The 139,739-nt window shown below is 40.5% G+C and overlaps 3 protein-coding genes, 1 long non-coding RNA gene and 1 pseudogene across 6 annotated transcripts; 2 read left to right on the plus strand and 3 right to left on the minus strand.

Moving 5' to 3' along the window:
* The first annotated feature begins 2,079 nt into the window (after positions 1–2,079).
* On the plus strand, positions 2,080–20,381 carry LOC139082515 (all-trans-retinol dehydrogenase [NAD(+)] ADH4-like). 2 transcript variants are annotated; one of them, XM_070614210.1, is made up of 9 exons: positions 2,080–3,094; positions 4,555–4,656; positions 5,722–5,863; positions 7,292–7,379; positions 9,060–9,291; positions 12,447–12,707; positions 16,307–16,442; positions 17,136–17,274; positions 19,669–20,381. In XM_070614210.1, the coding sequence occupies exons 1-9, from the start codon at positions 3,077–3,079 to the stop codon at positions 19,691–19,693; spliced, it is 1,143 nt and encodes a 380-aa protein (XP_070470311.1). In that variant the 5' UTR covers positions 2,080–3,076; the 3' UTR covers positions 19,694–20,381. The 2 variants fall into 2 exon arrangements, 1 of the variants encoding a protein (XP_070470311.1); XR_011538603.1 differs by lacking the exon at positions 16,307–16,442 and having other exon boundaries at positions 2,094–3,094.
* Positions 20,367–31,751, minus strand: LOC139082516 (uncharacterized). 2 transcript variants are annotated; one of them, XR_011538605.1, is made up of 4 exons: positions 31,599–31,751; positions 24,824–25,007; positions 23,679–23,852; positions 20,367–21,473 (listed from the first exon to the last, which is right to left on the minus strand). It is a non-coding gene; the product is annotated as an uncharacterized lncRNA (long non-coding RNA). The 2 variants fall into 2 exon arrangements; XR_011538604.1 differs by having other exon boundaries at positions 20,384–21,473; positions 24,529–25,007; positions 31,599–31,738.
* ADH5 (alcohol dehydrogenase 5 (class III), chi polypeptide) lies at positions 31,615–43,229 on the plus strand. Its single transcript, XM_070614211.1, has 9 exons — positions 31,615–31,889; positions 34,193–34,294; positions 35,939–36,080; positions 36,599–36,686; positions 39,044–39,263; positions 39,400–39,660; positions 40,399–40,534; positions 42,642–42,780; positions 42,919–43,229. The coding sequence occupies exons 1-9, from the start codon at positions 31,878–31,880 to the stop codon at positions 42,941–42,943; spliced, it is 1,125 nt and encodes a 374-aa protein (XP_070470312.1). The 5' UTR covers positions 31,615–31,877; the 3' UTR covers positions 42,944–43,229.
* A 7,721-nt stretch (positions 43,230–50,950) lies between these two features.
* METAP1 (methionyl aminopeptidase 1) lies at positions 50,951–113,218 on the minus strand. The gene is made up of 11 exons (XM_070614208.1): positions 112,901–113,218; positions 78,470–78,521; positions 72,883–72,995; positions 71,917–71,977; positions 67,806–67,897; positions 66,638–66,721; positions 64,650–64,788; positions 62,976–63,107; positions 59,810–59,953; positions 55,630–55,695; positions 50,951–52,614 (listed from the first exon to the last, which is right to left on the minus strand). Exons 1-11 carry the CDS (start codon positions 113,012–113,014, stop codon positions 52,451–52,453), a joined length of 1,161 nt encoding a protein of 386 aa, XP_070470309.1. The 5' UTR covers positions 113,015–113,218; the 3' UTR covers positions 50,951–52,450.
* A 9,308-nt stretch (positions 113,219–122,526) lies between these two features.
* On the minus strand, positions 122,527–124,947 carry LOC103553734 (eukaryotic peptide chain release factor GTP-binding subunit ERF3A pseudogene; annotated as a pseudogene).
* Positions 124,948–139,739: the final 14,792 nt, after the last annotated feature.

Below are 139,739 nucleotides of genomic sequence, written 5' to 3' on the forward strand. Positions count from 1 at the left end.
TGGTACTGGCACAAAAACAGACACACAGATCAATGGAGCAGAATAGAGAGTCCAGAAATAAAACCACACATCTACGGACAGCTAATCTTTGACCAAGGAGCTAAGAACATATAATGGAGAAAGGAAAGTCTCTTCAATAAATGGTGTTGGGAAAGCTGGACAGCCACATGCAAAATGAAAGCAGATCATTAGCTTTCACCATACACAAACATCAACTCAAAATGGATCAAAGACTTGAATGTAAGACCTGAAACCATGGAATTCCTAGAAGAAAATATAGGCAGTACACTATTCGACATTGGTCTTAGAGGGATCTTTTGGAATACCATGTCTCCTCGGGCAAGGGAAACAAAAGAAAAGATAAACAAATGGCACTTCATCAGACTAAAGAGCTTCTGCAAGGCATAGGAAACCATGAACAAAAGGAAAAGACAACCCACCAACTGGGAGAAAATATTTGCAAATCATGTGTCTGACAAGGAGTTAATCTCAGAGTATATAAAGAACTCATACAACTCAATAACAAAAAAACAAACAACCCAATCAAAACATGGGCAGAGGATATGAACAGACATTTTTCCAAAGAAGATATGCAGATCGCCAACAGCCACGTGAAAAGATGTACAACATCACTAATTATTAGGGAAATGAAAATCAAAACTACAATGAGATATCACCTTACACCTGTCAGAATGGCTATAATTAAGAAGATAAGAAATAACAAATGTTAGAGAAGATATGGAGAAAAGGGAACCCTCATACCCTGCTGGTGGGAATGCAAACTGGTGCAGCCACTATGGAAAACAGTATGGAGATTTCTCAAAAAAACAAAAATAGAAATACCATATGACCAGCTATTCCACTACTAGGTATTTATTGAAAGAACTTGAAATCAACAATTCAAAGAGATTTATGCACCCCTATGTCCATCGCAGCATTATTCACAATAGCCAAGACATGGAAGCAACCCAATGCCTATTGACGGATGAATGGATGAAGAGGATGTTGCATATATTTACAATGGAATACTACTCAGCCATAAAAAATGGCAAATCCCATTTGCAACAACATGGTTGGAACTTGAGGGTATTATGTTAAGCGAAATAAGCCAGACAGGGAAAGACAAACACCATGATTTCACTCACATGTGGAAGATAAACAAACACATGGCTAAGGAGAACAGATTAGTGTTTACCTATAGGGAAGGGGGTGGGGGAGGGCAAAAGTGGTAAAGGGGCACACATGTATGGTGACAGAGAACACCTAGACTATTGATGATGAACACGATGCAGTCTATACAGAAACTGATATATAATAATGTACTCCTGAAATTTACACAATGTTATAAGCCAATGTGACCTCAATAAAATAATTAAAAAATTTTTTAAAAAGAAAACAGTTTCCATTAAAGGATAAAGATGGAAACCAGGTAAGTTAAGAAGTGAAATGTGGGTAGTAAGAAAGTAGAAGCAAGGAGTATAAAGTTTACTTCCAAGAGTGTAATAGGACAACTTAAATATTCAACAATAAAATGTTAGCTAAAGTCTGGAGGAGATAGGAGAATACCATGGGACCATTAAAAGAAACGATACAGAGAAACCAAACATACCAACAGAGAAAGATGGTAAAACATGTTGTCAAACTTTTTAAAACACGTACAACACAGAACATTTGCATGCACTAAGATCAAGGCTCAAAATATGTAAAGCAAAAAGTAAGAAAAGAACTATAAGAAATGAACAAATTCATAACAACAATTTTTAAACATCTCTCAGTAGTTAAAAGCAGACCAAAAATCACTATGAGCTGGCTCCAGTATACCCCTGCTGCTTATCCTCATTGATAATCAGAGAATTACAATTTAAAAATACAATTACACATCATTATACACCCAGAGACTATCAAAAGTTTTAAAGTCCAGCAAGTCCAAGCGTAGGTGGGGATGTGAGGCAATGGGAACCCTCGTACAGTGCTGCTGGGAGCTTCAGCCACTTTATAGAACTCTTTGACCTAATCAATCAAAGTTGAAGAACTGGCAATTCCACTCCCAGTCAAAATATTTAACAACCGATATGAGACACTCCATTTCCCACAAACAGCCATGGAAGTGTGGTGCATGGGGGCACTTCGGTATTGTCCAGCGAGGTCCAGGGACTACTCTGTACTGGGCACAGCCAGAGACCCAGAACCACTGGGAGCCAGGTGACGGACTCACACAACCGAAGGGGCATGGAAGTAGTTCCTCAGCAGTGACTAAAGAGGACTCCTCAGGGCTGGAACAGAGTTGAAAGGGAACTTGGGAGTTTGGGGCAGAGGCTTTTTACCAACTATTTTAATAGTGGACATCACCTTAATAGTGGGTACTGGCTGCTTATTAATCCTGAACCCTCCCTATGGCAACTCAAGCACGTGTACAACAGGATACACGAAAAGAACTTTATGCAACCACTGATTCACCACAAGCAAAAAGGAAAATGGATGATAATGAAAATATATGAACAGCCACGGACGACGTAGGTGAATCTCACAAATACAGAGTTGAGAGAAAGAAAAAGATATGAAAGAATGCATACACTAAGATTCCATGCACATAAAGTTTTTAGTAGGTGAAACTACACTGTGCTGTAAAGAGAAGCAAAATCATAAAGAAATGTGAGGGAATGATTAGGGCTGTGAAGGAGAAGGACGGAAACAGGAAGGACTCCGGGCCAGCGGAAATGTCCTTTACTTTGTAATTATGTGTTAACTCATCTGTATATCTTTGATGAGCTTTTCTCTATTATCTTATATTCTGCAATAAAAAGGGGAAAAAAATGAGTAAACAAGAATCTTCTCCAAATAACTGCTGGGAGCAATCGGCATTAGCACCTGCAATATGATAGCACAGATGACCTGGCGAGAGACAGGCAGAGCTGGAGATCACAGAAACAAAAAAGGAGAGACAGTGATTGGAGAATGAAAGAGCAGGAATGGTATTTATTTGCACAGTTCATTACAGGACTCAGAGCAGCTGGATAGAAGTGGCAGAGCTTCCTAAGTCAGAGAGAAACTTCCAAAGCGAGGCTCCCAGAGGAAAATGGGCACCAAAGGCAAAGTAAGCCAACATACTGTTTCTTTGTTCAACTCTTGTTTTGTTTGTTTTTGTTGTCTCTTTATACATTTGCTAAATGAAACTTTCTTTGGGGATTGCTCTCAGAAAGCAGCAATTTAAAGCTGATCAAAAGGATATGAATGACCCTCATGCTAGGAATGTATTCTAAAGAAATTTCTGTGGATTTGTCAAAATGCTTGCAACAAGGGTGTGCAATTAAATATTATTCATAATGGCCAAAAAAGAGAGATTTGAGTAACTATGCTAGCCCCATAAAATAACATTTACATTTATGTGAAATAATACTAGAGAACAATATAGAAAATTTTCATAGTATATTAATAAGTAGAAAAACATAGATTACAAAATATTATATACAATATGATCCCATTGGGAATACTCAAAGGGTTTACCTCAAAATCATAAAATGAGTAATAAAATTTACAGGTGGATTTTATTTGTTTCTTTTCTTCTTATTTGTATTTTGAAACTTCTCTAAAAAAAATACATATTACATTTGTAATAAGACTAATGATATTTAAACATGTAATTCAAAATTGCATAACAACTATCAAAAAATATGTACTCGTGTGATCGAAGACTGGGAAAATCATACCAAAAGCAAAATTAGTAGCATTAGAATCGAGGATTATGGGTTTGTTTCTTTGCACTTTCTTTCAATGTTACTTATACTTAAAATTAAAAATACAATTTTAAGAGGCCAAATAAAGTTTTAATATGGAGATTATAGAATCTTGATGCTTAATTTCTTTTCATACATTTTTACCCAAATTCTTGCAAAGAGACCCAATTTCTATTGAATTTATATTCTGCTGGTGAATTTCATAATTGTGTGAGCCTCTCTGCTCAGATTTCCATGTGCACATGAACTGCCTGGGGACCTGGTTCCAGGGCAGATTTAGACTTAGTGGGTTTGGCACAGAGCTTGTTCCCTGGTGATGTCAATAACTGCTGGTCCGAGGGAAGCCCATGCTTTGAGTAGCAAAGATGTGAAACACACCTGTACTCTAGCAACAAGGACTCAGGTAATTCACAGCTGATATCAAATTGCTCAGTCAACAAATACTTATTGGCCATATACGCTGTCCAAACCCTATAAATTTATCCTCTCTGTTATGGAGAAAAAAAATCAAGGCATTATATTAAGATAAACTTTAATACACCTGTTCTTTTCAAAACTTAAGAGTGCAATCACTATAATGCAGAATATGACTTCTTATTTTCCATTAAGATCATTTGTGTTTAAAATAATATAAGTATAGATAGCATCCAGCCACAAAATCCATTGCTCCTTTTCATGAAATTATGGTATCAACGTGCTCTTTAATTTTTCCCCATAACATCCTGTCTTTCCCTCTCTCCCTCCCTCCCATCCTCCCTCTCACTCCCTCTCCCACGCCTGCTCTCCGTCTCCCCTCTCCCTCCCTCTCCCTCTCTCTTAGGTTATTAAATGTAAAGCAGCTGTAGCCTGGGAAGCAGGCAAGCCCCTTTGCATCGAAGAGGTTGAGGTCGATCCCCCCAAGGCTCATGAAGTTCGCGTTCAGGTAAGTGGGAACTTGCCTTGGCGGGACAGACAAGATCCTAAGTGCAGACTTGGCTTCTGCCAGGTCACGCCTCTGTGGGACATACAACGGAGATCCCCAGAGTTCCCACTAGGGGGAATCACATTTTCAGGTTCAGAGAAAAACAGGCATTATCTCCAGAAGAGGTAATTATTAATTCTGTTTCATTTGTTCTTCATAATGGGCTTAAAATTTAACTGACCTATCCTAACATTTGTCATTGACCCTGGAAATCAGACAAAGGAATTCACTTTGGATTAGAATTAGTTAGGTTTTCTTTTTGTTTTCCAATTGCCAGTGATTGGAAAGTGTTATTAAAGGAGGTAGAGAATTTGGTTCAAAAGAAGGGAGAGGAAAAACTGAATGCTGTCCCGGGCAGCATAAGCATCTTGGGCGCCCAGAGGAGGGGACAGGTGTGGGTGAGCAGGGAAAAGAGACTGAACTGAGTAGAGTGGGACCACAGACGGCAAGCTGGGACCATTGCTCCATTTTCCACGCTGCTGGCCAGGTCGATATTTCCCTCCAGGACCACCACAGTAAGGGTTTCTCCATGGGAATGAACAGGATATTCTGATGAATTGAATCCTGAAGAATAATAATACAGGGATACATGGGTAATTAGTTTAGATAATCCTTTATTTGATCTCTCTCTCTTTTAACTATGAAAGTTTTATTACCTCTATTTCATTTCATGTAGTTTCCACAAAATTTGAACACCCCAGAAACCTGTGTTCCCTCCATTCCTTCTGCCTAATAGACTTTAACTTTTCCCCATTACCTTTGATTTCTCCTCCTGGACACACTAACTGCCTATTCTATTTTTGTGATTTTCCAAAGACAGTGAAAGGTAGAAAACAAAGGTGCATGATAACAGGAAAAGAATATATCCTCACATATTTGGGGGGGGGGGGGTTCAAAATATAACTCTTTTATTGAGCTCTAAGCATGTCGTAAAGTTTCAAGGTGACATTGGACCTAAGATTATCCACTTAACAACCCCACTGATGTAATTACAGAAACACAACTTGGGTCTGTGGTTGCTTGTAGATCATTGCCACTGCTGTGTGCCACAGTGACCACCATCCCATTGACCCGAAAGCTGAGGACCCGTTCTTACCAGTGATCCTTGGCCACGAAGCTGCCGGGATTGTGGAAAGTGTTGGGCCAGGAGTGACCGGCTTCAAACCAGGTATTTTATTTTCTGGTTCCAGTTAAATGGAAATGTCAGAGTATTTCAGCGATAATTCCTGATGTAGTCCTGGCTCTGCAGGCTGTAATCGATCTCTGTTTATCTGGGGGAACATCTTTTCCAAAGCAAAACTGAGACACACAATCCATCACACTCTAACGATGGGACAGAATATTTGAAATCAGAACTGTCTAATAACAACGGGAAATATGGCCACTTGTTTACGTACAGCACTAAGAAGTTGTCCTATGAAGCCAAGTTACAAAGTCGGTTTAACTAAAGCTTCCGTGGGGACTAAATGACAATTTATAACAACCTCCTCTAAACGAAACAGAAAACTAGTTTAATATTATAAAGAATTTAAAGAATGAAGACTCACAGGTAGCTTAAGTAAGAAACATTATATGTCTGTGAACGTTAGCTTAAGGGTATTTTTGAAAGTTTGTAAGATAAAACTAATACGTAAATGAAGCATGCCAATGGCTGAAATTATTTACTTCACATTTTATAACAGACCCACCGAACACTGGAATATGGGCCAAGCAATCAGGCAGAAATGGCCTCACTTGTCAGGCAGGTTGAACCGTATGATTCTTTCCTCCTTTAATGAGAGGGCTCCACACTTAGAGGCATATTAGTATCTTTCCATTCCAAACAAGACCAGAGAAAGAAATTGCTCCCAAAAGTTTTGCATCCATGAAGGAATCTGGCCAACGGGTCCCAGCTCTGTCACTTACTGGCTGTGTGACCTTCACCATTAAGTCACTTTTCTGTGATTCAACTCAGAGTTCTGTTTGCTAAACTGGGGACCATAACAGTACTCATCTCAAAGGGTTGTTCTGATAATTAAATGAGATAATACATGTAAGCAGTTAGAATGGGGCCTGGCACACGCTAAATCTTGAACAAATGTTAATTACCATTATTGGACTGTGGTCATCAGAGAACAGAAGCCATTATTAAACTGAAATTGAGGGAAAGTGGAAACTGAGCATGAACTAAATGGTGAAACCTGGCGGTGATATAAAGTTTACCCTCCATATCGACTCTATTAGTGTCCACATCTCCTACTATATGAGGGTCTTCTCTTCTATGCAGGGTGTTTAGAAATGTGATGAACAATAATCATGATGCAGAGAGCTGCAATGACAGCAGAGTCTCAGATGGGACTCTACACCTAACCATATCAATAAGGATTTGTGGCTTGACCGCCCAGCAGAGAAAAAAGAAAAAGAAAAAAAGATAGTACATGCAATGCTTGGGGGAATCAGCAATCTTGTAAGGTAACAGAATACTGTAGCCACCTATACTTTCTATGGAACATAAAATACATAACGTAAAGAATGGTGTTGTCCACCGATTCATCAGGTAGAAACTATTTATAAGTTACATCTTAGGACTCATTCAACCTATAGTCTTTCCTTCTAGGTGACAAAGTAATTCCACTCTACACGCCTCAATGTAAAAAGTGCAAGCTGTGTCTGAGTCCACTCACAAATTTGTGTGAAAAAATCACGTAAGTGTTACACACTGTTAGTAAGAGTACAAACTGGTACAAATATTTTGGGCAGTACTTTCACAATTCCTAAACAGAGATGAAGAGGGACATACTTTCTACCCATGAATTCTACTCCTAGGTGTGCACAAGAATTGCTGCACAAAATCCCCAAAGAGATGTGCTAGAATGTTCCTTGTGACATTGTTGATAATGGCAAGCAGTTGAAAATAGCACCTGTCCATCAATAAAAGAATAGATTAACAAATTGCTATGTAGTAAAACAATGGAATACTATGGAACAATGAAAATGGCTAAACAATCTACACGCATCAACATAGAATAATCTCACACACAATGTTAACGCAAAGAAGCAAGTTGCTGACAGATATATTTAGCAAGGTGTCATATACAAACACAATACCGTATGTCGTTTATGGTATATGTGTATGTAGTAAAGATAGAAATACACCACTGGAATGATAACTGCCAAACTCAGAACAGGAGCTACCTCTACGGGGGAGGAGAGAGGAGTGCAGTGAAGCACAGTAAAGTGAGTTATTCCAAGGCCGCATAGACGTAAGTCCTGGAGCTAGAGTTTGAACCCAGGCAGTCTGGTTCCAAGTCCAAATTCTCATCACCCTGTTCTTTACTGAGACTGTAGAAAGATATGTTTGTCCCTAATGCAAACTGAAACTAGTTTTTTCAGAAGCTAAAATTGTGCTACTCTTACTTTTATTACTGTGCCTCAATTCCCTCGTCTGTAAAATGGGGATAATAATAATGCCTACTTCAGAGGGTTGTTGCAGATATTCAAAGAATTCACGCACTCTTGTGCAAACCTTTAATGAAATAATAGAGTTGGGCAATGACCATCATTCTCTGTAACATCACTAAAAGAGACAGAATTATGTTTCTTCAGATGAAAATACACAACGTCATCTTTGAAGTATTCCTACAAAAATATAAAACCTGAATTAGATCAAGCATTTAGATCAAACATACTAGTTTAGAAGAAATAAAGGGACGAAGAAACATGTTAAACCAGATTACAGGAATGTAATCAGAAAAATCCAGAATGAGGAAAACTACAGGAAAAATGACTGTTTCTTCAACAAATAGATTGCTAGGAAAAAGCAAGGGGAGAGTGAGAACATGTTAATTAAAAGAGACTTAAGAGACCCAACACAATGTGTGGACATAAAAGAACCTTTACCTTTTTGAGATACATACTAAAACATCTGCAGATGAAATAGCCATGTCTGGGATCTCCTTCAAACTAGTCTCCTTCAAACCGAATAGGTGCGGGTGTGGGGAGCAGGTAATAGACGAAGCTAGATGGACCATGAGTTGATAATGGCTGACGCTGGGAGATGGCTACACGAAGATTCATTATGTTATTCCTTCCACTTTTATGTGTGTTTCAGTTTTCCATAACAAAAAGTTTTTGAGAACTAATACATGTGAAGCCCTTAAAACAGTTTCTGGACCATAAAAAGTATTCATTGAAAAGTTTGTTATTGTCGTTATTATTTTTGGACTACTTCTGACTATAGATTTAGGTGAAGAGTCTCAAGTCATTTTCTCAATTTTTCCATCTCATAAAATTGCCATAACAAGCATAAACAAGCACTTGTTTCAGGAAAGTTCAGTGGTCCACTTAGTTTCTGTTTCTAGTATGTTGTTTTGTTTTTTTTCTAGTCTAGCCAAAGGTCCTGCTTTTCGTCAAGAACTAATGGAAGACAATACCTCCAGGTTTACCTGCAAAGGAAAACCCATTTACCATTTCTTTGGGATCAGTACCTTCTCTCAGTACACCGTAGTGTCAGATAAAAATCTTGCCAAAATTGATGACGATGCAAATTTAGAGAGAGTTTGTCTGCTTGGATGTGGGTTTTCAACTGGCTATGGAGCTGCACTCAACACTGCCAAGGTACAATGGTCAGTCACCAGGTTGTGTCAAATAGAAGTTACTAGGAGGCAGCGTGATAAACCAGAGAGAGGTATCTTCAAACCCTGGCTCTGTGGTTTATTACCTCTGTGATTTTAGGCAAGTTACTTAACCTCTCTACTCCTACCTCTCTGCAACAACATCTACTACAAACAGCTGTGTGGATCCTTAAGTCATATTACATATGTAAGACATCTGGCCCAGAGGCTGGCAGCCAGTCCAGATTGATTTCTCTTCCTATACTGGTACCTTAGCTTATAGACCGTCCCTGATTTAAGTACAGCCTGCTTAAATATGCCCCCTAAATAGGAATGCTCATCCTGGGGCGGCCCACCCAGTCAAGAGACAAGAGAAAGTACAGACCCCACCCCCCTCAATCTATCAGGCCCTCCTCTCTCCCTGAGGCTCTGCAGATTCCTCTCCCTCAAACAGCCCTAACTCAGCTCTGCCTCTCATCTCCCCCTTTGGGGCTTCAAAAGAGGGTCTCAGTGGCAGCCCTGATGGTGGCAAGATGAGTCCCTGGAATCCCCTGGTAGAAGTTAGAGGCGTTTACAAAGCTCTTTAACAGAGAGGCTGGAGAAATGTCAGTATTACCCGGATGCCTCAAACCACCTCCTTATTTAAACCTCGACACTAGTCTTCGTCCTTCGACTCCAAACTGCAAACTGCAACCAGAGTGGCCTCTCGAAACAACCAATCTGAAGACTCCATGCTCCTTCCTTACGCCCCTTTTCTGTGGGTGTGCTGCAGTATTTGCCACTTCCTGCTGGAAACCTGCCCCAGCCTCAGGCATGCCTTGGGTGCCCCTCCCAGTTTTCCCCAAAGCATCCATTTATCCCTGTCTTACTACTTATCATGCTATTGAGAAATTTCCCATTTATTTCTCCTTCCGATTAGAATATTTGCTCCTTGAGGGCAGGAACTTTCTCCTGTTCATTGTGATAGCTCCAGAGCCTAGCCCTGTGCCTTGTACAATAGTAGGAGCTTGACAATTTTTCAGTGAATGAATGAATAAAGCCACGTTCATATGCAACCCGTAAAACATCTTGGAGAGGCTTGGTCCTCGAGTTTGCAATCCAAAACTTCCTTTCTATCAGGTTACCTAAAGTTGTTCAATGTCAAGGAAACAAAGTCAGCCTAATGAAAATAAGGAGCCGATCTAGTAGCCGGAACGCCAAGGTATGACTTTTCTTTGAGAATTATGTTGGCCAAGCAGACAGAAATGCTACTCCTGGCCATCATCATATTCTCTCCCTCTACAAATTCCTCTACTCACTCATTCATCTGTAAAAGTAAAACAATTGTAGGAGAAGCCAAACTACAATCTGAAGGCTCCTAGGGGAAGGGGGTGTTAGCTGGGTGGCGTTAACCGCTGATGTGACCGTGGCAGTCAAGGCATAGTCTCCTTTGGACAGCACTGGAGACGAAGGCGAGAGTTCTACTCTGCGGGCCACACACACACACCCCTTTTCTGGACTCCATGCAGACTATCATCTTCTACGTCCAGAATCTTTCTTCGGTGGTAGTAACACTAGAGATTCAGCTACAATTTTCTTTTAAATCTAGTCAAAGTTGACCTAAATTCCCAGGACCTGTGCTTCCCACTACTGAGGAATACTAAACCACCTTATGAGATGCTCAGAGAAGAGAGAGGAATCTGATAGGAACAAGTTAATGAAGCGAAGTATCAGTAATTCTAGCCAAAAGATATAGCCTGAGAATCCATCTACTGTGAACGACATTACTACAATGGGAAAAATGCATTTCTACTTTCAGTGAGACTCAGAGGCAAACTTTGTAACACAATCTCAGGAGAAAGATGTTTGGAAATACACTAAATGCACGCCCGCAATATTATGGCAAATAGTATATAGTGTATATAGAACGATATTCTGAGTATTTACAAAATATGTATTTTATTTCGCCTGGGTAGCAAAAGCCAGTACATTCATGCCGAATATCATGCATCAGTTAAAGTAAGAGGTGTGCATTCTCTCTGTTCCTTAGTAATTTTGTTTCCAATTGAGAATGTATCAATACCTCCCTTGGCCAGGTTTTCTTTTCCCTTGTGTTTATGCTTTGATGGGAATAGTTTCGAAACATCACTAGAAAATAGTGATTAAGTATTTCTCTGTGTAGTAGTTTTTGCCACTGAACCACTCTACAGAATCATGTGTCCCAGTTACGGCAGCCTTCCTTACTAATTTGTATATTAAGTTTCTACTTAATTCAATGCAACGAACATTTAGTAAAGAACCAACGTACAGAAGACTCCTTGACAGCAACGTGGAAGATGAAAAGCCTCTGCCTTAAAGAACTTACAGGCTTTTAAAGAAACACACACACACAAAATCAAACAATCAAGGAGATTATAAATTGCATTGTACAGAGAAAGGATTAATTTCTGATTGAAGAATCAAGAAAGGTTTCACGGAGAGAGGGTCATTTAAGTCAGGCCTAGAAGTTTAGGTTATATTTTAATTAAAGGAAATCAGGTGAAATGTACACCAGGCTGAGGGAACAGCATGAACTAAGGCATGAGGAAAGGAAAGTGCAACAGTTTGCTGTGGCTGTGGTACCAGGCATACCATGGAGATGATGTTGGAAGGTAATGGGAGCCAGATAATAAATATCCTCCAATGCTATGCAGAGAAATTCTGGATTCATTCCATTTGATGGATTGACGATTTGGGATGAATAAGTTAATTCACATTGAGAGAAATATTAGCAGTCATTCAAAATCAACTATAACATTAACACAACCAAATAAGGCCTGTTACAAATATAGACATCAAATTACTTGTGGTCTATTAAAAAAGGAAAACGATAAACGCTTTAAAATGCATAGGCTTTAGAATTTTGTCCTGATACACTATAGGGAAAGGAAAAACAAGGGGATGATTTTCATTTGGGTTTGCTCCTTATGAACTGATAATCCGAACGGACCTCAGATGATTCTCCAAATTTAGTGACTCGGCCATTTTCACATTGACAGATTTCCCCCAATGGCTATATCATTTAGTTTTATGACAGGCAGTCTTATTTATACACTCCTGCCCCCTGCCTCACTCTGTCCTTTAAAAAAAAAAGTGGGACCAGCTGGTTTAAAAGTTAATTTATGATTGTCCTGTCTGCAGGTCACTCCGGGTTCTACCTGTGCCGTCTTTGGCCTAGGCGGTGTCGGTCTTTCTGCTATAATGGGTTGTAAAGCAGCAGGAGCTTCCAGGATCATAGCTATTGACATCAACAGTGAGAAGTTTACAAAGGCCAAAGCCCTTGGAGCCAATGACTGCCTCAATCCTAGAGACCTAGATAAACCTGTCCAGGAGGTCATCATCGAAATGACCAATGGAGGCGTGGATTTTGCCTTTGACTGTGCAGGTGGATCTGAAGTCATGGTATGTATACTTTTTATAATAGTATATAATAAATAATATTTATTAACATTGAACATTGACAATATGTGTATATTAATACATTTGTTTATTTTATATTTAATACTAGTATACTTATATGTATATAAATTACATATTCTTATATAAGCAATATTTAATTAATTCAATATTTAATTTTAATTAAACAGAAATAAATTAAGGAAAAACTCAAAGATGAAATTTTAAAAGAATTTGCCTACACGAAGTCAGCAAAAAAATACGCAAAGGAAAAGAAAAGCAGATTTAGAGGAGGGAGTAAGACAAGGTGTTTGGCGTCGCCCTAACGGGAGGTATCCACTCCCATCTTCCCGCGGAGCAAAAAGAGGTCAGCAACCTACAACAATCCAGTTTGTCCATCAGATCTCAATACGCGCGCTGCAAAATTAGGTCCAGATTATAGAAACTATGGGAATAGTTTCGAAACATCACTAGAAAATAGTGATTAAGTATTTCTCTGTGTAGTAGTTTTTGCCACTGAACCACTCTACAGAATCACGTGTCCCAGTTACGGCAGCCTTCCTTACTAATTTGTATATTAAGTTTCTGCTTAATTCAATGCAACGATCTCAATACGCGCGCTGCAAAATTAGGTCCAGATTATAGATTTGAATTTTTTAACCCAGTAAAAATCATACACACACACGCACTGCAAAATTAGAAGTCACTCTCTTTGGCCTAAACGCTGCAAGCGCTGCTCAGTCCGATTCCCCCTCCTCTGGGACGCTGCATCCTCTGCGGGGCCCTCCGAGCATGCGCCCTGGTTGCGGCCTGGAGGCGGCCGGGCCCATCCGTCCCGAAGGCGGGCGAGCCGCCCAGGCGGCCAGGGAAAGGGAGCTCGCTCGCGCGCCCAGCCCCGCAGGCCAGCACCTTCACCTAACGCGCGTTTGCTCAAAGACGCTAAGTAGAGTTTCCTTTTGTTTTGTTAATGAAATGACCAAAGAATTCATCAACTAATCATCTGCCTGTGGATTCCTCGGGTCCTCGGGGAGACTGTGAGGCAGCTGCGGGCCAGGCCCTTCTGTTTCCGCCTTGGCTCAGCCTGGCTGCTAAAGCCCTCCCCTAGGGAGGGTCTGACGGGCACAGTCTGCGCTCCTACCGCGAGCGGGCTCTGCGGGCCCTGGCCCTTGTTCTCCCCTGACCTGGTCCTTCCCCAGGAGGGCATGGAGGGCAGGGAGCGCTGCTGAGAGCTCTCGGGCCTCTCCTCTCGGAGCGGTTTCACTGCAGCCCCTGGAGCCGTGTAAAGAGGAGCTGGCAGGTCCCAGGCGCTCAGCCACCTTAGCTGCTACTGAAGATGCATGCCCTGAAGGCTGCTGGCCCGCACTTCTCCCCCGTCTGCAAGGCTTCAGGCCCTGCATTCTCTACTGACCCTGTGCCACATCCTTTCCTCCACTTCCCACAGCTCGAATTTCTTACAGTCCTTGAAATTCAGCCTATTTGTCTTGCTTTTCTAGTACAGAGATTCTCAGAACTGACTGTGCCTGAGAAGTGCCTGGGAAGTGGCTGCTGTTGGTCAGTCCCAAGGAAGGGGCACACCTCAGGGTATTCTCGTGAGCGGGGCCCAGGGACCAATATGTCTTACAAGATTCTCAGGTTGAGAACCACTGACCTAAAACTTGGCGGGTTCTGTTACTAACTGATTTATTATAGCGAGAAATGTATTTTAAATTATGGAATAGAATTACCCCCGAGAATCCCAATAAAAAGAAATGAATTTATTTAATCCCCCAAAAATGAGCTACCTACCCTCCCACCAAAAGTTTCCATCACTAGGGAGAGCTAAGTTTCTGGGTGGTAGAGAAGATTCCAGTAATGAGTATAAATTTCATTTCAGGGACCTTAATGCTCTAAGGCAGCCTAAAGAACCCAACAGAACAATTAGAAAGTTACAATAACTGATAATATTATGAGGTTTTGAGAATTAAAAGTAATTCTCTTCAAAAGTTATCAGAGGCTCCTAAATAAAACCCTGTATTTGTATATATACCCATTTTAACTAAGTCATCCTTATGGAAGTTAATTCCTTGCTTGGAGCAAAGCTCAGAAATGTAGGAAAGGCGACAGGAAAAATGCTAAGAAAAAAAAAGAAGCAGGAGTGAATACAAGCGGCTACCTTAAGGGGACAAGTAGCACCTGTGGTCTTTTCCCCTCTCCATGGATCTCTCTATACAGTATAAACAAAAATGTTTCTGCCATATAAAAAGTGCAGAAAGTAGAAGAGTTGCTATTTAGATGTATTAGGAATTCTCAAAGCAATAAATAAACACATGCAATAAAAATTTCAAAACACATTCAGAAAGTTCTAGGTCATTGCATCTTCCATCACTAACAGACAGAAGAGAGAGAGAAGAGGGAGAAAATGTACTGGCCTTCACATTGCTTCTTTCATGCAGCGTATCAGTGATGAGAAGGAGCCATACTTCCTATTGGGACTTTTGTAAAAGTAAAAATTGCCCCGACAGGTCAGAATCAAGTTGACCACTGACTATGATATGGGACGAAGTTTACACTTTTCTTCTATAATATTAGTCTAGGAAGATTTTAAATATTCGTCTGTTTACCATAGGGCTTCTATGTGGAATGGCCATCCATAAGTTTACATCTCTCTCAAACTTATTTACATTTTCAACCCCTGGCATTTTTATATGAACCCCAAACTTGCAGTAGGTTATCATACAATGTTTTCTCTTTCTTTCATGCAAAGATCAATGCAACTCCCCTGTGCCACTGTCTTCCGGGTGGGGACTCAGCAATCAGGGAAGTCCAAACTTGTGGCTTCACAGCCTCAATATGAGGCCCTCTGGGTTGTTACAGCAGAAAGGACAGCTGGCAGCTTGCTCACTGGCTGTTCTGTTCGGGCTAGGAGAGGACACACGTCACTTCTGCCCATAGCCCGTTGGCCAGAGTTAGTTACATGACTCTGCCTAACTGCAAGAGAGTTACAAGGCATCGGGGAGCAGAGGAAATGTTGGAGGAGCAGCAGCCAGTGTCGTTTTCCGTGTAGCAGTTTTCCCTCTGTTTTCAACAGCATTTCTTTTTGTTTGCACCACATTGAGATCTACTAAGCGTACAGCGTGTACCTCATTTCCTAGCCTAGTGAACACTTATTGACTCTCTCTTCATGACTTTAAAGCTTGTGGCTGTATGCCCCTGGAATTGCAAATATTTAGTGTATACACACGGTAGATTATTGAAAACTTGATTACAGTTTAAAATATCTTCTATAGATATTTAATCTCTTCAAGTGTGTTTATCTTTCTTGATATACAATGATATACATTCTAGATTTGGCATAACTATGGTATTAAACAGGGTAAAATAATATGTTTTGTTTCTTTTCAATATCTTTTTTGATGAAGCTCAAAAATTTGCTGAACATTCTGTCTGAAAAAGAACAGTGGAGCCTCAAGTCCCAATCTACAATACTGTGACCTCTTTAGCTTGAATCCCATTATCATACATGCAGAGTTGTGTAAATCCTCCTTAAAGCATTGTACATATCCATGCTGGAATTTGTGTTCTACTTTTCTACTTACTCAGCTAGTCTGTTTCCTTTGACCTTCCAGAGAGCAGCCCTGGACTGTGTAAGAGTAGGTTGGGGATCATGTACTCTCATTGGAGTAGCCATGGGTGACAAAGGATTGACTATTTCTCCACTGGAGCTAATAATGGGCCGGACTATAAATGGAACAGCATTTGGCGGTCAGTTTTTTTTTGCTTTTAATTTTCTCTATAATACAGTCGTGTGTCACTTAACAATGGGCACACGTTCTGAGAAATGTGTTATTAGGAAAGTTCATCATTGTGCAAACATCATAGATTGTACTTTCACAAACCTAGATGGTACAGCCTAATGCACGCCTAGGCTGTGTGGTACTGATCTTCTGGGATCACCACTTATGCAGTCTGCCGTTGACCAACACATCATTATGCAGAGCATGACTATAGTGCTCAAATTCTTATAACGAAGATTATTGAAAGCAAAGGAAAATAATTTGTTGTTTAAATATTGAGTGTCTAGAACATATTACAGACTACGTAAAAGTTATTCTATTAAGTACTTGAAAGTAAACAGAGTTTGTATAGAAGGATAACTACAATTTGCAAATTGACATTCAATTTACACTTAAATGAACCAGCACAGAGGAACAAAAGTTAAACTTTGACCATATTCAGATCATCCCTTATCTTGAAATAGAAAATAATCTTGACTTTCTTAATGAAGAAAAATGTTTGAATAGACTAAAGTACAGAATATTAAAGATGAGGGGGTGGTAATCTATTTGAAGCAACCTAAATCTAACCTAATAATTTCATTCACTCAACTCACACTGATTACACTACGTCTTCAAGTCAAACACCAGGTCTTTATTTGGCATTTTGATCATATTACAGGTTGGAAAAGTGTCGATTCTGTTCCAAAGCTGGTCACTGACTACAAGAATAAGAAATTCGATCTGGATGCATTGGTGACCCACACGCTGCCTTTTGACAAAATCAATGAGGCATTTGACCTCTTGCACCAAGGAAAAAGGTAAAGTACCAAACAGACGGATCATTGGTTTGAAAAACCTTTATGATGATTCTATTTTTACTTGCTGTTAAGAACTGACCAGTTTGTCTTTCTGACGCTTTCCACATCATCAGAGGTGCTTAAAAGATTAAATAATAGCCATTTGAAAAAAGGGAAAGCTTCCTACTCTATTACCACAATGGACACTGCCATATACTGTCCCAGCATAGAGTGGTGGTATAAACTGACACATATTTTCCCTTTAACAAACAATTGTTAACTCAATTGGGGCTGCTCCCTAGAAAGAGAGGTTTCTGTGGTATAATGTCAGGTCCCTGTGGTGCAATGCAGTCCTGGGTCTGAAATCCTTACGTTCTGCAGCTGACACAGAGTGCCCACTCCTGGCCCTTCATGATCAGAACCAGCTGAAAACCATGGAGATGTGCGCAGGAGTGGCAGGTATCAGATCCTTAAAGAATGCCCAGCTCTCTTATTCTCTTGCTTTGTCACAGGTTTCCTATGAGAAACATTCTATGCACAATTTTAGCTCTATATTGTGATGCCTTGGCGTAGACCCTGAGAACTGACTTATAGAAATGTCCCACGTCGGGGATCTCTAGTGTTGGACGGTGGGGAAGACTAGGATCAATGATTTTGGTTAAGATGATCAAGCAAGCCTTGATCAATAGGAGCAAAGGGCAAAATCATCAGGAACAATGTTGCGTCGAGAAGATGCAGGACAAAAGAGCAACAAAAAAGAGAAGACATCACAAAGGAGAGGGGTAAAAACCTAAAGTTAAATGACAGGAGTTTGAAGCAGAGAACAAATGTTGCAAAACAAGAAAACAGGTCCACAGTGTGAGGACCCAGGCTCCTTCTGGGGAGGAAACCTGAGAAAACATCCCTACTGACATGAACAGCCTAATCTGCAAATGTGTTAGCTACAAGATACTGAAAAGAAGTTCAGTAAAAAGAAAAAAAATAAAGATTTTTTTTTAAGCTACGCTAAGTATCTAAGTAGTATATAATCCTCACAATATCTTGCACAATCTCAATATCCTCATAAGGGGTAATTCTCAAGTTAGGAGTTGGGTTGGGGTTCAGGGCCTCAGACTCTGGCGCTCGTAGCCTGTCTCCCACTACCCCTTTTCCCCCGGAGTTCTCAGTCGTGGAACATACTCACAGGCAATGCAAAATGGCAGCCAAATGGAAAACATTGCACTACTTTGTTAATTGCTGGGCAAGTCTCCAATAGTCTTAAAGTAGGCCTGGTAGTCAGTGGTAGAATGGAGGCCGAGGGGTAGACACCTGAATGAGGCCTCCTACTCTCCTTCTGGCCCCCTGAGAAGACTACCTGGCTGCCCACACAGATGGAAAGGTGGAGCGGAGAAGGCAGAGGATGGGCCTCCGCAGGCGTGATTACCATGTGGGTACAGGAAGCAGAGAAGAGGATAAGCCCTCCAACCATACCAGCTGCAAAGAAGCAAGGAAATGGAGGGAAAGGGATGGGACACAGTGACCAACTGGCTTATTAAGGTGCAGTGCCCCTGACTCATGGTGAGGAAGGGACACAGAGGTTCTCCCTCCACAGCCCCTGGGTGAAGAGTACATTTGTGCATGGCCACCTACTGATGCCAAGGATTCCGCAGCTCCAGCAGTAGGGTCCGAGATAAGGAATTCTCTGTCCTGGAGGCTTCTCCCCTCTCTGCTTCTGCTTGTTGAAGGAGTTATCCAGGAGTAGGAATTTGGGGTTTCCACAAAGTAGCATCCCAACACACCAACCACCCCTCTTTTGAAGCCCCGTTTGCCCTTGGCTACAGGAGAGCCAAGAGCAGTGACTATTCCAAGATGGAAACCTCACTCCAACCTCAGCATGCGCTACTTCTCCACAGAACCGCTGGGCAGCAAGGACCTTGCCCAGGGTCCAGTGAGGGTCCCCAATTTTCCCCCAGCCTCCTGGAACTATAGGGAAAGTATTCTTGATGCCATGAGTGGAAGAGGATGACAAGATCAAAGAAATTAGGCTTTATCTATAAAGATTACAGCATTTCTACCCATAAAATACAGGAATATGTCCCACGTTAACTGTGATAACTGATGTGTTTAAGAATAGAATCATGATGATGTTTGGGGATTGTTGAAAACTGGTTCTGGAGAGATGGGAGTGGGGAATGAAGGGTAATAAATAAAACTAGATCGGCTATATGTTTGTAATTTTTTAGGTTGGGTGAGAAATATATGGGGTTTCATTATGTTGTTCTCTCTACTTTTGTATATGTTTAAAATTTTAACAAAGGGGCATCTACACAAAAAGATTAAAACAAATCCTGACGCAAAAGAACGAAAATTATTTGTGGGTTTTGGTTAACTTTGTCATGAAAATTATACTGATTATTGTTTTATTATTATGAACAGCATTCGGACAGTGCTGATCTTTTGAAGACACCAGGCACAATCTGGAACGCTATCTGACTGAATCTGAACCTGTCTGGTTGGTTCGATATGACGAATCCAGGATCACCATGAGGTTAAACAAATATTCACAGTTCACATCTCAAAATCAAATGTCTGTAAACATTACAGCATTTCTATCCATAAAATACAGGAATATGTCCTATGTTAACTATGATAACTGATGTGTTTATGAATGGCATCATGATGATGTTTGGGAATTGTTTAAACTAGTTCTGGAGAGATGGGAGTGGGGAGTGAAGGGCAATAAATAAAACTAGATCAGCTATACGTTTGTAATTTTTTAGGTTGGGTGAGAAATATATGGGGTGTCATTATATTGTTCTCTCTACTTTTGTATATGTTTAAAATTTTCCATAATAAAAAGATTTTTACTAGAAAAAAATCACTATTATATATGTACATAAAAAATATATATATCCTTTATATATATATATATAGTGTATATATATAATGCCATTATGTAATTTATAAGTTTCAATAAGCTATAGACTACTCTTCTTTAAAAGTCTGCTAAATAATTTCCTTTTTAACATCTGTTCATTTCCTTACTCTTAGCCCCACTTTACCACCATGAACTATAATCACAAGTAGTGGAATATCAGAAGCTATATAAATGAATACACATATAAAAATAAAGATTTTTTGAAAATCCATATATTCTCAAATTTCCATCTTTATTAAATAATTGCCTTTTTCACTTTTGATAATAATCACAACATATAATGTCTACAGATTTACAGAGTTTAATAGTCTGTAATTAGCACTAAATAATCTATTTTCCATAGTCAACTAAAAGTGACAGTGAGCAATATAATTATAATAAAGTAATGTAGTAAGTAAAAATATTTATAGTTCTAAGATTTAACAGATAAGATTTATATGAAAAGCAAAATAAGAGTTTTCTAACTATTATAGATGCTACAATGGACATTTTCAGGATAAGCCACTGAAACAAAACTGGAATGAAACTTGACCCCTCCAAAGGGAAAAAAACATTATTATAAAGGTTTGGAGTCTCTAACATAAGATATATAGGTCTATATTTTATTTTATTTTTTAATGATCTTTTGGTCTGAAATTATACAAATCTTTAAAGAATGCCAAATAATATTGTGAACAATACTTGAATTTAGAAGGCAACACAATCACGACATATTCTTCCTTTTTTTTTTTTTCCATGAGGAAGACTCACTCTGAGCTAACATCTGTTGCCAATCTTCTTCTATTTTTGCATGTGGGTTGCCACCATAGCTTGCCTTGACAAGGCTTGGTGTATGTCTACACCCGGGATCCAAACTTGTGAACCCGGGCCGCCAAATTGGCACGCACAAGACTTAACCACTACGCCATGGGGCTGGCTCCTATATTCTTCTGAGAAGAAAAATATATGCAGTTTTCAGATACACTCACTGTCTCCTCAAACATCTTAGACTGTCGTTGTCTTCTAAGGGTACTGCAGCGCCCTCTGGTGGGCTTTTTAAACAGCTTTCCATCTCCTAGATCCTATTTTCTTTGAGAAAAAGAATTCAGGGAAAGAGTAACAACTTTCATTTTTATCATAGTTGACAATTTAAAACTACTTTCCTGTGCACGACTTCATCTGATCCTCCAACATTCTCCCTGGCCACAGCTTCTTGAGGGCCAGGCAGTTTTCCGCGTCCTTTGAGGCCTTGAGGACAGCAGCCTTCCAGCAGCACGCTCTGAGAGGGGGCAGGGCAGATTGGATCCACCTCCTTGAACGAATCCTGTGTTACAGGGAAAGCAGATACTGTTTTCCTGACCGCCTTCGGAGACCCTTCATAAGCCAGTCAGAAAAGTCTTGAGGGTTCACAGAATCTTCAAGCTGAACGTTATCTTAAGGATGGATGGTAACAGGTGGAGGAATGTCCTTTTGCTTAGGAGATGCACGCTGAAGAAGTCAGGGGTGAATTTCACGAGATGTGCACCTTCCTTTCAAATGGCTCATCAAACAGTGTGTGTGTGTGTGTGTGTGTGTGAGAGAGAGCAAATGTGACAAAAAATCCTAACTGCTACGTCTAGGTGGAGGACGTAGAGCTGTTCATTGTCCTGTTTTCCAAATTTTGAAATTGAGGCAGTTTTCAAAATAAAACGTTGGGTCAAGAAAGATGGATGATTTCCAATTCCAAATTCAATAAATAAATCACTGTCTAAAATTATGCCCCACAGCCGGTCAGTCAACCTTGGGTGAAATCCCTTCACAGGCCAGTGTTTGCCTTGTAACGAAACCTGAGGTCTGCCTCCTGGTTCTGCTCTCTGCAGCATCACAGAGTCACCTCAGTCCCTGGGACACTGGAAGCAGCTGACACACCCCTTCTCCCCTCCCGCCATGTCCTCTTCATTCCTAATTAAATAGCTCCAAGTATACTTAAACTCGATCCTGCACAGGCAGTCTGAATAATATACTCCTTCGGAAGGATATACCAGCAAATGCAAGCTGTATTTATATATTCTTTAGTCAGCCATCTCCATTTTTGGCAAATCTTGAGCTTGAGAAAATCCCTAAATATTTCCTCTCTGGAATACTGTTAAACCAGATTACTCTTATTCTCTCACTTTAAAGCCAAAGACAAGCCATGTATCTACTCTGAAGTTTCAAGGTCTGTTTAGAAGGTAATTATAAGTAAATCAGGCGTTTAATAATATAGACAAAAATCTATATCCTTATTTTATTGCTATTAGATAACATTTATAATCGCTTTCTCCATTTCTCCCAATAAAATTCTGCTCTATAGGCCTGCTCATAATGTAGCTAATGAAATTTTAGCACCTGACCTTGAAAATGAAAGTCTTTATAATAACCAAAGGAGTCTGAGAAAGAGACGAAAGGGATGTCCCTTCTTGCAGCTAAGAGAAATTCAACTCTGCATCTTAAGCTACGTCAAAAAGCCTGATTCCATAAGGTATTAAATTAAGAGTGTTCCCAAGAATATCAATCTGTTCTCAGCAGTGTGGAGACGTGTGTCAACATTCCTAGCTGTCCCTAGAATGTCTTCTATTCTCCATTAAGAAGAAATCCCTTCTCTGTTAACAGAAGTGTCATTGAAACCAGGTCTGGTGAGACTCCGAAGGCTTCACAAGGTGTCACCTGTCCTGTGAAAATAACCTCCGAGCGGGATCTGCAGCTCTGACTGTCTTACTGCTGAGTCTTCGACCTGGCAGCAATATTGTAACTGACATCTCTGTATTTCTAAGCAGTCTTTTAATTTTTCCTCCAGATTAAGAATCACAAGCACTTTCCTTTCCTTCCACATGCATAAAATATAGAATTGTTAACTATTCCATAATAATGTAATGCCTATGCCTTTGTATATTTACTTTCTTTTTAATCTGAGAGTCGGAACTTACGTTTCATGTATGTTAATGAATCCATGGATAGTGACACAAGGAGAAGCAAGACAGATAGGAAAACGATACTAGATCCTGGATAAGGCATGATCCCAATGACAGCAGATTTCTGCCCCCTCTATGATGAAAGGGATGCAATGTAATCAATCTGTCACAGAGCGGCTGCCTAGTCTCCCTTAGGTATTGTACCATATTGGGGACCCAGGCTTGCTGGGTGCTGCTATCAATCTGGGCGTTCAGCAGTGGCAGAGCCAGAACAGCCTTGATAAGGAATGTTCATGCTCTGGGCCCATGCTCACCTCTATGGCCGCTACATTTATAAGCCCACTGAGTAAGCACTTGGGTGGCCAACTGAACAACATTGTTCACCTGATTATTGTCAATCTCCTCCAAAATCAGACCTGTGGTGAGATTCACATGCAATATATAAGTATCCTCCCACTCAGTGCCCATCATGAAAGGTCCGGTCACGTATCTCTTTTCCAGACCTCCTTATTACCAATCCTACAACCTCGTTCCTTCAAAGTCCCTGATCATCTGACCAAAGCACTAATTACTGCCTATTAATCAATGTAGACCCATACCTCAGGCCATGTCATTCCTGCCAAAGAGGACTCGAAGAGCTATAATGCTTGAAGTTCCATATACCATCAAGATTTGCCAAGTCTGCCTCACCAACGGCCAGAATATTGTGCAGAGCGCTGGAAACCAAGCTGAGATTCTCTTCCTCCTCTGTGAACTGGTCATAGGGAATCTCCCTAAGGGATGGAAGTGCATTAGGAGTGTGAGTCTAATGCTCAGGCAATTTACTGTCACAGTAAATTCAGGATCTGCTTGGGTCCAGTCCTACATTTATCACTTCCACTGGACAATGCTGTCTTCCTGGGTATGTCTAACCTTATAATTCTGTGCATCAAATAATAACCAGTTCATGGTGAGAAACTCAGATGGCATGATCACCTAGTGCCTCACGGCCAGGCGCTTTTTGTCAGAACGAGGACTGAAGGGAGCATGACTTTGGTCTAAAACTCCAGGTTCTCCACCATGATTCTCCCACCGGAGCTTGCCACAGGCTCCATACAACATCCTGCTGTGACATGCGGAAACTCAGTCCGTAAAGGGAAGCGTGAGAGTCATCTCACAGCAATGGAGACCAGCTGGGGAGAATCCTCCTGCTCTAAGCACAACTGGCCAATTAAAACTCTGCCTTCAGCCATTGGCTTCCACCAGTCACCTGACCTGTCCAGGTGGATCTCTTTGGTGAAGTTCCTTTTAAGATGATCTACAACTATATCTCCTTGCTGGGTCCACATTTGGTCCATCAGAAACACAGTTGTGTCCTTAACCCCAATAAACTCTGCTCTATTTCATTCTGCCACCAGACAGGCTATTCTAGCCTGCCTCTAGCCTTCAATTTTTTATTTATTTAAATACCTGGCCTTGAGTCTTCCAGATTCCAGAGAAAACATTTTAAGCTTTTTGACTGGTTTTCTTCTCTTGGCTTCAGATGAGGGAGAAGTGCTTCCATCGCCCTCACCAAGGGGTAGGGGTGGGGAGCACGTACAGCACACTGACAACTCTCTCCAAAGAAATTCTCCCTCCCAACCACGCTTCCCCATGAATTCCTTGCCCTCCCTTACATAGCTCAGAGAGAGGAGATGAGCTAATGCTGACAGAAAAAATTTTCTGTGTCTTAGCATGTCCTACATAATGTAGTCTAGCACCTTGCCTTATAATGTGGTGATAATTTGGGCACCTATATTGTTCAGCCTTGGAGATCTGGGCCAAAATTGAGACAATATTAAAAGTCTCATTTTAACTTTCCATTAGATTTAATCAAGAAATTATATCTTGTACTTCTCCAGCCTGTCAGGTTTTCCAGAGTCTCCGGAGTCCCATAGTCTCTGCAGTTCCTGTCAGGAAAAGATATGCTCAGGTTACTTACAATAATGGATAACTTCCAATAAATTATTACCTATGGGAAAAAAATAAGGAAAATTTACTTCTTCAGGATCATAGAGACACCCTGAGGAGTCTCTAACCTCCCAGTTCTGTGATATGTGTTGATCTTGAAAAGTAACAGGGAAAACTGCAAACATATGCCATGTGTATGTGTTCTTTCCCAAGAGAAAGAATTTGATAGGTAGTTTAGATACCTCTCAGTATGAAACTTCGGTATTCAATAGAATCGGTACCAAACACTTCTGGCTCCCTCACATTCAACCTATCTGTTGCTGCTTTCAGTTCAGATAGTTTCCGGTTCCAATTCATGGGGACTATAGCAGTGGCTCTCTCTACCTCTCTAACGGCATATGTACCCAAGCAATGTCAACTAGAGTTGGAAAAAAACAAAGGAAAACCAGTTCCCCTGAAAATGTAGCAGACATTTTTGGCTTCATGAACTTTTCCTTCAATTCATTCAGTACGTGTGAGCTCTGTGAAATATGCTTCAACTTTTTGAAATCTATTTGATTATGTCTACTGTATACTTACTTGCCCAGTACAAAGTCTAAAATATCAAGCCATTTGCATCTGAGTCCTTCAGTTCAAAATAATCTATTGATATGATCATGTGATTTTCTTCTTTAGCCTCTTGATGTGATGGATTGCAATAACTGATTTTCAAATGTTGAACCAGCATTGTATACCTGGGATAAATCCCACTTGGTCGTGCCATACAACTCTTTTTATAAATTGCTGGATTCAATTTGCTAACATTTTGTTGAGGATTTTTGCATCTAGGTTCATGAGAGATATTTGTCTGTAGTTTTCTTGTAATGGCTTGTCTGATTTTGGTATTAGGGTAATGTTGGCCTCATAGGATGAATTAGTATGTATCCATCTTCCTTGGCTTCTATTTTCTGGAAAAGATTGTAGATAATTGGTATAATTTCTTCCTTAAATGATTGGTAGATTTCACCAGTGAAGCCATCTGGGCCCGGTGCTTTCTTGTTTGGAAGGCTACTAATTACTGATTTAATTTCTTTAATATACATAGGCCTATTCAATTGGTCTATTTCTTCTTGTGTGAGCTTTGGACAGATTGTGTATTTCAAGGAATTGTCCAATTGATCTAGGTCATCAAATTTGTCAGCATAGAGAAGTTCACAGTATTACTTTATTATCCTTTGGATGTCCATGGGATCTGCAGTGATGTCCCTTTTTTATTTCTGATTAGAAATTGCATTCCTCACTTTTTTTTTTCTTAATTAGCCCAGGTAGAGGCTTATCAACTTCACTGATCTTTTCTTCTTTTTTTTTTAAGATTTTTAAAATTTTTTTTTATTTTTTCCTTTTTCTCCCCAAAGCCCCCCCATACATAGTTGTATATTCTTCGTTGTGGGTCCTTCTAGTTGTGGCATGTGGGACGCTGCCTCAGCGTGGTTTGATGAGCAGTGCCATGTCCACGCCCAGGATTCGAACCAACGAAACACTGGGCCGCCTGCAGCGGAGCGCGTGAACTTAACCACTCGGCAACCGGGCCAGCCCCTCACTGATCTTTTCAAAGAACCATCTTTTGGTTTTGTTGATTTTCTCTACTGACTTCTTGTTTTCAACTTCACTGATTTCTACTTTAAATTTTATCACTTCTTTCTTCTGCTTACTTTGGATTTAACGTGCTCTTCTTTTTTCTACTTTCCTAAGGTAGAAGCTTAGATGATTGATTTTAGATCTTTCTTCTTTTCCAATATATGCATTCAATGGTATAAATTTCCCTCAAAGCAGTGCTTTCACTACATCTCACAAATTTTTGTTGTGTTTTCAATTTCATTAGGTTCAAATAATTTTTAATTTCCTTGAGATTTCTTCTTTGACCTGTGTTATTTAGAAGTGTGTGGTTTCATATACTTTCAGATTTTCCAGCTATCATTCTGCTGTTGATTTCTAGTTTAATTCCACTGTGGTCAGACAGCATACATCATATGATTTTTATTCTTTTAAATTTGTTAACGTGTGTTTTGTAACCCAGAATGTGATCTATCTTGGTAGATGTTCCATGTGAGCTTGAGAATAACATGTATTCTGCTGTTGTTGGATTAAATAGTCTATAGACATCAATTATATCCAGTTGATTGATGGTGCTGTTGAGTTCAACTATGTCCTTACTGATTTTCTGCCTGCTGGATCTGTCCATTTCTGATAGGGTGTGTTGAAGTCTCCAACTGTTATAGCGGATTTATCTTTTTCTCATTGTAGTTCTATCAGCTTTTGCCTCATGTATTTTGAAGCTCTGTTGTTAGGCACATACACAGTAAGGATTATCATGTTTTCTTGGAGAATTAGAACTAGAAAACTCTAGTTTTCTTTTGATTAGTGTCATCATGGTAAATCTTTCTCCATCCCTTCACTTTTAATCTATATGTCTTTATGTTTAAAGTGGGTTTATTGCAAACAACATATATTTGGCTCTTCTTGTTTGATCTGTGCTGACAATCTGTCTTTCAATTGGTACATATAGACTATTTACATTTAAGGTGATTATTGATATAGTTGGACTGCTATCTATCACATTTGTTACCGTTTTCTATTTATTGACTTTGTTCTTTGTTACTAATTTTGTCTTCCTCTTTTTTTCTGCCCTCTCTGGTGTTAATGCAGCATTTTATATGATTCCATTTTCTCTCCTTTCTTAGTATATCATTTTTTATATGTTTCTTTTTATACTTCTTTTTAGTGATTGCCCTAGAGTTTGCAACACATATTTACAACTAATCCAAGTTCACTTTCAAATAGCACTCTACTGCATCATTGGTACTGCTAGTACCTTACAAGTAACAAAATAATCCTAATTCCTCCCTGCCGTTCCTTGTATCATTGCTGTCATTCATTTCACTTTTACATAACTATAATTATCAAATATATTTTTGCTATTATTATTTTGAACAAATGGTTATCTGTCAGATCACTGAAAAATAATAAAAATAAAAGTTTTTATTTTACCTTCACTTATTTAATTTCCAAAGTACTTCCTTTCTTTATATAGATCTGAGAGTCTATCATATCATTTTCCTTCTCCCTGAAGAACTTCTTTTTTTAACATTTCCTCCTAGGCAGGTCTACTGGCAACAAATTTTCTCAGTTTTTATCTGTCTGAGAAAATCTTCATTTCTCTTTCACTTTTGAAGGATAAAGTCACCTGATACAGAATTCTAGGTTGCACTTTTTTTCTCTCAACACTTTAAATATTCACTCCACTATCTTTTTGTTTGCATGGTTTCTGAGAAGAAATCGAATGTAATTCTTATCTTTGCTCATCTATCTGTAAGGTATTTTTTCCCTCTGGCTTTTTTCAAGATTTTTTTCTTTATCTTCAATTTTCTGTAGTTTAAGTATGTTATGCCTAGGTGTAGTTTTTCTGGCATTTAGCCTCCTTGTTCTTCTCTGAGCTTCTTGTACCTGCACCTGACATTAGCTTCTGGAAATTCTCAGTCATGATTGCTCTAAATATTGCTTCTGTTCCTTTCTCTCTTTCTTCTCCTTCTGGTATTCCCATTATATGAATGCTACATATTTTGTAGTTGTTCCACAGTTCCTGGATATCCTTTTCCACTTATTTTAGTCTTTTTTCTCTTTGCTTTTCAGTTTTAGAAGTTTTAGAATTTCAGTTAAACTCTCATAATACCTCAGTAAGTTACGCTCTAGTGAAAGAGTCTCTCCTAAGGGCAGGCCTTATTAAGAAGAGCGGAATGCACTGGCATATTTCAGAATGGTTCCTTTTCCCTCCCCTAGCAGAAGCATGAGGGAATCTTCTCCAACCTTCACTATGAGAACCTGGTAGAGCTCCTAAAGGTAAAAGTCACAAAAGTGTGGGAGCCCTCTCTGACTGAATCCTTCTTGAGTTTTTAACTCTCAGACTTGTGCACACTGAGCCTTGAGCAGTTCATCAATTACACTTCAGGTTTTCCAAACCCAATACTGGTTTCCATGGAGGTGGGTTTCCGCTCTTGTAAGTTGTGACTCTCTGTTTCCATCTGTCTGTGTCTCCATTTCTGGGTGAGCGGTTTTCCCTGTAATCTCAGTTCTCTAATGCATCTAAGAAGAGTCGTTGATTTTTCAGCTTGTTTGCCTTTTTACTTGTTGCTAGGATGGAGTGATAACTTCCAATCTTGCCTCTGGAAGATGCCCCATGCCAGACTGGAAACTAAAAGTCCTGTCTATTATTTTTAAGCAAGGTACCACAAAAATGCAAGTGTTTCTTCCCAGAAGATAGACAATATATCTGAAATAGGGAAAAGGAAATTAACTCTTTGCTAAAAGTTCTTTTTTCACTAGAAAAATGCTTGCTGCATTCCATGCAGAAGCTCTATCATATACAAAAGCTTGGAATCAAGAAAGAGCACAGTCCTTTTAAGGAACTGAAAATGTTCCATAAGGTTGGTGTGAAACTTGCGTGGCAGAATACTAGAAAATAAGAGTGGAGAGAGAAGCAGGAACCAGGTTACGTGGGGCCTGGCTGGCCCAGCTACAGAGTTTGGAGTTTATCCCTCTCTCAGCCCTTGAAGATTCCTAAACAGAAGAACTTTTTCTTCTCATGAAGTCAGACTACTTACCTCTTTGCCACAATTTGATGACAAACAGAACAAATTCCTATTCTTTCACATAAGTGTTCTTAAACTGACAACTATCACAGTTTCTTATATCTTTCCTCACATTAAAGTATTCTGAATTTTTTCTAACTTTCTTGTAATTTTCATTTCCTGTTAGCTATTAGTACTACATGCTTTTTTATGTTAATATACAAGGGCTTTATTATTGCTATTTTGAAAAAAAATGTATATTTTTCAAATTTGTGTTTTAATTTCTAATATGGTAAATATCAACATATATAAACCACACAAACAAAAGCTCTTTGGAGTCCTCAATAAATTTTTACAGTATAAAGAGCTTTTGAGACTGAAGTGGGCAATATTCTTCTGGTTCCCTATGTCAATCTGGAGTCATCCTCTCTACTTATTATATTACACCTTTTGGGGAGTAAACTTCAAACCTACACATAGGTAAAGATAACAGCATACGAAATTATTATACATTCATACCCAGCTTCAACAATTATGAACATTTTGCCAATCTTGTTTCAACTATCTTTTCTTACTATTAATATTTTATTTTGCTTAAGTTTTTATTATTTTATTTTAATTGAGGTATAACTGACATATAAAATATTAGTTTCAGGTGAACAACATAATGTCCAATATTTCTATATACTGTGAAACGATCACCAAAATAAGTCTAGTTAACATCCATCATCATACATAATTACAAAAAAAATTTTTTTCTTGTGATGATGACTTATAAGATCTACTCTCTTGGCAACTTTCCAACGTGCAATATAGTATTATTAACTACAGTCACCATGCTGTACATTACATCCCCACGACTCATTTATTTTATAACTGGAAGTTTGTACTTTTTGATTCCCTTCACCCATTATAACCCACATCATTCAAAAATTATTAGAGGTGAAAGAAAATGGCCTAGCTTGATGTATGTTTTGGAAAGATCACTAATGGCGCATTAGTTTAGAACTACATTAGATTCAGAGGTCTGGCAACAAGAAAATCAGATGGAGGTTTTTTCAGAAGCCCTGTAAGAAATTATGAGAGCCTGCACTAAGGCAGCAACAACTGGGAGAGAGGGCAGGCACAAGATGTGAGAGGTATTTAGGGTTTGGTGACAGACTGAATGCAGAAAGAGAGGGAGAAGTGATTCCCAGGTTTCTGGCTGGGGCAAGTAGGTAGATGGTGGTACCACACACAGACAGAAAGAGTACCGTTAGGGCGAAAGGATGACAAGATGAGTTTGGGAAGAGTTTGAGGTAACTGTGAGATATCCTAATGGAGACAGACGTCTAGTAGGCAATTGTACGCCCAAGCCGGGAGTTTACGAGAGCCATCCTGATTGGAGATAACAATCTAGAAGTCGTCCTTATAGAAACAGAAGTTAAAAGTCATGGTGTGGATGAAGGGAGAGAAAGACTTAGAATTTTCCAGATTGCCAACACTTCAGGTATGAAGTGAGGAAAAGGAGCCATAACAAAGACTGAGAAGCAGAAAGGAGAGAGGTCTGTCTGGAAGAGCTATTTAATAAAATTCAGAGTCGACAACAGTCAGAGTTGCGAGATAAACCAGCAAGTACTCCACTCTCTAAACTCTAGCCCACTCTTAAAACACATCCAAGGAGTCCGCGTTCCGGAGACGTTTCAATCCCCTCTTCCCCTCCTGGCAAAGGTCTCTCCCCCAAAAATCCTCCTCTCCCTTCATGGGCAGCTGGCCTGGGACGTTTCCCGAATGGGTCCCCTTTATCATTCTTCTCACAGGTCAGTGTCCCCTCTCGACGCAGAGTCCCCTGGAGGGCTGTGTTTTACCCATCTGTGTCCTCAAGACGTTGCGCACACAAAGTGTACAGAAGGAGCACGCAGACGGTGCAGTCCTCACTGTGGCTCAAGGGCCTCCGGCGAAATTCCTGGTTCCCCACCTCCCACGTCTGTGCTTTGTAAACCTTACCCACGCTGCCCGGGCTAAAGTTACACGGGAAAGGCCTTCCCTGACACACATGTTTCGCAGCGAGCCAGTTGAGCGGGCCACCGACCACCGCCACGTTGCCTCCGGGAGACCCCTCCAGCCTTCCGGCTGAGCCCGCCCGGCGCGGGGTAGAGCGCAGGCGCGCCCCACCGCGAGCACCGCCCCTCCCGTCCTAGCGCTCGCAATCCCCGCCCCCACGCCCCGCGCGCACGCCCCGCTCACATCCCGGCCCCGCGCGGCAGTCCGACGGGAGCCGAGGCCATGGCAAGCCAGGTATCCCTGAGACCGGGGGACGGAAGGCGCGCGGTGGGAGCGGGCCGCGGGGCTCGGCCTGGACGCGGGCTCCGGCGTCGGGAGCCGGAACGGGGCCTCGGGCGAGCGGCTCGGCGGCAGGGAAGCTTCGTCTCGGCTCTTCGCTGGGGCCGCCGCGCCGCTGCTGGGGCGGCCGTGGGGAGGCGGGGCGGCCGCAGAGCGGACCAGCCGGGTCACCCTTCCAGGCGGCGAAGCGGCCGCCGGCGCCGGGCCCTTGAGTTCTCGGCCGCCGTGATTGGGAGTTGAGCAAGCACTGGGCCGCCAGGACCCGGATGTGGGGAAGACTCGGAGGCCTCTCTCCGTAACGGTTTTGGGCACTTAGGCCGTGGAGCCTCCTAACCGCCTGGATCCACACGTAGCGGCGCTGCGAGGAGGCGCCGGCGCGTGCAGCCCGGGCTGAGGCGCAGAGCTGCCCCTGCTCGGCGGCCGCGCCAGGGCCGCCCGGGTTCCTGAGGCTCCCGGGAGACAGGCAAGGAGGGTAGAACTACGCCCAAGGCGTGAGGAGGCGGGCTGAGCTGCTTGATGCTTTTCACGCTTTGCAGACTGTAGAAATTTTCTAGAAAGATTTAGGACCTTAAATGTTGGAGTTGAGATGGTAAACTCGAAACGATTTTCAGACTTCACAGATTGGCACTTCTTTTTGCTTATTATCAAGTGTCTGTTTTCAGAGAAGGTGAAAAATTGAAATTCCTGTGATAGTTCAAATGTGGACGTGGGGCAGTTGCCTGTGGATTTAGAGTGGGGCTTGGCTTTGCTTAGAATTGACCTTGAAAGGAAGAGGTTAAACTCCTTTCCAACATTCCTCGAGGAGGCGGTGCATAAAACTTAGATCTGGATGAATTATTCATTCAGGTCGCTTGGGAGCTCCAGGATACATGAGTTCGTTGTTAGTATTTTGAATTTGACCTTTGGAATTTTGTTTTGAGTTATGGTACATTGAGTTGAAAAAAAGATTCTAATGCAGTATCTGAATTCTTCGTACCATCAGATTTAATATCGACATTTTCTTTTTAGCAGGAATCATTTCCAGCCCCAGCAGTTTACACAAGCCCCTCAGCTCTCCATATAGTTCTGCTCTCTTTTCCTCCGCTCTTTGTTCTGCTATGGGTAACTACTAACTTACTTTTGCAAAGCTACACTGTGCCAAGGACTCCTTCACTCCTCACAATCACCCTTTATGTAGGTGTTTCATCACCACTCTTCCTCATCCTTCGGTATCCCAGTGAGGAGTGAAACTTTCCCAAACCCACCAACCGAAAGTTACCCTCTGTCTCCACTTTTTGCATTCTGTAGCACTTCATGCCTCTCCGTTTAAATCCCACTTGTAACTATTGACCTTCAAGTCTTTTTCCTATAAACCCAGTGATTTTCCACCCTTATTCTGTCAACACATTTTGTCAGCGTTATGTGAACTGGTCGAAACGGTCCTCGTTGCCCTTGATCTCTGGTAGCAGAGGGTTGTGCTGACTGAATCTCTAAGGCAGCGCTGTACTATAGAAATATAAGACGAGCCACATGTCATTGTAACTTTTCTAGTAGCCACATTAAAATGGCATTAAAATTGAATTAAGATTTAATCCAGTATATTCAAAATACTATCAACATGTAATCACTTTTTAAAATATTGTAATATTTTTACTTTTTTTGTACTAAGTCCTCAAAATCTAGGTATATTTCACATTTACAGCTTATCTCAGTTCAGACTGGCCATTTTTTAAGTGCCCATAAGCCATACGTGGCAAGTGGCTACAGTGTTGGATAGCACAGTTAAAAGGGATAGATGTTTTTTAAGTTCCCCCATCCTGTGATACTCCTTACACTTCTTCCCACCCTACAGTTTTGCACTAAACTACTGTTCCTTACGCCAGCCTGAGCAAGAGAATTTCGTAGGGCACATGTTAAGCATTCATATTCCTTGGACCCTAGGCCAGACCTACTGAATCAGAGTCTCTTGCAACCTATATTTTTAACCTGCTCCTGTACCGTAGAGGGTCAGTAAATATTTGATGAATAAAACTTCTTAACCAGAAGAGGCTTTTTTATATCTGACAATGTGATCATCTCAACTCTTTTCGAATGAATATTATTTGTACGAAATCTAAAAACATGCAAAACAATTCTCCCTATCACTTAGAGGTATTGGTTTCTTTATGAATCTGTGATTTAGTTTCTATGCTTTGCATTCATCAGTATCTGAATTAACTGAGAGGTGGTTTATTAGTTCAGGAGGATAAACAACTTGCTCTCTTTGTTTCCTATTTCAGGTTATCAAGTGCAAGGCTGCAGTTGCCTGGGAGGCTGGCAAGCCTGTCTCCATCGAGGAGGTGGAGGTGGCACCCCCAAAGGCTCATGAAGTTCGAATTAAGGTAATGATACATCTAAGGCACTGGAGAAGACGACTTAACCTTTAGGTCCCTGGATGGAGGAGTCCCCTGAGGTCTGCAGAGGCTAAATCACAAAGGACAGTGTCAAGGAGAAGTTACTGAGAGACATCCAACCTTCGAGTCAACATCCTCCTCTTATTTTCCCTCTCTCACCTTTGCAGCATTCCTCTCCATCTTTTTAGCTTTAATATTGGGCTGAACAGCCTTCCCCAGGGATCGCTGGATTACTGCAGTTTATCTTCTGTAGCCTGGGTGTGTAAGGTGACTTTGTAGGATGCTCCCCCTAGTGCTGATCCCATAACTTAAAATGGTGTGGTGAGAGGTTAGAAACAAAAGAAGAAGAAATGGTCTTCAGTTTTGTTAGAAGAGACTTCAAATAAGATTTGGGAAGAGGGTCCTGATCAACTGGAGCAACAAGCAAGTGAAGTCAGCCTGCTTAGAGAGCTTTAAAATGCATTGACCGTTGCAGACAAGGCCAGAGTTCCAGGGATTCATTATTCCTCTGCTTCTCAACCTCTGCTATGGCCAAGAAGTGAAGTGACCCCAGAGAGAGGCATATTGCACAAGGCAGCTAGCTGGATGTTTTTAACATTCGACTTTGTACTTGTTTTGTTGTAAAATTAATTAGTGACCATTGAATGAATAAGAGTAATGTTCTAGAAACATCAGCTCTTTTTTGCCATGAACTGGAGTCTACTTCCCCCCTCCTACCTCCACACACACAGCAAATGTTTGGGGTCATGCCCCCAGGGATCACACACACACACACAAGTCAAGAAGCTGAGGGCCAAAGAACTCAAGGTCCTTGTCAACCCAGACCCAGGAATCTGAAATCTTAGAACAACTTGTACATTTTCCTTTAAGTTCAGAAGTTAACGTGATTGTGATTTTCCCAGTGAAAAAGAACATATTTGTCGTGGATGTACTAAGATGAGCCATGTGAGCCACACTGAGTTCAGCTGTCTTCTCTAGGAAATGGCTGACAAAGGGAAGTAGTGTTATATTACCAGTGGGTATACAGGGGAGAAGCACAAATATTCTGAGACTTCTCCTGTCTGTGCTTTGGGCGGTTTGGAAAGATAAGAGATATGTGAAAGCAAGAGAGATAGGGATAAAGGGCTTATTGAAGTAAAAATTGTGTGTGGCTGCTAAAAAGGGAAGTTGGTTCCACTAAAAGCTGTGAGTTTTGGCCCAAAGCAAGTAGCCTGGCATGTTTCAGAAATAGTCTGGATGCCTTTTTAGAAGTCACATTTCCCAGCCTCCTGAGGAAGCCAGCAGTGAGATGAGCCCCACCTGCTTTGCAAACAGGTGCTATTCTGGCCGTACTTGAAGGCACAGTGCCCATAAGATCACCTTGATTACCCTCTCTTGCCAGCATGCGCTGGAAAGAGCCGATGTGCTGTGTTTCATTCCACATAAAGGCACCTTTATTTGTATGTGCCACTAAAAAAAAGGCTGCCAGTTCTAATTAGAATGCCATACATCCTAAGCACATGCTGATTTTAGTGGTTAAAATATGAGAGATCAATGAAATATGGTATTAAAGTAAAAGTGCCTTTCCTTTGACCTATACCTCAGTCCAAATTGCATGCACACACACTTAAACGCTCTTTAATATCCTGATAGATTATTGCCACTGCGGTTTGCCACACTGACGCCTATACCCTGAGTGGGGCTGATCCTGAAGGGAGTTTTCCAGTGATCTTGGGACACGAAGGTGCTGGAATTGTGGAGAGTGTTGGTGAAGGAGTTACCAAGTTGAAGGCAGGTAAGGAGGGTATTTGAACTACTTATTTTACAATTTTGGCTTATTTCTATGGGGAAATTATATGTCTGATAAATTACACTATTTATGAACAACTTATCACCTAAGTTGTCAAGATTGATTTTATTCCTCATCTGGGAAGCACAAATATTTGAGGGTTTTTGTCTCTGATTTTGCAGACTGCTGTTCATCTGAAACTTTGAGTACCTTTCCAAAGCCAATTTTGTCCGATTAAGCAAGAATTTTTAAACATGCATCAATGAGTCAGTATTTTGAAGCACTTGACCTTGTTCTTCAGTCATTGTTTTAAGAATTTCATTTAGATAATTTTGAACCTTGTATTTTTTGCATGGGCAGGTAGTGTCTGAATGATGGTCTGTAAGTTTAGTTCTAGGCCTTGAATAACTTTGCAAAGGCACACAAGTTGATAGGAATAGGAATTTGCAGGGCCTGATGTACAGGTATTCAGTTAGAAACAGATGCTGCCTATTCAGGGTAATGTCTTCGAATTTGTTTTCCAGGTGATACTGTCATCCCACTTTACATCCCACAATGTGGAGAATGTAAATTTTGTCTAAATCCTCAGACGAACCTTTGCCAAAAGATAAGGTTAGTATCTTTTTATTTTATTCTTTAAACTACAAGTCATATTAATAATGATAATAAGTAATTGTGTGGCAATTTATACAGAGCATTCTAGATGAATTATTTCATTCCATCTTTATAGCAACCTTCACTATCATCATTAGTGTCTCCATTTTCAGAGACGAGAAAATTAAGACTCAAAAATAAAGTGGTTTGCCCAGTATCATCAGCTATTAAGAGAGAAAACAGAATTTTCTGAACCTGTTCTCTTTCCTTAACACTAGGCTAAATTTGCTCAAATATGCAGTAAAGACGGACATGCTTATGAAATCATTTTTATGAGCCATTGTCCAAGAAATTGAAGTAATAAAACTTACCTCATAAGGTTCCTGGGAAGACTGCATGAGAGAGCATCACCCTCTGACACAGAAAAGGTCCTTCCTTTATTGTAGTGAGGTAGCAGCACTCAGCTGCTGCTTTGAGGCAATTTCAGGTCTCCTTGTATTTGTCCCCTTTTTTTGTTTTCTTTTTTATTGAGATAGAACATACATACATATACGTAGTATTTAAAGATTACAAATCTTATGTGTCCAGCTCGATGAATTTTTTATGTATATACATACCTGGTAGTTGTAACCATTACTTAGATCAAGATAGAGAAGCTTCCAGCCCCCCACCAAGTCCTTCATGTCCCTTCCAGGTCGACAACTGCCTCACTCAAAGGAAAACCACTCTTGTGATTTCTTTCACTACAGAACTTCATGTAAATAGAATTAGGCAACATGTGTTCTTTCCTCTGCTCTCTTTCATTCATAATGTCTCCTGCTGCTGGACATTTAAGTTGCTTCCAGTTTGGGGCTTTTGTGATTAATGCTGCTGTGAGCATTCTTATATGGCATGTCTCTTGGACATATGCACTACTTTCTCTGGGTGTTTTGCGAGGATCAGAATGCTGAGTTATAGGATGCACTCCTACCAGCACTGTATGGGAGATCCATTTGTTCTTGAGTTTGTTTTCTAATGCCATTGACAAAATTCATTTATGTTTTTGGAAAACAAGGTTCCATTTATTTTGTAATGTAAATACAGTTACTTTTGGCAAAGCTAGAACTGAAAAAAATCTAGTTGTTTTGAAAGGGAATTTCAAACACAGTCTGAAAAACATTGACATAAGGTGGTAGTAGGTAGTGATAATGGTAGTAGGTTTTTGTGGCTGGCTGTAACTTTTGGAGGGACAGGTCCTTTCAATGCGTAAGGTGTGTCCCACATCACCTTTTGTTCATGAAACTCCTCTGGGACAGAAGTGACTCCTCACGTTAAGGAAGGCTAAAACAAACTCACCTTGCTCTCGTGGAGGCGAAACAGTTATTTGTGGCAGAGCTTTGTCTCCTATTGTTTGTTTCTGGTCTTTTTGGTTTTCTCTCAAAAGAAATGTATTTACTCTTGAATCCAGGGCAATCCATTTTTTCTCTTTGTGTATTTGTTTAATCATATATAGTCCAAAGGATTTGTCTAAGAGTGTAATCAATTATAGTGGGTTTTTTAAATTAAAAATAAATATTTATTAAGCACTCTGTGCCAGGCACAGTGCTAATGCTTTACATCTCACTTGATTTTTAGAGCAATCTGAGAAAGAGACGATTATTTCTCTGCATTTTCTAGGGAGGAAACTAAGGCAAAGAGGTTAATTAACTTGCTCAGGATCACACTGGGTTTGAACCCAAGTGTGTGGGACTTCAGGGCCTGTTATCCTAAGTGGGACGCTACATCACCTATCTATGGAGAATATCAAAAATAATTTTTGTTACCACATATCATATTGGTTGCCTTTGTGAATTTGTTTCCTTTTATTGATGTAACCAACTACACAGGCAAAAAACTAAATGAAGGGAAAAGATAACTTGAATCCTTGAGAACTGTTATGCTTTTGAAGGCCTCCTAAATTAGCCTGTTCGGCCATGTCTTTTCATCAGCTGATCTGGATAATTGCTAGTGATCGCTGCTTGTGTAGATGCTGCTTTTGGCTTTATGCTTTATGAAGTTACATTTGCTCACAGAGTTTTATGATGGAATTTTAAAATAATTTCATCTGATCCATAAGTGGTACCTGTTAAAATTATTTTGATACTCTGACAATTAAGACCCAGAAGGCTATTGCATGTTGAAAACATAGGTAAGATTATAAATCTCTTACAAGTTTCCCTAATAAGGCATTGCTTAAAGATGCTAAATTATTAATAAATACATTAGAAATTAAACTTTTGGTGTTAGCACACTTTTCTAACTATTGACTGGTCATTATTTTTTAAACTGATTTCTTTTTCCTAAGGGTTTCAGGAAACTTGATTCTACCCTGCCTTTTTCTTTTTTATTTTCTTTAGAACCACTCAAGGAAAAGGATTAATGCCAGACGGTACTAGCAGATTTACTTGCAAAGGAAAGACAATTTTACATTACATGGGAACCAGCACATTCTCTGAATACACAGTTGTGGCTGATATCTCTGTTGCTAAAATTGATCCTTTAGCACCTTTGGATAAAGTCTGCCTTCTGGGTTGTGGCGTTTCCACTGGTTATGGCGCTGCTGTGAACACTGCCAAGGTGAGTGTTGGCCTGGCTTTTAGCTTCCACTGTCTGATTAGATGTAACAAGGCTTTGTTGGGTTAGTGAAAGAACACCTAGTGATTTCCTTGACTCTTGTGGAACTGAGTACCTTATAGACTGTCTTTACAATTAGGTGGAGCCGGGCTCTACTTGTGCCATCTTTGGCCTGGGAGGAGTTGGATTGGCGGTTATTATGGGCTGTAAGGTGGCTGGTGCATCCCGGATCATTGGCGTGGATATCAATAAAGATAAATTCGCCAAGGCCAAGGAGTTTGGAGCCTCTGAATGTATTAACCCCCAGGATTTCAGTAAACCCATCCAGGAAGTGCTCATTGAGATGACTGATGGGGGCGTGGACTATTCCTTTGAGTGTATTGGTAATGTGAAGGTCATGGTAAGTATGCTTGACTTGATTCCTTTTTTTGTCTGGAACTACTTTTTTTAATGCAATTTCCTTAATTAAGATTAAAAATAGTTTTGTTTTTGCAAAGTAAAAGTCTCTTGAATTATTCTAGTAGAAGAAGGGAAAAATAAGTATTTGAACTACAGATGGGAAATGATACAAGAATGGCTCAGGGAAAGATGAAGAAAAATGTTCTTTACCTTTCAGTGTGCGCTCAATCCTCACATTTGTTTCATTAAATGAAAAGGCAGAACGATGCAGTTGTAGAGAGCATGGGCTCCAGAAGGAGATGTGCATCCACTTACTAACTCAGGGACCTTGAGCAAAGACTTGACTTCTCTAAACCTCAGTGTCCTCGTGTGTCAAGTGCAGATACTAATAGCACCTACTTGACACAAAGACACTCAGCAAAAGTGTTACTATTTCTTCTCCACCGGTTTCCTTTATTAAAGTCTTGAGAATTTTGAGCTAGGATTTATTTTTAAAACTAGACAGTAAATAAAAGCTTTAAATTCTTTCAATTTGTGTTAATATTTAGCCAAGTTAGTAATTTTTTAAATAGCTGTTACAATTGTTCAGTAAAATTAAATTTACTAAACATTCAGTTTGATCAGTTTGTTGCCGTATTTCAAAAAGCTCTGTGCCTCTCCCCCCGGAAGTTTCTGGGGAAGCAGACATCCTCCGCAGAATGCACTCACGTCTTTGATTTGGTCACATCTCTGCCTGCAGAGAGCAGCACTGGAGGCCTGCCACAAAGGCTGGGGCGTCAGCGTGGTGGTTGGAGTAGCTGCTGCTGGTGAAGAAATCGCCACTCGTCCATTCCAGCTGGTAACAGGCCGCACATGGAAAGGCACTGCCTTTGGAGGTAATTTGGTGGATGAGATGAGTACATTTTCTCTTTTGTTATTTCCATTTGCAGAATTTTAATCCCAGGCTAATTTTCTTGTTTTGGCAAGAATTTTCATGGGCTACCTTCTCATCATAAGTTGTTACATGCAAAGTTATTTTAATAGAAGAGTTTCATGCTCAATTATTTTTTTTTTTCTGCTTTATCTTCCTAAATCCCCCCAGTATGTAGTCGTATATCTTAGTTGCACATCCTTCTGGTTGTGTCATGTGGGACGCCGTCTCAACGTGGCCTGACGAGCAGTGCCGTGTCCGCACCCAGGATCCGAAGCGGCGAGAACCTGGGCCGCTGCAGCAGAGCACGCGGACTTAACTGCTCGGCCACGGGGCCAGCCCTCATGCTCTATTATTACTTACCTCTGCGGCTGAGGAGGTGCTCTGCTTCTCTTGAAGCACAAGGCCACTTTTTACACACTCAAAAAAGAATCCGTATTCTGTTAATGGGGAAATAGGAATAGGGCAGGAGTGAGAAGCTGGTTGCAGGTAAGCAAACAGCAGGGTCACCCGTACCGTGTCTTGCTGTGGAGTTCAATAGGCTCTTGGCATTTGTACTCACTTTCCCAGAGAATGCATGATCACTGGATGTGAGCATACCCCTGTCTGAAGAGTACTGATTCCAGCAGTAACCAGTACTAAGTCTTAAACTGAAAATATCAAATTAGACAAAACCCTGTCACCAAATTGAAAAGCTGCCAGACTAAGCACTGTTCCCTTGTGTGATCCTACAAAGTGCGTGGTGGTTTGAGTTGCCTACCTGCCAGGAGAATGCTGAGAAAGTTTCCATCTTTTTCATGGTTGCTCAGCTAGGGAAGAGAAAAACATCAAAACATGTTTGTATATCCCAACTAGTGAATGAATATGTTTTTTAAAAAAATATATTTATATTCTCACCATTCTCTTAGGGGAAAAAAAATCACATAGTATGAGTTTTGAATGATCAGTGTTTAACAAGGTGTCTATTAAGATCCTCTACCTCATATTATGCCAGCTTTTTTGAAGACCAGAAGAAAGGATTAGGAGAGTGTGCTAATAAAATAAGGGGTTTGGCCAAAGTTTTCTTTTTTATACTACAGAATTTGCCGTAGAAAATGTCAAGCTGCCTAAATCTTGCTTTCCAAAAGCCCTATATGTATGCCACACTTGAGTATCTTGGAACAGGCTTTCAAAGCCAGACATGCACCTCAGGGGCCTCCTGTGCGGGCCCTTCCTGCATCTGAGAGGGCGTTCTAAGCCTGGGAGACAGAGCCGGGGGTTGGCAGTAACCACACTTGTTGGAAGATAAGCTGGAGCATTGGGGCCCCATGGGTGTTGCTAATATGACCCACAGATGTAAATAGAAGTTTTGGTCTACAGAATAGTGTTGGCTGTAGTTGTCTCAGTTACCAGATTTAAAAGAGAACGGAAAAAAGCCTACAGTCTGTAGGGAAAAAATAATCGGTAGAGGATGTAAGGAGGGAGGTTTCGGAAAGCCTCAAAAGAGGTTTGAAATGTCCAAAGCACCCTGGTTTGAAAGGTGGGAAGGCTTTTGTTGCTGATTTATTGCTTCTTTCAATACGAGTGAAAAATTGAAGCATATGATTTGTTTAAAATCTTATCGCACAGCTAAAGATTTCCTACTTTGCTTTTCAGTTTCACGGTTTTCTATTCTTAGATACTATCCCTACTTCATTGTTGAATTTAAAACCAACAAAAGAAAATCATGTATCACATCTATTTTTTATTCATTGAATGTCATCATTTGAGAAGTCTTTGGGGTTGTAGACCTAAGTGGAATAAGTTTGTTCTAAGACTTCTGGAGTTCTATCCTGGGTAGTTTAAAAGTCTCAATTGAGACTTAATGAGATTTTATTAACTCTTAATACAGAAAAATACTCAAGGCACTTTTTTCTTAACTAAAGATTTGCATTAAATTCTTCTTCCTCTCTATCCTAATTTTGAAGTTTTCATTCCTCTTTAATTCATGAAACAATTTATTCTGTTAAATGTCTTTGTGTCACCCACTAAGTGATAAGCACACTGTAGAGATCTGTTGGAAAAATTAATGAAAAGATGATGATTTCTTTTAGGATGGAAGAGTGTAGAAAGCATCCCAAAGTTGGTGTCAGAATATATGTCCAAAAAGATAAAAGTTGATGAATTCGTGACTCACAGTTTATCTTTTGACCAAATTAATGAAGCCTTTGAACTGATGCATGCAGGAAAGAGGTAAGCTTCCTCTTTAGCTGTATATTATAGAATGTTGTGATGATGTGGGGTTTATGGAAGAAGGGTAAAAAAATACAGTTGTAGTCATCTTAAAAGATATCATTCAACACCTATGTTTATTGCTTGCTTCTCTTACAGCATCCGAACTGTTGTAAAGCTTTAAATTGAAAAGAGGAAAGTATTCCATCCTTGTTAAGTCTTGTGGTCTGATCAGAGCAGCCAGACAAGCAGCTAGAAGCTTTTTCAAGTTCACAGCCTCCTAGACCGTCAATAACCTACTCCAGGGAATGATGTTTTGTGTATAATCTCTAATAAATCGTTATAAATCTCTAATCAAGGACAAGGCTAATACAGTCATAAATCTGTTTTCTGGACCCTCCTTCTCTTGAATAATTGCTAGCTCTTTAAGGAATATTTTAACAAAATAAAAATAATTTCTGCGTTATGTATGGAAGTTGTCATGTTTTATTCTGAATTCATTCTCATGGTTCCTCTCCCTGTTATCTTTGTTCTTTAAAGGAAAGATGGAGGAAGCAGGGCTAAGAGAGTATCTGAACCTTGTCTTCTGCGGTCCTCAGTAACTTTCACTTAACTTTTAAGGATCTCAGGCCCATTTACTTAAGAACGGATTTCCCTAGCCATCAGTAGCAAAGTGAATCAGAACTCAGGTCTGCTTCTGCAAGATTAGATTGTTCTTGAGGCAGGTTCCATGGCTTTTTCAGATTTACATCCCCAGTTCACAGTATGACATCTGGCCCACAGTGGGCACCAAGTTCACTATTGAAACTACCTTCTGTGCTTAAGTAGGTGTGTGTGTGTTGGCAGTGGCTTTATGAACTATTTCAAACATATGGAAAATAGTTGTTTATATACGGACTGTCTGAACCCCCAGCACTTACTTTGTCAAATCTTAACATTTTAGAACTTCCAGACCACACTGCCTTCCTCTCCAGAGGTAGTGACTGTCCAGAATTTGGTGTTGATCACTCTCATGCATGGTGGTACACTTTCACTATCATAGCCATAAACCCTCTCCTTCAGTACTGCTGTGCATATCTTAAACCTGATACTGTCTCATTCTGCAGCTTTCATTTTTCAATCACTGTGTGATTAATCCATGTTATATGTGATGCGCTCATTCATTAATTTTAGTACTATGCAGTAGTACTCAGTTATATGAACTACCGTAATTTATCTGTTCTCCAATCGATGGCATAAGTTGTTTCAAAATTGTTTCTGTATTGCTAACAGTGCTGTGGTGGAACATTCTTGTACATTCACTCAGTGTGTTACTTAGGATGTACATCATAGGATAAGCACATTTTAACTTCACTAGAAATTGCCAAATTGCTCTTCAGAAGGATTAGAAGTTTTTGCAAATCACATAGCTGTGAAATGGTATTTCATCGTTCCATTCCATTGAATGAAAAACTCAGTTCCTAAAGTTTTTTATTCTTCTGGCCATTTGTATTTCCTTTCTTCTTAAGTATCTGTTCACATCCTTTGCCCATTTTTTTTTTACTGTATATTTCTCTTTTTCTGAGTAACGTTTACTTCTTTATTCTAGATGCCAGTCCTTTGTCAGTGTTATATTAATATATTTTATATTTAAGAAACTTTTTTTTTTAATATAGTCAGTCTTTTCCTGGTACTGTTAAGTAACATTTACATTTCTTTATCCTGAGCAGTATAAAACAAAAAGAAATGATCCATAGTCTTAACATTGACAAAAAAACACGAAGGCAATATATCCAAGAGTTAGAACATTCAAATAGCAGAGAAAAGTATATGAGAAAGAAAGGTTACACTCCCCTCCCCCAAAAACAGATGACCGCTAAGTTTCTATATATCTAATAGCATTTATCCATCTGCTTTAAAACCACACAAAGGAATCCCAGTAATGCAGTCCATGCCCTTTTGGTTTCCCATGGTAGGTATTTTAGACTTTTTGTATCAGCACATCAGATATGCCATGCACATAGCTCTTTTGGTTGAGCTGAAACCATGTGGGGTCTTCTCATTTTAATACTTTTGATTGATGTGGCTTAACTGCTCCCAGAAGATTCTGTTTATTTCTGAGAGGGCAGTGTTTAATTAAGACGTGGGAAAGTGGCACTTAGGGTCGAGACTCCCTTCTGCATCTCTGATGCATTTGAAGGGCCAGGTAATGCAACCTAGCTTCTATCATTTTACCTAGAGGGCTGGAGACAGTAGGGGCCCAATGGCCCCAAGCTGTTATCCTGGGTGAACTGGAAGAAGGAAAACTAAACTAGCTTCTACCCCAGCTGTAGGAAATGTGCTTTTAATCTGGTTTGGCTTAGCCCAGTCTTCCAGGAACAAAGTATAATATTGTCTTGGGCAACTGCAATAACAAAATGGCATGTAGGGTAGTAATGGAGGAGAGCTAATAATGCTGTGAACAGTAATTTTTCCCCTTTATTTTTCTTCTGAAACATGAGGTATACATGAATGAGAACAGCAAACATTTTTATGTTCACCAATGTGAAAAACTAAACCGGTTTTAAGATGTTAAAATAATGTAACTCCAAATTCTTGTAGCTGGCCAATTAGGGAGTTTACTTTTCATTTCTGTCACAGTTAAGTACATACTTTTAAGCCAGCTAATTTAGTTTGACAATTTAGTTTGAGCAGTTCCTAGCTGAAAACACAATTGTCTCTTTCAAACTATAAGAATTTTATAAGATCCCTACTATAGGGGTTCTTGGATCATGGAACTATAGGTATATTCTTCCGCGTTAAGATCCTCTTAATACATCCTCTTGGATGGCATCTAGGATGTTATGTATATTACTGAACCAAACAGGTTTTGGCAGAAAGTATAGACACAACACAGAGCTAAAATCCATTCACTGTACGCACGTCAGCATCTATCTGTCTTCCAAAATTAGGATTCTACTCCCTTAGAAGCATTGTTAGGAGTTTTTAGAAAATATCTTTAAACTGCTTTCTTGGACAAAAGGTATATAATTTTAACACAAATGGCTATTCCACTTTCACGAAAGCAAGTAAAAAGTATTTTTTAAAATTTAAGGATCTAAAATTTGTTAAGCAGTTTTATTGAAAAATTTTCATATTCCTAACATTTTTCAAATCTTGCCTGCATTTCCCTTTTCAGTATGTTGGGCTATTCTGCTTTCTAGTTAACATATACATATACAGGCAGGCTGACTTGGAACAAGTCCGTTATTATGTGCACAGGGAACTAACATACAGAATAGAATGTGTGGAATGATGGGGATTTCTGGGATGGAGGTGAGGAAAAAACTGCATTATGTCCTAAACTCTCACAGTGAAGCCAATTAACGTGTATAACATATACCAAACAAAAAAACACCTCCAAAAAATATACATAATGCTACTTCTATTTATCCCATTTGCATGCAAAATTATACTTAGCTGCTAATTCTGAAAATGTTCTGTTGATGAAGAGGGAACACATTTTACACGCAGGGAATGCTTCAGAACATTTTCTGCTTGGCTACTATCTGCCAAGTAGGCTAATGATCAAAGTCCTAAAGTAACTGACAGTTCTCTGGGCCTAGAGACACTTTGCTGACCCAGGAAAAAGACCAGTTTTGGATTCAGCCAATTTTGTTTCAATTAACATGCAAAATCAGATTCTTTGTCAGCAAATACCCTTTAGAAAAAGTATGCCACAAACATATTTAGAAAACATTACGTATGTTTAAATAGTTATTTGGATAATAAATGCACAGAATTATACCAAAGCAATCATGTCTTTAAAGAACAACTATGAAGTGAACAGGGACATACGAAGTCCTCCATGATACAGATTTCTTTGGGTGTAACTTCTCTTTATGGGAACAAAGCAGGTGGAATGGGCATTTAAGCAGATTGATTTTTATCCAACTATTTTGTTTCCTCAGAATCACGCAGGGCTCAGATTTACTGAAAAAGTTTTAAAAATTCTAGCCCGAATTTTCTGTTGACCTCTGGCCTAACTACTGAAGTAAAGCAAATTTGCCGTACAGTTACATTATAAGTTACATTATATATAACAGTTACATTATAACAGTTGCTAAGTTGTGGTATCATCCCACAAATAGGAGATCTCCACAGAGAAGTACGGGGATCTGTCCTGGCAATGGAGCCTGCTTAGAAATCAGAGAAATGTGAGCCCTGGGGTTCTGATGGTGGTCTTGGGCTCTTCTCAAGGCCCCAGAGTGCAAATGTACCTACAAGTCTTGGAAAGTAAGTATTGGCATGTGTTTGCTGTCGGGAGTGGGATGAGGAGGCCAGAGTAATAGGCAAAAGGCTATCACCTGGAGATGGGAGCAATTACTGAAGCTTTACAGCAGGAAAAAGGCTGGACATCCATAGGGAAAATGATTACAGTACTTTGACCTATAACAAACATCTTAGTGATAAGTGAAAATCTGCCCAGGGAGCCCTTCCTGAGTGCTCCACATACCGACTTTTTTGCATACTCTACTAAGATAGACTAATGCTGACACTTGTTTAATATAACCACAGAATTGCCATATACAGATTCTGTTATTCACCCACAGTCCCCAAAATGAAAAACAGCAGGTTAACAGGGAGACAATGCCACCTTATTCCTGTCTTCTTTTGAAAAATAACCAAATGCAAACCACTATTTTTCTTTCTCATATTTTGCACCAAAAGGAAGAAGGGAGGTGGCTACCACCAAAGGCTGCTTGCCCCTCACAGTTCAAACACAGTGGGGCCAGAGAATTTCCACGCATGGAGCCTTCCACGCTAAGCTAAACTTTCCTTAGATGTTCATTTTTAAAATGAAACAAAACACATAACTTTTAGAATATTAGCATAATGCAGCCTACATTGTGAGACAATTCTTTCCTAAAACATTAATGTGCAGACTTTTTTCCTACTATATTGGAAAATGGGCTACACATCCACATTACAAGTGGTGTAATTTGCTCTTGTAGCTAGAGAGCTTGGTAGAAGTCAAACACCATTAAATACAGACAGAATTTTATCACAGTATCTCAAACAATTCCAGTATTTCTAACTGTCAGACCCCTAAAATATCCTCCTACCCCCTACTGCATGTTTTGTCCCCAAGATTCACTGCATCATTGTTAAAAAGTAGCTCAAGGTTTAGCAAATTTAGAATACAGTACGATCAAAATTACTTCAAATAATTTTTAAACCAATACTCGGAACCCCTTTAGTGAAATATGTTCCAAGAATAGAAATAATCACAAATTTTGCACTTAAAAAGTTTACCGTTGGCAGTGATTTTTTTTTTTAGGGGAAGATTAGCCCTGACTAACATCCACCACCAATCCTCCTCTTTTTCCTGAGGAAGACTGGCCCTGAGCTAACGTCCATGCCCATCTTCCTCTACTTTATGTGGGATGCCTGCCACAGCATGGCTTAATGAGCGGTGCGTAGGTCTATGCCTGGGATCCGAATCTGTGAACCCCTGGCTGCCTAAGTGGAGCATACGAATTTAACCAGTACGCCACCCGGCTAGCCCTTGTTGGTAGTGATTTTGATGTAATTCTGAAATAATTTTACATGTCTTGTAGAATCAAGCAAATAGGTAAATATTGATGTTCAGAACCAAAGTTCTTACCATAGGAGAAGGAAGATAGAAATATGGAACAGGGAAGGGTGAGGAAGATTAGTGTTAGATTTTAAATGAAAGTATCAGAATGAACTCATGATTTATTTTTAAAAAATGCATTTCCTGGCTCTGTTCCCTGAAAGGGCCTGGAAACACTGACACCCCAGTAGCACCTAGATCTTGATTTCCAAATACCATTCCCCATGAAAAGAAACTAGGGTTCCCTGGAGAACAGCCAATTCTCAGTCAGGGGCAGGAAAATTGTATGATAAACCCAGAACATCTTGCTATGGCAAAAAGCAAGAAAGTGCTCAAGCACGGACAGGCACAGGGCAAAACCACCTATGAATAGGGGCCAGCCCCGTGGCCGAGTGGTTGGGTTCACGCTTTCTGCTTCAGCGGCCCAGGTTTTCACTGGTTCAGATCCTGGGCATGGACACAGCACCACTGGTCAGGCCATGCTGAGGCGGCGTCCCACATAGCACAGCCAGAGGCACTCACAACTAGAATCTACAGCTATGTCCTGGGGGGCTTTGGGGAGAAGAAGGAAAAAAGAACAAGAAAATTGGCAAGAGATGATAGCTCAGGGCCAATCTTTAAAAAAAAACGACCTATGAATAAGCTTAACGGTACTCTTGCAGGCCAAGTGTGGAACAATTACAGAAATCAAAATTTTTAAGAAGAATCAGTGAGTCCACACTGATACTCAAAAAAAGCAGGTAGGTGGAGGATAAAAAGTGCTTCTTTGTAAAAGAGTGCCAGCTAATAGATGGAATGCTAGATTCAGAAAGTCCCAATTTACGGCCACCAGTGTAATAAAATAATGGATCTGCCAACGATTATCAATGAATGCTAAAACCACTGAGTGAACAGGATACCCAAATGGTCTCCAAGTATTTCCTCCCACATTTTTTGCTTGAGGATATTCTTAAAATGGACAGATCTGACAGAAAAAAAGTGACCAAATTTATATTGGCAATAACATACAACATTATATGCCTCCCAGTGTGATGTGACACAGTGAATGGGACATGCCACATGCCATCTATGGAATCTTCTGACAGAATGTTTATCCCGAACCTACTTGTGAGAAACAATCAGAGAAGTACAGAATTCCACAGGCCAACTGGCCTGCTTTTTCAAGTGTCAATTTCATAAAAGATCGGAAAAGGTGGGAAGGTCATTCCAGGGTAAAGATGACTACAGACACACGACAACCAAACGCAGTGGGCTTGGATCCTGGATTTACAAAAAGAAGAAAAGTTTAAAGAAAATGTAGGGGGAAACTGAGACTCAAGTTTGAATGTGTACTATACATTAGACAATTCTGTGTCACTGGTAAATCCCTTGGGTATGGTGATCATATTACAGTCACACAGGAAACGTCTTCATGTTTGAGAGACAAGCTGTAATAGTAATGGGTGAAGTATGATGCCGCTTCTTTGCAAAGAAAAGTGCTGAGAGAGACTGGCAAAATAACAATTGCTGAATACAGGAAAAGGTACATGACTATCTCATTGTACTATACTTCCAACCTTCTGTAAACTTGAAAATATTAAAAATAAAAAACTGTTTACAACTAGGATATACAACTATGTACTGGGGCTTTCGGGAGAAAGAGAGGAAGACTGGCAACAGATGTTAGCTCACAGCGAATCTCTCCCAGCAAAAAGAAAAAAAAGTTAAAAAAAAGTTGGAAGTGAAAAAAATAAAGAAATAGCTTACAGATACCATGAGGGTACATTTGGGGACTTCAACAAAGTGGAGCGTCCTGCTCTCAATTTTAACCAAACCTGGTGAAAAACCAGAAGCGGCTCTAGACAAACTGAGGAATCAAGCCAAGACGGCCAACAAATTCCTGAGCCGCCGCCGCCTCCTCCTAAGTTAGACACGTGGAGGGCAAGTGTGTGAAGGTGCTGGGGCACAGGTTCTAATGGACCTTAATCCATTTGATCAGCAAAAGACAAAACTAAGATAAAAGGCAAACATATTTCCCTTCTTCTAAATTATAATTTCAAGAGGGATAGAGGACTGGCGCAGGGGGTTGGGGGGGGGGGGGTGATTTTACAAGTTAATGCATTGACTTATTTTAAAAAGTTGGCAGAATTATGAAACTAGATGTTTTCTCATCTAAATCTAATAAACAAGTGTCATTAGACATATACAATTAGACTATAGCCCATATTCTTTTAAAAGCTCCCAAACTAGAAACAGCATCATCACCAGTGTGGTAAATGATCCCAAGATTTTTTCCCTTGAGCTTATTTTCTAATGATAAACACTGAGTAAGTCCACACTGTAGATTCCACCATCAGTACATAAAATGCTCCCCTAAACACTCAGCATTCTGTCTTAAAAGTTCTCAAAAATACGGCTGCATCTCAAATGCTGCTGGCAGACTCTGCTAAACTACACACAGTACTGGAATGTTTACACAGCCATTAACCTTGAAAAAGTATTTTTACTCAAATGGTCGTGAGTTTACTTTGGATTATGAAATCAGCCACCCCATTCCCACCACTTCCGTCTGAATCCCAAACAAATTTAGCACATTAATGACTACATGACAGGATAATCATTCAAACGTTTTAATCTCCCTTTACAATTATATTAACATTCATGTTGCAAGGCATTCCATTCACAAATATTACAGTTTGATAAAAAATTTCACACACATACCCCAAAAAGTCTATACCAGATTCGGTCACTTTACTAAATCATTAAAATAATAAAAGTAATGAAAACATTATCATAATTCTTTTAAAGCAATAAAGGTCTGAGGCACTCTGGGAAAGATGTTCTCATACAAGTATAACATGTCAGTGGTATCAAATTGTCTTACAAGAAAGCTACCAGATACCCAGTTATCAAGTATGCTCTAATGACGATGGCTGTGATCTGATACGTCTCCACTGGATGCACTCCCGTTCGGACTGAACTACTGAAAGGAACATAGATATTGGGCAGCTGAGGTCATTTCTAATGAGGTTCTCAACTAATATGGTGAGTGTTCTCAGGACACCAAGGACAGCTGCATCCCTACTGCAAGGGAAAGTCCAGTCCTCAAAGAAGCTCCTTCTGATCACCACTAGGTTCACTCAGTGTTCAAGCTCACGGCCCACCTGACCCACTCTGCTCACGGGACGAGAGATCTCAGAATGTCTTTCCCCGTCAGCCTCCACAGTGCAACCTCCACCCTTCTCTGAACATCTTGAAGGAATGCGCTGGAAATAAAACAGAGAGGGAAAGAAAGGGAGACTTTTTCCTCCCATTTTGACCATGTAAAGGCCTGAAATAGCAGTGTATTACGAAATTCTCATGCTCTGCAACAGCCAGCTACCACTTGGAGCATGGCTATTTTTGCCATAAACCAGATTTTTAAAAACCTGATAACCTTTTTCCAAAGTGAATTTTGGCACATCCCTTCCCTGACAGAGTCCACACTGGGGAGAGGGCCTCACTGGCTGGGCGCTTCCTTACACACAATTACAAGGGCAAATCACGAGCGTGGGGAGGAGGGGAGGCCAACTCCCAGCTGGGAATTAAACCACTGCGGACTCTGGGTCCATTCAGGACAGCGCAGAACCCTGTCAGAGCAGAGTCCGCACAAAGCCCAGGTCACACAGTGTCGGATAATACATACATGGAATTTAAAATGTCTACATATATATTTCCATACATATATAATAAAAAAATCTGGAGCAACAGATGTTGCTAAAGTTTCAAGAATTCTCATCTTCAACAATCAGCTGGCTCTTGACAGCCCAGTCATGGCAGTGATAGAAACAACTAGAAGCAGGTTTAAGTAAAAGTGCTCAAAGGGCAACTGAGAAAACAGGGGTGCAGAGATTTGGGGGAGAGAGCATTGAAAGGAGTTGAGAAATGTTTCCTTTATTCTTCTCAGCTTTTTCAGACTCAAGACAAGTTCTTAGGGACACACATCAAATGCTGTAGTCCTTCCTTATCTATAGTCAAAACAAACAAGTAATAAAAACCTCCTCCTCCACTGTGAGCTCTCAGTGAAATGCATAGTACAGCCAGAAGGTATCACTGAGACGTGCCCTCTCGGAGAAGTTAAAACTGGGACATGAAGTGAGGCCGTGCGCTCTCGAGCCGCCGGGTTAGGATCTCACAACCAGTGTCCGTGACCAGCAGCGTGTGCTCAAACTGAGCAGACCGCTTTCCGTCTCGTGTCACCGCGGTCCAGCCATCCGGCCAGGTCTCATCCTGCCATCCACCTTCAACAAACAAAAACAATTCCATAATTCTCAGTTAGTTTTCTAAATAAACTCTAGGTAAGTGTATTTGCACATACTCCTACGTGTGGATGCTGCAGAAACCAACTAGAAATTTCACCACTAAGATTCCGTCAGTTGTTTTAGCTAAAGCCTTCCCAAATTCATTTCGGTCTTTAGTCCAATGAAGTAACAATATTTAAATTTCCTCACGTGTGTTATAACTTCACATTTTTCATCAAATCCCAAATATCAAACCAAGATGGTATTTCCAAAATAAAGGCACATGTTTCCAGTAGAAAACATTGATACCACTCATCACAGTACTACAAGTAAAAGCCTGAATTAATGAATTTAGCTCTCTCCTGGTATAACTTTGGCATCTGACTCAACTATAGCCAATGTATATTGTAAAGGAAATAATGTAACTTGTTATACTTTTATTATAGCATTTAATTCCTAATATATTTTTAAATGGCAGGCACAGAGCAGATTATACTGTGACATTTTTTTTTTTTTTTAAAGATTTTATTTTTTCCTTTTTCTCCCCAAAGCCCCCCCGGTACATAGTTGTGTATTCTTCGTTGTGGGTTCTTCTAGCTGTGGCATGTGGGACGCTGCCTCAGCATGGTCCGATGAGCAGTGCCATGTCCACGCCCAGGATTCGAACCAACGAAACACTGGGCTGCCTGCAGCGGAGCGCGCGAACTTAACCACTCGGCCACGGGGCCAGCCCTATACTGTGACATTTTTGTAGACCACACCCTGGTAACCAGAAAGAAGGGCAAAGAGAAAGAAGCAGAGATTGGCAAGAGAATAAAAAAATTACTATGAGGCAGAATGGGTCAGAGAGGGGTTGACACTAGAGAAAGGAAATGAAGGGACAGTAAAAGAAGAAACGCTACACTAGGGGGCGGGGCGGGGAGGCGGAGATAGAATGAGGAAGTTATACAATTCTGGACACTACTATAAAAATGTTTGTGGAGACTTTCTTGTCTCCAAATTAGATGGCAAAAAAAATCAATACCTTCTTTATTCTGAGTAATCTCAAAGATTAGGTCTCACTGACTCAAACAAATCCCGTAACACAAACTCCGCAGTGAATTAACCTACTTTTGCAATATTAAACCCCAGTCTAAGAAAAAAATACGAGGTAGCTTAAAGAAAGTTAACTCACGCTTTGTGAAACATCTAAAGGTAAGCAAATGGGTATTTTTCAGTGTAACGAATGACCTTTTCACAAATGGATTTAAGACCTAATACTTCCTTGATTTTATTGTGATGGGCTAAAACAGGGTCTTTACTACTGTCAAGTCAAACATGCTTGGCTACTCTTCTGAGGAAATTCAAAGTCCTCTTTGGATCAAGACTTCCCACTCTGGAGCTGGGACTTCACCTAGCTGAGGGCAGTGAAGCATAGCTGACAATCTGAACCGGCTCTGTACGAAGTCACTTGCTTACTCCTGAAACACCACATTATGCCTCATCAACCGGGGCCAATTAATGAAAACAGGTAAGTAACCAAAACCACACTTTGCTCTCACTGTCTTGCCTTTCTCTCCTTATATACTTACTGCCCTTCGAATTGGTTACACATGATCAGAACTTTATTCTTATTCCATGAGGATGGCAAAAATAATACCTTACAGTTGTACAGCCCTTTAAAGTACACAAGGCACTCTGTGTTAATATAAGTCATCTCACCTAATTCTTACAGCAGCCCTGGGGAGCTGGCAGGATACCACCGACTGTAATTTCCACTTTACAGAAAAGGCAAGAGAGGATCCAGTTAAGAAGGCAGCCTCAACAACGACCTCCAATGCTCCCCTCATGCTCCCCTCGAGGGTGGGCTGCCTTTAGCGACTCACTTCTACCAAGAGACTCTGGTAGAGTAAGGAGATGCCACACCCAAGATCAGGATATAAAAAAGCCTGGAAAGGGGCCGGCCCGGAGGCATAGTGGTTAAGTTTGCAGCTCCACATCAGCGGCCCCGGGGTTTGCCAGTTCGGATCCTGGGCGTGGACCTACACACTGCTTATCAGACCATGCTGTGGCGCCACCCCACATAGAAGAAGTAGAATGACCTGCAACCAGGATATACAACTGTGTACTGGGGCTTTGGGGAGAAAAGAAAAACAAAAAAAGCCTGGAAAGATCCAGAGATGAGGTGTCCGGGAAGACACGCTAGCCTTGCTATAACTGCCTCACTCTCCATCCCCTAATCACAACAGGGTCAGAGCTGGCGGGAAGGAAAGGCCAAGGCTTCCGGAAGCAGCCCCTGATCATTACTCTGACAGTCTCTGGGAGGAGCTCGCATCATGCCACTGAGTCTATCATCACTGCCACGCGCCTATCACAGGGAATAACACCAGTGAGGACATAAAACTACCAGTGCTAGGTGTGTCTGTGCTGTGCCTTCCCCACGACAGTTGTATGACGCCACCTCACGACGTGAGTGCAGGCCCTGAAGAGGCAGAATGGCTCGTGAGTTTAGACGTCCACAAATTCTGCCATGGAACTGACTAACTGTAGGTGGCTTCAGGCAAGTTACTCGACCTCTTCAAGGACCAGTCTGCTCCTCTGTACAATGGGGATAGCACCACCTCATAAGGTGCAGAGAATTAAATCATATTACTGTCTCCCTCAAAGTGAGTGGCTTGACTTCTTTCTTCCTCCCCCCCTACGCATGCCCCTCATGTCAAGCATGAATTCTACACAGGCTTGATGGAGGCTCCCGATTACAGTGCACCCTTTGACAGGATCTTAATGAAAAGGGACCAGGATTCAAGTACTTCAGCATCTACTGACAGCAGAATTACCATGTAGAAAGTACTGCTCAATTTTGCAAACCCTTACAATTTTCAGCTCTCTACATGACACTGAATCAAGTTCAAGATGGGACAGGGAGTAGAAATGAAACAAAAAAAAAGTAAGTAGAGCAGACTATTAATCTGATCACAAGTAACCAAAGTAAATAAAATCTCTGTTAAACAATGTTACAGCATCCTTTTCTCTCACCTTCACAAATCATTGGCTCAATTGTAAATACGTGGCCGGCCTTCATCACTCCAACTGCTTTATTTTCTGAAATTAAAGGGAAAAAAATCTCAAAACACAGCAAAAAACCAACGGTACACTGTTGAACAGCTCACTAAAAGAGTACGCAACTTACACTGCCATTGGCAATTCTCACATTAATTACTTTCTCGTCTCCAGATCCCCCTTCTCAAAGGAGATCATTCATCAAACAGGTGTTATACCGATAACTACCAATTTGGGGGCATACACTGTCCAAGGCATATTCCATTCTGCTTCTGTTTTCTCTAGGAAACACAGAGCTGTCTGTAGGCTGGATTTCAGATGTGGTTATCACTTCTATAAAAGGAAAAGTGCCACCAACTGTGTCACTTCTATAAAAGGAAAAGTGCCACCAACTGTGTCACCGCAGGAGTAGAAGTGCAATCGTGAGCCACGTGCAGTGCTGTTATCCTCCGGGTGGAAGAGTTTACAGGAGAACAGCAGATGTTTCAGATTATGCTGGAAGCTCCCGCCTCTCAGCAGGTGCGGAGAGGGCACAGCCAGGGGAACAACAGCATGATCTTCACAGTTTTATAAGCTGTCTTCTTTTTCTTATCTTCAGGGGGAACAAAGCCTCTGCACACTAACCTATTTTTTCTTCATGCTGAAAAGACTACCCCTTTTTATTTGAAAACAGAAATTCTATTTCTCCCTCCAAACACTTTTTTAGCTTTTTGTTCAAGACTAATGAAACAGTGATTTTTCAAAATCATCATGAGAAACACAACCATGAATTAAAGTATCCTGACCTGCTATCCTCTCAAAAAGACAAAAATTTTAAAATAGAGATAGGCCTTTTTCAACAACCTCAGACAGAAACGGAGAGCCAGTTGAAACACCAAATTAAAAACCGCAACCGGGCTGAGCCCCGTGAACGAGCGCCTGCGCTTGCTCCTCCCGCCCACCAGAGGGCGAGAGCGCAGGCTGTCGGGGCTTCCGGCTAAGGCGGCCGGCCCTCGCGACGGCGACCCTGGCGCCGGGTGGACAGCGCGGCGGCGGCGGCTCCCCGGCTGTGCCCGCGCGGCCCTCCTGGGCAGCGGCTCCTCGCTGCGCCGCCACCACCCGAGGCGCCGCCCAGGTACACTGCCTGCGGTTCCACAGCCAGACTTGAAAGTGTGATCAAATCTAAGGGGCAAGCCGAGTGGGACTCCTAATCTCATGAACTTGATCTCCCAATGACATGCCATTTCCCGTGTACACAGGATTGGTCGTATTTCCTTGGGGATGTTAAAAAGCAAACGTCAAGAGGGTCGGCGTGGTGTCCCGGAAAGAAAAAGGGACAGGAGGCCGGAGCCCAGGCGTCGGCGTGACCCTGCGCCCGCCCGCGCCAAAGGCAACACGCGTGCCACACACCTCGGTAATGTCTACACTGATTAAAGGCCGAAATGTTAATATTTTGAATGTAACGGATTAAATAAACTGATTTCACCTACTTTTTTTACTTTTTGAATATGACCACTGGAAATGTTAAAATTACACAGTGCCTCATAGTCTGTTTCCATCGTACAGCACTGACAATCTAAGTTCCAGAGTTGGTTTCCGCCACTGATTAAACGCACAACACCCAGGCATCTCTGCTCATGGTTTCAGTTTCTCAACCTACCTCACTCAACAAATATAATTATCTGAGTGACTACACTATTGCAGACAATATGCTAAGTACTTAAAAAAAATTTAAGTGCTCTACCATCTATCTCACAGAATTATTGCAATATACACTCTAAACAGACGGTGTTATCACCATTATTCCCCAACCATGATGACTTAAACAAAGAAGCAAATAAATTCTCCCGGAACAAGGACTTGTCTTACATAGGAGAGGGTGGAGGGAAGTTACACCGCCATTTCCCTGCTCCTCCCTGGCTGGTTAGGAATAGAGGTACCAGCCAAAGCAGAGATCACTCACCTTTCAAAGGGCCTCTGCCTACAGGGATTCCCTCAGCAGCTTCCTTTAACACTCCCTAAAGTGATCACGACATATTTTGATTTACAAAAACCTGACTTACACCTGACTTTTCATAAATACAGCAAATGTATGAAATCAAGAATACCTGGTCCTTGCTTTTTTCAGAACTGTTTTTATTTCTAATTAAATGGTTTAATATGAAACTCAAGTGGCACCGCTTGTATATCTATCAGTGGCACCATATTTTGCTGACACCATCATCACTGACCCGTACAGTCTCTCTGTATATAATCCATACCCAAACCTGAGTTTGTCACCTCTGCAAGTAAGGGACTTTTTTCATTCCCTCCCCTGCACATGCTCTTTTTAAGCACACATGCGCACATACGCCACCGTAATCAGAACAGTTCCTTCCATTCTGTTAGAGGGGATGCACACACAGGGCTTACCAGGAAGGAATGAAGTCAGCTAATAATTTTCTGTTGCTAGCTTTTATTTCAAGCACAAGTCACGGCTTACATAAGCACTATGTGGTCTGCTAACAAACGCTTACTGATATATGTCAAATGCTGTGCTCTAAACAACTTGTCCAGCTTCTCCTGTCAACAGGTTTCTCACTCATTTCCCCTTCTCTTTACAACTACCAACAGCTAGGATTTGACCGCCTCACACTGCACAAGGGCGACAGCCGTTCATGGGGCTGACCAGCCTGACTAGCTCACACCTGCAATACCTTCTAGACACCACTGCCAAACCTGCCTTCCCAAAACAGCAACTTCATCTTGCCATTCTGCTCAAAATTGCTTCTGCAAATCCCTATAAAAGAAGTCAAATATCCTCGGTCTCGCACTGCCTATTGCTAGTTCTTAACACACAATACTCAGCCCAAGCTTAGCTTACCTCTGTTCAGTCTCAACTTGAAGCACCCATCGTGCTTCCCCCGCACCTGGAATGCTCGCCCTCATCACCAAACCAAAATCTCAGCAGTTCACTCCTTCTCTACAGGACCCAGGGGGCCAAGTACAGGAGACAAGACTGACTCCAGAGAGCCAGACAGAAGCCAGGCAGCAATCCTAGGCCTGGCATTTACTTACTAGTTAGTGTGAACTTGAGTAAATAAATTACTTCTCTAAGCACGGAATCTGCTTTTTAAAATAGAGCTAAGAAATTATTCATAGAGTTATGATGATCAAATGAGATAATGTGTATCATCATCCTCTCCTCCTCCTAAAAGCTAACATTAAGTGCTTTCCATGGATGATCTCACTTAATCCTAGTAACAGCTCCTGGGCAGGTGCATTCACCACTGCTGTACAGATGGGAAAACGGAAGTACAAGGAGATAGATCAGTGTCCACACGGCAGTGGCTCATACGTATTTGTTAAATTCCTTCTTAGGTCACTTATTGTGGACAGCCTTCATTTCTACCACTAAATAACAGATTTCTTCCTGCATGCCTTACTACTCTAAGAGAAAAGGTTTCAGGAAGACACTAATGGCCCCACACTTCCTCTGTTATTCTATCAGACAGCATTCAACTTGAGGAAAGGCACTTTGTCTATTCCCCTCTATTTACATCAGCAAATAGTACAGTATCTGACACACAGTAAGAACTCAAATCAAACCAAGCTGAATCAATTTCATTTAAGGAATCAGAATACTGATGGCTATACACGTGGCAGACTGTTGGCTGTTCACCAAATTCATTTACTTTTCTTCCAGAGTACTCAGGTAGATTACATTTCCCAGGCTCCCTTGCATTAGTGTAGCCACGTGACCAAGTCTCTGCCAATGCAAAGTAAATATAAGTGATTTATGCCAATTCCAGGCTGGCTTACTAAAACCTCCAAGCATAATCCTCCACGCTTCGCCCCCCCCACCCCCGCCTCCCCCAAGCCCCGCTCCTCCCCAGTATCTATCGATTAGGGGGGCAACTCCCAAAGTGACCTTCTTGAAGCTATAGGTTGAAGAGGACAGAGGCTGGTTCACAGAATAAGTGCTTCACCCCCAGTGAGCAAACACACACGCTCTGGACTGTTATATGAGCACGATATGAATGTGTATCATGATGAGCAAATAGACATTTTGGGGGTCTATTTATAACAGCCAAGAGATTACTCTAATAAATACAAAACAGGAGGTCCTATTAAACCTTCACATAAACATTTGTTGACTAAATGGTTAGCAAATACCAAATCTTTGGACAGTACTTACTGGCATAGTGGGGTACATTCGGGGCTGTATGAAAAAGCTTGTGGATTCCATGCCCACAATAGCTTCGAACAACTGAAAACCCATTTGCTTGGGCATGCTTCTGAATAATGTTTCCCAATTCTCTGTATCGAACGCCAGGTTTTACTGAAAGAAGAGAAAAGGCTCAGGACAAAGAGCAATAATAACTAACATTTACTAACAATTACCATCTATGTGCCAGGAAGCTTTCTGAATGCTTTATTCGCCTACATGCCGAAACTTTCAGATGAGGAAACCGAGGCATAGAGAGGCCATACTGCCAGCAAATGGCAAAGCTGAGATTCAATCCAGTAGCACCCAGACTTCCTCCTTTGATGCAGAAGAGGGGACTCGTGCACAGTACTAAGGGGCTGGGGAAAGGCACCTTTTGCTTTCTGAATAAACAAGAGAATGGAAAACACACATCTCTTCCTCTCCTTCTCTAATCTGGTCTACTTCTCAAAGAATTACTTCTTCCCCTGCTTCTTTATCCCCATAAAAGTGCTTCTCAAATTATTCATATTGCCTCTGCAGAAGGTCCTGGGGGCAGGGTATAGAAAGGTACTTCTCACTAAATATCACCTGCCCTGTTCAACTTTTATGACTTTTACCATTGTTTCAATGAAAACCAAAACAGAAGATGTGGTTCTTATTGCTATTACAGCTCTCCTAGCACTGAGACCCCAGGATGTGGGTGCTGCCAGCCTCCTGAGGATTCTAGTAGTGGTTCTGGGGACCCTCTGACTCCCTACAGTCTCCTACTCTGCCTATCTCATTTCCCACCTGAGGTTCACGTACAACATATCTTCTCTAGTCAATCAAACTTCTGAGCAAACAGCTCATGGAATCATTTTAATTAACATTTACTTGCTCTTAACCACATGTTCCAGCTTAACTTGTTTGAGGGTTGGGAGAATAACGATTTTAAGGAACCATGCCAACTTTCATAATGATTTTCTTGCATTACCACCCACACCTTCCTATCAGCCCTAGCAGGTGGGGAAGAAAGCAAAATTTAACCCATGTCACACAGTATACAACAAAGAAAACCTCTGTTAAACAATAATGAGGGAGGTTGAGAATGGAGATTCCTCCCTAATTCTCAAACTAGAGGCAACTCTGGTCCCAAGGGTGCACTTTGCAATATCTGGGGACATTTTTGGTTGTCATATCCAGGAGTGGTGGTGCAACTGGCATGTAATGGGTAGAGACCAAGAATGCTGCTAAGCATCCTACAATGCACAGGACAGCCCCCCATTACAAAGAATGACCAGGCTCAAAATGCCATTAACGTGAAGGATGAGAAGCCTACTTAGCAGGCTAATTTCAACAACTGGTCAAGCTCTCCAGTGCTCTGCACCACGGTGAGCGGCCAAATGATTTGAGTGGAAAAGAAGCGGCAGAGATGATACATATGAAGGCGTATTTTAATAGCACTTTCCAGAGACTAAGCAATTTTTGTTCTTTCCTAGCTACTGTTATGAAGACTTTGGTTTCTGGTAATTTCTCAGAAAGTTTTACACCTGTGTCTTTTATAAAAACAACATTCCAGCTGTCTGATTATTTCAACCAACTCACAGAGAAGCAAAAAGGATATAAACGTTGAACACATTCTTTGGCGGAAACTCTAAAAATTATTTAAAACTAAAGCTTCCAGGGGCCAGTCCCATGGCTGAGTGGTTGAAGTTCCCCACGCTCCGCTTTGGTGGCCCAGGGTTTGCAGGTCCAGATCCTGGGTGTGGACCTACACACCACTCATCAGCCATGCTGGGGAACCATCCCATGTACAAAGCAGGGGAAGACTGGCACAGATGTTAGCTCAGGGCTAATCTTCCTCACACACACAAAAAACCTAAAGCTTCCACAAATGAGAAACTAAACACTTAAGCACCCATCTCACAATACCAGTAAGAGTATTAAAAGTTTTTAAATAATCAAGAGTGAGTAGTAAGTGAAAAGAAAATCTCACATATTGATACATGAAAATATCACATGCTTTCATTTTTCATTCCTCCAACTTTACCAAATTAGTAAAAATTTCATCCTCCATGCATTTTAAATGGATTAAAACAACAAAAATAATGAATCTATGTTATTAGAGATAACTATACGTTTGCCTAAGAACCCTGTCCTGTCCAATACTTTGTTGATGATACAGTCGGTTTACTGGGGGAGGAGGGGTGGGTGCGCATAATACACTAAACAAGAAAATAAAGCTGAAATGCTGTGAATTTCAACTGAAAAGTTGTTTGCCCTCAAACTGTCCTCTTTAATCATCTGTTAACATTTGCAATACGCCTTTCCTTCTCTCTCCTCACAAGATATAGCATATAACCCAAAAAACCTGAATGAACGGTTTGTATGGACAAAGACAGCCTGAGGAAAATCCTACAGAAATACACCTCTACCCAAAGGCATTATTGACTACAACAGCAAGACATCTGGAAAACTCCAAAATCCAGTAGGGAACTGGTTGGAGAAAGGTTTGCACTATGGAATATAACACAAAGGCATTAAAAGAATGGGGTAGATCTGTGCATGCAGGTACACGGGCCAATGTGGAAAGATCTCTACGATATTATTACTTTAAAAAGTACCAAATTAGAGAATACTACAAATATTATGATTCCAGTTAACCTAACTAAGCACGTACACATGGGTTTGTGTGCATGTGTGTGTGTGTGTTAATGCACAGGGGAGACAAAACCTAAATGTAAAAAGTGGATACCTCTGGAGAAAAGAGAGATATGAAAAGGAAAGAGGAGAGACAAGCGTAAAGGAGGATCATTCACTTCTCTCTCATCATCTCGCATCTTGTTTTAAATTTTTATAAGAAGAATATAGTACTTACAAAAGAATAAGAAAGTAGGAAAAAAACTGCACTCAAGAATTACCTATACACTCCTCATTTATCAGCCAGAGAAAAGGAAGATAAATCACAGAAGAGACGAGGATGATAAGCAATCGTCCAGTCTATCCTCATCAGGGGATTCCCAAATCATCCTTAAACCCAGCACTGCTAAAACCCAAAGCTAACTCAGGTAGGGAGAGGCAAAGCTGGTGGGGACAAGCAGTGCCGGTGCAGCGAGAGCCATCTGAGGCCCACCAACACACAGCGGTTCCAGCTGGGCCCTGCACCGAGGCTGACCTGCGTCGATGGCTTGCATCAGGCACTCATAAGTGGTCTGAACCAGTTTCCGCGCTCCCTCATCCACGTCTCCAACAAAGAACGTCTCATTCAGGTCCCCGTGATAACCACTGCGATAAAGAGTGATGTCCACTGCAAAAGAACGTGTGCAAATATAAAGATCACATTTGGTTTTACTTCAAAACAGAAGTCAAGTTTCTCCTACATGACAGCATCAAGCAGTTTAACAAGAAAGACAGTTCTGCATTCTCAAATCAGACACCAACAGATACGGAGTCATCGCCCAATAGACTCCTTGTCTGTAATGCAACTAAACCCACCGTGGAGAACAGGGACAGGTCACGCAGCACAAGCCAGACAGTGGACTTTTATACCCTCATGGTAGTAATCAGATCATTTACAGGAGAAGAAAAATGAATCCAGGATACAGTCATGCAAGATCAATAACCCAAGTTAATAACATTAAATGAAGGACTTTGCTACATTTTGACAATAGACAGAAAAAACTGCTTTCACATATTATCATTAAGGAGTTTTTCTCTCCTCCTAGTAAATCAGTAAATAGAAAAATTTACAGTATTCTACACTTATTCTTCAAAAACTCATTTGCCTTTCACTTATTTGTGAATACCTACCCTTCTCTGTGTCCCCATGTTTAAGAATACAAATTTCAACTACACCCTATAATACACCAAATGCATACTAGAGGGCACATTAAATGAGTATTCTTAAACCAGGGTTTTCACTCAACCTACAATACTGCAGTAAGGTGTACTGGCTCCAGCACAACACATACATCACTGCAAAAGCTAATGCATATGCACGTAACAAAAATAACAGGGCTTCTACGAAAAACAAGGTTGGGCAGACTCCTCAAAACCTACGGAAGTTTAAAAACAGATACTGTAACTAAATTAGCAGCAATCCAAATAAAAACAGTGTCAGTTACGTCTCCACTGCCAGGCACAGCCAGAGTCAGGGTCAGTGCATTCCGTGCAGCATTTAATACTGGGGCTCATGCTTCCTCATCTGATATGTAGGTCCTTGAAGGCACCTCATTACTAAAGAGACCAAGTGCATCAATATTAAAAACACCACCTGGGGGGGCCTTCTTCACTACTTGTTAATCACAGAGGGAAATGTCTTGGCAGCTTCTTCCTCTGCACATGCAGCTTCCCAAAACAGCTTAACTGAGTGGTCCCTAAAGCCACTTTCCAAGTTTCTTACATCAAAGAAAACACTTCTACAGGATTTTCAGCTTTTTTCTTAAGTTCTTCATGTATTACTAAGAATTTCTCTTTACGTGTAGGGAAAGACTGCCCTGATCTCTTCAAAACCATTAGTGGAAGGAAAAAAAGAAAAAATCCCACCTGAATTAACACTGCTTTCACATTTCACTGATATTTTTCACCTATTTCCCAATCACATATGATAATCTGCATTAAAGGAACACATGCTGTACCAAACACATCACAACAGAAGCATCTTAAAAGCAGTAAGTACCTCAAACCATACAAAAGGTTTCCCCAGATTTAAGATTTTAAATTTTAAACATGAAAAAAGATAAGTTAAAGACAGGAAGCAAGTGAAGAAAAACACAAGTCATTATTAGACTCCCAAACCTTGTTGTTTCTTTGTTCATGGTGACAAAAGTCACAATAATGTATTCCTTACCGTTAACAATATCACCTTCTTGCAAGGGCCGTCTGTCTGGAATTCCATGGCAGATCACTTCATTCACTGAAGTACAACAAGACTTTGGGAAATTATAATAATTCAGGGGAGAAGGATAGCAATTTCTGGCAATGCATGCCTATAATAAATTAAAATACAGAGAACATAATTTGGAATGTGCAAAAGAAAAAATTAATCTGTATGCAGTTAACCAGATTTTAAACTTTGAAAAATGTGAAAAAATTTGTTGTACAGATGTTCATAGAGAAGAACTTACTTAATATTTTATTTTAGAAATAGTAGTAGATATCACCTTAAACAGTATACCACAGGGTTTTTGTGCCAGTTAGACAAACTGATAAGTGCAAAGTATACAAAAGTTACTATATGAAGATTCTAGTTTAAAATTAACTACTCCTTATGAAAAATATATTAATGAAAGTAAAAAGATAATAAGTAAAGTAAATTTTAACATGTACTTTGATGTAGCTGAAACTTCTTGTAGACACACAGGCCTATATGCCTCTGAGCAAACAATGAACCCAGCAGAAGCAAGTGTTGGGGCAGCACTCCCGCAGACACTGGAAGCCTGCACTCCCGCAGAGCAGCACAGAGACCTCGAGGAGAACGGTCTGGGTCTCTGTAATGTCTCATTTGACTTGGACGTTTTCACAGTGGTAGTCACAGTCTACCTAACTTCTCTTTCCATACTGCCACACAGTCTTCAGACTAATAATTTTTAAATAGTTGTACACAATAAAATTTGTGCAATGTACCATAATTTTACTGGCAGTTCCACTATTACTGTAAATTTAAACTGTTTCCTCACTTACAAAAATGATTACAAACCATAGCTACCTGCCTGTCACTGGTCCCTTGTTTAATGACAAACTTCTGTACTTCTCACAGCAGCATAAACTGTGGTGAAACGCACACAGAAGCAAATGGTCTTGACTTAAAATGCCAACACTATCACTTCCATGCTGTGTGGCCTTGAATAACTTAATTAACCTCTCTCTGCCTCAGTTTCCTTATCTGTAAAGTGGAGATGACAGTAGCATCTACCTCGTGGAGCTGTTGTGATTAAATGAGTTAGTAAAAGAAGACATAAAAGAGCACCTGGCCCACAGGAAGCACTCAAAATGCTGTTACCACACACTACACATTCTATAACATACAGAACATTACCCAAAGACCAGGATTTATATAAAATTCTGAAAAAAATTTTTATAAACATTTTTATAGCTCAAAACACACTGTCAAATTCCCTTTCAAAAGAGTTGTCCCAGTTTACAGTACCACCATCATGTAAAAGAGAACCAGTTCCAGCATCTCCACACAGGCAATGGGTATAAACATCTTAAAACAGTCACTAACTTAGTAGGTCTCTATGGTTTGCATTTGTCTGATTACCAGAGCAGCTTTAATTAGTCTGCCATAGGATTCACTGATTAGTCACTGCTCTTCTTCCATGACTTACAGAATGTGTGCACGCACCTGCTACAGGGTTTAAGGGCTCTGCCTGACGGACAGGTGGTCTTTGTTAAAAAGGCCCCTGCATCAGGCCCACGGCAAGTATTCGTCTGGTCCGTCCACTGCCTTGTCACTATGGCCATGAAAGGGAACATCTTTCTCTACTAACCTAGTTTCAGAAGTTGTATTCTTTCTTATTTCAGAATATCTGATGTATGGTGGTGACAAGACTTATTTAAAGCACTAATAAAATTAACCATTTTCTAAAAGCTAAACTAAGATGTTATGAAATCTGAGGTTTCACACAAAATGTTTCAAGTTCACTTCCGACCTCAATCTCACAGATACTTAAAGATGGGAATAATGACTACTGTTGAATATTTTCTGTATTTGAAACAGTAAAAACTTGCTTTCAAATTAGCTTAGCCACACTACCTTAGACATCCAGAACTTAAGTTTACTTAATTTTTAGAAATCCAATGTGAAAAAAGTTTTCAAAGCATAAAAGTTCTTACTAAGTGTACAGCATGGTCTATTTCTTCAGTAGTCACACCCGGTTTAATCATGCCAGCAGCAATGTCCAAGACTTCCCTAGCAAGCTGCAAAGGAGAAGCAACACACCAAGAAGAAATGAGACAGAAATCAATCTGTAATCTTTGTACTACCTTAGATTTTTGTGAGAGATTGCAAATGGCTCTCACCTGGAAAATTATAATTCTGAATTTTCACGTCAAAACCATTTGTATTCCTAACACCCATCAATAAATGCATGTGTGCGTGTAAATATATACACAAAATTGGGCTAGCCAGCAAATAGCTTAGTAAGTCAGCCTGACTGGTTTCTACATGAAAATGCACATCCTAAGTAATCTAAACATTGATCAACTGTTGAAGGTTGAGTCATTTTAAATTCCTAGAAGGGAAGGGAGAAAGATAAGAGAATAAACAAATGATTTTCCTCAAAGAATCAAAGCAAATAAGTGATAGAAATACAAATTTCTCCAGATTATCAAAGAAAATTATTATCAAATCACTTTTAAGCACAGAATAAAAACTTTAACGGGGGCTGGCCCTGTGGCCTAATGCTTAGGCTCAGTGCACTCCACTCCAGTGGCCCAGGGTTCGTGGGTTCAGATCCCAGCACGGATCTACACCACTCGTCAGCCATGCTGTGGTGGCAACCCACATATAAAATAGAGAAAGACTGGCAAAGATGTTAGCTCAGGGCTAAATGAATAATATTATTTTTCTTTAGAAAAATACAAACATGTGATTTCAACTAATAAGTACTAGCCACTACTACCATACTTCATAGGTATTTCACAACAGCAGCTTTAGCTTAACTTTATTAAAGGTTTAAACTTTGCCCTATGTCATGATGACTCACAAAAAGAAAATGACAGAATCATAAAAATCTGGTTCTCTAAAAAATAAAATACAAGGGATAAAAGAAACAGATTGTCAACTAAATATAGGTTACCTGACATATTAATTTTCAAATAGGCTGTTTATGTAGAAAACAACTGTTGCATAAAATTATATACTAACAATAGTCTGATGAAAAGTAAGTATGGCCAGTCAGTCTTACAACCTATTTGCTACCTCTGTAAATCAGCAAATCACTGACTTCATTTCTCCTAAATGCTTAAACATGTCTTACTCCATGGGGAAAAAATAACTTACCCTACATACGAGTCGCATCCCTTCTATATCTTCAGATGACAGCAATTTAATTTGAGAAGTACCTTTAAGAGCCTGTTCAGATTCAGACATTCCTGGAAAGGAAAATCAGTAAGTAAAACCAAATCAACAGAAAGATGTAGCATTTATTAGCACAATTATCTCCCTGATGACAAAATAATAGTCAAACCTCACCATTTCATGCAATGGTATTTCATAATTTGGGAGGGTCCAGGTCAGATTTTTAATATGCAAAGGAAATTTGCTAAAAACAAACTGAAGGAAAGAATTCTAAAGAACAAACTTCCAGATCCATTAGAAATCAGTCAATATGCAGCACTTATTCTATGACAGGTGATATGTTAATAAGATCACTAAATGATTTACATTTGAACAGTACCATACAATTTACAAACTGCTTTCATGATCATCCTCTTATGAAGCAACTATATACCAACAATTGACGAATCAATTACACTCATTTATTTTTTAAACAGGAACCTAAGTCAATATTTTTCAAACTGCTGTTTGTGGCCCTTCAGTGGGCTATGACTAAAATCTTTTTAAAAGTAAATAAACGGAATAGAAAAAAATTAGACTATATCATACAGGGTAGGGGTAAGTATTGTTGTGAAATGTTTGATTATTAATTTATATACACACACATATACACAGATCTAAAATACATTTCTCATTGTGCGTCATGGTCAGTAAAGCTTGAGGGGTCGGCCCAGTGGTGCAGCTGTTAAGTGCACACGTTCTGCTTTGGCAGCCCAGGGTTCACCAGTTCGGATCCCAGGTATGGACACAGCACCGCTTAGCAAGCCATGCTGTGGCAGGCGTCCCACATATAAAGTAGAGGAAGATGGGCATGGATGTTAGCTCAGGGCCAGTCTTCCTCAGCAAAAAGAGGACTGGCAGTAGTTACCTCAAAAAAAAAAGCTTGAAAAATATTGTCCTAAGAATCTTCACTAATAAAATTAGCTTAAGTTATTCATACATTCAAAAGTATTCTTTCACAATCTGACAAAAAAGACTAATCTTTTTTATAAATATCGATATAAAAATTCCAAAGTATTATCAGCAGAATCCAAAAAGCATATAATACATCATGACTTAAGTGAGATTCATATTGGAAGGGCATGGATGGTTCAGCATCAACAAATCTATTAATGAAATTCATCATAGCCATAGATTAAGGAAGGAAAAATAAATGATCATCCAGGCAGATAATTCTGATAGCATGGCCAACTACCACCGTAACATGAGAACTATGAATCTCAAGTCAAGAACCGACATCATGGATGCTTCCTATCAGCACTATTATTTAACAATGTTCTGAGGGTACTAGCAGATGTAATTAAACAAGAGGGGAAAAAAGACTTAAAATTAGAAAGAAAAGGACAAAATTTTTATCAATTTCAGAGATGATTATATATGTCCCTTGAACAAGGGACTATCTAGGAAAAGACTAGAAATAGAAATGCAGCAAGTTAGCAGAGTCTAAGATAAACATATGAAAATCAGTAACTTTCCCAAACACAAACAATGAGCTAGGAAATATATTAGTAGATACTATTCACAGAATAACTAAAAAAGTATCCAGGAACAAACTTTTAAGACCTAATGAAGAAAATCTGAAACCACCACTAGAAGACATAAAAAGAGACTTAAAATAGAAAAACATACCCTGTTCTTGAATAGGAAGACTCAATATTGTAAAAGTGTCAATTCTTCCAAAATTAGTCTACAAATTTAACACTATCCCAATAAAAAATGGCAACAGGATATTTTTGGGAACCAGACAAGCTGATTCTAAATTTCACATGGAAAAACAAACATGCAAGAATGGCCAGGAAAATTCTGAAAAAGAGGAAAGGTGGGGGCAACAAGGCCTACCAAATATTAAACATCATATATAGCTACAATAATTAAAGAGTTTGGCAATGGCACATGATTAGACAAATGGGTTAATGAAACAGAATGGAATCCAAAAACAGACCCAAAGACATGTGAGAATTTAATATAATGATATACGTTGCATTTCAATCAGTAAGAGAAGGCTTGATTTTTTTCAATAACTAGTGATGTCACAACCAGATATTCTTCTGGGAAAAAAATTAAGTTGTATCCCTATTTAACTCCAAATAATAAGTTTCAGATGGACCAGAAATTTTATCACACACAAAAAGAGTGAAACCATAAAAAATGGTGAGGGAAAATATTTTTATAATCCCTGAACCAAAAAGGTCTTTCTAGATCATAAAGCCACAGACACCTTAAAAGAAAACACTAAGTTTTATTACAGAAGAAATGCTGAAAGTTTGTCATACATGTAATGCTATAAACAAAGACAAAATGTGAATATCCAAATGGGAAAAAACATTTATAGCTCATACATCAAAGGATTATTTTCCTTAATACAGAAAAGGTAATTTTAAGTCACTATGGCAAACACTAGTAATCTACCCAGGAAAAAAAAAAAGGCTTAAGGATACGAATAGACAGTTCAAAGCAAAGAAAATACAATAACTTTTAACACCTAAAAAGATGCTCAACCTTACTCATAATTTATAAATGCAAATTAAAATAAGAGCAAAATACCATTTTTCATCTTTCAGATTAGCACAGATCATAAAGTTTGATAACACGCTATGCTGGGGAAGATAGAGGAAAAGAGACTCTCCTATGTTTTTAATGGGAGTAACAACTAGCAAAATCTCTGAAATTTGTAGTATCTCTCAAAATAAAAAATGCATGTATCCTTTGATCCGGCTATTTTACTTTGGGCAATTAACCTAGAGAAATACTCTCACATGTGCACAAAGATGTAATTACAAGAATGGTTACTGCAGTCAAATTGGGCGAAGAAAAATTGGTAGGGACCTGGTTTAATAAATTATGATGCATCTACACATACTTCAGTCATTAAAAAGAACTGGCTCCAGATGGGCTTATACGGAATATTTCCAAGATACATTGAGAAAATATAACAAGGTGAAAAGGTGTATATAGTTTGTTCCTTTTGTGTATAACTGGGGGGAGGGTGTTGATGTGTGTACATACAAGCAAGACCTCTGGAAAGTTCTGAAAGACACTGTTAATAGAGGTTCCCTCTGGGGAGTAGGACTCCCTTTTCACTGTGTAACATTTTACCCTATCAGAATTTATCTTGTCTATGTATTTTTAAAAAATGCAATTCAAAACTATATTCAAGATTAGAGAGTAATGAAATTACATATCCTCGACAGTATTCTTTCATTCAGACTGTCTTTTCCTTCAATTTATCTGAAATAGTCATTTAACTAAATCTCAAAATGATATTCATAAGAACTTAGTTCCCCACTTCTTAGGGAACCAGGCAAAGGTAGCTTAGCTTAGTACATTAAAATGCTGATATTCAACCATTTCTGACTTGCAAAATCAGTAATTTCACATAGTCCAACTTAAGTTATGTGCACAGGCCCTAAAGTCAGAGACTGCTCCCCTAGCCTGTGCATAACTCCCTCTCCTCTCTGGGCGTCTCACTACCATTATCCACAAAATGGAGAGGACAAGAGAACCCACCTCAGGGATGCTGAAAGTTCCAACGGAGGGACACGTGTCAAGAACCTCACACAGAACCCAACACACAGTTATGAAAAAGTAAGTGTCAGTGACAGAATCGCCACCATCATTACTACCATCACCCTCAGGACCACACTACGACTTCAGTTACCGCTACAGCCCAGGGTCTTCACTTAGGCACTCACTCAAGGCCTCCACAATCTGCTTTTATCTAAACAGATATTATTTATTTAAGGTAGGAAGACATGTTAAAATCAAAACTATTTTTTAAATCTAGAAATTGATATAACAACACAAAATACAGTATTATGTTGAATGTAGCCTTGAACAGCTACATAAACGAAGTTTTCAGAATTGGGTAGATTTCTAATGGGAGGAAAGAATCTTTAATTCTCTCAAATGTTCTAGTGTGTCTTAAAAAAAAACCTATTTGCATTTATTAGAAATCCAGTACCGAAAAATTTCCACAAAAAAAGCACTCCTTTGCTTTGCGGTAGTCATCAAGCCCCCAAGTCAAAATGTGAAGAATCAGCGTGGCAGAATTTACCTAAAGGGTGGTCAGCATAATCTGGTCTTTGAATATAACTTGGCACTGGCCTTGTTGGCATCTAAAAACATCAAAGAGGTTAGTTAGAACCAACTCAAATATAAAAGTAACTTTCACTATTAAAATTTACTAAAAAGAAAATAAAAGGGGGGAAAAAAGCACTCAAGAAAAAAGTTCACTCATTTCATGTAAATGAAAAATAAAGTTTTAAATGACATCTTAAATATCCTATCTATTTCACGAAGTCAAGCATTACTTTCCCAGAGATAATGCCACCTGCTTTCTTAGGCTATTTAAGAAAGGGGAGACTGGCCAAGGCCATTAAGGATTCAAGACTACACACAGACAACAAGGTGCCCCTGTGTTCCAAACAAACTGGCAAACCAAAACCAACAATAAAATAATGTCCTAAAGTAAACATGCACCATTATGTTCCCGGTCACTATCTCTGGGAGGGAGGATTAAAGAGACTTTCTTAGGTTTTTGATATTTTTCCAAACTTTAAAAATTAAAGAGAATTTAAACACTTAAGGATTACAAATATATTTCAACTTAAGTACATTCCTATGTGAAGACTCTGAAGTCTGTCTGCCAGGAACATAGGAAGGAGTGGGAGTGGCAGAAAAGCCATGTCTAAATTAAGGTAGAAATAAATCATGTTAAAAAAAATTTTAGAAAAGTAGTAATATATGCACTATCATTGTGCCAGCCAGAAAATATCTATTGCACCTCATTCTTTTTTAATATTAAAGAAGTTTTAATCCTTTCATCTAAATTTTTTCCACTTCATCCATGATTGCCAAGTATCCCTACTAACTTCCAAATATACCATAAAAGCTCAAGAGCTAGAACGTAAACTTAATCCTCACTAGATGCTTCATAACTGAAAGAAAATTACAGTATCATTTTTAGGAAACTGAAAATGGTTTAAAAGAATGTTAAATTTTTATTACCTTACTTACTCACCAGTGGATAATGTGGTCTGAGTTTACCAGTATATCGATAACCCACCCATGGGTCAGTGTTAATATCACCTTCTACAGTCCAGGAAGACACTTCTCGCTTGGCTTTTTCATCTTCTGGGAGACGGATGGATGGAGAGAGAGAGAGAGAAAAAGAAACACCTCAGTGGTCAAGCTACTGAGCAGCAGCATACTTTAACCATCACTTGTTTGAAAACCAAGCCAAAGGGCCTAGGCACAGAAATCCAACAAACTTCTACCTAACCTAAACACATTCTAAGATTTTAAACAATATCGAATAGGAACAGCTCATAGTAGAACTCCTTTTCTCAAGTAAATGCTAAAGGTATTCTCTCAACAATGTCAATTTATAGGAAGACTGTTTTTTGAAACATAAAATCTGAGCCTAGGCAAAACTTCCCAACTAAGAGCAGATATTACAAATGGATTCTGTGCCCTCACTTCAGAACAGATTCTAAATAATCCCAAAGCAAATTTAAAATAAAAAACAAAAATTTCCCAAATAGGCGATGCATGGCTTTCAAGTCAGTATTCCAGATTGCTTTGAAAATTTTATGAGCATCATTTGTCTCTTTTCAGGAAGAGGGTAATAGAAGGAGGTAGGAAAAGACAAAGATAAGGGGAGGGAACAATCAACAGAAAGTTACTGAAAACTCAGTAGGAAAATGAAGAAAATAATCACACTCACACTCACTCACACACACACCCCCCGCCAGGTTAGTTACCACTACATCATGTTGTCTAATGCACCTGAGAAGCACCTAAGAATCCTTCTCACACAGAACAGATCTTCAATGTGACTGATGTCAGCACACTGACTACAACTCTTATCCACAAAGTAAAATAAAACTACTACCCAGACTCCCAACAGCAGGAATTCAAATCCCTCCCACACCACGTATAGACCTATACACCTCCCAGTGCGCACCCATCTTTTCCTTTTCCCGATGTCATGCTATCACGGGTTTTAAAAGTCAGACTTCAAATAATTTTAAAGTGTACAAGAAAAATAAAACTCCCTCTTTAAACAATCTATTGAAAATATGAACTGGAGAAGAGAGGGAATCATATCATCTTAAGCTAGAGAGGAAAGGTGAAACGGGTGCAGGCGGTCAAAAGGCACAAAGTTTCAGTGGTCAGATAAATGAGTTCTGGGGGGTAACATACAGCGTGGTGACTAGAGTTAACAACAAAAAGACAATGGAGTCTGATTTCCTCATTTTCAGATGAGGACACTGAAGTGATGTGGCTCCCACGGCAGAGATGTGGGCACGCTGGCTTCCGCCCAGAACTCTCCACAGAGCATGTGCAACCTGGGAGTGAAAGGTCCTGGAGGTACAAGTGACAAGAATGCAAAAATACACCCAATCCAGTCACATTACTTCGGAAGAGGACACAATTATAATACTACATATAAAGGAAAGGAGTAGAACAGAACAAGAATAGTAACTAAGAATGAGAACAGAAAACGGAAAGAAAAGCTCTACTAGGCTGCTGTTTAAACGTCTTTCTTTCCTCTGCAGTTCAAGAAAGCCACCGTGAATGTTAACGTCAAGAGGAAAACTGTTTCTCATCCGAGGACAAAAATGGACTCCACTCATTGCCACTGGAGTCAAACATTACAGAAAATAGTTTGAAATGCAGGCCAACTGACACTTGCTTCAGCTATGAATTGATCAACTGCTTTTCTCTGAAATACGAGCCTCAGGAATAATCTTCACCTGAGACCTAGGACAGCCTAGCAATCAAACGCAGGCTTTGTGCGTTCACACACTCCTGTGGAGGGAGCAAGGAGAGGGATGGATGTAAAATCTTTCAAAGCTTCCTGCTGATCTGCTTCTCCTTCCACAATCTATCTTCAAAAAAGAATTGAAAGCAGACCTTGAACAAATAATATAACCCAAAAGCTATCTTGACAAGTAAAATTGAAATCTGGCAAGCTCTCTTCTCATCTGCAGGTATACTTTACTTAGGGAAACTTACACTTCAAAAGTAACTTAGTTTACATTTTAGGATCAATTTGATCTAAGCCGTAAGTCCTAGACAGGCAGCAGATACCTAACAAATATGAATTGGACTGGGGGTTGGTAACAAAATTGCACACTAATGTTCTTTTTCAAAAGAGTGTGAACGCACAGGACAGCGTAAATAAACACTGTAAGCTGTCGTTCAGACATCACAGAGTAACAGGGCCAGGAAAGCTGCAGGTAGTATCAAAGAGCACTGGGTACGGGAAGGGTCTGGCCCAAAGCACATCACAGCCAGGCTCCATTCTTTACAAGGTTCTGTGCGGCCTGCCTCCTCCAGTCAGCTGACAAAGGACTGCAGGTGTCTAAGCTTTGCCTGGGACAGGGTTCTCTGATGAATCCTCACTCAGTTCATCCAGAGATGGTAACCAAATAGCTGTTCAGCAAAGATGATTTACATGGATTTGTTTGTTTAATCCTCACAACAAATCTATGATTTCAGCACTTGGGAGGTGAGACTTAAAGTGATCCACGTTCAGGATGCTTGGTGAAAGGCGCTCTAAAATATTACATAACATCTCCCCTCTGCAACTGAAAAATCAAGCACACCAGTTTGGAGGGGTAGATGAATAGAATAAAAAGTATTATTCAGAATTTTTTAAGGGAGTTTTTATATCACGTTTTTGGCTATTCAAAAGGTATCTGTCAAATGTTTCCACCTTTTACTTTAGGAAAATGGGAGACAAAGAAACACACTGAATCTATCAGTGATACATAAAAAGAGTGTAGAATAATACAGGATTGAGATGTGAGGTGCTACATCTTTTACAGATCAGACTAAAAGCAAATACTGCAATGTACACTCAGCAGGAGATGAGTGTGGGAGATACACACTCAAGCATCCATATCAGGTGCCTTTGAGGGCTGCACAATCTAACTGGTCTTCTTGACTAAGACACATACACACTAAATTCTGCCCTTGTGTTTTTTGTTTTGTTTTTCTTTCTTGAGGAAGATTAGCCCTGAGCTATTCCTGCTGTCAATCCTCCTCTTTTTGCTGAGGAAGGCTGGCCCTGAACTAACATCCATGCCCATCTTCCTCTACTTTATATGTGGGACGCCTGCCACAGCATGGCTTGCCAAGCAGTGCCCTGTATGCACCCAGGATCTGAACCGGCGAACCCCGGGCCGCCAGAGCGGAACGTGCACACTTAACCGCTGCGCCACCGGGCGGGCCCCTGCCCTTGAGTTCTTTATTGAAGTCATTCGTGAAATTTTCCTAAGGCCTCATGAGCTTCTGCAATCAAGAAAACTCCAGGGGACCGGCCCAGAGGTCAAGTGGTTAAGTCCACGAGCTCTGCTTGGGCGGCCCAGGGTTTCGACGGTTCCGATCCTGGGTGCGGACATGGCACCGCTCAGCAGGCCATGTTGAGGCAGCGTCCCACATGCCACAAATAGAAGGACCCACAACTAAAATATACAACTATGTACTGGAGGGATTTGGTGAGAAAAAGCAAAAAAAGAAGACTGGCAAGAGCTGTTAGCTGAGGTGCCAATATTTAAAAAAACAAAAAGAAAACTCCAGGTCCAGGCACTCATTGGTAAATTCCGCCAAACATTACTGATGGACAAAATACCAGTTCTACATAACCTCTTCCAGAAAACAGAAGAGGAAGAATCACTTCCCATTTTATGAGTCCAAAAATATTCTAACACCAAAACTAGTCAAAGATATTAAAAGCAAATTATAGACCAATACCCCACATGAACACAAATATAAATCAGGCATCCTTACAGATCAGCGCACATTACACTTAGGAAAAGAACCCTGACATGAACTGCCTGCTGTCTGTTATCTCACCACTGTTCTTGGAATAAGGTGCTATCCTTTAAGACACCTGGTTCCCTCCTAGCCCAACAGTTTCCCTCAGTTTCCATCTCTTCTCAGCTCTGCAGATCACCCTTCCCCACACCATTCCCCCTCCAGGAGTGTCATCCACAGTGCTGTCGCGGGGGTCAATTTATTAGGGTGTGAAAGAACGGGGCTTTCTCCATCCAACACAGCCCAAAGGGATCAAGAACATTCGATTCACCACCTGAAGAAAATCACCACGAAAGAGCCAAGAAGACACCATCTAAACACTGGACGTATAAGTAAAACCTAAACAATCTCAGTCCGATGCAGTAAGAATCATGTTCTTTCGACTAAGGAAACATCAACTGTCAATGGAATGCTCTACCCTCAGGAACCCAGCACTGAAGAAACCAGCGCACTTCAGTGAGTGAGCAAATGCCTGAGGCAGAGACCCAGGCCAAGCTCTTACCAACACAGTTTCACCTCAACCATTCCCTTCCCTACGCTTTAACCTCCTGGGTACAAAATGTTAATCACTGCCCCCAAGAGCTCTAAAAACACCTAACACATTAGAAATGGAGTATTTAACGTATGAGTGAAGAAGTTAAATGGCATTATTCAAACCTATCTCTATACTTTGATTTGAGGTAACAAATCCTGTCATTTATGCTGTGATAAACTCTTTCATTTGTTCACAATCATTTCTCCTCATCTCTGACCACATTTCCTCTCACAAGAGCCTAGCATTCTCCTTAAATGTAGACTTGACTTTCCACAACCACAGAAAATATCTTTTTAAATTTTTATTTCCTTTTCCTTCAAATGGTGCTTAAACTGACCTCAATGAGATTTTAAGGAATATATATATATATATATATATATATATATATACACACCTTTATATATATAAAACAATCTACCAAACTTTATGAAATCAGCCAATTCCTAAAAAACATACAAGTAAATGAATAAAAATACAAGATCGGTAGGTTGAAACAGAAACCTTCTACCAAGAACCATGGACAGTCTGCCAAGCCTTCGTCCATCAGGATGGCGATGCTCTAAGAACAGAAGGTCCTGTCAATTTTCAGGTAAATGTGACAGGGTGTCTTCAGCCAGCCACGCTGAAGACAACTCGAATTCACAAAAGGAGCAGCCAGAGCAGGAAAGGCCATCTGAATCAGTGAGAGACCCATGGGCTGAAAGAACAGCTAAGCAGCAGCAAGAGCTTCACTCTGCGGCGTCTCACAAAGCAACTCCCAACAGGAAAATTAAACGTGAGACTGCAAGCACGAACATTAAAACGCCAAAAAACAAAGTCATATAATTTTGAGTTGAAAAAGCTATCAGAATTGAAACTAAATAAAAACAAGAGGTCTGGCTAAAGGAAGACAGTCAGCTAGCAGGCCCCTGCCTACCACAGGCCAGCACTTCCAGCCAAGGGAAGAGGGTGCCCGAGACCAGGACATTCCCAGCTACTGCTCAAGCAAGACCCACCTATCCTAGCAACCATCTCATGATTTCAGGTTACACACATGATACAAAATTATCAGAGATACAGCTCAGCCACATTTTATTTACACAGTTACACACTACAGAGAGTGAAACAAAAAAGGTCCTAATTCTAGCTTTTGGGATTACACTTTCAGAACATGCCAGTATACACTTTCAGAACTGGAAGAATTCTCTCTGCACAAAAGCCACTTAGGAGACAGAAGAATGGCGTAGAGATGTATGATTTTACTTACTTGCTTTCTTATGTAGTAACTTGTGAGTAGCCCAACTTCCTTTAAAACATTCCTAGAAGAGCAAGCATGAAAATTAGTGTCAGGCCTTCCTTAATCAGAATTTTAAGGAACACTATATAAAAAAAATAGTAATTGGAAACTTTATTTGCAAAAATCAAAATCTGTGACCTCACTATATTTAATATTTGGAAAAGCTTAAGAAATGATTATATCTATTTAATAATTCATTTGAATTTTTAAACTTTAGACTACTTCAAATAAGCAAGAAACATTAGCCTATATTATAAATACTAGTCTGTTATATTTCAATCTTATGTCACCTAATTATTTTGAAATATTTGAAAAAAACCATGAATCAATTAGTCAACCACATACTAGGGAAAAAAAACAGGAAAATTTCACAGATTCTTCCTGATTCCTACTTAGTCACACCCACTTTGTTTTCGGGGTGCTGACAGCCTTGCCAGACCGCGGGCTCCGCGAGGAAGAGACTCAGTCAAGTCAGCCACGGTACCCCAGGGCCCCCGAGCGGCACTCGTGCAGCTTCAGCGAGTACCTGCTGCTCCATCAGGATGGATGACTAGAAACACCAGGCTTTCACTTAGGAAAATATGTGCATGTGACATATTTTAGACCCCAGTAAGAAGTACTGAGTTGGGAAAATGAATTCAAGTAATGAACCCAAGTAGTAAATCATAAAAATGAACTCAACCATAGATCTTATTTATGCTTTGATTTTTATAGGCTCTCATTTGAAGAACTTAAAATTGCTTAAATCAATACAAATACTAAGAAAATTCACAAATTCTTACAAATGTTTTCGACTTTGCAAACATAAAGGAGTAAGTCAGGGAAAAGAGAAAAGCTAAGACAAAAATAGAAAAAAAAAACACAAAAAACATCCCTAGGACTCTGTAGTAATGAAACCACACTATACCACCGAGGCCACGCTCCTCTCCCTCAAGGTCTACCCAAGGCCTCGGAGAGGTCAGAGTCTCCCTCCGGGGCCGGATCTTCACCGCTTCCCCTTTCTTCTTGAATCCTCCACAGCCCGCAACATGAAGTGAGGAAAACCCAGGTCATACCTACTCCCTGTGTCTACAACCTCAACGGACTTCAAATGTATGAAGAGGTATCCACAACAGTAAACATCTTTTCACTTTTGAAGCTAAAACTGAGCTCTCCTGAGGAGGATGGGAGATGTGGTAGGCAGAATAACGGCCCCCCCAAGGATGTCCCTGTCCTCATCCTCAGAACCTGTGAACATGCTAGGTTACACCTAGGGTAAAGGGAATTAAAGCTGCTAATCAGCTGACCTTGAGTGGGGGAGAGTAGCCTGTTTTATCCAGATAGGCCCAATGCAATCAATGTAAAACGTCCTTAAAAAGTGGAAGAGGGAGGTGGGAGTCAGAGGAAGACGGAATGAAGGAAGCAGGGTCAGAGACGTTACATTACCGCCTGTGAAGACGGAGGAAGGCGGCCACGAGCCAAGGAAAGCAGGTGGTCTCTAGAAACTGAAAATGCAAACGCAGACTGCCCCTGGAGCCTCCAGAGGACTGCAGGCCTGCCAACACCTGCCTTGAGCCCTGAAACCCGTGTCAGACTTCTGACTCACACACCTGTAAGGTAATAAATCTGTGTTTAAGGCACCAACTGTGTGGTTACCTGTTACGGCAGCTACAGAAAACTAACGGAGGACGGACGTAGAGCTATCCCTTTCTGTTACCAAACTGTCAAAACCACTCACAACAGGCAAAAAGATCCACTTCTCTCCACCCTGGAGTTATAGGAAATTCACAGAAAAATGAAATTCGATGACTTTGCCACAAGAGAGGAATATCACAATTAATGGAAAAGTTCCAAGAACTAAAATGGGAATAAGAGATTTCTTCAGCATTACACACCTATTACAGACAGAAAAAGAAAGGGAAGTCAGGGTGCAGCTGTGGGATGAGGACAACCGCGCCAACAACTAAGAGTTACTGCACCAAACACGTGCACGCCGCGCCCGGCACCACCTCACCCCACCTCACCAACCCTGCCCGGCAGGAGGGCATCGTCCCCGTTTCACAAATGACCAAACTGAAGCACAGACAAGCCAAGTGATTTGTCTGTCACATAACAGCACCATCCCTGGCAGAAGAACGACTCAGACTCAGGATGGCCTGGCTGAAGGCCAGGTTCGCTCACTGTTCCCCAGTGAGGATAGGATGGGCGGGTGTGGGTGTGGGAGTATATGTACTCAATTCAGGACATCAATTGAGCACCAAACCTGGAACTAGAAACACGGGTGAGATTAAGCTCTACCATGGACTAGCTATACCATTATAAGCTCTAAACCTTTGTCTTCAATCTGTAAATGACAGTAACTGCTAATCATTTTCACAGATTCTCAGTTGCCTCACCTATACAGAGACTGATACCAACTATAAACTGGGTTGATATCACCAGGAGAAGATAACAGAGCAGATTAAAGGGGATAATGTAGATGACATACACAAAAGCAGTTAACAGCGTCTGGCACACAGCCAGTATGAATGTACAGAGCCACTGATATCCTCGTGTGTGTCTCTGTGCCCAGCATTGAAAAGGTTCTCAGTATATGGTGGAGAACGAACCAAGATTAGTGAGATCACACAGACAAAAGCCTTCTTCTACTTGTAGATAGAAATGTAAACTGTTTTCATTATGACCTTCTGGGACAGACTGTCCCCTGCCAAAAACACTCCCAGCCTCCTTGATGACACAGGTGGCCATGTGACCCAGGCAGGCCAACAAAATGTAAGCCCAGTTGTTGGTTGGGTGGGGCTTCTGGAAAGCTTCTTAGAAAAGAGGTTCTCCTTAGAAAAGAGGTACCTATTTCCTACTCTTTGCCCTTTCCCAGCTCCCGGCTTCAAACCCAGATGCTGCCTCAGCTGAAGGTGCAGTCCTGTGACCTCAAAGCAACAAGCACACACCAGGAAGCCTGGGTCCTGGACGACGCAGTGGAACTGCCGCTCCAGGCTCGAAATGTCCACTTCCAGACTCCTCATCATAGAAGAAAAATAGTATCAGAGACATCATAAAAAACTCTGCACCTTTACTTTTGGAAAATGTATTGGTTAGAAAGCACACTGGATTATGAGAAAGAAAAATTCAGTGACATAAGCAAATCAATCACTGACCTGTTTAATAACAGACCAAACAAAGGCGGTAGGGGCGAAGGTGGCACTGGTGACGTGATGGGCTGAATCATGGCCACCCAAAGACATCAGGCCCCAATCCCTGGAACCTGTAAATGCTAACTTATTTGGGAAAGGAGTCTTTACATACGTGATTAAATTAAGAATTTTAGGATACAAGGTTATCCTAGATTATCCAGGTTGGCCCTAAATGCCATCACGAGTGACCTTATAGGAGAAAGACAGAGAGGTTTCACACATGCAGAAAAGGAAGACGTAATGTGGCCAGGAGGACAGAGACTGGAGTGATGCAGCCACAAGTCAAGAAATGACGCTGCCACCAGAAGCTGGAAGAGGCAAGGAACAGACTGTACCCTAGAGCCTCTGGAGGGAGCAGCCCCGCCATCACCTGGATTTAGGCTCAGTGCAACTGACTGTGCACTTCTGGTGTCCGAAGTGTGTGAGAACAAACCTGTTGGATGAAGCCACCGAATCTGTGGTGATCTGCTACAGCAGCCACAGGAACTAAGACACCCAGCAACGTCAGGGGGCCACAGGAACGACCCTGACTGCCACACTGACTCAGGCGAAGGACCAAGGACAGTCTTTCTAAAGCTTTTTCTGCGTACGTGATCTTATTTATGGAGTCAACTCCCAACTATCTATGGTAATTTTTAAATAAGGCAAGCAAAGGCATGTGACTTATGCTAAGAAACCCAACTTCAGTCAATAATTTCAATGTCTCTTCCTCCCTTTTCCAAACTATTCCTCACCAGAGACATGATTAGCAAAAGTGAGGACACAGACTGGAGTTTCACTTGTCTTTCCTTCTTCCAGTCTGGCCTATGGTACTAAGACAGTCAGCGAAGAGATCAGGGAGGGGAGGGAAGGCAGGGAAGAGACAAGTTCAGAGTAGGTGCTGGAACCCAGGCCCAGAGGCTGCCAGGCCCAGAGGCCAAGCCCACCCTGGCTGCACGTCAGCGGCACCGCCCCACTGCTCTTCTTCACCGCAAGGCCTTCAGGCCGCCGCTCCTCACCTCCAGGTAAGCCATCTGCACACCAACTACGCTTGGTACGGTTTTCAACTCATTTTCACGGTGCCAGCTCAGAACAAATCAGCCATCTGCCCAATGAAAACTCTGGCTACAGCGGCTTTCCTGTTTCCTGGGCACTGATGCAGCAGCACTATAAACACTCTTCCCCAAAAACATTAAAGACAGATTCCTGGCCCAGCACATAAAGCCCCTATCCAAAATCATACGCTACTCCAATTACTAGGTAAGCACCAGCACAGTCTGCATCCTCAACCTGGCTATCCCTTTTCCTGCCATCACTGAAATTTGCACATGAAGCAAAGACCAGGAAAAATGAGAAAAAAAATATGTCAAGAACAATACAGAAGAGATTTCTGGAGAGAAAGGGGTTTCATTATCTACACTATCTTTTAGATACCCTTCAGCTCTATAAGCCTATGATTCTATTTTACAAGTAATTATGGAAGAGATTACAAGTCCTTAGAAATTAAATATGACAGTCTAAATGAATATCTCAAAATAAAGATAAAGTTAGGAAAATCTCCCCAAGAAGCAGAGCTAAATGACAAAAAGTTGAAAATAAAGAGACGGTACTTTTGAAACAGAGGATTAAACCAAGTCTAACATATGAATAATAAAAGTTTCAGAAAGAAAATGGAGAGATCAAAGAAATAAGAAAGTTTTCCATAACTGAAAGAAAAGAGTTTCCAGACTGAAAAGGCCCAAGATGGACAACAATCACCTTGCTCAAGGCATACAACATGAAATTTCAAGGCATACAACACGAAATTTCTCAGCACCGGAACTGGAGAAGATCCAGCACGCTTCCAGAGAAGGGGGGAGGCAATATGCAGGATTAGGAACCCAGCGGTACCAGACTCTTCAACAGACCGGACGCTAAAAGAAAATGGAGCAATAACACGAAAATTCTGAGAAAACTACAATTCTATATCCAGAAAAACTGAAAATCAAGTGTCAGGAGATAGCAAGATATTTTCAGATATGCAGAACCTCAGAACTTCACCTTCCAGTCTTGCTCAGGAAGCTACTGGAGGAGACATTACATACAACATGAGAATAAACCAAGAAAGAGGAAGATGCAATGCAGGTGAGAGAGAGGTAAAGGATCTCCAGGTCAAGGCCTGAAGATGGCTGTAGGATGACCGCCACGAGGCAAGCCTGGGGAGCGGGAAGTTCTGACAGAGGAGGTCAGAGTTCCAAGAGAGACGTTCCCAAGATCAGACTGATTACATGCCAACTGTATCTAAAAGTACTGAGAAGAGTTTCTACACAACTGTGGGAGAGTTTGGGGATGAATTAGTAAACGACCAAAGAAACTGCTAAAAGAACGGGAATTAGGAAAGGGGGGAGAGGATTTGTAAGTTTGAAGCATTTGACTAGGTGTGTGAAATAATTTGAATAATTGACTAAAAAGTTACAAAAAATTATTTTATTAATTATGGACATTTTGTTTCTATGCTGTTGAGACAGTAAACATAAACCCAATCAAGAAATATCTAAATTACCTTATTGTGAATTAAGATTATGATATAAAATATTTTTAAAACATATATATGTCCACTGCTCAAAAAACCCCTTTAAAAAATATGAATGAATTACCATCTAATAAAAATCAATATGTAATTTTAAAAGGAAAACAGGATTTTAAAACTAGAATAAATTTACAATTTTATAGAAGAAGAAATTTGCCAAGTTACCAATCTCTCTCCCACTCAGCAACAAGTCTATTCTGTTGTCATATAGCTATGCAATAACTGATAGAGATCTTCAAAAGGCTATCATATTAATATAACCCACCACAGATAATCTTTTTTAAAATGAAATTTTATGTTCTATAGACAATGTAATAATTTAAAATGCTTGCTCGTGGCCATGTCTATTTTGTGTGTCCAGATATTCAAATACAGTTTCAAACTGGAAACTGAACATCATTAATATTTAATGATGCCATCTAGGTTGGGTATCCATTTCACTGTATCAATTCCTGTTGTACAATACTTAACTTTTTTAGATCACTGAATCCTTTGAGAATCTTGGGAAAGCAATCATTTCCCTCCACAGAAAAAAACACATCCAAGCACATATAAACATGTGCATACAATTCTGCTTGTCCATTCGTGCACACACACAGAGAGCACATTATGACCAAGCACAGTGCTAGGTGCTGGGCATTCAGCAGGGAACAATGCCGGTTCCTGACCATTTTAGACAACTATTACACAATTAACCACATAGTTTCAGCCTTAGGGATAAAGAAAAAATACACAGTGCTATGAGAAGAGGTGGAAGACAGGAGCTAACAAGAGAGGCAGGGGTCAGAGCATGTTAAGGATGCTAGTCTATTCTAACAACAACAGAAAGCCATTTGAGGGTTTTAAACCAAGGAGCAACCTGATAAAGATATCAGTTCATGGCATCCCTGATCTCCATCCACAAACCCAAAATTAAAACTCCTTTTTAGGGGCCCGCCCCAGTGGCCTAGTAGTTAAGTTCGCACGTTCCACTTCAGTCGCCCAGGGTTCACAGATTCAGATCCCAGGTGTGGATTTGCACACCGCTCATCAAGCCATGCTGTGGCAGCATCCCACATACAAAATAGAGGAAGACTGGCAACAGGTGTTGGCTCAGGGCAAATCATCCTCAACAACAACAACAAAAAAATCTCTTTTCTAAACAATACACAGAAAGGTTTTGAAGAACTTCATAAAACTGGTTTTTAACACAGGCAGTCCTTGCTTTGCATACTAGTGCAGAAACATAAAAATAACCGTGCAAGCTGTAACCACGCAAAGCAATCTTCATAATCAACAGCGAAAATTACCACGGCTCCATGACCTTTAAAATTTTTTGTCAAAATATTAAAAATTCTGTCAGTTACAAATATACCAGGAACTGGATAAAAAAGCAAAACTAATATTTATTTAGTACACTGTAATTTAAAACATTAGGAATACTGAGAATTAGACTGTTTTATTTCGTTATTTAAAAACTTATCAAGAATAGTTCGAACATTGTTTGCCTTTTTACCATCATATAACTGAAGAAACAGAGTGGGCATCTTGTTCACGCTTGGCCAACTGTCACAGTCCTTTCTAGGTTTGGAAGAGCTTCCAAATTTTATCCTTTGCACTTTCCGTCCCATGAGTTCTTTTAATGTAGTTTTGTGTCATGTCACTTACCCTGAGACACCGTCATCCTTCTCATCACAACCATTTGCTTCATGCACATCCCAGTCCGCCCCAGGGAGTGCCTCTGGCTGCGGGGCAAAGCCTCTAGCAGCGCGGTGGGCACTGCCACACCTTGCAGTCAGCTACTTCTACAACCCCACTGCCGTTCCATCTAGATTTCACTCCCAGCATGATCTCATTTCTTTGCTGCACTTTCATCTTTGTTGGCCAATTCCTTCTTTCAACTATCCATTTTGTAAACTGTCACGTCAGTTTATCACTGAGAAACAAGAAAGCGTCACAACTACAGGCTGTGCTGTCTGTATGAGAACTGAGTGACAGATGCAGTGACAATCACTAGGGCTCTGAAAAAAGTGGATGATTAGTCGCTGATCGAGATGCACAACCGTCATCTACCAGTGACCCGAGGACTGAAGAGCGAGCAGTAAGGTGCACTCTGTGTAACGGCTCTGTGTCGTCAGGAGACTGACTTTGTTTAACTAAACTGTGGTCACTAAATTCATGCCTATCAGAAGTGCAAAATGAGATTTGCTTGTACATAACTGGCAACCTGATACAACCTATTTATAAAACTTTTCTAAATTGGTTATGTGAACAAAATACTTTTGCATCATCCAGCATCTTTTTTTATCCTCACAGAGGCTGACATATATTTCCTTAAATAAAATAACATCTCTATCCCCATGATAGAGAACACAGAAGTTTACGTATGAATTTAACTCAAGAAGAGAGGGTACATACTAATTTAAATCAAGAAAGGGAAGGGGAAGGAACCATCAGAGAGGAGAGGTAAGAGAAGCATTTAAACATTACCAAAAAACGAGCATCTTCACTTAATTGTTTACTACTACAAAAAAACACGTTGCCTACTTATTACTAAGGATAATACATAATTCATACAGGGTTTATAAGCAGGGACAACTCAAAACCCACATGGTTTTCTAAAACATTCAATCTCAAAACTAAGTCTAGAGCAGTAGCTTAAAATCATGGACTTTGAAGTCAGACAGCCTTGTATCCCAGCTTGGTCACTTATCAGTTGTAAGATACTGTGGAAAAAAATCTTACTATCTCTAAGTTCCACTTTCCTCAATCAGAAGGTAGGGAAAACAACTGCGTAAAATGTGTGGCCAATAATAAGTGTGCAATTCTAATTATCATCAATTTTATTATTTTTAAAGGCAATTTAAATTTTAAATTTAAAAAGATGACGCACCTAAGTGTTTATCTTTAACATGTGCGTGTCAACCCTGGTCTGAATTCTTGGCTTATCAAAACTTACAGCAATTAGGCAGCTAGTGATTACTGTGGCTTTGTATCCTACTAGCATCACTGCCCGTAGGACCTGGGCTTCAAGGAAGGGGATGCAAGAGACCACAGAGCCTAATGCTGGAACACCCTCTCGGCCACAGAGAGAAAGCACAGACCAGCACAGAGAACAGAAGCCTACTGGCTCAGGGTGTCTTAGCACAACCTGTGATCAATCTTTGACAGAACACTAACCTATGCAGACACAAAGGCAACCCTTAGGAAGCCAGGCTTTTTTAAAAAAAAATTCTTAAATATAAAGTAGAACATTGAGCTGAGACATCAGTAGCCACACTGCAAAGGAGACAAAACTGACAGATCCACAGATTTAGTCCCATGATAAAACCTGAACAGAATGCACTGAGCAGCTATTTGAGGACTCTGAAAAGTAAAAGTAGCCAGGAAGATAGAGACCAAACTGTGACGTACCAATTGACTGCTGACGAGTTTACCATCTTCTGCCCCCTGCCAAATCACCAGGGGCAACACGGAAGTGACCACAGAGGCACAAGACATCCTCCAGGAGAAACCCACTAATTCTGGGGCAAGGAACAGGAAAGGAAACTCCTGGTGCTCAAAGAGTACAGATATCCACCTTTTCTCTTTTCTGTCCTTTCATACCCCAGACCTCAAGCGATCCTGCGGTGGGACCCACAACATGAGCGCGTAGGAGACAAAATTCTGGGGAAGAGGCATTTTCCTCTCTGATTAGTGAAGCTGTGGTCCAGAGAGGGTGTGGCTAAACCCACTGCTTTTTTCTCTCTCTATCCTCCTGCCACTTGTCCCCAGACACAAGCACAGTTGTAGAAGTGTGCAGCAAAGCAGGTAACTAAAACCCCAGCTTTCTGGCCAGAGGACAAAAAAAGGATTCCCACAGAACCAGAGAGTACCAGGAAGGAGCTCCAGAAAGTGACCCCATAAAGTTGTTCATAATACAACATACTGATGCTTGTGAGAACAGAACTAGTAGACAGACCATCTTCTAGGTCTCAGACCAAACAGTGGACAGATCTGAAGAGGCCTGCAAAAGCTATGAAAACTGAACTGAAGTCAAAACCACAGCAGGTGGCAACTTGCAGCCTGCATCTAACCAGATCAGCAGCCAGCTAAAACAGAAATATCAACATTCTCCATAAGATTGAAACAAGATTCAAGATCTCATAATGCAATATCTAAAATCTCCAGAAGACAACCCGAAATTATTTGGCACATAAACAACCAAGAAAATTTGAACTCCCAAGAAAGTGAGTCAACAGACACCAGTGCTAAGATGACACCAAGGCCAACATTAACTGACAAAGAATTTAAAGGAGCTATTATTAAAATGTCCCAACAAGCAATCAAGAACATTCTTGAAACCAATGGAAAAAGAGAAAATCTTTGCAAATAAAAGAAGATACAAAGAAAAACCAAATGAAAATTTTAAAATTGAAAAATACAATAGCCAAAATAAAATACTAACTAGATGGACTCTAGCATAATGGAGACGAAAGAGGACAGACTCAGAGAACTAAAAGAGCAAAAGAAATTATCCCATTCAAACACAGAAATGATTTGTTTTTAATGAACAGAGCTTCAGGGACCTATGTGACAATAACTAGGAAAATTACTAAGGGTAAATAGGAAAATTACATAATGATTAAAAAAGGTCAGGGGCCAGCCCGGTGGCCAAGCAGTTAAGTTCACACACTCCACTTGGGCTGCCCAGGGTTTCACTGGTTTGGATCTTGGGCACAGACATGGCACTGCTTATCAGGCCATGCTGAGACGGTGTCCCACATAGTACAACCAGAAGGACCTACAACTAGAATATACAACTATGTACTGGGGGGCTTTGGGGAAAGAAGAAGGAGGAAAAAAAAAGGTTGGCAAGATAATCTGTTGGCTCAGGTGCCAATCTTAAAAAAAAGGCCAATTAACTAAATGATACAGCAGTCTAAATTGTATACATCTAACAACAGAGCTTCAAAATACATGAAGCAAAAAATGAGAGAAGCAAAAGGAGAAACAGAAAAATCTATAATATAGTTGGAAACAAAAATCAATATCGATTCATGATAAAAACTCTCACTAAATGAGGGGAATTTCCCCAACTTGATAAAGACCATCTACAAAAAGTTTAAAGTTAACGTGAAAGACACAATGCTTTCTCCCTAAGATCAGGAACCAGACAAGGATATCCACTCTCAACATTCCTATTTCAACATCACACTGGGTGTCTTACAACGCAACAGGGCAAGAAAAAATATATACAAAAGGAAAACAGACTGGAAAGGAGGAAATAAAACTGTCCCCGTTCAAAGATGACATAATTATCTATCTAAAAATACCAAGGAAAAAACTCCCAGATCTAAAATACCAGTTTAGCAAGGTCACAAACACAAGGTCAACACACAAAAACCCACTGTATTTCTATATACTGACAATGTATTGGAAAATTACACACAAACACCACCATTTACAATCACTCCTCCCAAAATTAAATATAGTATAAACTTAACAAAACATGTACAGGAGCTGTATGCTGAAAACTAAGAAACGATAAAAGAAATCAAAGATCTAAACAAACAGAGAGATATCCTGTGATCATAGAGTACAAGACTAAACATAGGAAAGATGTCAATTCTCCCCAAATTCATTTGTAAGTTTTAAGCAATCCCAATCAAAATCCCAACAGGATTTTTTTTCTAGATATAGAAAAGGACGATTTTAAAATTTATACGAAAAGGCAAACAAACTAGAATAGCTAAAACAACTTTGAAAAAGAATAAAACTAGAGGAATCATACTTTTTCTTTTATTAAGGAAATATTTTTTTCCATTTCCACTCTTAAAATAAGAATTAGTGGGGCCAGCCCAGTGGTGTAGTGATTAAGTTCACGTGCTGTGCTTCGGCAGCCGGGGGTTCATGGGTTCAGATCCTGGATGTGGACGTACACACCGCTCGTCAAGCCATCCTTGACTTGACTTTTGTCCCACATACAAAATAGAGGGAGACTGGCACAGCTGTTAGCTCAGGGACAATCTTCCTCTAGCAAAAAGAGGAAGATTGGCAATAGATGTTAGCTCAGGGCCGATCTTCGTTACCAGAAAAAATAATAATAATAATTAGGGATTGGTGTTGAATCTTATCAAACATATTTTAAGCATCTACAGAAGCAATATCTTTTTTTGTATTTGACATAATGATTTGATGTATTATATTAATAGTTTTTCATATTATTTAATGATTTCTACCTCCCTGACTATGGTGGATTATTCCTTCTATGCTGCATAATGCTGCTTGGTAATATTTGTTTTGCAAAGTCATGGTCATTTTATGTCTCTCGACATGTATTGCTGGATATTTTAATTCAGGCTCTTCTTGCTGCTCTCCCTTCCTTTTCCTGTCTACCTGCCCTTTCACCGTTACTACCATCCCTTGTGATTATGGCCCATAGATAACGGAGAGGAAGCCATTACTTCTGCTTCAGTCTTGCCTCAAAAATGAAAACAGCCCTGTCATCTTCTTAGTGAGTGAAAAGGACCAAGTGGTGACTCTCTGTGGAGGAGGGTTCCCACCAAGCTGGGTTAGCAGGACATCGCCTTCTCTTATGGCTGACAGCCCGTCGAGCCCCCTTTCGACATTCGCTGATGGGAACTTCGGTTTGTTGAGAGCCTTTTCTTCCGTCAGGCACCTTACATGGTTTATCTCATTCAGACTTCACACTAACCCTAGGAACTGGATATTAATATTCCCATTCTACAGACGGGGGAACTAAAGCAGGGAAGGATTAAATAATTTGAACCAACTCAAACAGCTAGTGAGTGGCAGAGCTGAAATTTAAAGAGGGCTTTCTGCTCCAAAGTCCACTCACTTTCCAGACAGCGGCAAGGCTCACAAGGCAGCTGAGCTCTGAGGAAGCGACAGCTCAGTAAAGGGGACAAGATACAGGTCAGCAGCACGTCCCTAATGCCTTGCCCTATGCATCTCTTCCATCTGGCTGTCCCTGAGTTGCATCCTTTCTAATAAACCAGTAACTGTTAAGAAAAAAAAAAACAGTCTAGCAACACACAGAGGAGAGAGGAAGAAGCAGATGAGATCAAGGTAAAAGGAGATAGATTTAACAGAAAGGTTAAATAAAATTTTTTAACTTAGGGTTTTTAAAACTATAAATATGAAAAATATATAAAAATTTTTCGGTATATACTAAGAAACGGTAAAAGGATAAACGCAAAAGAAGAAACACAAGACTGGTTTCAAGCAGAATCATATTTACGACATAATAAACATTCTACAAAAGATTAAATGTTTTCATCCACAGAGCTTACATTAAAGTATGTTAATTCTCTTACCAGTTAGCAATTATTTCTTTATTAGACACTACAGTAACCCATGTTATCAAGCACAGACAGGAAAACAGAATGCTTCTTATTGAACTCCATTAAATAATAAGCTGATTAAGAGATGTACCATGTACTCTGAAAACTCCTAGAGATACAAAGCAAATGTTTAGGGGCTGGGCCCATGGCCGAGTGGTTAAATTCGCGCGCTCCGCTTCAGTGGCCCAGGGTTTCACTGGTTCACTTCCTGGGCGCAGACATGGCACCACTCATCAGGCCACGCTGAGGCAGCATCCCACATGACACAACTAGAAGGACCCACAACTAAAAATATACAACTATGTACTGGGGGGATTCGGGGAGGGGAAAAAAAAAAAGCACAAAAAAAATAAAATAAAAACAAATGTTTGGAAAAAAAAAACAAATGTTTACAGTGATCGCTCCTAAGGAATGAGAGATAAACTTGGGGTGGGGGGGGGGGCTGCCCCTCACTTTAAATTCTCTGCAACTAATATGTATGACCTTTTGTTAAAATAGAGATAACATTACTCTAATGAAGATTTCCAAGATTTTCATGGAATTAAAACACATACACAGAAAAATATTCAGCATCAAAACTATACTGAATAGAATGGAACCATCCTGATGCCTCAGCAGCTCCTAGGACGGACTTTACATAAACAGAATGAACTCATGAACTTGTCAATTGTACTGCTGAAAAGTTGCTAAATGCTAAGCAAGGCACTCCACTAGATCACTAGTCCTTTGTGTTGGTAAAATACAACCTCTAAATAATAAAAATGAGCAAACACTGCCAGAATGTTATACAGCATGGTTTTTTAACTCCTTCTGACAGGCTCCAAGAGGTCCTTTACTTCTCATTTTCAAATAAAGAAAACAAAAAACTACCTGCTTATTCTGGAAGACCTACTAGACATAAGGAACAGGAAGGGACGGGGTGACGTTAAAAAGTTCAGGAAAACGTCCTTTACCAAGAAGATACATTCCCGCCTGATAAGTTCTGGAGCAACTGCAGCCAGCAACCACAGTGCCACACTGTGGCTTCAGAACTCTAAGACTTGGCTGTTTCTATTTCAAAACTTTCAACAAATAGAAGGTTTAACAGTTGCCAAAATCAATCAATTAACATTAAATGAGTGCTCAACTGATAAAATGCATCCCTAAATGACAGTTTACTGCCTTTAAAAGTACCTGTCTTTGGTCCAAACTAAGGTATTCCATGCAAAATAGCTATTTGATAGCTTTCATCATTATTGATATATAATGTGGTGGAGTTATACATATAACTCTAAAGTAAGACCAAAATTATTTCTAACTAAAGGCCATAAAAAATAAACCTGCCACCCATAAGGAGTTTTAAATTAGAAACAAATGCTTTATAACCCTAGAAAGAAAAATATATACTCAAAATGTGATTTTTCAAAGACATTTTCCATGAAATATTTAGCAGGAGGCAGGAATCAGGGAATACCACAAAAGAGAAGGTAAAGGAAAATCCTAGAGTGATAAGAGATGATCTCCTCCCCACCCCCCAAGAAAAATACACAGCAGAGCTAGAGACCCACTAATCCAGGTGGAGAGGTCAGAAGACTCCAGAAGAGACTCCAGGAACATGAACCAAGTGACAGAATACCGAGTTATATTTAAATATACTAAGAGTTTACAAAGCCAAAGGAAGGGCTGGGGTAAATTAAAAATAAGTACATAAAAAGCTAAGTAAAGGAGGTGAACAGGAAAAGAAAAGTAATCACAATGTAAGAAGAATAGATGACACTTACATAGTGTCTGTCTGCCATGTGCTAGTCTCTATGCTAATTACAGTATGTACCATGTAATGCCATTTCAGTCGACGACAGCCCACAGATATGCTGGAGGTAACCTAAGATTAGTACCTTTTAGCTTAGGTGTGTAGTGGGCTATACCATCTAGGTTTGTGTAGGTACCCTCTGTGATGTTCACACAATGACGAATTCACCTAACGAGGCATTTCTTAGAAGGTGTCCCTGCCATTAAGTGACGCATGACTGTACTCTACAAAGGTTAACTCTTAACATCCATGAGGTAGGTGCTATTTATATACCCATTTTGCAGATGAGAAAACTGAGACCCACAGGCATTAAATGGCTTGCCCAAGGTCACACAGCTATTAAGTGGCAAGTACACTACATGACTCCGTGGTCAAAACCATTTACAGGTCAGAAGACAAGTATATGACAGGTGAGGGGTGAAACAGCTAAATCGTCATCTTCTATTCCAAGAAGCCTAGAGAGAAGGCCTAAAACCAAACTATCAAGACATAGCAATATAATCATGTTATTCAGAGATATGGAATTAAATGCCAAAATAATCTGTTTAAAATGCTGAAAGAAACGTAAGCTCTAGGGATGCAATGCACAACATGATGACTATAGTTAACGGTACTGTATCATATATTTGAAAGTTGCTAAGAGAATAAATCTTAAAAGTTCTGATCACAAGGAAGAAAAATTGTAACTGTGAGGTGATGGATATTAAGTAAACTTACTATGAAAATCATTTCACAATATATACTTACATCAAATCATTATGTTGCACACATTAAATTTATGCAATGTTATATGTCAATTATTTCTCAATAAAACTGGAAAAAAAATGTTGAAAGAGATTGCCTATATGGGCGTATGAGGATTACAGAATTTGACTCTAAGCAATGTCCGTATCTTTTCAAGAATCAAAACCATATTTAAAAAATAATTAGTGGGGCTGGCCCCGTGGCCGAGTGGTTAAGTTCGCGCACTCCGTATCAGGCGGCCCAGTGTTTCGTTAGTTCGAATCCTGGGCGCGGACATGGCACTGCTCATCAGACCACGCTGAGGCAGCGTCCCACATGCGACAACTAGAAGAACCCACAACGAAGAATACACAACTATGTACCGGGGGGCTTTGGGGAGAAAAAGGAAAAAATAAAAAAAAATCTTAAAAAAAATAAAAAAATAAAAAAAATAAAAAAATAAATAAAAAATAATTAGTATAACCTCTAAAACGTTCAGTGCATATATATAAAGGTTCATTTCCTACATACAGCCAGTATTTTAAGTTGAATGCCATTTTCTAGCCACATGAAGAACCCACCTAAAAGACAAATCGTTTTCTTGAGTTAAGGCATCTTGTCATCTGAAGCAGACATGAAAACAACTAATACAACATTAAGGCAACATATTTACACTTTGTTGCTGACAGCATGACCACAAGTTCCTCTCTGCCCTTAAGTGAGTATCCGCACAGTGGCAGTGGCCAAAACACACAGAGCCCCTCTTTCAGCTCTTTCCTAGGAGACATCACCGTTCTGGTAACTAGGCTTGACAGAGGGGCACGAAGAGGACAATCAGATCACTCCTTTCTCACACATCAATCTCATTTCCTTCCTAAGTCGTCATCAGGGACCCACCCTGCACAGTGGGGATGTCTACACATTCACCATTACTTGTTGATTGTTCCTAGTTTCTTCACTCAGAAGGTAATGTTATTTACAACGTGACTACATCCAGAACCCAATCTTCCTGAATTTTAAACAAAGACTTTTCACTTTTAATTGCAAATGCTTGCCATCTGGAGTGTATCAGAGCAGGTTCCATTTTCCTTTTTTACCCCTTTTGATCACTGAACTCTTGTCAAAGGAAATATAGAACAATCTTCAGTATTTAAAGCAGAGAAAAGAGATGCTCTGACTGACCTGAGAGCAGGGAGCTGGTACTGCCCTCCAGGGCCCAATTCTACCTGTGTCTTTCAAGTACACAGCAAAGACATGTATATTTCCTCCATTCAAACCTTATCTTCCTTCAAGAGTACAGGAGACACAACAATAAGTGATTTTAAACACCATCTTCTCTGTGAAACTCTCCTGTCCCACAGTGAGAAATGACACTTCTAAACTCTTTAGCAATTACTGCCTCTACAATTCAGTTAACAATCATTCTCTACTGCAGACGTGCTTCTCTGGTCAACTAAAAGCAGCATAAATTTTTGAAAAGAACCATATTTCATAACCCTTCTCCTCCGTTCTCACTTCATGGTGCACAGAGTAAAAAACTCAAGATAATATGTAATGACCACCACTTAGGATACACCTTACGTATTCATGGAAAATTATTTTCTTTTCATATCTATCCTAAAGTCATAAGCTATGGAGCAATTACCAAGATTTAAAAATAATCATCCTTGATTTTACTTCAGCAAAGAACACTTTCAACAAGATTATGAACACGCTCCTGGAAAAGCAGAACATGCTTTGGATTTTTCAGACTACCTGGTATTCTGAAGAAGGTTACAATGCCCTGGATCAACTCTGTCCCACATCAATTTTCCTCCCAACTTTATTTTCATTGTAGCCACCATCAACTAACATTTTGAAATTCCACACATTCATTGAAGAGTAGCTATCCAAACTGCCTTCCTCAGAGGATTGCAGAGTGCTTTATATGAACCAGAGTGGTTCATGAAACTTTCATCAAATCCCAGCTTTTTAATAAGAGGACTAATAGGATTATCCTCAAATAAACTGGGGGAAGGTCTCACAAAACAGCTTAATTAGCTAAACGCTTGTATTTCAAGATACATGAGGCTTCACGTAAATGAAGGAATCAAATACTCGTAACAAACACTTCTCACCTGGATAAGGACACCCACCTTCCTCTCACTCGCCGAGGCCATGAACCAACCAGGTCGTGGTCTTCAAAATCGCTGAGGCGTCAAGCACATTCCCATATCTCCTAATAACTCTCAAGACTGAGCACTGCTCCTTCTCTAAACCACAACCTCACTCTGTTTCTTCTCCCATTCATTACCAGACTAGGACCACTCAAAACCCTGAGTGACTATCCATTCCCTGAAGAATCACCCTTTGACGCCTTAACTGGGCAATCTTTCCCTCCTTCTCTCTGAAAACTATACCAATGACCTAACTAAACTGGACCTAGAGATCCCCAGATGAACACCACACTTTCCCTTCCACAGCCTGGTCTACCTGCTCCTGACACACACCTTTAATCTGTGTCCTCAGCAGCTTTACCTATCCCTTCAGGTCTATTTCAAATTCTTCCTTCCCCACAAAGTGTCCACACCACTGCCCATCCCACCCCCAAGCCTAACAGGTCACATGTACTTGTTCTGTACTCATTTGAGTGCACTTTGTCTCACTGCATTGTTCTCCACCTATTTAATACAGCCAAAGCACTGTCTATTGATTACCTATTATAACTAGTATGTAAAACTTGAGTTTTCACCCCAAGAGAACACACTTTTTCTTTAGCATCAACATATGTCTACCAGTTTTAGGAGCTGATATGCCGCAGTGTGGCTTTCAGTCCTGGCTATATATTAGAAGCACCTGGAAAGCCTTTCCTTAAAAATACTCATGCTGTTCCCCACCTCAAATTAAATCAGAATCCCTGAGGATAGGCTATGTAGGTGATTCTTATTTAACTCCAGGATTGTGAATCACCAGAGAGGAAAAAAGAACCACCAGAGTTAAGAGGTGTGTGTTTCCATTTCTCTGACAGAACAGTCATTTCCTATTTCACTCTTCTTGTGTATTTAATCCCAACATCTCCCACCCTCCTTTAGGCCCTACTGAGCTGCCAACGACCAAAACAGCTTCCCAACTTTTCTCCCTACCTCGGCCCTCTCCTCTCTTCTCATCTTTTCCTATTCCAAACCATTCTACAAGGTGCTCCCAGAATTAACATCAAATGGTTTTCATAATGTGACCACCTACCCACCACTCCTATCCCCTTCAGAACCTGTATTATCTTTCTCTTTGCCACAATCTCAAAACTAACAGCAATTCATGTTGATGAGGGTAGGAGCAAACAAACACACTATATAACGTTAGTGAGAGTGCTGACTGGTCAACTGGTACTAAGAAGGCTACATATATCAAAATATACTGTACGCAAATACTCAATACACAAAAACATATGTACCCACACACAAAAACATAATTTGAACCAGCAATTTCACTTCCAGAAATTTAGCCAAAGAAAATAACCTGACAAAGGAGCAAACATATATGCAATTTAATGCTCAATAGAATATTACTAATAATTGTGAAAAATTAAAGAGAATTTAGATATCCATCAATATAAAATGGGTTAGATGAATTATGATTCTACCATGCCAGTGAATTCTACACAGTCATCAAAAGTAATGGAATTAACCTTACATAAGGTCATACAAAGAAGTCTACAATGTTTTAAGCTGTAAAAAAGGCAAAACAGAAGAAAAACCAGAAAATCCACAAATAGGTGAAAATTAAACAAGGTACTCTTAAACAACCAAGGGGTGAATGAGGAAGACACAAGGGAAATTAGAAAACACCTTCACAAAAATGAAAACAAAAACATAACATAACAAAAATTACGGGATGCAGCAAAAGCAGTGCTAAAGGGACGTTTATAGCTACAAATACCTACATTAAAAAAGAAGATCTCAGATTAACAACCTAACTTTACAACTCAAGGAACTAGGGAAAAAAAGAACCAAACCTAAAGCCAGCCAAAGGAAAGAAATAATAAAGATTACAGCAGAGATTACTAAAAAAAAAAAAAAAAAAACCAAACAAAACTACAAGTTGGTGTTTTTGAAAAGATCAGCAAACTGACAAACTCTTAGCCAAATTAAGAAAAAGAGAAGACTCAACCATCAATGAAGAGGAGGATAAACTTCCAGTGCATTCGTTCCATGAAGCCAGTGTTACCCTGATACTAAAAGCAGACAAAGACACCACGAAAAAACTACAAGCTAATATCCCTGATAAACATTAACGCAAAAATCCTCCACAAAATACTAGCAAACCAAACTCAACAGCAATTAAAAGGATTATATACCATGACCACAGGGGATTTAGTCCAGGAATGCAAGGATGGTTCAACATATAAAAATTAACTAACGTAATACACCACACTAATAGAATGAAGGACAAAAACCACATGATCATCTAAACTGATACAGAAAAAGCCTTTGACAAGATTCAACACTCTTTCGTGATAAAAACCTCAACAAACTAGGAATAGAATCATAATAAAGACCACAAAGGCACAACTTGGAGATACTACAGGTTCAGTTCCAGACCACTGCAATAAAGCAAATATCATAATAAAGTGAGTCACATGAATCTTTTGGTTTTCCAATGCATGTAGAAGTTATGTTTACACTATACTGTAGTCTATTAAGTGTGCAATAGCATCACGTCTAAACAAAGTACATACTTTAATTAAAAAACACTTTCTTACTAAAAAATGCTAACCATCATCTGAGCCTTCAGCCAGTCAATCTTTTTGCTGGTGGAGGGTCTGGTAGAAAATGCAATATCTGCAAAGCACAATAAAGAAAAGTGCAACAGAACAAGGTATGCCTGTATGTGAAAAGCTGACTGCTAACATCAAAGCCAAAGCTGAAAGAATGAAAGCTTTTCCTCTAGACCAGGAACAAGACAAGGATGCCCACTTTCACGACTTCTGTTCAACAGAGTATTGCAAGTCTTAGCCACAGCAATTACGCAAGAAAAAGAAAAGCCATCCAACTAAGAAAGTAAAAGCAAAATATCTTGGTTAACAGATGACATGATCTTATACATAGAAAACTTCCAAAGATTCTAAAGTTGAAACACTGTTAGAACTAATAAATAAAATCAATAAAGTTGCAGGATACAAAATCAACAGGCAAAAACGAACTGTTTCTATACACTAACAATGAACAATCAGAAAAGAAAATTAAGAAAACAAGTCCATTTACAATAGCATCAGAAAGAATAAAATATTTATAAATAAACCTAACAAAGGAGGTGAGAGACTTTTAAACTGAGAACTACAAAACTGCTGAGAAAAACTAAAGACACAAATAAATGGGCAGACGTCCCATGTTTATGGATTGGAAGACTTAATATTGTTAAGATCTCAGTACTACCCAAAGCAACCTACAGATTCAACACAATCCCTATCAAAATCCCAAAGATATTCTTTTGCAGAAATTGAAAAAGATCATCCTAACGTTCACATGCAATCTCAAGGGACCCCAAACAGTCAAAACAATTTGAAAAAGAATAGAGCTGGAAGACTCACATCTCCTGATTTCAAAACATATTACGAAGCTACAATAATCAAAACAGTGTGGTACTTCGCGCCCACCCAGGGATGGGAACCAAGCATTTGGGGCCGGCCTGGTGGCACAGTAGTTAAGTTCACAATTTCCACTTCGGCAGCCCCGGGTTCACCCGTTCAGATCCTGGGTATGGACCTACCCACTGCTCGCCAAGCCATGCTGTGGCAGGCATGCCACATATAAAAAGCAGAGGAAGATGGGCACGGATGTTAGCTCAGGGTCAATCTTCCTCAGCAAAAAGAGGAGGATTGGCAGCAGATGTTAGCTCAGGGTTAATCTTCCTCAAAAAAAAAAAAAGAACAGTGTGGTGCTGCCATAAAGACAGATACACAGACTAAGGAGGAGTAGAACAGAGCCCAAAACTAAACCCTCATGTATATAAGTCAAATGATCTTTGACAAGGGTGCCAAAACCACTCAATGGGGAAAGGACAGTCTCTTCAACAAATGGTACCAGGAACACTGGATATTCACGTGCAAAAAGAAAGAAGCTGAACCTTTATCTTACACCATGTACAAAAATTAACTCCGAATGGATTAAAGACCTAAACATAAGCCCCAAAACTATAAAACTCCTAGAAGAAAACATAAGGGAAAAGCTTCATGACACTGAATGTGGCAATGATTTCTTGAATATGACAAAAAAACAGGCAACAAAAGCAAAAATAGACAAGTGAGACTACATCAAACTTTAAGACTTTCGTTCATCAAACGACACAATCAACAGTAAAAAGGTGGCCTATGGAATGGAAAAAAAAAAGACCTGCAAATCATATCTCATAAGGGGTTAATATCCAGAATATACAAAAGACTCCTACAACTCAACTAGAAAGAAATCAAATAACCTGATTAAAAAATAGACAAAGGACTTGAATAGACATTTCTCCCAAAACAACAGACAAATGACCAACATGCATATGAAAAGGTACTCAACATCACTAATCATCAGAGAAACACAAATCAAAAGCAGAATGAGATAACAGCTCCCACTCAAGAGGATGGCTACTATCAAAAAAGACGAAAATAATAAGTATTGGTGGAGATCTGGAGAAGTCAGAACCCTTGTGCACTGTTGGCGGAACTATAAACCACTATGTAAAAAGCATAGTGGGATGGTGCAACCGCTCTAGAAAACAGTATGACAAGTGCTCAAAAAATTAAGACTAGAACTACTTAATGATCCCAATTTTGGATACATATCCAAAAGAACCGAAAGTAGGGTCAAAGAGAGATTTGTGCAGCTACATTCATAGTTGCACTATTCACAAAAGCCAAGAGGTGGAAGCAACCCAACTGTCCACCAAGGATGAACAGATAAACAAAATGTGGTGTACACATACAATGGAATACTCTGCAGCCTTAAAAAGGAAGAAAACCCTGCCACATGCTACAACATGGATGAACCTTGAGGACATTATGCTAAGTGAGATAAGCTAGTCACAAAAGTACAAATACTATATGGTTCCACTTCCATGAGGAATCCAAAACAGTCAAATTCATTGAGACAGAAAGTAGAACGGAGCATCAGGAGGGAGCAAGGGAGAGTTGTTGTTTAATGGGTATACAGGTTCACTTCTGTAAGATACTGTCGAGAGCTGTTTCACAACACTGTAAATATACCTGACACTACTGAACTGTACCATTAAAAATGGTTAAGATAGGGGGCCGGCCCCGTGGCCGAGTGGTTAAGTTCGCGCGCTCCGCTGCAGGCGGTCCAGTGTTTCGTCAGTTCGAATCCTGGGCACGGACATGGCACTGCTCATCAAACCACGCTGAGGCGGCGTCCCACATACCACAACTAGAAGGACCCACAACTAAGAATATACAACTATGGAGGCTGGCCCCGTGGCCGAGTGGTTAGGTTCGCGCGCTCCGCTGCAGGCGACCCAGTGTTTCGTTGGTTCGAGTCCTGGGTGCGGACATGGCACTGCTCATCAGACCACGCTGGGGCGGCGTCCCACGTGCCACAACTAGAAGAACCCACAACGAAGAATACACAACTATGTACCGGGGGGCTTTGGGGAGAAAAAGGAAAAAAATAAAAATAAAAAATAAAAAAAATAAAAATGGTTAAGATAGCAAAGTTTCTATGTGTTTTTTACCACAATAAGATACATTTTTTTTAAAAAGTAAGTTACAAAACTGTATATCTGTATATAATACAGACCAATAATCCCATTCTTATTTTGAAAAAATAAAAACAACAGCTGACACCAGGGTTTGTACTGTATGCCAAGCACTGATTTAGGCACTTACTATGTCGTAACACATCGTAAGTGTGTTAATACACACCTGCAGTTAGTTAATCCTCACAACAATTCTAAGAGGTAGGTACTATTATTACTATCCCATTTTACAGAGGAGAAAACTGAGGTGCAGACAGATTAATTAACATGTTCAAAAAACAGACGGCTAATTAAGGGCAAAGCCATGTTTTAAATGCAGGCCCTCTTGACAGAGTATCCACACTCTTAAATTAACTCAATGTATTACACAGTCTGGAAAGTCTGGAAAAATAATAAAGCAAACTGTTAACATTCTCTCAGGATATGATCACGGAGTTGCACTTTACAGCCATGCACCACATAACCACATTTGAGTCAGTGATGGTCCACATATTCAACAGAGTTCTCAGAGGATTAGTACCACGTAGCCTAGTGTGCAGTACGCTACACCATCTACGTTTGCTTAAGTACACTCTATGATGTTTATACTACAATGAAACTGCCCCACAATGCATTTCTCAGAACGTACCCCATCATTAAGTGACATGACCATATACGATTCTGTTTTAAATTTAAGCAAAAGTCATGTAGAGCTTTTTCTAATGAAAAGCAAAAGGAGATATTTACATTTTGAAAAAACATACTCAATGGAACAGACAGGTCTCTACCCCTGCTAACCATCATTGTACGTCCTTATATTTCTGTGCTTGGATTCTTCACTACAGTACAGCTAATGTACTCGCTGTAACATGCATGCCTCAGCCTGCTCCTACTTCCACAAACACATCCTTCCCTGGAGAGAATGTCCTCTCCTTTGCCTTAATACACTCCTTTTTATTTACCTTCTTATTTTTATTTATTTATTTTTTAATTCATTAAAATCCAGTTCTTAACTCGCCCGCCTCCTTTAGGAGACCTTCTAGGACCTGTCCTTACCTATACCATTTTTCACCTATTTAGCATGCCTCTTTGAAAAACTGCCCTTTGGCAGTTTTATCTGTGTCCTCCACAGAGCCATCAGCAAAGTTCCTCGAATATGTCACTACCCATTCTCCTCCAGGCAAGGACACTTCAGCACCATGGAGCACACTTAGGACCCAGATGTAGATTTCTAAGACATTCCTACCAGAAACAAGGGCTCCTTGGAGACAGGACTGATTCCAGATCTCGGATAGGGAAATTACAAAGTAAACCTGATTTGTCTCGTGCCAGAAAGCTAGGAGGCAATCAGAGGCTAATGGAGGAGGGTCAAAAGGATATAGAAGCCACTTTCACAGTGGCACCACTGACCAAATTTGAGACAATCAAAAGGATATAGAAGCCACTTTCACAGTGGCACCACTGACCAAATTTGAGACAATCTAAACATCAAAAAGAATAGGGACTGGGGCCAACCCCATGGCCGAGTGGTTAAGTTTGCGCGCTCTGCTGTGGCAGCCCAGGGTTTCGCCGGTTCAAATCCTGGGCACGGACATGGCACTGCTTGTCAAGCCATGGTGAGGAAGCATCCCACATGCCACAACTAGAAGAACCCACAACTAAAAAAAAAGTACACAACTATGTACCGGGGGATTTGGGAGAAAAAGGAAAAATAAAATCTTAAAAAAAGAAAAAAAAAGAATACGGACTGTAACTGATTTTAATATTCAATGAAGGAAAAAAGTCCAAAGATCCCTAAACCGAAAAATGAGAAAACAACAACAAACATTTTTGACCACTGGAAGTGATCGGTATATTACCATTTCATGTCTTTTTAGTAAGAATATTATACTACCATTTTTAGGTGGAACATAGTTTATTTACCAGTTGATTAGGAAAAACTTCCGCATAGGAAAAAAATCAGCTATTAAATGATAGAATGGGGGATGAGGGCAGGGTGAGAATTACCATGTGTAACCCCCATTGAAATAACTATCAGGCAAGGCTCATCATGGATGCTAAAACCACCAAGAGAAAGACTGTTGAAGAAGTGCGTATTCTCACAGTGCCGGAGTATCATCATCCCACAGATTCCATGGCAATTGCAAAGTGGAAAACGTATCTTTACAGCAGTGAGCTGGTAGCCTCTAGGAGTGGCATGACCAGGTATTCTGTACCTCCTGCTGTGATCCAATGCAAAGTACGCAGCATCACCTATGAGTCTTCTAAACAAGTGAATCTTGACAGAATCTAATTAGGCCTCTGGACCTAATTTCTGGCTTACAAAAAATACAGGGGATGAAAGAACAACTTAAAGACATTAGAGGAAATAATCAGATAATTGAGAATGTGTGACATTCTACAAGACACCTGATCAGTCTCTTCAAAAAGTCAGCAACATGAGGGGCTGTCCCCATGGCCGAGTGGTTAAGTTCGCACACTCCGCTGCAGGTGGCCCAGTGTTTCGTTGGTTCGATTCCTGGACGCAGACATGGCACTGCTCATCAAACCACGCTGAGGCAGCGTCCCACATACCACAACTAGAAGGACCCACAACGAAGAATATACAACTATGTACTGGGGGGCTTTGGGGAGAAAAAGGAAAAAACATAAAATCCTTAAAAAAAAAAAAAAAGTCAGCAACATGACAATAAAGATAAGAGGATTGTTCTAAATTAAAAGACTAAGAGATGGGACAACCAAATGCTAGTTGTGAGCTGGGACAGGATCTTGATTCAAGAAAACAAAAAAACACAGCTACAAAAGATGCTTGGGGGATAACTGAAAAATCTGAATAGGACTGACTATTAGATGATATTAGGGATTTCTTGCCTATTTTCTTAAAAGTAATCATGGCATTGTAGTTAAGAAAGAAGAATGTCCTTGTCGTTAGATGATGCATGTCGAATATTTAATGGGTGTGGTATCATGCTGTCTGTGACCTATTCTAAAATATTTCGACAAATGCAATACACACACAAACATACATAAGTAAAGCAAATAGAGCAAAATGTTAATTCAGGTGGTGGGCAAACTGCAATTAGTTCTAATAATCTGCTTTAAACTTTTCTGTTTGAAGTTTTTCACAATAAAAAGCTAGGGAAACAATAAAGTTGTAAAATAATTAAGAATAAATACAACTTTCACTTAGCACCTCATCATTTACTTCCTGTCTGTACAAGTAACCATAAGTCCCTTGAGGTCAGTGTAATTTTTGCAGGTTTACAGATATGGAAATAGCCCAATGAATGCTGTTATTAAGTAACACAAAAGATCCGACTGGCAAAAATCAAAACGTCTGTTAACATCAAGTCCTAGCTAGGATATAGAACAATATAAACTTTCTGATGATGGGAGTATAAGTACAATCACGTTGGGAACCAATTTGGCAGCATCAAAACAAAGCTGAACACAACATATCTTATAATCCAAGAATTTTTCTTGTAGGTGTAAACCTAAGAGAAACTCTTGCACACAGGCACAGGAGTCACATACAAGAATGTTTAGAGCAGCACTGTTTATAATAGCAAAAACCTGGAACAACCCAAATTTCCATTACTGAAGGAACGAATAAACTGTTATATGTTAATTCACTGGAATACCATACAGCAATGAAAACAAATGAACTAGAAGTACATGCAACATGGATGAATCTCAGGAACATAATGTTAACAAAGAAAGCAAGCTGCAGAATACTTGCAGTGATTTCACTTATAAAAATTTCAAGAACATCCAAAATATACAATGCATTATCTAAGAAATCAAACACAGGGAAACGCAAATGAGTGATAAACACAAAATTCAGTAGAGGGAGCATCTCTTAACTGAGGGACACAGGAACCTTCCGGTTTTACCTGTCCTTCTAGTAATATAGTTTTCAGTAAGTTAGGTGGCAGGTATACAAGCATTTTCTGTATCATGTTTTTTTAGATCTAATGGATGATCTACTAATTGTTTTCTGCTCTACTCAACAGCTAATAAAAACAATTTAGTAAAAGAAAAACAAAAACCTATTTCTAAGATCCTGACTTTAAGACACTTAAACTTCGACTCAAAAGCTTCACCAAGGGGCCAGCCTGGTGATGTAGTGGTTAAGTTCGCACACTCTGCTTCGGCAGACTGGGGTGCACAGGTTCAGATCCTTCAAATCCCACATGCGGACCCAGCATATCGCTCATCAAGCCACGTTGTGGTGGCATCCCACATACAAAATAGAGGGAGACTGGCACGGATGCTAGCTCAGCAACAATCTTCCTTAAGAAAAAGAGGAAGATTGGCAATGGATATCAGCTCAGGGCCAATCTTCCCCACACACACAAAAAAAAGCTTCACTAAATTATTCACATAATAACTGCATTTATATTCTCCTTTACATTTGTTTAGTAATGAACAGTGCAAAGTTATCAGTATTCAAATAGTCAAACCCATCACTAGTACCATTTAGCAAAATAATCAGGAATAAAATAAATCCCAATTTGAAAAAAAACAAAACAAAAAGCCATGCTATATCCAAAACCTAACAGTACTTATATCTAATATTTCACTGAATAATTTAAGCTCAAAGCTTGATGGCTAAAGCAGGGTAACCTCTGAAATGTGATGGAGAGTTGCCTTTTGCACCTTTTACCAAGGCAGAATCATTAAATACAGGTTCACAATATGGAGAAGTCTCTGCTGCCTCCCACTTTATGATGGTAAGGAAATTGCTGAAGTCATAATTTTACTTACTATTTATATCCTAACCACTCTTCAGAGGCCTGAGCCTATGACCCAGATAAATACCACACTAGCAGACCCCAGCTGACAGGGTTTTCAGGAATGTGTTCCAACAGACATGGCACAGCTCTGGTACATCAGGAAGAAGTCCCTACTAGACCTTGCAATAAAACAGGTAAGCTACAGGGCCAGCCCGGTGGCACAGCAGTTAAGTGCGCACATTGCGGTTCCGCGGCCAGGGGTTTGCCAGCCCAGATCCCGGGTGCAGACATGGCACCGCTGGGCGAGCCATGCTGTGGCAGGCGTCCCACATATAAAGTGGAGGAAAATGGGCACATATAAAGTGGAGGAATGTTAGTTCAGGGCCAGTCTTCCTCAGCAAAAAGAGGAGGATTGGCAGCAGATGTTAGCTCAGGCCTCCAAAAAAAACAAGTACGCTACTAGAGACAAAAACAGGAGAGAACTTTTTTTATGGTAAGAACATGTTACCAAGAGGTCTACTCTCTTAACAAATTTTAAGCATCAATACAATTTTCATTGTTGTAGGGACAATGTTGAACAACAAATCTCTAGAGTTTATTTGTCTTGCTTGACTGAAACTTCATGCCCGTTGATTAGTAACTTCCCATTTCCCCCTCCTGCCAGACCCTGGAAAACGCCATTCCACCCTGATTCTATGAATCTGACCACTTTAGATACCTCCTGTAAGTGGAATTAAGCAATATTTGTCTTTCTGGCTTATTTCACTTAGCATAATGTCCTCAAACTTCATACATGTTGTGGCATACAACAGGAGTTCCTTTTTTTAGTATTCCACTGTATATATACACATTTTGTTTATTCATTCATCTGTGCGTGGACATTTAGGTTATTTCCACAACTTAGCTACGGTGAATAGTGGTGCAAGGAGAGAACTTATTGGCAACATGGAAATCAGGGGTAGTTTCACAGCGTCCCTTCTCCTGGGTTCAAACACACATGTTGAGGAAGGCAGGCCCGGCTTACAGAGTGTGCTGAATTGTTTTTTATTCAAAGAGAGACACAGACTGATCCCAGTCAAAGAAATCAAAATAAAAAGACTTACAATTGTTGAGGTGGGAGCACTCCCTGCCCAAGCATGAATAAGAGAAAGCTTCATGTTAAGTGTGAGGTCAGGAAGACTCAGGATCAAGCGGAATGGGTTAAAATTATATTTACATTCCATTACATTAAACCTTTAATATGGAGAGAATCCCAATGGTTGCTGGGTAGAGTATTTGTGCCTACATTACATGTACTAAATATGTTTGCTGTGAACACCAAAAACAATTCCTCATTAACACAGAAGGAGTCACCACACTACTGCTTCTCCCTCCTAACATCTAGAGCTGGGTATGTGCTTAGCTGTGTGCTATGTGCCCGTCCCCCATCAAATTTACTAGGACCAAACTAAAAAGTTGACAAGTAGGCCAAATGTGAAAAGACTCACACACACGCACAAAAAAAGTGACTAAAACTTCCATCCACAAACTATATGAACAGTATAAGACCACATCTTCTTCCAATAGCCCTTCAAGCCCTAAAAAAGTAACTCAGAGTTAAAAGACCTATTCAAGTTTGGATTACCTACCAAGGAAAGGATGCTTGCTTTTACAACTTGTACTGGAACATCAGTGTTACTTCATGCCAAACCCCAACATAAATATTTACAACACAAGCATGTCAATAAAAGGAGATCCTCACTGACCACCAGAAGGCCCTCAAACCACTAATGAGTCATTGACTCCACTGCGAGAACTACCAGCAGCTTGGGATGGTTCAATCCTGGGTTCATGTACCAGTCCTATCATTATTTTATGTCCCTGAGTAAATCAAAATGATTCAAATTTTACAGGACAATTTATTGAAGAGAAGTTAATAGCAACTAAAAAGTTGAAAAGAAACTAAATTCAACCATAAGTGAGAAAATAAAGGACAGTAAATCTATAACATAGTATACTATTCAACCATTACAAAGGACAATATAAATGCAGCTATGACAGACACTCCCAATTTGTTGGTTAAGACATAAGGATGGGCAAATTCCCTAAGATTATGCATATTATGGTGCGATTTTTATAAAAACATACCTAAGTATCTGCACATAAATGTATGTAACAATACATAAATATGTTTATAAGAATACACAACAAAAATTTGACAGAAATTATCACTGGGTAACTTTTCACCTGTACTTTCTAATTTTTCTACAAGAAAGATATTAGTAAACTTATTTTTGTTTAAAAAAAAAATCACAATCTCTCTATACCCTCATCATCTCCTTTTGCCTATAAGAAGCTACGACAGTTGTACCCAATCGCCTATATTACAGAACTATCTAGGGGTGGTCTGAGGTAATGTGAGGAATTTAAAGAAAATTCCTATAAATAAAAAGTAGAATGTGGTAATATCTCCATTGATAATGAAGATGAGCTTCAAAAACACTGCACATTGTCAGAACTCTGTTACCAAAGGAGAAAGAGTTTCAGAGGGAGGGTTGCATTTCAAAGATGTTCCATGTTGGAAGGGCAATTCCTTCCTCACTTTCCAACTCCAACCTACAAGATGCCAGCCACTCACTTTCTTCCTGGAGACCCAGTTAGTTAATCACCTTACCTTGCCACCGCTTCCTTGAAAGAACCTGTTGCAAGGATTTGCTCAAAATGTTCATAAACAAATGATACTTCTTCTTAAACATTTTTAAACCTTCCTAATAACTGACTGTAATAGTATTAGGGATGAGGCTACATGCATAATAAAACCATTTCCTGAACACTGTGCTAGGCACTTTGCACGTTCTCTCTTATTCACCTTCCCCTCAACTCAATGAAGAGGGTGCACCGTTAGCCCTGTCTTAGGAAATTAGGAGATGACTTACCCAAGGACAAGGTAGCAAAGATTTAAACCCAGGTCTGACTCCAAACCCAGTCTCCTTCCACTTACACTATACTACCTTTTAGTTCTTGTGCCTTATAAATGGGTGCAAATCACTCAGGTCCCTCTCAGCCAATCCTTTAAGGACAAGAGAATATCTGCCCCAGGCTGTTCACTAAGGGCTTGAATGCTCCTTGGTTGCCTTCTCAGGCCCATCGAATTCTTTTCTTTCATTTAATGTACCGAGTGCCTACTGTGTGCAAGGGCACTAGGAGAAAGACAAAAATGAGTAAAGCACAGCCTCCATCCTCAGAAAACTCTCACAAACTCCTAGGAAAGATAAGACATAGATAAACTAACATTAAATAAGAATGAACGCTTCTATAAAGAAATACAATCAACTTCAGGAACTCTTGAAAAACTCAATTTTCAAGTACCACAGTTTTACTCACTTAAAGGACCAAAACTTTTCTTAAAACTAAGTATCTTAGATAAAAATATTCTTACCTTCTTAAGCATAAAACATAGTAAAACAATAAAAAGAGCTAACATTGATTAAATTTACTAATGTGCTAAGTGTTTTACATACAATTAGTAGTTTTCACCAAAACCCTGAGGTAGGTACTATTAATGGCCCCATTTCAAAAGCATGTGACAGAAAACAGGTTATTTGCCCAAAGTCACGCAGCGAGTAAATGATGGAGTCCTGATTCAAATCTAGCCGTCTACCTCTCTATTCTGCCTTTTGATACATTTATTCACTGATTCAAACATTTATTGACCAGCTGCTACACAGAGAACATTGCATTGAGAAATGAGAATAGGACAGTGAACAAAATAACATTCATGAAGCTCACCGTCTGACTGAAAGACAGATGAATAAGAAAACAAATGAGATAATTAGACTGTATAAAATGTTATAAATGAAATAAACAAGGTAGCGTGACAGAGCAGCTGGGAAAGGCTTACTTCTGTTACGGCCTCTTGCAGTTTTGTTCTCAGTTTGTTCAAAGACAAGCTGGCCAGCCAGCCAGGCTGGGGACCAGAAAAGCAAGGAGTAGAGAGAAGACAGATCACTTCTGGTAAAGATGATCAGAGAAGTGGCAAAGAGAAGCCCTGGTTTCATTGCAGATATGGAAACTGGCTTAGGAAAAGTTTGTGATTTGATCAAAGTCTCAAGCTGGGACCAAAAGAATAGCTGTGATTTCAGAAGACAGGTAACATTTTGGGTGAAGAAAAGAGTAAAAATACAACCTCTGTTTAGTGCAAGAGAATAAAGCTAGACTCAGAAGCGGTCCTTATGGGGCTAGAATCCTGCAAGCAATGGTAACTCTGTTATGGATGGGGGATAAGCAGACTGTTACGCTAGGGGAAAAATACCTTCTGTACAAAAGGCTTTGTTTGGCTGGTTTTTTGTGGGTGTTTGCAAGGTGGGGAACTACAGTAGGTAAATGAATTAAGAGACCACTACAACCGACTTAGTGAGAAATTTTAAAAAACTGATCATAGGAGGTGGTAACAGGAATGAAGAGCGACAGCTGTGAGAGCCACTCAGGATCTGTCTGACAAGAGATATAGCAGTGGTACCAGAAACATACCTGCAGAATTCAACATGAAATACCTCCAATCCTGTCATAGTGAATAGACCCTGTATATTTTCACAAATGTGTTGCATTTTCCCACAAACCCCAATGAGTCAACTTTCTTTCTACCCAATACCATGCCTAAGAGAATATCACCTATGCTTCATGAATACAGATTCACAAGATCTTTTTAAAACCTCAACAGGTAAGTGGCTGTACATATTAATTCATTTAGCATTACAAACTGCCACCTAACTTTAAACGCAACGTAAATCACATTGATCTACTCAGATGGTACACAATTTCCAAAAGCAAACTAGTGTTTTTTTGTTTTAAGTCCAGGTCCCACGTGGGCCTCAAGAAATTAGAATTTGAAAGTTTTAAAGAAACAAAAGGACTCATACATGTTGAGTAGTCCCAAAGCTATTTTTAGAACGAGCAACACTTCTCCATGTGCAACTTTTTCCAAAAGATAGTAACAAGGTCAAGGATCAAATCCTATCTAAAAACAAGACCTATACAACATAGCAAGGACCTCTTACAATGGCTTATCTACAAGTGTTGTGATCTTAAGGATTTTATTTTATATACATCTGCACGTTTATATATTTTATATTTGAAATATCTATATTATTTGTATTTATTGTTCTTATATATTTGTTTTCATTCTATTCATTTATATTTTTATATATAGCAGTGTTAATTGTACCGCAGCATTACTTTTTTTAAAAAAAATGCCTTAGGTTTTACCAACATTTCACACTCGTTAGATAATTTGGGTCTCAGAACAACCTTGTGAAATATGTAAGGAAATGTATCATCTTCCCCTCCGTACAGTGGTAGGACTGGAGCTCAGAAAGGTTAGGTAACTCGACTAGTTCAAGTTCGCACACTAACTGGCAAGGGCAGGGCCCTGACCAGGCCTTCAGACTCTCTGTTCATGCTCTTCTCCCCGCAGGACACTACCAATTCAATACCTGAATATTCACGTCTCTTCGACGGACGTGGGCTGTAGCTGAGAGCCACGCCGCCGCCCCGCCAGCGTTCTGAGCGGGGAGACCGGCCGCAACGCTAGGACTCTTCAGGGAACATCGACGCGGGCACACGTCTCAGTCAGGACCCCATTCAAGGCTGTTTGCTCCACTGCACAAAACTTATTAACATTCACCACCGCCTTGAAGCATAACCCTTAATGGAACTGTCCTTTTCAATCAGTGGGAAATTCAGTAAAAGCGAGGCGACATACTGTTAAGGGGTGCTAAATCAATAATTTGGGATGCCAAAGGAAAAGAATGAATTACACAGACCCCTCTCCAACCTCACCCTCAAAGTTGCTTAAGTGTCGAGGCACCGAAAGACAGAGGTGGGGCTGGAGCCACCACTCCTCCTCTCTGTGACTCCCACCGTCCTCAGGCAGCCCCCTCCTCAAAGTCCGGCGGGTCTCTTCCGACCTCCAATCCTGCCGGGACCAGGGTGACCACCGGCCCCGCAGCCCCCCGCGACCAAGACCAGAGCCCGCTGGGCTGCCCTCTTTCCCTGGCGCCCCGACCTGTCCCGGCGGCCCGCACACCTGGCGGCCCCTGCCGGGGCAGAAGATGCGCGGCGGGAACCGGCCCCTAAACGCGGCGCCCCAGCGCGGCCCGGCGACTCGGGGCAAGTCCGCTTCCGCCAGCAGCCCTCATGGCCCGGCAGACAGCGCCCCCGCCCCGCGTGCGCCCCGCCTGGTCCGGTCCCCAGGGGCCCGTGGTCCCCGGAGGCGGGAGGGGGCGGCGGGCTGCGGAGGCGGGCGGAAGAAGCGCGGCCGGCTGCCCGCCCGGGGAAGAGGAGGAGCGTCCCGACCGGCCGCGAGGGCAGGCGGAGAGGGGAGGGGGTCGGCCGGCGGCGGCGCGGGGGAGCGGGCGTCTACCTGCGAGCAGAAGTACGAGCCCTGGATGCCCAGCTTGATGCAGGTGGGACACTGGAGCTTGGCCTCGCTGCTGCAGCCGTCCGTCTCACACACTCGCGTCTCCACGGCCGCCATGCTGCCTGGCTGCTGGAGTAGCGCCTTCCGAGGACGAGGAGGAGGAGGGAGGAGGAACGGCCGGGCGGAGGGAGGGCAGGGGGCAGGGAAGCCGAGCCGGGGGAGGAGCGCGGCCCGCGGGCCTGGGCGCGAAAAGAGGCGGAGCGCCTCCGGCGGGGACCACGCTGCGCGCCCCGCCCCGCCCCCCCTGCGCGCGCAGCTGGCGCCCCGCCCCGCGGCCCTCGCCCCGCCTCCCGGCCGCCGGCGCGCACGTGGGGGTCGTGGGCGAGCGCCGCCGAGACCCTGCCGGGCGCCGTCCCGCGCTGACCCCGCGACTGCGGCCTCCCGCCGCCGGCGCAGAAAGCCGGGTGCGGCCGGCGCGCGGGGCCCTCCCGCCTCGCGCTGTCTGTGCCTAGAGAGGCAGCTTCCCAGTCGCCCCATGCTGACTGGCCCGCGGGGTCCTAAGTGTCCCCCACGTACCCAGGCGGTGGGAAAGGGCTCTCCGCTCCTCTGCGTTGGTCCACCCGTGGATAAGGGAGCTAATTCTCTCTTTGAAGTTCTGTTTCTCACTGACACCGTCTGCTCTGAGGCCCAGGGACCCCGGCTTATTATCGCAAAAGGGAGCCGGAGAGCTGTCAGTGAGGAGGTGGGCTGAGATTTGCGTTGGTCCTCCTTCGTGCCCCATTTTTTTCCCACACCCCCCCGACTCCCTTCACAGTCTACCGTGCTGGAAATAGTAACACAACAGCTACTAGATACTCAGCACAAACAATAATTTTTTGTGTTATTCCCAGTTGATTGTTTAAGAGGCAGAAAGGGGAGAATCGTATTAATCATGAAATGTCAGAGTTCAGAGGAGCTTTAGAGGTCATCTGATGCAAACCTGGTGTCTCTATCTCCAACCACATCCCAGATCTGCCATTTTGTAGCTCGTGCTTGAATACCTGCTGTCACTAGGGAGGAGAGAGGAACTCCTATTATTGATCATCAGCTAAGTGCTGTGAACTTTGTGTTAACCAATCCATATTTTTAGAACAATTTTCCATATTTAATAGAGAAGAAAAGCTCATATTTTATTTTAAATAACTTTATTTTGCTATATATAAGCAGTACAAATAATGTGATAAAATCAAGTAATAAATTTTAAAATGTTATATACACATAAGCAAAAAGAAATCAACCACCAAATAAATGCCTATGTGTATGTATATATATATATGTATATATGCTATATATGTGTGCATATATATAAAATATTTTTTAACAAAAACTGGACTACATGCTGCAGAGTATTTAGTTACCTGCTTTCTTCAATTATGTTGTGAACTTCCTTTAATGTGGTTGAGTATATTTTTACCACATAATTTTAATTTCTGCAGAATATTGTATGGATAATTTACTGAACCAAATTCACTAATAATAGACATTTAGGTTATTTGTAATTCTTAGATATTATAAACAAGGCTTCTCTAAATACTCTTTTACTAAGAGTATATTCCTTTTTTTTTTTCCAATGTTGGGGCCGGCCTGGTGGGTCAGGGTTTCCCAGGTTCCAAGTTCTGCTTCAGCAGCCAGGGTTCACTGATTGGGATCCCGGGTGTGGACCTATGCACTGGCTCGTCAAGCCATGCTGTGGCAGGTGTCCCACATAAAACAGAGGAAGATGGGCACGGATGTTAGCTCAGGGCCAGTCTTCCTCAGCAAAAAAAAAGAGGAGGATTGGCAGCAGATGTTAGCTCAGGGTTGATCTTCCTCAAAAAAAAAAACTTCAATGAGCAATGTTAATCATCATTTAATTGAAGATTTTCTCAGTGAGAAAGAATAAGATGTTTAAAATTGTATCTTTCTCATCAATCATATTTATTATCTTAATCTGTTTTGGTTCATCATCCAAAGAACTTACTGAATTCATAATTTTTGTTGTTGTTAAGGAAAGAAAAAGTATAGCATTAAATGGAAACAATGTTAATATATAAATAATTTTATACTAGGAATTACTTAAAATGGATATCAAGGCAGCAAACATTTGTACATATGCATATACTTATATCTTATATCGGAAAAATAAAAATTGTAAATTTTTAAGAAAAGAAGATGCATATTTGCCATTAAGATTTTATCATTAAAATAATCTTACCTAAATTTATCATTGTGCATCTCTGAAATTATTGTCTTTCTCTTATTAACTGAATTTCATAATCACATTGGTGTTTGGGTTACTTAGAGTATATTCTTGAGAGTGGAATTCCTGCATCAAAGGGTGTCACTGTTTATTGTTTCTTATAGTTTGCCAAATTTTTCTTCAGAAGGTGTGCACAAATTTACACTCTGGTCAGAACTATACTAAAGATCTTATTTCCTGAGACCTTACTAGTGCTGGGTATTATCTATTTTTAATGCTTGTCATTTTGATAAATGGAAAATGATATTTTTTATTAAATAATAAGTCCGAACATTTTTCTGTGATTATTGCATTTGTATTTCTTCTTTTATGTGTTTGTTTTTATTTGTTAAAATTTCTTTTTTGCAGGGAAAAAACAAAGCCAAGGGGCCACCATAGTGGCTAAGTTTGGCACTCTCTGGTTCCGTGGCCTGGGTTCATGGATTCAGATCCTGGGTGTGGACCTACACCACTTGTCAGCCATGCTGTGATAGGCGTCCCACATATAAATTAGAGGAAGATGGGCACAGATGTTAGCTCAGGGCTAATCTTCCTCAGCAAAAAACAACAAAGCCAAGATACAAATTGGCCACAATATCATCTCCTAAACACGTCAGTGTTGTTGTCCTTGTTACCTTCAACCCTTATCCATATGCATATTCAATGTTTACTTATTTGCAGTTATTAATATATTTTTTTATTTTCACTTAACACTATGCCATAAATTACTCTTAGATTTAGAAAAAACAATGTCCTATTCCTTTTCTATATGATAGCTCATTATGTATCTGCCACTATCATGTCTTATGGTTTGTCAGTTCTTACACTATTCCCTTGTAGTTTATAGTATGTTTAGATCCCTTGCAGTCTTTGTCCATTTGCTCTGGAGGAATTCTAATATGTTGACCCCTGATGGGTTGTATCCAGAATTGACCTCATCAACAGAGACACAGGAATTTCTGAAAATTCTAGTCCAGAAGACCTAGTCCAGGGCACAGGGAGACTGGAAATTCTCCACCTCTTGCTGGCCGTCTTCTCCGGAGGCTGCTGCTTCCTAGTATGGAAAGCAGCCCTGTGGGGCAGTTAAGAGCACAGATGTTGCGTTAAGATAGGCAGACCTAGGTTGAAACCTCTGCCTCCAGCGCCTCTCCCTGAGTCATGTTTCCATGAGCAACCTGTTTAACCTCATTTTCCGTGTCTGAAAAATACAGGTTAGAGTACCTACCTCATAGAGTTTTGTGATAATTAAATGAGATAGACTTTGTGAAGTGCTTGAGAACTCCGGAAGTCATACTTATTATCATTATTAGTTAGCCTTGCCAGCAGCAACTTCTTCCTTGCTCCTCCTCATCCCAACAAGACAAGCTGCTGAGTGAGATAAACTTCCCAAGACCACCTTTCTGGCTGTTCTTTTGTTTGTTTGTTTGTTTGTTTGTTTGTTTTGAGGAAGATTAGCCCTGAGCTAACACCCTCCGTGAATCCTCCTCTTTTTGCTGAGGAAGACTGGCCCTGAGCTAACATGCATGCCCATCTTCCCCGACTTTATATGTGGGATGCCTGCCACAGCGTGGCTTGCCAAGCGGTGCATAGGTCTACACCCAGAATCCAAACTGGCGAACCCCGGGCTGCAAAAGTGGAGCGCTTGAACCTAACCACTACACCACCCAGCCGGCCCCCTGGCTGTTCTTAAGATAATTACCAAGATCCCTTTTGTTTAAGCATAAAAAACTGACAAAACATAAGAGATTTTTACTAAATTATGTCAGGCATAGTCCCTGTGTTATTCTTCTCTTTCTTCTGAGATTTTAATTCAAAGTTCCCACTGGACATCCAATTTCTGTTTTAATTTTTGTGGGCAAAGTTCAGCCAGCACACTTCCAGGAGGAAGAATCGACTCCGAGCCTCCAGTGAGAGCTGGCATATCTGAAGGGTCCTTTGGCCCTGAAGGCTCTTGTTTCCCTGGACTGGTGCACAGAGAAAAGCACTTTTGAGGTGGTGTCTAAGCACATGCCCAGAGCTGCTGTCCAGCTGGCTAGTCTACTTCCAGTGTCCACGGACGGTTCAAATTCAACATGGCCAAAAAGAAAGAATTCTCTACTAGTTACCCGCTTTTGCCACCCCTTTTAAATCTTCTTTTTCTCCTGAATTCCCTATCTTGCTTAGTGACATCCTCTCTCTACTCTTATCTCCCAAGTTAAAAGTTAGGCTCCTTTCTCTTCCTCATTCCCCAACGTCAATCACTCAGTCCTATGGATTGTATCTTCTAAAAATATTTCTTTTTTCTGTTCTCTCTATTCTTTGGCTGCAGCTTTAGTTTAGGCGATTTTAAGCCTTTGCTAGGACTATGCCTGTGGCCTCTTACCTACTTCTGACCCATTGAACCCAGCCTGCATCAAACTAATAGTTCTAAGAGACAAATCTGATCATGCCTTCCCTGCTTCAAAGCCTTCACCAATGTAGGGAGTGTGGAGCTGGAGACAGGGTCAAAGAAGTGAGCAGAGCCTGCAGAGTTGGGTCCAATGAAACAGTCAGAGCTATGGGGGTCCATGGGACCACCAAGGCCAAATCTAAGGAGACAGTCAAGGAGCTCAGGGGCTTGGTACATGAAGGGCAAATGAGCAAGTGAGTAACTAAATTAAGGATATTGAGAGCCAAATTTGCAATGCCTGAAGAGGGAATTACAAATATGGAAAAGATGAAGGCTAGAATGGATCATGTGGTGTTGTATTGGAATTAGAAGTACCAATGTGAACTCAAGGTTTTGACTGATAGAGAATAGAGACGTGTGTGTGCATGTGTGTGTGTATAAAGCTCTGACCACTAAGAGGACTAAGAGGCAATGAGCACAACTAATTTCCAGATCTTGGTGTCTAGATACCATTTTCCACTAAAAGGAATCAAAGCTCCTTGGAGAACTGGCTCATTCCAGGGCCAGAGCAGGAAAAGTACAAGATAAGTCTGGAAAGTCTCATTTTACCAGAACATACGGTAGAGCTCAAAAATGACTGAGACTATGAAAAGGACACAGAAGCCAATTTGAAGGCACTCCACTGGCCAAACCAGACATAATTTGAGCATGAGAATAAATAATAATAGTGTCAAATTATAACCCATTGAAGAAAATAGTAATCCATGAGCCCATACTGATAAAAATACATAAACAAACAAATGAGGGACAAAAGTAAGCTCTTCTTTACAACAGAACATTAACTAATAAACATGGGAGGAATGATGACATTAGAAAATCACCATTTGGCAACCATAAAGTAATAATTTATTCAGGCAAGAACCATCAAAGGATGCTAAAATGATTAGGTGAAAGTCTTTTAAGGAACAGGATATTTATGTAGGTTCAACGTAACTCCCTACGAAATATTTATCATTTAAAAAGCAAAATAATAACTTCACCTTGGAGAAACCTTGAAGAAACTCTTTTTTTTTTTGAGGAAGATTAACCCTAAGCTAACATGAGCTGCCAATCTTCCTCTTTTTACTGAGGAAGACTGGCCCTGAGGTAGCATCCGTGCCCATCTTCCTCTACTTTGTATGTGGGACGCCTGCCACAGCATGGCTTGCCAAGCGGTGCCATGTCTGCACCCAGGATCCGAACCGGCAAAACCCAAGCTGCCGAAGTGGAACGTGTGCACTTAACCACTGCGCCACTGGGCCGGCCCTGAAAATACTCTAACTATGTTATCAAAGTTAAAATCACCAGTAATGGGACAAATTGACTTTGTGAGCCTCCTGATATGAAACACTGAGAACACGGTGTATTTTTGTGGTGTTCCTGCTAAAAATGCATGACTGATTCTAATCATGAGGAAACATCAGCCAAACCCAAACTGAAGCCAATCTAGTTGACCTGTACCCTTCAAAATGCCAGTGTCTCAAAGACAGAGAAAGATTCAAGAAACTGTTCCATATCAAAAGAGACTAAAGAGACATGACAACTTGGATCTGGGTTGGATTTTGGACCAAAAGAAAAAAATATTTTTGCTATAAAGGAAGTTGGTTGTATTGCATCCTTAAGAATTCCCTGATTTTGACAGTTATACTGTAGTCATATCATTGGTCCAGAATATACATGTATATTCTAGAGACAGAGAGAGAAAATGAACGGCAAGGCATTTGTGGCAGAATGTTCACAGTTGGGGAACCTGGGTATACCAGAGGTATTTTTTACAATTCTTGCAACTTTTCTGTAAATTTGGAATTATTTCAAAATAAAAGAAAGTTTTAAAAATCCTTCCCAGATGCTCCTGACCTGCGGGATCAAGTCCAAACCAGATTCTTTGTCTCTACCCCTTGCTTAACTCATTCGCCTCATCTCTCACTATTCTTCATGCCTCAGCCTTGACCCTCCTGCAATAGCAAACTGCTCGTGGTGCCCTGAACACACAGTGCTATTTCATTCTAGCAAACTGCTCATGGTGCCCTGAACACACAGTGCTATTTCATTCTTCGGTGCTCTTCTACATGCTGCTCTCTCTGCCTGGTCTGCCTTTCCCTGTTTGATCTCTTGGTGAAATTACTTTTTCTTCAAGATCTAGCTCAGACATCACTTCACCCATTAAACACTTGCTGACCTCCTCAGCTGTAGCCGATCAGTGCCTCCCCTGTGCTACCTCTAAACTGGATACAAAGTGCTATTGTTGCAATTGACGATAATTCAAAGCAACATGTATTAAGAACTTACTCTATGCTAAGCATATGGAAACATGTATAAGTATAGATGCTAATGGGTTTACTTGTAATCCTCACAAGGACCCTATGAGGAAGACTACTAGAACTAACCCCAATTTTATCTCTCTAGCGTAAGATCACGATCATGTAACCAATAGGCAACTGAGCCTGGACTTGAGCTCAACCCTATCTGACTACAAATCCCATGGTCTTAACCAGTACACTTCATCGACTTTATTTCCTCAGCTGTCTCACCTACTGGACTGTGACTTCCTTGTGACAGGAGGTTTATGTCTTACTTTTGTCTCTATTCCCAACATTTATCTCTATTGCAATGCTTAACATATAATAAATGCTCAATAAATGCTTTTCCTTCTTAAGTTTTTTGTGAATGTGAATTATTTCAAATACACAAAAAAGAAAAAGAAGATGTGTGTGTGTGTGTGTGTGTCTGTACAGCAAGAGAGAGACAGAGACACAGAAAAAGAATACCTAGTCTATCAGTTAGAACCCAGCAAGAAGCAGAGGACACTCTTCGGCTGGGTAATTTGAGAAGAGTGAAGAGTTTAATAAAGCAGCTGTATACTAAGGCGTGGGCAGTGTCTTGGAAAACCAAAAGGAATGGTGCAATAGCTGAGAGTTAACAACTGGGCTAGTCCTGAAGGAGTAAGGAGACTGGGCAAATACCAAAAGCCAGGGTGAGCTGGAAGGAAAGGACCTCTAGCAGAGCTGCAATTTTTGGTTCAGAGACCTAGCCAGCCCGAACCACCCTGAAGTCAGGAATTTGCGACCTCATCCTCTTACCTCCTTCCAATACTCTAAAGCTGGAAGGATAAGGAGCCTCACTGATCCTCAGTGGACCATACAAGTCGGCCTCCCAGAGCAGAGGACCAGACTGAGAAGAGTAGAAAAAGGATCTGAAGGGGAAAATGGAAGAGAATCCAGAATCATTTTGTACCCACCATCTATCTGAAGAAATGGGATATGGCCAAGACAGTCAAACTCCTCAATGTACCCCTCCCCCATCTCATTCCACTACTTCGTCTCCTGCAAAGGAGTCTTTATCCTAAAATTGGTGTTTATTGTTCCCAAGAGTGTCCTAAAACTTTATAATGGCTTTATACTGTGTTTAGTCTTCATCTTACCGTCACCGTTCTTCATTATGATTGTGAAAATTCATCCGCATCATAGTATGAACAATGGGTCGGGAGTCAGAAAACTCTGATCCATGTGGCTAGTTCCTAACTCTTTGTCTTATGTAAGGCACTTAAGATCTTTGAGCTTTTGTTTCCTCATGTGTAAAACATTGGTATGAAAATCACATAAGTTAATGCCTAGGAAAGCACTTTGTAAACTGTAGAGCACCATGCAAAGGTAAAGGGTCACTGTTTATTGTCTGCTCCTCTTCAGTATATAACATACCTTGTGAGAGCAGGAAATTGTCTCTCTTGTCCGTTGCTCTTGTGTCCCTGGTACCCAGAATGGAGGCCGGCATAGAATAGGCACTGCCTTAGTGTTAATCAGGGAAGGCTAACCACTGTAACAAACAATCCCCAAACTCTCAGTGGCTTAAGAAAATCCAAGTTTATATCTCCCTTACGTCAGAGTCAGCTATAGGTTAGCCATGGAAGCCCTGCTCCCTCAGTCAATCAGAGAGTCCAGATCCATCTTTCATCTCTACCGTTTCTAGGTCCTTGGAGTCCTTACCCGAGGATAGGCTGGCATGTGAGTGTTCCTTCTTGGGCATGAGATGTAACAGGCCAACCCAAGGAGTGCTCTGCTTCACTCTAGCCCATTCCATTGCCACAGTCAGTCACTGGCCACATCTCACACTGAGGGGTGCTAGAAAGTGTAGTTTAGCTATGGCCTTGAAATAGGGAAACGAGTTTAATCAGCATCTAACCAGTATTGGCTATGACATTCAATAAATATTTGTAGAATAAATAAATGAATAAATGAGAATATGCACATACGAATGCTATGTAATATTCACTTTTTTTTTTAGCTTCTCAATAATGCCTTAATATTGCACTTGTGTCAGCTGAAACGCTGCAGTGTTTTCACTGTGCTTGCCATTAAGGCCTATTGAGAACCCAGTCGTTTTTCAGGAGTTCCCTTTCCCAGAGGTGGGGTTTGGAGGCATCGCTTATCAAATGCTGCTGCTGCCCCTTACTAAGCCCATTCTCCAATGAAATCACAGCAGTGTCTACCTTCCTTAGGAAACAGAGCCAGAAGCTTTTTTTCCTGAAATCTTGCTTTCAAAATCTCACATGGATGGCTTGTAATATGGACCTACTGACCAAGAGATTAACCTCTTTCTGCTCCATCTGAAGCAACAAGGGCTCCACTTGAGGATTTGCGTCTTCCCCACCTCCGTCTTCTTCTCAGGTGACCACCCCCGGATCAAATGAACATTAAAACTTCTGAGGTCAGCCCTCAAGACAGTTGCGGTCTCAACTTACCCTCCTCTTGGAACAGCCTGTCTCTGTACCTGACCACCACGCAGAAGTCTGACGTCCCTGAGACTTTTGTATTGGGCCACATTTCGTTTTTTTTTTTTTTTTCCTGGATAGCCACACAAAAATTCAGTGTGAGGGGATTGTGGATATAAAGGTGAAAGCCAAAACAGTACAGCTTCAAGATAATAACATCGGAATATATCTTCATGACATTGTAGAAGGCAGTGATTTCTTTTTTTTTTTTCAAATTGAATATTTTATTACCATGGTAGTTGTTTTGTAACATGTACACACACGTTCGCACACTCAGGATGATCTGCCTGGGGGAGAAAAAAAGACTAAGTATGCCTAAGGGGAAAATGAAAAATAAAAAAATTCCTATTGGTTTTCATTATTGTAGGCAATCATGTCCACATCACTTACAAAGCTACTGCCAAATCTGTCCAGGGAAGCCAAGTTTGAGAGGGGAAGAAAAAAATCTCAGGAAAAATTCAACAGTGGCACAGCAGAGCTCTCAATATGAGAAGGCTGACATAATGTGGACTTTTGCTGTGAACTTTGTCTTTGCAAAATATGGGAAGAGGTTTGTCAATGGGCAGAAAATAAGAGCAGGTGGTGTGAAAAAGGCTTTTGCAGTCAATTTTCCTCCCAGTATTGTGCAGGGTTATCAAGAAAACGCTTAGTCTTTCTCTGGAACCAGTTTCAGAACTTTTCCAATTGCAATGGTCTTACCCTCATCTCGTAAGGTAAGACGACCCATCTGAGGGAAGTCTTTAAAGGTCTCCAGGCAGTTGGTTCCTGCTGTCCTTAAGCGAGCAATGCGTGCTTGATCTTGTTTCACAAAACGGGGCCAAGTCTTACTTTTTTCTCCTGATTTTTTGTATACCAAGCAGATTAAGGCTGTTGTTTCGACTTCTTCAACACAGGTGTGAATACGCAGCACCGCATTATAACCTGGGCAGATGATGGATTTGTGCTCTATAATCACTATCTGGGCATCAAATGTGCGTCCAGAATGACAAAGACTGTTAGGATCACAAAGTATGAATCCTGGAAGAGTCTCCTCTTCTTCAGTTCCTTTCGGTCTCATTTTGAGGTTTTCACCTGGGGCTACAGAATCCGTTTCTACATCGTTGGAAAGGATTCCAAGAACTTCCACATTGTGCTTATTTGGCATCATTGCAAGCTGCTGGCCTTTGCAAGCAGATCCTGATCCCAGCTTTCCCAGCACCACAGTGCCCATATCCTTGTATTTATCCATAATTGGCAGCCTGATTGGTCTATCAACTGATCTATTGAAGTTCGGCAAATTATCCAGATATGGAATAAATGGTAATCCAATGTACCAAGGACAGAAGTCTGGTTGCTCTTTAACATTTGCTCCAGTCAGTCCTGAGCAGGCATAAAGTGAACGTGCCTTTTGGGATTGAAGACAACTTTTTTCAAAAATGGCACTAGTTTCTCTTTACATTCTTCATATCTCTCCTTGCTCAGTTTACTGTTGGATCATCCATCTTATTGATCAGCACAATTAAGTGTTTTACCCCTGCTGTCTTTGCCAACAATGCATGTTCTCTTTTCTGCCCTCCTTTTTCAAATCTAGTTTCAAACTCTCCTTTCCTGGCAGAGATTACCAACACAGCCAAATCAGCTTGAGAAGCACCACCAATCATATCTGGGACAAAACTCTTGTGGCCAGGGCCATCTAGAATTGCGAAATGCTTCTTTTCTGTTTCAAAATAGGCACGGCCCACTTCTACTGTTTTACCCTTGTCTCGTTCTTCCTGATTTGTGTCTAAGGCCCAAGACAAGTACCAAGTTTCCCCGGTTTTTCTTTAGCTTCTCCTTCATCTTTCTCAAGAGGTCTTTTGTCAAGCATTCCAGTCAAAGACATTATTTGTCCTCCCATGGTTGACTCGCCAACATCTGCACGCCCAATGAATACTACATGTACATGTTCTTTTTTAGGCACACCTGGCGGTGCAACCACAGAGTTAGGTTTTGGTATTTCCTCTTCCTCCTCCATCGTTTCTTGGGCACTTTCCTCCGGGTGGAAGGCAGCGATTTCTTACACAGGACATAAAAGCTTCGGTTATCGAAGGCCACCCTTTTCCCTCTGCTCTGCATGCCATCTTTGTCTTAAATCAAGTGTCTGCATGTGAGGGGATCTGCGTCTTGAGACTATTAAATTATATTAGTCTATTTGGCTATCCCTTGCCTGTATACTGTACTGCCTTAATTACTGTAGCTTATAACAAGTATTCATATCTAAAAGAGCAAGTCCTCCCGCTTAGTTCTTTTTCCAAGAGATTCAGTCCTTAACACCAAGCAGGGTGAGGATAGTGTCCATGGGAGGGTGAGTGGAACCACCTGGGACAGGGTGTCAGAGCTCAGAAGAAGCGAGGAAGGTGTCCACGTAGCTCAGAATAGGGTATCAGAACCTAAACAGGGTGTGGAGGGGGTCCGTGCAAGGAGGCAGTGTGGCGCTAAGTAACAACTCACTCCCCCAGCTCAGGCTGACGCCCCCACTGGCTGCCTCTCTTGGGGACTCCCTTTTCATCCTGCTCAAGCTCTGACAGTGTGAAGAGGGTGTCGCTAAGGGGCATGGCCTGGAGTAGGGTGTAAGAGCCCCAGCACGGAGTCAAGGACATCTCTGCGGACTGATGGTCCAGGTTGGGTATCATGACCTGAGCGGAGTGAGAAGGGTGTCCTCACAGACGGACACCCTGACAAGGAGAGTCAGCCCTTGAGTCTGGTGAGGAGGATGCCTGTACAGGGGCAGCTTGACACGGAAAGTCAGAGGCTGATGGGGGTAAGGTGGGCATCTCCCCGGAGGGGTGAACCAACATGGGGAGTCAGAGCCTGAATGCTGTGAGGAGCAGGTCTCTGGGGAAAAGGTGCAGGGTGTCAGAGCCTGAGTTAAGCGAGGAAGTCATCCCTGTGGAACAGGGAGACTGATGTGGGGTGTTGGAGCCCACATGTGGTAAGAAGAAAATGTGCACAGTTGAGGGCAGCCGTGGCAATGAGATTGGCTGTGTATGCTGCATCCATCAAATAAATAAATATGTTAAAGATAATTGAAGCCAGTTTTCTCTCTGTCAGCGAAGGCAGTTACAAATACGGAAAGGTAGAAAGCTAAAACAAACACTGCGGTGTTGAATTGGAATTGGAGGAATCAGTGTGAGCTATGGTTTTCAATGTATATAGATGGATATAGACATACATATAAACGTAAACATAAGTACATGTGTGTATAAATGCATACAGTCCCTAGCTCCACCCACTGAGCGAGGCTGAGACTTGTACATCCCCATGGCGAGGAGCATACCTTGTGCCCAGATCTCAGCTTCTAAATGTCAGTCTCTGCTAAAAGGAACCAAAATAATGATAATGCTAGTAATAGATTATAGCCCATTGACTAAAGTAGGGAACAATGAGTCACACGGCTACAAAATGATAAATGAATATACTGACAGTTTGTTAAGGAATAGAATAATTACATGGATTCAAAGGTCTTCCCTCCAAAATGCTTATCAAATATAAAGGAGGAAAATTAACCTCAGAATTGACAAGCCCAGCAGACACCGCCTTAATCAAGTAATCCAAGTAAATGCCATCAGCAATGGGACAAATTGAAATTGTACATCTCATAGGGTTCAATAAGAAGAAGGTGTGCCCCTTCCAAAGGTGCACAGCCGGCTTCCAATCAGGAGGAAGCGTCAGACTAACGAAACTGGGAAGATTCCACAAACAACTGCCTTGTGACAGGAAAAGAGTTAAGGTCACAAAAACAGCAGAAAGACTAAGGGACTGTTTCAGAATGAAGGAAGCCAAAACATGACGATGAAAACAGCTCATGATTCTGATATGGATCCTTTTGCTCTAAAAGACATTATTTGAAAAACTGGCAAGACTTGAATGGGCTTAGCTGGTAATAACGTATCACTGGTGACTTTCTGATTTTTATGGTAGTATGTGGTTCTGTAGCAGAATGCCATGGTTGTGGGAAATACATTGTAAGGGATCAGGGGTGATGGGACACCAGTTAGGCAATTTACTCCTCAATGGCTTAAGAAAAATGAATTTTTGTACTGTTCTTACAACTTTTCTCTAAGTTTGAGGTTGTTTCAAGAAATTTAGCCTCATTCTATGAAAGGTAGTTACAAAATAATATTTTATGTATGCTGGCTAATTTTTCTCATGAGTAGTAAAATAAACTTTTTTTTTTTTAATTATAGGCAGAGCTGGTGCTCGACATACAGGTATTGCGAAAGTTGCCTGACCTACTTTGAGGTGATAGCTTGACCTTGATTCAAATTCTTTTATTTTAGCATGTACGTATTTTAATTCTACTAGAAAGTGGTTTTTAAAATGAATATTAATAACGTACATACTGGCGTGGTTTTTACGTGTGCACAGAGTAACAAAATAACAGAACAACGGAATCACATAAACGTACACTTCAGCCACGATCCACATAAAACATACCCCTGTGATTATGCATGATATCGATGTGTTCATTAGACAACAGATGTAGGAACTGGTGTCTCCAATATGATTTTTACCCAAGAAATGCAATAGAATTAGCTTATTTTGCTAAAACCTCTTTAGAAGTCATTTTCCTTTACTATGTTACCATAGGGTGACTTTTTTGCAATATAATTCTTAAATTATTATAACAGGCTGTTTACAATTCTGAGCAATGATATCTTGTTCTTCTTATTCAGTTATAAAGTACTAAATGCATTTTAGCAGGTGCTTTGATTAAATTGTGAGTATGAAAAACAAAATTTCTGTTAGTCTTGATTTACCAATGTGTATGTGGAATCATCACCAGGGGAAAAAGTTTCCACACCCACCCTTACACATAAATACACAGGCTCTTAAAGTATTCAAAATATGAGACACAGCTAAAGCCATAATAAAAATGGACACAGTAAATATTAGTTGACAAATGTTTGTTAGTGCTTTTAAGAGGATGATTTTCACAATTATAAATGACATCTAGCAGAAATAAGAAACTAGAAAATATAGCAAAAAAAGGTTTTTTATAAAACTAATTTTATTTTATTTTATGTTTTTGGTGAGGAAGATTAGCCCTGAGATAACATCTGTGCCAATTTCCCTCCATTTTGTATGTGGGTTGCTGCCACAGCATGGCTGATGAGCTGAGCAGGTCTGTGCCCGGATCTGGACCTGTGAACCCAGGCTGTGGAAATGGAGCACGCCAAATTTTAACCACTTGGCTGTCGGGCCAGCCCCTATAATACCAATTTTAAAAATATCAGTAAGCAGGGGCCAGCCTGGTGGCACAGCAGTTAAATGTACACATTCCACTTCGGAGGCCCGGGGGTACTCGGGTTCAGATGTGGGGTGCAGACATGGCACTGCTTGGTAAGTGACACAGTGGCAGGCATCCCACGTATAAAGTGGAGGAAGATGGGCACAGATGTTAGCTCAGGGCCAGTCTTCCTCAGCAAAAAGAGGAGGATTGGTGGCAGATGTTAGCTCAGGGTTAATCTTCCTCAAAAGAAAAAAAAAATCAATAAGTATCTTGTTGAAAACCTGTTACTATCAAGAGGAAGAAATTTAGAAAACCTAACTGAGAGACTTAAATAAATGGAAACACACACAACTATTTATATATAGGAAGACAGACGTTAAAAAATGTCAGTTTGTCCCAAGTTAATATATGGCTTAGTTATAATTACAATTAAAATACCAGTAAAATAGGTTATTATTGTTTTGTTAATTTTATTGGAATGATTTTCAATTTTATTCATTTTTTATAAACAGTACAGGATAGCCACAAAATTGTGGAAGAGAAATAGTAAACTAAAAGAGAAGCCTAATTCTACCATAGGTAAAACAGTATATGGCACCAGTATAATAATACAGTCCCATGGGACAAAATACTTTAGAAAGCAGAGTGATGAAGTGAGAAAAATAGGAATGTCTGAGTTCAAATTCTAATTCACCCCATTTCCAGTTAGTTTCTCCTTGTCCCTCTCCTATATAGGAGAATTTACTCACATATGATATATGATAAAAGTGTTACAAAGTAATATAAAAGGGAAGAATGATTGAATAAATAATCTTAGGGAAATTAAGTAGCAATTTGGAGAAAAATAAATTTAAAAATGATGAATCAAAGAGCAAAAGTAAAAAATTGAAGGTAATAAAACTGGTCAAATAATAGCTGGAAAAAATGAAATTAGATATTTAGAAAACCTCTGAAAGATTTTCTAAAATTCCACATTTCGAAATAATTAAAAACAGAAGAATAAATCCAGATTCAACTCTATCGTGTGTTTATTGAGCACCTACAATAACCTAAGGACTATCCCAGATTTTCAGGATATATCACTGAACAACAGACAACACAGAGTTTGTATTCTTGAAGGTTTTGACAAGAATCCAATAAATGTCAGGAGTACATAATTGCTTTTCAAAAAAATAAAGAACTGTGTGATATGGGCTTATAGACCAACATATAAATCAGTGGAATAGAATTGAGAGTCTAGAAATAAACCCATTTATTTTCCAAAAAATGGAAACAACAAATCCATCAACTGATGAATGAAGTTTTTTGAATGTGTTATATCCACATAATGGAATATTATTCAACCATAAAAAGGAATGATGTATAATACGTGCTACAACATGAGTGAACCTCCAAAGCTTTATACTAAGTGAAAGAACCCAAACACAAAAGGCCACATGTTGCATGATTCCATTTATATGAAAGATCCAGAATAGGCAAATCTATGATGCAAAAAATTAAATTAGTAGTTTCCAGGAGTCAGGGGGAAGAGAGAAAGGGGTGAGACCGAGGGTTTCTTTTTGGGTTATAAAAGTATTCCAGAATTAGTGGTGATGATTGTACAACCTTGTAAGTGTACCAAAACCTGCTGAATTGCACATTTTAAAGTGATGAATTTTATGATATAGAAATTATATCTCAATTTTTAAAAGTTACTTTGAAACAAAAAAAGAAAAGAAAAGAAAGATAGAAAGAGGAATACATGGAGGTACTCCTGAGAAAGACGATAAAGTGGCGGTTACGATGTCTCCTGGTTTTCAGGATTCCTATTTAGAAGCCAGCTGTTAGTCTTGTTTTTGTTCCTTTGAAAGTGATTTTTTTTGCCCTCTGAATGCTTTTAAGATTTCCTTCTTTGTCTTTGGTTTTCAGTAGTTTTGCTACAATGTGCTGAGACATGATTTTCTTTGTATTTATCCTGCTTGGAGTCTAGAGCTTATTTACTCTATGGCTTGATACCTTTTGTCAGATTTTGAAAATTCTTTTTTTGGTGAGGAAGATTGGCCCTGAGCCAGCATCTGTGCCCATCTTCCTCTATTTTATATGTGGGACACCTGCCACAGCATCGCTTGATGAGTGGTGCGGGATCGGAACTGGCAAATCTCCAGCCCCCAAAGCAGAGTTCGCAAACCCAACCACTACACCACTGGGCTAGCCCTGGATTTTGAAAATTCTTAGTCTTCTCTCCTTACATATATGTTAAAAGTAACCTGCAATTACACATACATTCAATTTCTTCTCCATGTCCCATATGATTCTCATGCTCCTTTTTATATTTTCTATCCTTTCTCTTCTCCAAGTTTCTCTCTGAATATTTCAGACAACAAGCCAACACTTGTTTTAGGAGCCCAGAACGTTATTATTTGGTAGTCTCTTCTCCTGATCTTAGGTTATTCAAGAAAGTAATTCTCTTGTCTCCTGCCAAGAAGTTATATATATCTGACCTCCTCAACTCCCAGCAAAGAGTCTGCATATTTTCATTTTACTCTTCTGGTCAGCTCCTGGAATCACAGCCTCCTCTGGTCCAAATCTCATGTTTTTGTTCCCATTTTCTTTGATCTTATGAGTTTGAATATAGATTTCATTCTTCTACTACCTCTTTTTTTTTTTTTTTTTGAGGAAGATTAGCCCTGAGCTAACTGCTGCCAATCCTCCTCTTTTTGATGAGGCAGACTGGCCCTGAGCTAACATCCACACCCATCTTCCTCTGCTTTATATGTGGGACGCGTACCACAGCATGGCTTGACAAGCGGTGCATTGGTCCATGCCTGGGATCTGAACCTGCAAACCCCGGGCCACCAAAGCAAACTGTGTGAACTTACCAGAACGCCACCAGGCTGGCCCCTTACTGCCTCTTTAATGAAGCTTTGAGTAGAAGAGAAAATAAATGTATATGGTCATAGTGTCATGTTTAATAGGAAGTCCCATATACATTACACTATCCCATGCTGGTGAGAATGCAATAAAGCAAAGCATTCTCTTGGATTTCTGGCGGTAGTGCCCTTTTTCTTTAAAGGTCTTTAAATATGATTTCCCTTATGAAAAGATAGCCTGAATAAATAATCCAAAATTCAAAATTAAGAACCTTTTCTTTGCACAAAGATGTTCACAGAGGCGTACTTTATGAAAGTTAAAACTTGGATCAACTTAAATATCTTATGATCTGGGACTAGATGAATTATGGATCCTACACTTAGTAGAAAATTGTATGACCATTTAAAATTGTCCATAAAGATATGCATTAACATAGATAAATGCTGCTATATACTGTTAACTGAAAAGGGCAGAATAAAAAATTATAAGAACACACAGAAACTCAAAACTAAAGCATAAAAAAAAGTATAGAGGAAACATTCCCAAATAGGGATAATACCTACCTTTGGATGGTGGGACAGTGACAAATAGATTTTTTTCCTCTATACTTTTCTATATTTTCCAGTATCCCTAATGAACGTATGCTTTCTTAAAATGAAGAAGAAAAGCTATTTTAAAAAGAAAATCATTATGTCTTTAACTTACATACTATGCTATTTATAGTAATGTGAAACCGACATTATTTGTCCAAAATTTCCTATTTCTTTTTAATTCATTACAAGTTCTGGATTTCAGTTCAACTATAAAGATGAAGATTTTTCAACATGCGTTTCTAGAATATAGTGTCTAAGTTCTGGATTCAGAAGCCCGACTCCTGGCCCAAAAGACACATGTATCAGTTCCAGTTCAGCCTCAGAATTAATTGATTCAAATTCTGTGTTAAAACAACTCTAAAATGCAATGCCTTGGGTGAATACCAACCAAGCACTAAGAAGCTGAATCTGAAATATGCACTCCACCTTACAGTCCAGTTTCCCTCAATAACATTTAACAAATTAAAATGGCAAGTGGCATCATCTGCTAACCCTGTGAGGCAGCAACAGATGCTGAAGAGTTGCTAGAATTTATTTCTGCTGACGTATTCTACAAGGTGTTACAAGACTTCTCTAAGATTGATTACACGTACAAGTTGAACCAAAAGTAATTTTTTCTTTTTAAAGTGGATTTGGAGACATGGAGAAAATCATTCTGGTTCTCTGTCTTGAGTGCTGGTGATAAATTTAAGAGTGAAATCTATGAGAAATTAGAGTTAGACAAATATCCGTAAATTATGGACTGTTTTCCATATGCCTTAACACCAAAGCCACATTGCAGATTCTGAACTTCTTTTCTCATTTTAACTGTGAAGGTGAGGAGTTATCCATTGGCTGGCAGGATCTGAAAGATGGAGACTCGCTTACCAAGGAACACAATGTTCATACGCAAGGAAACAGCCTTCTGGGTTCTGCTTATGTTCACAGCAACCCTTATAGCAAAGAGAGGCCCAGAAAGGAAGCGAGGGGGAGTACAACTCTTTTATAGCTTTCATTTGGGGCTCAAATTAGACAGAACGGTTTGTAATACCTTCCAAGAAGATGGCAGGAACGACAACGCCACTACACCAAACCAGTTTGGAGATGAAAGACCAGCATCTGTTTGTTTCATAAATCTGTTAGCTTTTTATCTGAGAGCTTAGCCAAGCTTCTTACGAGGTCCTTGACAGCTGCCTTTTCGCCCTGCTTGGTGGTATACTCGCTCAGAAGACACGAGGTTACTAACTTCTGTTGCTTCCCTTCTTAGCAAAATGGTCCTTTGCTTTGCTTTCTAGTTACTCTGTTTACATAGCTTTACATCTCTCATAGGAATACACACCATGGAGCATATAAATTAGGAATTTTATATTATCTATTCATGGACTTTGATTTAAGGCCGGACTCCATTTCAGCCCATTCTGGGCATGTCTGAAAGCAGTGCAAGAGGTGAGATCTACAGGGGCTGGCAGAGAAGGCTCAAAGGAGAGGTCAGACATGCTACCTAGGGCAGAATGCCTTTGTGAGAATGCCACTTCATCCAGCTGTGAGTACAGCTGCTGTTGTGAGGATGACCAGTGTGACTGTGTGATGCTACTTAATTGTGTCCCTTGATAGTTTGAAGAGTATCAGTGTGCAACCTGGGATTGCATAAGCTATCTACCTTGCTTTATTACAGTCACATCGGCATCAAATGAGTAATGCAACAGATTAACGCAATTCGATTCTCTTTCCTTATCTTACAGTTAAACCATATTTTATCTCCAACATTTGGTGCAATTAGGCAAGTTTTTTCAATAATAGTCTTTGCCACAAGAATATTAATAAGCATTCTCAACTAACTTTATATTTATTACTGTTTTCTCCATGGATTCTGATATTTTTTACAAAGATGAATAGATAGGCTTCTAATTCCTCAGGTCATTTCATCTTATTTAAAGCATCGGTATTACCTATAAGTACTTGATTCTATAATTTATAAAAACTGAATAGGACACAACCATAAAATACTTTCAGAGGGCTCTCCGAAAGGTCTGATGTTAGTGAACCCACTCTTCTAAGGCTTCGATTTTCTTTTAAAATAAACAAAAATAGAGGTCCCCAAACAAACTGTGTTATGCTGTCAACAGTCTTGAATATTGAACGAAAATATTTACCATAGTAAGATCTCTCTCTCTCTCTTCTGTTTCACTTAGGAGGAAAGCATTTCACAAATTTGTGAAAATTATCAAAAGAATCTTTCTAACGCTGTTGGTGATATTCAAAGACTGAAATGTGATCAGCAGCTTAGTGGGGACATTTCTGCTTAATTGAAGAGTTATCTGTCTCAACTCAGAAAATAAAGGAACAGTTTCTAATACACAAGAATTTCAAAGGATAAAAGCCAAGAGCTCTTGCCTGTGGAATTAGTGAAATAAAGCATTTGTGTTCACAGTATTTAGAGATTGGCACGTACATAAAGGATTTTGCCCACACTGTGCAAGATTATACCTGTGACGACGTGGGAGACTTGAAGAAGCACAATGTTGATTTTGAAGGACAAAGGGCCTTTGGGGCTGTATTAATTTTCTAGGGCCGTCATAGGAAAATCCCACAGATTGGGGGGCTTGAACAGCAGGAGATAATTTTCTCACAGGTCTGGATGCTAGGAGTAAGATCAAGGTGTTGGCAGGTTTGGTTTCCTCTGAGGCCACTCTCCTTGGCTTGCAGATGGCTACCTTCTTGCTGTGTCCGTACATGGTCATCCCTTGATCTGTGCTGCCTGAGGACATTAGTCATATTAGATTAGGGCCCATCCACATGATCTCATTTTACCTTAATTACCTCTTTAAAGGCTCTATCTGAACCTCCAAATACACCACATTCTGAGGTACTGGGGGTTAAGACTTCAATATATGAATTTGGAGGGGACACAGTTCAGCCCATAACATTGGGAAATATGTTATCTCAGATGTATCAGGATCTAGATCCAGGAAATGTGGAAGCAGTTCACAGTGTTTCCCAATGAATGATGATGATTTGCATGATAATTCTAGGAAGTCCAGGTAAAGATGCCCTAACATACTATAATATTTGCCTATATGGCCACACATGCAAAATAGAAGAGTTAATTACTGCTGTAATGTATTAATTTTTAGTAAAGACCAGTAAGGAGTTACAAATTTTCTCTCCAGAGCCTTTGCCAAAATTGTTTAGGTCATCTAACTTAATATCAGTGTCCAAATATTTATACGGTTAGAACTTCTCAACCACGTATTTACCAACAAATTTACGAATTTTATTCAAGAAATGGGTGCTTACATGGTGTATTTACAGAGTAGGCTAACAAACAACCCCCAAATCTCAGTCCATTAAAGTTTATTTCTCGCTCACGCAAAGACTAGTTCACTTTCCTGACTGGGCAGCTCTCCTAGGCAATTCTTCTCCAAGTGGTCATTCCAGGAACAAGGCACTTCCCATCTTATGACACTGCCATCCATACGTGGATTCCAAGGTTCCATGGAAGGTAAACAGAGCATGAGGAAGTCACATCAGATACTCCCTGACCTGAATGGAAAGCACGTCACTTCGGTTCACATTGGCTGGAACCAGTCATATGCTCCTACTTAGATTTAAAGGGACTGGAAAACAGTCCTCGGCTGGGGAGCTCCTTGCCAATGACAGCTCCTCACTGTGGACACAGAATTGGAATCTTCAGTGGTCAGCTGCTATGCACAGCAGCTCCAGCGTAGGTTTCTTTAAAGTCAGTTGAACTGGAAATGCAGTGGTTAAAAGCCAGACTGCCTAGCTAGACTCCTGCTCTGCTGCTTGCTGGCTGTGACCTTGGAAATATTGCTCAACTCTAATCACCTTAGCTTCCTCATCTGAAAAGTGGGAATTTTATTCAGAGGTTTGAACAGACCAACTGTAAAGCACCTGAAACAATGTTTGGCCCACAGTTAGCGCTCTGTAAATGTTAACCCTTTATTATTATTCTCACAGAGTCTGTCTCTACCACCTTCCTTGTGAGGTAGGCTCAGAATGATTCAAGAGCCCACAGCCCTGGCTGCAGCAGAGGTGACCCAGGTGTGAGAGCTTTGCCCAACAGAATGAATAACTGAATGAATGAACCAATATTCTCTCTTGCAAATGCTGAGTGTATAACGCACAGAGTGAGTCAGCAGTTTATCATGGGGGTAGAATTCAACAAGTGAAAAGAACAAAACCAAACAAACATCCAGAGAAAAGGCAACGATCAGAAGCCATGAGACAATAAAAGTCAAGAGTAGTCAGAAACCATGAATGGCAAAAGCTAAGGAAGACAATGGAGAGAATGGAGTAGCAGGAATAGCAGCCACAAAGAGTAGCTGAGTCACCAGAATGGTATAGGGCTACAGTAGGCCCCATGGCAGCATGAGAACACACTGGCGTGAGTTTCTAGTACCCAGATGACCTTCCAGATTCACTCTGTGGGGAAGGGGGCTCTGACTGTAAGACAGATATTTGTCTTCCTTACTTTGATGCCCCGTCCTTAAGATTCCCTACCATACCCTTTTGGCTTATGATTTGAAAAATCGTAACTGTCGTCATAGCCACCGTGATTACTTTGAAACTTAGAAGTGATCTCAGTACTTTTCTCTTTTCTGATAATGCGAGCATAGTAGCTGTGAATCTCAGTTCACAGACACAGATGGACAAAAAATGTTCTGCGTCAAAGTACTTCCTGGTTCTGAGCCACACCACCAGCATTCTACCAGGCATGTGGAAATTTAGCCTTATTCAGTCTTGGAGCCTGACCGTAACCTACCTAGGGTTGTTCGGGGTTCTGGAATCTTATGCGGTGCCAAGACATCAACCAGGTGGAAGAAAGTCCCACTGGCTGTTGGTCATCTCTTTAGCTCTGACTGTGCTCTCTCAGCATTGACTAGAGTGCAAAGTGGTACATTTCCCAAAGCCTGGGTTATTTCATCTTAAATAAGACCTCATATAACATGGTAGCCTGTGACTACGCAATGAGATTACACTTTCTACTTGTCTCTAAATTATTATGACACAAATTCCGAGATGGCCCCTTCAATATCCCTAATAGTTCTGGTGATGACTTCTGATCTCTCGATTATTTTATATATCCATGTGCCCAGCTTCCACTAGCTGGTAGATGCAAATAAGATCACATTAAGAGGAATAACCCACTAGTCATCCGCTCATGTTATCATCTGCATAATGCAGGACTTTAGTCCCCTTTTGAAATCACACTTTCTTGAGGTGTTTTAGGCACCTTCAGTGGGTGTCTCACATATGCTCACAAACACACCCCGATTCAGCAACCACCCACCAGGTACCACATTCGCTCACTGGAACCTGGAGCCCTTCCACCAGCACTGTGTTTCTCTAGAAGGATTTGGTCCTGTTCTGCTGCATGGTAATTTCTGCTGGGCTCCGCTGATGCTCAGGGAGGTCTCTGGATCACTTGATGGGCACTGCAGGCACCAAGTTCCCTGCAGACGTTGCTACTATTCCATGAGGCATCTCAGCTTCTGCTGTGCTCCAACAGGCATAGCAGTTCTTTTTTTTTTTTGAGGAAGATTAGCCCTGAGCTAACTGCTGCCAATCCTCCTCTTTTTGCTGAGGAAGACTGGCCCTGAGCTAACATTGTGCCCATCTTTCTCTACTTTTTATATGTGGGATGCCTACCACAGCATGGCTTGCCAAGTGGTGCCATGTCTGCACCCGGGATCTGAACCGGTGAACTCTGGGCCACCAAAGCGGAATGTGCATGCTTAACCACTGCGCCACCAGGCTGGCCCCAGGCATGGCAGTTCTTACTGGTCTCAGCCATTGCTCTGCCTGCCCGCATCTCACCAAGCACCACCATGAGGACACTGAAGGAAGATGCTTATTCTCTATCAGCATTTTCAATTTTTGCTTAGAGCCCTCTCACTTCCTGGGCCCCAGACATACGTTCAGAGGACTTGTAAATGAGAATGAGCTAATGATAGCCACCAGGCTGCCTCGCCTCCTCCCACTAAGTCTGTCTTATAATCTCAGGTCCTTTGTTTCTGACTTGGTCTTTCTTCAAGGTGATTTCTCCTAAGAGGCAACTTTGTCCTCATATAAATGGCTTCCGGTGGGCCCACCCTACCAGTTTGCCAGATATCCCTGCTCATGCCTGAAACTAACCTAATTTCAAATTGGGATTCTTGCTATGCTTCAACAACTAGTTGACATATTGTTCTTTCCCAGTTCCATCTGCCAGATTTAAAGGAGATCTTCAAGTAATGTGCACAAATACATATGCTGTTTCCACCACTGAAACAGAACTAAGGCATCCCCGTAGACAGGAACAAGCAGACAGAAATACTGTAGAGACGAGAAAAGCAAAATTAACTTCATGTCAGAGCCCACTGCTTATTCTAATATGTGTAATTAATTAGAAACATGCCAGGTTTCAACAACTTCACAGAAATTATTGCACAAATAAATCATTGAAATCCAGAATCCTGGAATAATTTAGAAAGCTGTCAGTAATTCATAGGACTGAAGAACAAAGCAAATAAAGACTGAATCTGTCATGATAACTTGTAAAAATTGACTAAATTATTATTATTATAAATTATTATTTTGAGGAAGATTAGCTCTGAGCTAACAGCTGCTGCCAATCCTCCTCTTTTTTTTGCTGAGGAAGACTGGCCCTAAGCTAACATCCGTGCCCATCTACCTCTACTTTTGTGGGATGCTGCCACAGCATGGCTTGCCAAGCAGTGCTGGGTCCACACCAGGGATCCCAACTGGCAAATCCTGGGCTGCTGAAGTGGAACGTGTGAACTTAACTACTGCACCATGAGGCTGGCTCCAAAAATTGACTAAATTAGATTTGCTTAGAGCAAATGTTTTATCCAAATAAAACAGAATTAAATAGAGAAAATAAAATGAAGTTTTAAGCTAGTTTTTTTTTTAGAAATGTGAAAAGCATTTATTAGGGTTTCAAGAATAATTTACCATGAACTAGATAAAGGCTAACTGCAAATCTGATTGTAATAAACCACTAATATAATTGATTAAACTGTTTTATTTCATACTGAGTGTATACATTTCCTTGGTTTCTGTAGCACTTGTTGGTCATTTGTTTGATTGCTTTGTAATGTCTGTACCATTCCCAGAAGAGCATTTTTTTTCATAGCATGCACTCCAAATAGTATGATAAATGAAGAAGAAAATGAATGATTGGCATGTGTAAAAGAAGGGATATTCCCCTTAAGCGTCTTGGTCTGTGATCTTGCAGCCGCATGGCCAAGTGGCCAGGAGCAGAGATGGGAGCCAGACCATCTGGGCTCACATTCTGACTCTACAGCTGTTAGCAGGTGAACCTGTACAACACACTTACTGTCTCTGTGCCTCAGTTTCCTCATCTGAAAACGGGGGTAATAATAGTGCCTATCTCTAGGGTTATGGTGAGGATTAGACGAGATTTCACAGGTAAAGTGCTTAGAACATTGCCTGACACATGGTAAAGCATAAGTAATTTCTATTATTATTTCCTTAACTTATGTGTAAATGCTCTTCATTTTAAGTAAAAGAAAAAGCTTTCAAGAATTTTACACTTCAAAATTATCTGTAATTAATTTGTTTTACGTAAGCTGCAGACTAGACTTTAAGAAATTTTCAGGACGGAAAATGTCACGTGTACTGAAGAGAAAAAGATATCGAGGAGATGTGACCACGAGGTCAAAGAATTCTGATGTTGGGGGCAAATCCTGGTGGCAGGAGATTGTACTGATGGGCAAGGCAAAAAGCAGAGGTGAGAGGGGCTGGCCTTGCGGCGTAGTGATTAAGGTCACGTGCTCAGCTTCAGAGGCCTGGGGTTCACAGGCCCAGATCCCAGGTGCGGACCTAGCACAGCTTGTGGCAGCATCCCACGTAAAATTGAGGAAGATCGGCACAGATGTTAGCTCAGGGCCAATCTTCCTCACACACACACACACAACAAAAGCAGAGGTCGGAGAGCTCAAATCACAAAGGGACTAAAGAAAACCAAAGCCAAATATTACCAGACAACACACCACAAGTCTGGTCACTGTATGAAATTGATCTGAATAAAACATTTCAACTCAATCCTTTCAGGGAGTTTTTTCCCTATGGAATGATTGCTTCCATTTCATAAACGGACAGTGCCCCATGCCACATCCCTGAGGCCCACCTCTGATTTGTACCACAGATGTGGTTCACAATTATATGCAAGACCCAGACTAATAGAGCCCCACCCCAGGATCACCTTGCCTGTGTGCTCTCCCGTTTCTGTTTCAGCATCGTGCCCGAAGGTGCAGGTCCTTGCCCTGCCAGCAGCACACACACAGTTGCCATCGCTCAGTAGTGATAAATCACTCCCCCTGGCTAATGCTGTCAGTCGACATTTATCACCACACTTGTGTTGCTGTGTTACTTGTAGTAAAGTCCAGAGGGAAATAAAATCTTTCTTATACCCATGTGTTATATGTTTCTTGAAAACAGGAGACAGCATTCTTCTTTTTTGTGGCAAAAGTATTTTGTTAGATGCTGGCTGGGTCACACATTCATGCAGCCTGCCCTGCCTTGCAGGGATTTGAATTTCTGGGCTATGCTCAGGAACACTACTGAAGTTGAACCATGTAGAGAGTCATAACAACTATCATCTTGGTACAGGTTTCAAAAAGAATGAAATGTCCAGGACTAGCTTTGAAAGAATGCCTGTGGTATTTCATTGTAAAGAATAACTTTGGCTATT

This window comes from Equus przewalskii, chromosome 3 (assembly GCF_037783145.1).
Source record: "Equus przewalskii isolate Varuska chromosome 3, EquPr2, whole genome shotgun sequence".
Lineage (NCBI taxonomy): Eukaryota > Metazoa > Chordata > Mammalia > Perissodactyla > Equidae > Equus > Equus przewalskii.

Excerpts from the sequence above, each read along its gene's own strand:
- ADH5 (XM_070614211.1), top strand. Across the intron at positions 36,687-39,043 it reads AACCTTTGCCAAAAGATAAG|AACCACTCAAGGAAAAGGAT; the intron begins GTTAGTATCTTT and ends TATTTTCTTTAG. Across the intron at positions 42,781-42,918 it reads CTGATGCATGCAGGAAAGAG|CATCCGAACTGTTGTAAAGC; the intron begins GTAAGCTTCCTC and ends CTTCTCTTACAG.
- METAP1 (XM_070614208.1), bottom strand. The coding sequence starts at position 113,014 with ATGGCGGCCGTGGAGACGCGAGTGTGTGAGACGGACGGCTGCAGCAGC. Across the intron at positions 66,722-67,805 it reads GGATGCGACTCGTATGTAGG|CTTGCTAGGGAAGTCTTGGA; the intron begins GTAAGTTATTTT and ends TCTCCTTTGCAG. Across the intron at positions 55,696-59,809 it reads GAATGTACCCCACTATGCCA|AAAATAAAGCAGTTGGAGTG; the intron begins GTAAGTACTGTC and ends CTTTAATTTCAG.
- LOC139082515 (XM_070614210.1), top strand. Across the intron at positions 4,657-5,721 it reads CTCATGAAGTTCGCGTTCAG|ATCATTGCCACTGCTGTGTG; the intron begins GTAAGTGGGAAC and ends GGTTGCTTGTAG. Across the intron at positions 5,864-7,291 it reads AGTGACCGGCTTCAAACCAG|GTGACAAAGTAATTCCACTC; the intron begins GTATTTTATTTT and ends CTTTCCTTCTAG.